The sequence below is a fragment of the Colossoma macropomum genome, unplaced genomic scaffold (assembly GCF_904425465.1).
Source record: "Colossoma macropomum unplaced genomic scaffold, Colossoma_macropomum, whole genome shotgun sequence".
NCBI lineage: Eukaryota > Metazoa > Chordata > Actinopteri > Characiformes > Serrasalmidae > Colossoma > Colossoma macropomum.
This window is the reverse complement of record NW_023494789.1, coordinates 48,417,499-48,561,677: the sequence shown is the minus strand read 5'-3', so window position 1 is coordinate 48,561,677 and position 144,179 is coordinate 48,417,499. Positions and strand designations below refer to the sequence as shown.

General features: G+C 39.4%; 1 protein-coding gene across 1 annotated transcript; it reads right to left on the bottom strand.

Moving 5' to 3' along the window:
• Window positions 1-49,539: 49,539 nt before the first annotated feature.
• Window positions 49,540-135,642, bottom strand: chl1b (cell adhesion molecule L1-like b). Its single transcript, XM_036571556.1, has 31 exons — window positions 135,422-135,642; window positions 118,417-118,610; window positions 116,098-116,115; window positions 113,350-113,458; window positions 111,363-111,553; window positions 110,688-110,810; window positions 107,566-107,736; window positions 105,000-105,035; window positions 104,596-104,707; window positions 103,220-103,401; window positions 102,561-102,692; window positions 102,079-102,219; window positions 98,050-98,161; window positions 94,421-94,587; window positions 93,116-93,275; window positions 92,906-93,030; window positions 92,715-92,816; window positions 89,750-89,947; window positions 89,425-89,495; window positions 86,723-86,945; window positions 84,096-84,211; window positions 82,242-82,446; window positions 81,071-81,193; window positions 72,351-72,530; window positions 71,387-71,416; window positions 68,328-68,402; window positions 63,263-63,376; window positions 62,215-62,376; window positions 61,704-61,835; window positions 55,959-56,031; window positions 49,540-51,103 (listed from the first exon to the last, which is right to left on the bottom strand). The coding sequence occupies exons 2-31, from the start codon at window positions 118,514-118,516 to the stop codon at window positions 50,902-50,904; spliced, it is 3,885 nt and encodes a 1,294-aa protein (XP_036427449.1). The 5' UTR covers window positions 118,517-118,610; window positions 135,422-135,642; the 3' UTR covers window positions 49,540-50,901.
• Between the last annotated feature and the right edge of the window lie 8,537 nt (window positions 135,643-144,179).

Below are 144,179 nucleotides of genomic sequence, written 5' to 3'. Positions count from 1 at the left end.
TCTCTAAAAGGAATAAAAGGAAATTGTGCTTCGGTTTGCAAGAAAATGCTAGCATGTTTGTTCAGTTTCAATAGAAAGGCCTAACACTTTCTAATGTTAGGCTAAAGAATAATAAAAGTGATGGTCAGTGCTGTTAGTAAGGTAATCATGCTGGCTTTCACACCTGTGCCTTGCACTCATGTGTGTTTGTTAGATTGACAGGCCTCACCTACTGCCTTGTTCCTCAGTATTGAATTTTGGCCAAATTTCCCAAAAGCACTGCAGTACAGACCTGCTTGTTATGTGGTGGAGCAAATATCACTCTGAATAGCCTCTCTAATAGATGGGCTTTGGGAAACTGAGCCCTGGACTTATAAGAAAAACATGACGAATTTGTGGATGTCACTTTAAATTCATAAACATCATAGCACAGTTCACAAATATCTCAAAGGAATGAGAGATGGCACACAAGGTAGCCTCGCCTCCATGATTAAACTGAAGAACCAAAAACATTTGAATAATTATCTGTTTTCACTTTTTTGGGCAACCCAGATTACACATTTTGATGATATTTTAAAGTGAAAAGACATTTTTTGTATTATTTATTTAACTTTTATAGTAATTGTGGCATGTACAAAAGTTTAGAAGCCCTAATAAGTCAGTACTTAACAACACTCTCTTCACCAGATATAACAGTTTGCGAGGCCAGTTAAAAGTCCTCCTGCTCCTGTTTTGGGATTTTTTCACCCACTCTTGCAAAACACTAGTTCTGTGCTATTCCTGGGCCAACTTGCAAGGACTGTGAGGACCATTCTAAAAGCTTCAGCTTGCATTTCTTGAAGTATTCATGGTGGATTCTTAAGTACACTGCATAAAATAGTATCTTCTCAAGTAAAATTATCTTAAATCTAGTTGATATATCTAATATTTCTTATTTTGGGATGGTTGCGCATGTATTATAAGATTATTTAACTTATTCCTAAACAATTTAACTCATTTAAAGTAATTTTATTAAGGAAAATTGTCTCACTGCATTGGCAGATAATTTTGCTTGTTGGAAGAAATGTGCTTAAAACAAGCTAAATTATGGAATAATGAGATCATTTTACATAATAAAATTACTTGAAACAGGCAAAAAAGTTTAAAAATAAGATAACCAATCTTATAATAAGTGCACAACCATCTCAAAATAAGAAATACTACATATACTGACTAGAATTAAGATAATTTTACCTAACAAGATACCACTTTTGCAGTGTATGTTTGGATTGAAACCAGCCACTATTCAGCTTCAGCTTCTTGAATGACTGACTCACATTTGCTGATATTTAGTGAAATCCATTCTTCCACCTACCCATGCAGTGTTTCCTGTGCCACTGGCTGTCACACAGCGACAAAGCTTAATAAATCCACCCCATGCTTAACAGTCAGCACGGTGTTCTTTTCATCAAATGCGGCTCTTTTTTTTCTCTCTTTAAACATAACTTTGGAGATTGTGGTCATTTTTTCTTCATCAGTCCACAGCACAGCCTAAAATGCTTCTGGCTGATCTAGATGTTGTTTTGCCTACTTTAGATGTTGACTTTTGTGATGAGCTCACAGGTAAAGCTTCCTTCTGATGACTCTCCAATGCAGATCATGTTTGTGCAAGCACCATTCCTGCATCTGCTGAGCAGTCTTGCGGGTTCTTTGCTGTCATATGGCGGTTTTGTTTTGCCTTTCTGGACTACGGTTCCATTGAGAGTTTTGTTGGTCTTCCAGACTTTGCACTAATTTCCAAAGTTCTCCTTAACTGCCATTCCTTATGGACATTTTGGACGCTAGAAACTGTTAAGTGGAAACTCTTTTTACAGCCTTCTCTTGCATCAATTTGCTTCATTTTCAGATCCTCAGTCTTAGAAAATACTTTTAGATATTTAAACTAAATGTATTCATAGACAAAGACATTCATTTCAACTTAAAGCACATTTTTAAATGATCATATAGCTTCAGCATCAGATAGCTTCAGTTTTGTTGTCTGATCTGCAAGTCGTCCTCTCTTCTGAGCAGTTTTGAGATATTGAGCTTTGAAGATTTTGCATTCCCTAAATCTACCCTAGATGTATAATATCAAAACCCTATCAAATTTATGAGTGAGTTTTTTTTTGTCTGGAACAGGTTAAATGCAGACAGAACCTTCTAATCCTATGAACTCACTTTCTGCTTGGAGTTATAAGGTTCTAACTGGCAAAACATGAAAAGAAGCATCGATTTTTAAGGAACAGGTTATTCATAATTTGTTTTAAAATGTAAAATTAGTATTTACATTATCAGAAACTTAAATTTTATACTTTCTAAGACATTATTACACTTTATTATTTATTTTTTATGACACTTTTAGGACAAATCATCTTTTCTTATTCAAAAGCGCATTGCAGAGTAAGTATAAAGGTCAGTGTCAAATATTTTGTCCGCTGCAGAGGTCAGTTTTAGGTAGGAATCATTAGTTTAAGTTTCTTTAATGTAAAAGAAGAAAAAGAAAAGATGGATGAATGAATGAAATGAATGTTTGTGTTTTAATTCAGACCTCATCAATTCAAATGTATACGATTTAAATTCCCTTAAGCCTTAATATTTATACAGTTTAAGACAATAAGACTTTTTAAAGAGCTGTAAGAAGACAGGCAGTGTTTCAGCCACAAGTTTTCATGTTTCATAAGTTTTATTAACTTTTTCCACAGTCACTGAGCAGAGCAGCAATATGATGAAGAAGCAGAACATGATTGGTCCTCTTGTGTGTATTCAAAGTGTTGATTGGCTCACAAATAGAACCTTATAGAACTAAGTTGAGTTTGATTTTGGGGATAGAACCTTTTTGTGTTCCAAATAAAGAGTCCAAAAATGCACACAACTTAAAAAAACACCTCACATAATGTTAAGACGTTTTCACAGAATAAGTGAATAACTCAGTTTTGACAAAAATGTCAGATAGAACTTCATAGTTCCAAGGTGACGAAGTGAGAGGTTTAATTTGGTTTAGGATCCATTTGTTTGTCTTCTTTGCTATCTAAGGTTCAAAGACATCAATATTTTTCCTCTCCTGCTTGTTTATTGTCCAGCTTTTACAAGGTTACATTTGAGGATCTTTTCAAGCTCTTTCATTCTTGTTCTGCTGAGTGTCAAACTGTGTCAAATTTCTTGAATGCTTGATCCTTTGTTGTTATAATTGATCCGAATAAGCAAAAGCTCTCCACAGTTTCTGCATCTTCTCCTTCAATGGTAAGGTTAGCGGCCTTTCCTGTTGTCATAACCTTAGTCTTTTTCATACTGAGCTGAAGTCCCATCTTTTTATTCTGCTCTTTAACCTCCTTATAATGGCCTTTAGGTCTTTCAGATTTTCTATTGAGTGCTGAATCATCCACATATCAAAGGCTGTTGAAGTTTCACCAATCCTGAATCCTGAATCATCTTCCAGTCCTGCTTCTCTCATTATTTGTTCTGCATACAGGTTGAACAGTAGTGGTGATAGTAGGCAGCCTTGTCTGACTCCTTTGCCAATGTGGAACCAGTCTGTCTATTTTTTGTCATGAAAATGTGGCTTGTTGATCATGAGATTCCTCATTAGAGTGATATGATGCTCTGATAATCCCATTTTCCTGAGGACATTCCATAATTGTATGTGATTTACACAGTCAGAGGCTTCACAGTAGTCAATGAAACACAGAGACTTCCTTATAATTTGATATCAGCTTTTTACGTCATTAAAGAGGATTCTAATTTTGCAGTTTGCTTTTAGGTGGAATTCCTCCAATTTTTCAAAAATGTCAGCATATTTCAATGGCTAAGAATTTTGGCTGGTTTGATATGAAACACTCTGCTCTACAGAAACTTACTGAGTCAGAATTATTCATAGTGGTGGTGATAGGATCCAGATGTTTGAAGAATTTAATGCCTCTAAAAGCTCCCTCAAAGAAAATGATTCAGTGAAATGGTAATGAATACACTGCCTGGTGCCTGAGGCTTTGTTTTACACTAATTTTGAGAAAACATATATTTTTTTTAAATGCATTTGTAGTGAAGGTGTACATGCAGGGCATTACAAGGCAAGATGGTTCCCAAAGAACACTTTTTTCCAATTTACCGCTATTTTACCATCATCAACATTCCATTTAAAACTCAGAAGACTCGTGTAGGTTCACAGGTGGTTTTGGATAGTAAATAAAATGGCTATATTTGTGTTGTAGCCATTGTGAGACCTGGTTCCTATCACCACCACTGTAAATAAACTCAAAGTCTGTAATTTTACTGTACACCATCTCACATTATAAACTTTATTTACATCTCAAACTTGGAATTATGTAGAAATTTTGAAATTCTCCTTCAATTCAGATATATTTGCAGGTTTTTTGAGCAGGAACTGCTTGTTTTAGACTGTGCCACAGGGCAGGACTGTGACAAGGCCTCTCCAAAATATTTCTTTTCATGCATTCAAATGTGGATTTGCTTTTCAGTGTTGGATCTTTGTTTTGATGCATAACTCAATTATGTTTCATCTTCAGTTCATGGACAGACAGTCCTCTTAGGACTCGATACAGAACAGAATTAATTGTTCCTTGAATAACTGCGAGTTGTTCAGGATCCAAGGCAGCAAAACACCGGCACACAATGAAAAAATGTACTGAATCTGGAGAAATACTCTCCAACTGTAGAATTTGCAGATGACGTTGCTATAGGAACTCAAGAAAATACTCAAAAGCATGTTTTTAAACCAGCTTTACTACATTATTCTGTGTTACATCCTTAGTTTGCACCCTGCTCTCCTCTACAGTACCTTATTCACAACAGTAGTCACTGTTCTCTTCTGTATTCACCAGTTTGCTTCCAAAAGGTGCTTTGTGCCTCTGCGGTGTTGAAGAACAAGTGAAAACGTGGACCCATATTTTTAAATTGGCTTGCACACACAGACATGTCAAGAATTCAAATGGAATTTCAAATTAAATTATTCTCCCGTACATTCGCGACGTTTTCAGCTATTCACCTCAAAAGAAGATCCAGTGAGTGTCTGTGATAATAAAGTCAAGCTGATTCAACAGACTTAGACCTTCAGTATTATAACACTGTATAAATCCACAGATCAGAGAAATAAAAGTTATAGTGAATTCTCTGGCCTACAAGAAAGAGTAAGAAAAACTTAAATAGTTTAGGAAATTAAAGAAAACCCAAAACGTTAAACACAGAGAAAGACTGACAAAAAAGCTTACGTAAAAGGAAACAGCAAACACGAGGTCCAAACAACAGTACACTGTTAGAAATAAAGGTTCTGTGCAGGTACATTTTTCAACCATCAGTACAAACATTGAGTGCATTTCTATGCACTTTATAATCCGATCAATGTGTTTACATGCACTTGGATAATCAGATAATGGGGAAACTCCAGGTCTACATGAATCAGACAGTAATTGGACTTCTGCTTTGCAACCAGCCAATAAACTCACAGAAGAAGACGTGACGCAAAATTTATACAACAGTTAGTTCTCTGGTTGAGAGGCGTTCTAACTGTGCTGTTATTTCACCATAACATCACGGTTTTTTACAAACACTGTATCACTCCGCTGAGACGAGTTTGACAGCTGTAGGAGACGCTCAAGACATTTGAACGTTTTTCCTTTCACTTTGCCACAAACAGAAAATGGACACTTTTGAGATCACATTTGACCGACAGCCGATTTGGTCAGACTCTGAAGATGAGACGACACTAAATTCCCAAACTGTCATCACCACTGAGCAGCTTTTCAGTCGGCAGCTGTGACAGAAGAACAGCTAAACAACCTGGAATCAGCCAGAAACGAACCCAACACCATTCTCCAAACGTGTAGTCTGATCTGACCAAATCAGACTGAGCCATAAAACTGACGCAATAAACAACAACTGCCGGCAGCGAGTGGGTGGAGCTCAATACTCTGACGCATCAACAGGCTGCTTGTTAAGAAACTATAATTTGGTGAAGGAACTGCGAACATTAAAACATTAAACGCCGCGTTCACGGCCCAGTTTATTAATTTATTACTTTATTTATTTAACTGTTGTATAAAAGCAATAGAACACTCGAGGTCATGTGTTATCACAATAACATTACGGCTGTGAGGATCTATGGCGACCAAATCACAGCCATGATGTTATTTCGCGATACACACTCCCTCTCGTGTTCTATTGCTTAAGTAAAACTCAAACTTTATGGCATGTTTGTAAAAACATTGCACCACTTTACCTGAAAATATGAACGTACATCATCTAAAAAATGAAGAATATTTAAATCCTTCATTTGGTCAAGCATGTATTTGGTTTCAGTGTCGCTCCAAAAGTGTTTTGCTGCATCTGCAATGCTGCTCGCTTATTTCTGGTACGGCTGTCTGTTTTCACACATGCCCAGACTGAGAAATCCGAAAGAAATCAGAGTAAGAGTTCACATGCACTGAGAAATCTGATTACTGAGCTAAAATCCAGCCTCTATATCAGATTTCTTAATCAGATTTCTAGACCTTACTCAGATCTAAGAAATCGGAACTTGCCGTTCACATGACCATTTGAATAATCAGATAACTGCAGAAATCCGATTATGATCGGATCACTGAGTGCATGTGAAGTGAGACTGATGAGAAGGGGGTGGGGCTAAAGCCCAGTTCCCTATAGCATCTTAAGCCATGCAGTCCTCCTCACACTTTGGTGATGTCAACAACATGCAGACTTACATTGATCCAGCATAACATTATGACCACCTCCTTGTTTCTACGCTCATTGTCCATTTTATCAGCTCCACTTACTATATAGGTGCACTTTGTAGTTCTACAGTTACAGACTGTAGTCCATCTGTTTCTCTGATACTTTGTTAGCCCCCTTTTACCCTGTTCTTCAGTGGTCAGGACCCCCATGGACCCTCAAAACATCTACTTTGATTGGTCCTTGCTTGTATCTCATGGAATTTTGGGTAATAGGCTGCTGCCGAGTCCACATCGTTGCAGTCCTCAACAAAGGCTGCAGTAAGGGTGCATAGGGGGCGCTGCTGAGCACCCTTTTCAACAGTAAAATGAGAAAAAGGACACTCTACAGCCTCAGGGTCACCATGTTCATGTGAAGTTGTGGGATGCAAGACATTTGGGACCAAAACTACATACTACTGTACTGTGCATGCTACACTAATGAATAAGCTTCTATTGGAGATGCAGCATTTTTAATATACAAACACAGATGTTCATATTTAAATGTGCATATTGTGTCACTTCAATACTTATAATACAACTGTAATATAACAGCTACTCCATATGTTTCATGTTAATATTAAGAATATGTTCAGTACTGTGTAACATAAAAGGTTACAATTAAACAATTATATATATATATATATATATATATATATATATATATATATATATATATATATATATATGGCACATTTAATATTTTTTTCTGTTGTATTTTTTTCCAATTTGGTAAACTCAGAAAAAGTGCACTAAAATTGTTATTTTTTTGCCATAAAAATGCCATATTTAAGTTTGTCCCCTGTAAAGAATGTATTACCTTATGTTTTCAATATGTATATCGCTGTTGTCAGAAGAAAACCTCGTATCTCCAAAATGGTAACTTTACAGGAGAAGGAAAAAACCTACCTTACTTTTAATGTAAGTCAATGGAACCAGACGTTTTTCTGAGTAATTTTTAGTCATTTCTTTTAGTTCGTTCATCATGAAATTTACATACAATGTAAAGGACAACAGGTATTTTCAAATTATGTCAAAAAGTGAAAAACGTCAAAAGTGGAGATTGAAACAGTGATATAAATGAATACAGCCATACATTCCTGCACCAAAGATTGGCTAGAAAGGTAAATGAATAAACAAATAAATTCTTACATGTCTCTCTGCATGTTTGTCTGCTGAAATATTTTATATGTATCACCATGTATAATTGGAGACATATCATTAATCATGAAGGAGGATATTCAGTGATGCATGCCTATGACTGTGTTCATGTAATAAATTTCTATTATTGCCTTAAATGACAGTGACAGTCTCTCTGCATTTATCATACTCACTCGCGGCTGCTCATGAAGTCTAATAGAGAATGACAGCTGTTACACTCACAGTTCTCTACTACACTCTCATTGGCCACTTCATTAGATTCACCTTCCTCATATCTGCACTTCGTTGTCCGTTTGATCAGGTCACATTTACCATACAGGTGCACTTTGCGGTTGTATGATCACAGATTGTCGTCCATCTGTTTCTCTGTATAATTTGTTACCTTACCCATTCGGTGGTCAGGACCCCCACAGGACCACCACGGAGCAGGTATTGTTGGGGGGGAGGGGGGTTATTCTCAGCACTGCAGTGACACTGATGTGGTAGAGAGTTTTGTGAGTTTCACTGAGCACAATGTGATCAATTTTATGATTAATAAACAATTTTGATGTTTTTTTTTATTTTTTTTTACCATTTCTACGGATGCCACCACAAGATAGCACCATGTTTGAGTCTCCTGAAGTCAGTCACAGACATGCTGATGTAATCTTAGTGAATATTGTTTCTGAATAAATATTAGCATGACATGCTAGCCTAGCATACCGGCAGCACAGCTGGTAAGATTTGCTAACGTCAGCTCTGTGAAGCTACTGGCATTTCAGCAGCTCAGTAGGCTGTTAGCAATTCTGTAAAAGACTGTGGCTTTGAAATAAAGCAAAAATATTCAGAAACATGTATAAATAACAGTGCTGACAGTGACATTGGGATTTTAAAAAAGGGTTTGTAAACAATTAAGTTTTTAGGGATAGCCATTCACGTTGCATTTTTATGTTGTGTCTGTCCAAAATTGGCTGAAAGGAAAGAACTGTGGAGTTGCTTATGTAGCTCAAGGATCTCAGACGCAGTGTCACAGCAGTGCAAACCCAAACTAGCTGCACACATTTCAGACTTTTCAGTGACTTGGACTTTGGACCAAAATCTGCTTGTATTGAATGACACTATGCAAGCAAGCAAAGTTTATTTATATAGCGCTTTTTACAACAGGTGTTGTCACAAAGCAGCTTTACAGAAAAATCAGCATTACAGACAGAAATCCGGGTCCAAGTCCCCATGAGCGTCGCCAGAGGCGACAGTGGCAAGGAAAAACTCCCTAAGAGAAACAGGAAGAAACCTTGAGAGGAACCAAGACTCAGAAGGGGAACCCATCCTCCTCTGGTCGACACCGGATAGTAAACATTGTTAGTGTAAAGTATTATAGTACAAAAACGGGGAAAACAGGTGGAGCAAATGATTAATTTGATTAGTTTAGTTCATGCAGCAGCAGCAGCATCAGTGGGGTCAGATTGTGAGGGTGAGGTTTGCACGGCGAGCAGTGGCACCCGATCAAGGCAGAAGAGGCAGCAGCATCAGAACACACAGGATGGGCAGCTGTTCAACTCGGTAAAGGAAAGAAAGAAAGGAAAAACACACAGAGTCAGTTCTGTAATGGGTGATTCATTAATTTGAATTAGTTTAAATGATTGATTAGTTCAAATGATTAATTTTGATTAGTTCATGTAGCAACAGCAGCAGCATCAGTGGGGTCAGGTTGTGAGGGTGAGGTTTGCACGGTGTTGTACAGCAGGAGGCTCAATGGTGGTAAGCCGGTCCAGAGGGCTGGCGAGCAGTGGTGCCCGATCAAGGCAGATAATTATGTTTATTTTATTCAAACAAATGATTTAACATTTCAGTTTGTCACTACCAAAACAATAAAAGAAACAACAACAACAACAACAACAATAACAACAACAACAAAACACCCCTGAGACTTTACCAAATGCCCTAGTTAGTGTGTCAGTAGTGACAATTTTAGCTAATTTGGAGCAGAACTCAAAACACAGCCAGTACATGATTAGCAATCACAGCTATAAACATTTGTACACATATAAATCATACTATTTAATACTCATTAAAACACAAAGTTTATCTAATGCAGATAATATGTGTTTCAGTACTGAAACACATATTATGACTATGTATGACTGTGTGTGTGTGTGTGTGTATGAGTGAGTGATGGTAAGAATGCATGTTTTATTTTATGTTATTTTATTTAATTTTATTTTATATTATTTTATTCACTACATGTAAATGTCTGTCTGGTACTGTGCACTGTGAGCTTCTGTAACCAAAACCAAATTCCTTGTATGTGTAAGCAAACCTGGCCAATAAAGCTTGACTCTGATTCTGGTTCTGAAACTGAGTGAAAGTGAAAAAATGTCTTTCAGACTTTGGGACACATTTAGTTCAAAACAATGGGATCTAACTGCTCACCATGTGGCCATGAGGGACAGGGATGCAGCCTCACTTCCTGCTGTAAATACAGGGGCATGGCTAAAATAAGTCTCCAGTTTTGGTAGTGGCATGAAAATGTGCAACGGCATTTTTAAAATAAAGGTCTTTTATTTTTAAAACCAAAAATAAGTCTTGCAAGCTCACTTTAATAGAAATAAAAAAAACAAAACTGAAATTTCCGCATAACACAAAGGACAGCTGGTGCGTTGAATTAATGTCAAAAAATATAAATCGGCAAAGATGGAGATACATAGTTTTCTTTGGACAGCGACAATATATTTAGTTTATTTCTGTCTAAATGAATGCCTTGGGTTTAAATAGATCATAAACCTTATAAACATCTAAGGTCTGACAACCCCTGCTTGTGTTTTATTGACATGCCCCCAAAGTGGTGAGTTGGAGACAGAAGTGATTCACTTCACTCTAAACTGCAGCACTACTAAAAATAGTGCACAACTACTTCAGATTTTGAACATATATTAATGAAAACAAATTAATAATGCAAACTCAACCCTACAAAAATCAAAAAGCATGTGGGTCTTTGCTATACTCAAAATATTTTAAAACCCACTTGTGTTGACTTGGTAACGCTTTCTTTGAAGGGTGTCTACATAACACATTCATATCACCTTACATAAACACTTCATAACATGTTCATGAATGCTTAAATCAACATTCATAAACTATACATGTTTTGCATGATATTAATATGGACTACTATGTCATTTTACCGAAAGATTTTTTTCAAAATAAAAGTCCTCGTTTTATTTATCATTTTCAGTGAAACTCCTCTTTTCTGGACTGTCAGCATAAAATCACCTGGCTTTATCCCTTTGGACAGAAAGTGTTTTGACACTTTTTGCCTAGACTTTCAACTTTTTTTTTCTCAAGCATTTGTATTTTGCAATATGCCATTCTTTCTGCTTTTGGATATGGATGTGTTATGGAGACACCCTTCAAAGAAAGTGTTATCGTTGATTTTATATTTTTCTTAGCAGTTGTAGTTAAAGAATACTGAGAAGGGGATACTGCAGACCCCTCAGCTAGGCGTACTACCCTACAGTTAACAGCATTAACCAAAATGAGTTTGGTTACTTCTGTTTTTCTCATCAAATTATTTTTTTGGTTAATAAAAGAACATATTTGCCCCTGCCATTAGACTCAAAGCACACGCATAATTTCAAAAGAGATGTTTGTGTAAAGGATCAGGATGGAGAAGAAGCAACAGAATGGACCTCCATCATCTGCTCTGCGGTCAGTGCTGCGAGAGTCTTATCTTCCATTAAGATGCAGAGGCATGGGGTACAGCCAAATCTTGGCAGTGCAGCGATTTTAATTAAGGCCTTTTAGTTAATGTTCAAATAGCACAGTTTGCGCCAGGTGCAGCAGATTTTAATCACTTTCTTGGCCAGTCGGAGAGCAGGAGCAGACCAGATATCTCTTCTGCTTTTGGAAAAGATTCGGCTTTTTTCTTTTGACAACACTGTGAAGACATTAGAATCAAATGTGTGTTTACAGCTTGATTAAAGACTGAGGTCCTACTAGTTTTGTGTCTGGTATGAACCATGTAAACCAGTTTTTGATGCTATATAGAATCCTTTTCAAAAAGGCTCTATATTCTTAAATATGATGGTTTTTAATGGTTCTTTAGTAAAGAAGATGATTCTATATAGAAACATGAACAATCGAAGAGCACTTTGCATTATTAAAGCGTTCTTTGTCAGTAGTCAGATTTTGTCAGTAATCCGATCAATGCGTTTACATGTACTTGAGTAATCAGGTAATGGGGAAACTCCAGGTCTACATGAGTCAGACAGTAATCAGATTTCTGCTTTGCAACCAGCCAATAAACTCACAGAAGACGACGTGACGTAAACATAACTTCATGATGCGCCTTTTTTTAAACATCGAGCCACTTTACCTGAAAATATGAACATACATCATCTAGAAGATGAAGAATATTTAAATCCTTCATTTCGTACAGCATATATTTGGTTTCACTCCAAAAGTGTTTTGCTGCGTCTTACAGCGACGCTGCTCTCTCATTTCCGGTACCGCTGTCTTTTTCACACATGCGCAGACTGAGAATCCGAAAGAAATCAGAGTAAGAGTTCACATGCACTGAGAAATCTGATTACTGAGCTAAAATCCAGCTCTCTGGGAGAATTTATGTGATTCTAGATTCCAATTAAATTATGTGATGTTGTTCAGTTGTGTAGTTGTATATGTATTGTCTTTGCTGTATTTATGATTTGTGTGTTTTCCTAAAAATGTATGTTGCTGTTCTGCCTTCCCCTCCCCCTTACCTTTCCCCACGCTCGTTGTAAAACATAATGAAAAATGCAATAAAAAGGTGATCACAAAAAAAATCCAGCTCTCTTTACCTGATTTCTTAATGTAATTTCTAGACCTTACTCCGATCTAAGAGATCAGAGTGTGCTGTTTACATGACCATTGCAGAAATCTGATTATAGACTTATTAGACTTATTCTCTCCTAAAACCCAAAACAGAAATCTCCAAAATGACAGCCAAGGCCTTCCCAAGTGCCTTCTTGCACATTTGCAATCATACAAAGCTCTAAAAATGTACACTTTATTCATTTCAAGCACAAATTAAGTTTCCTTTAGCAGAATGTAGCTTTGCTTGTTTTCACAGTTTACTTTGGCCCAGTCTTACCCAAACCGTGCTTCAGCTGTGATAACTGAGAACTGTTCTTTTTTTTTATTATTGTGCGTTTATGAGGTCTTGTAGCATTGTTATTGTTGAAAGCTTCTGTTGTCGCCGAGCTACAAAAAGGCACCGCTTGCTGCAATTCCCAACTGGGGCTTTAACCAGCTAAATGGCTGTCAAGGTCAGACTTTATAAAGGTGGAGTGCAGATTCTTGTGGACATTGGGTTCGTTTCACAGTGACACAGAGAAAACCATTTACACAGGATAAAGCCCTAATCCGCACAATGTGGGGATTAGTCCGATAAATGACCTCTATCTTGCCATGTGGTGAGGACTGGCCACCATTCAAAAGGCTTAAGCCCTGATCTAAATGCACTTTCAAACCATTGTGGCTCACCTGTAAAGAACAAAGTACTCTAATGTATCTACCTGAATGCTGTTATGAATGCTTGGTGAAAATGAATTACATAGCTTTGTTTGGAATAGTTCCATATATATGCTGTAAAGTTCAGCCCAAAATTAAGCAAAATAGACCAAAGCATATGATCAAAAGTATTGTGACACACTTCTTAATCATTGAATTCTGGTGTTTTGTTCAGTCTCATTGCCATAGGTGTGTAAAATCAAGCACCCAGCCAAGCAGTCTGCCTTTACACATGTTAGTGAAAGACTGTGTTGTTCTAAAGAGCTCACTGAATTCGAGGGTGGTGCTGTAATAGGATGTCACCATTGCAACAAGTCAGTTCGCAAAATTTGTTCCATCCTAGATGTTCCACAATCAACTGTGAGTGGCATTATAGGAAAGTGGAAGCGTTTAGGAACCACAGCAACTCAGCCAAGAAGTGTCAGACCACGTAAAGTTACAGAGCGGGTCGCCGAGTGCTGAGGAGCATAGAGCATAAAAGTCTCCAACACTCTGCTGATCAGTAACTGCAGAGTTCAAACCTCCTCTGGCATCAACATCAGCACAAAAACTGCATTGGGAGCTTCATGGCAGGGTTTCCATGGCCGAGCAGCTGCATACAGGCCTTACATCACTAAGCACAACGCCAAGCGTCGGATGGAGTGGTGCAAAGCACCACCGCTGGACTCTGGAGCAGTGGAAACGTATTCTGTTGTGTCGCAAATCATGCTTCTCTATCTGTCAGTCTGATGGACAAGTCTGAGTTTGGCGAATGCCAGGAGAACGTTACCTGCCTGGCTGCACTGTGCCAGCTGTAAAGTTTGGTGGAGGAGGGATGGTGCTATGGGGTTGTTTTTCAGGGGTTGGTCTAGAACCCTTAGTTCCAGTGAAGGGAAACCTTAATGCTTCAGCAGAACAAGACATTTTGGACAGTTGTACACTTCCAACTTTGTGTGAACAGTTTGGGAAAGAACCTTTTCTGTTCCAGCTTGACTGAGCCCCAGTGAACAAAACAACGTCCATAAAGGCCTGGCTGGGTGAGTTTGGTGTGGAAGAACTTGACTGGCCCTCACAGAGCCCTGACCTCAACCCCATCAAACACCTTTTCGGATGAACTAGAACAGAGATTGCGAGCCAGGCCCTCTCATCCAACATCAGTGTCTGACCTCACAAATGCTCTTCTGGATGAACAGGCAAAAATTCCCACAGACACACAAAAAATCTTGTAGAAAGCTCCATATTAATGCCTATGGATTTAGAATGGGGTGTTATAAAAGCTCCTTTTTTTGTTTTGCCGAGTTGAACAGCTGCCCATCCTGTTCATTCTGATGCTGCTGCCTCTCTGCCTTGATCGGGTGCCACTGCTCGCCAGCCGTCTGGACCGGCTTGACCACCATTGAGCTTCTTGCTGTACAACTTGCCGTGCAAACCTCACCCTCACAATCCCGACCCCACTGATGCTGCTGTTGCATAAACTAAACTTATCAAATTAATCATTTGAACTAATAAATCATTTAAACTAATCAAATTAATCAATCACCCATTACAGAACTGACTCTGTGTATGTTTTTCCTTTCTTTCATTTCCTTTGCCGAGTTGAACAGCTGCCCATCCTGTGTGTCTGATGCTGCTGCCTTGATCGGGTGCCACTGCTCACCAGCCGTCTGGACCAGCTTGACCACCATCAAGCTCCATGCTGTACTACGCCGTGCAAACCTCACCCTCACAACCTGACCCCACTGATGCTGACGCTGCTGCTGCTGCTGCATGAACTAAACTAATCAAATGAATCATTGCTCCACCTGTTTTCCCTGTTTTTGTACTAACAATGTTTACTATCCGGTGTCGACCAGAGGAGGATGGGTTCCCCTTCTGAGTCTTGGTTCCTCTCAAGGTTTCTTCCTGTTCCTAGGGAGTTTTTCTTTGCCACTGTCGCCACTGGCGACGCTCATGGGGGCTCGGACCCGGATTTCTTTCTGTAATGCTGATTTCCTTGTAAAGCTGCTTTGTGACAACACCTGTTGTAAAAAGCGCTATATAAATAAACTTTACTTACTTACTTACTTACTCCTGTAGGTGTGATGTGTAGGTGTGACAAAACTTTTGTCTATAATACTATATATATATATATTTGGAGAGAGAAAGAGAGAGAGAGACACTATACATACATACAGAGTTACTCATGTCCTCCTTCCTCACTAGCTACCAATAAAACTCCCCTCACTTCACAGGGGCTTATATTAGACCACTGAAGTGAAATCAGCCAGTCTGTTTAAGGGAGTGGGTTCGGCATATTTCAGACGCAATTGCACAGTGAAATTATACCCTAGCCTAATGTTCCTGGAAGTCAGAGCAGCTGAAATTGAGACCATGATAGCAAGTATCTCACCCTCTTAAATGCACATGAATGCAGGAAACCATGCTCTAAGCCTCAAACAGATGGGATGAATATAGGCTGCTGCTTAAATGTGTGCTGTCGAAGCTGGCACTTTGAAAAAGGTGATTATGGCATATTGACCATGTTAAAAAAGAGCCTTTCATTTAGAAGGCTCTCTGGTTCCCTGTTCATTATTCAATATAACATCATGCAATTTATGACCCCATGAATATTTTCACAGAATTGGATTTACTCTTTTTAATTGTGTATTTTTCTTGGATTACTTACAATTTATTCTCATCACCTTGGTACAAATGTAGGACCTGGAAGGAGTCATTAACATTAGTGCTTATTCATTTCAGTGGGATTATATCAGTGGCACATTTACACCTGGGCACTACCATCTTTGCTTCATGGCAACTTTATTCTGCCACCAAAATCTGAGCCACTGACATAAATCGTAAACTTTGCAGGACTGAGTACACAAGAAACACAGATTACAGAACTTCCTGTAAAGCCTAGTTCCAACCACAATTTGCCACACCTGCTCCAGCTAATCAACCTCTTCCCAAGTCCCTGATTGGCTTGAAGAGATGTATTAGCGTTAAGTAAAGGGCAGGGCAGCTCATTGGATACAGGTTGGAACAAAACTCTCCAGGACCAGGGTTGGTGACCGTTGATGTAGATTGTACATAGGATCGTCTGACTAAAGCGTTTATCTCACACAAGTGCTGCAGTCCCGCTGCTCTCACGTGCTCACTCAGGTTTGTTGACAGTGGAGCGGAGGGGCGCTGACATCTCAGGGAGCCCTCATATCTGTGACCGCCTTGCTCTCCCTTTTAGTGAGGCTGTAATAGCTCGACCTGCCAGAGTCTCTGCTGCTCTCTGTTAACACTGTATACTGTATTAGTCACTCTTTACAGAACTAACTCTGTGTGTTTCTTTGCTGAGCTGAATAACTGCCCATCCTGTGCGGTCTGATGCTGTTGCTGCTGTTTGCCAGCTTTCTGGACCAGTTTGACCACCATGAAGCTTCCTGCTGTACAACACTGTGCAATCCTCACCTGCATGAACTGACCATCCTAATGATGCTGCTGCAATTTTAATCATAGACATCGCTTCTCCTGCTTCTCCCCTTTTCTGTATCTTATACTGACGGTCAAACCTCATCCTCTGCTGTTATTATTTGCTATCCAGTGTCGACCAGAGGAGGATGGGTTCCCCTTTTGAGTCTTGGTTGCTCTCAAGGTTTCTTCCTCTTGCCTCTTCCTAGTCTTTCTTGTCACTGTCGGCATTGGCGACCCTCATGGAGGCTCGAACCCAGATTTGTGACAATGCCTGTAAACAGCGCTGTATAAGTAAACTTTGACTAGACTTGAGGTTCAGGTTTCTGTTGACAGATCGATTGCAAAACATTGGCACAAAAGCAGTTAAGCATCCCAGTAATAAGGATTACTTTCGTTTTTATTCATTCTATTTCTGTCATGTTGAGGTGTCGTTAGAATATAACAAATAAAGACCGTCTACACTTTGCAGAAAGTTCTGTCCATAAGCCACTCAAAGCATCATGGGCTGTAGCAAAAAGGTGGATCAGAAAATTATTTTCCACCAACTGAGCTGTGTGTGATCTTAGGAGTTTGCAGTGAGCCTATCTCAGCTGAGTGAAGCGGTCTTGATGGTAAAAACAGGTCCAAACAGGGAGCTAGCCGTATGTCTGGAGAAGTGAAGTGTATTTCTTGTGTGTAGATACCAGACAAGTAGCCAACCCATAAAACAGTGGACTGACACAGTTTTATAGGTTGGACTGATGCCAAGATTAGGCCCGGCCTATACATGACAAGTGACAGGTGTGACAGACATGACCAGTACAGTACAGGCACACACAATATTGAATAAAACAACATATAACATAACACTAAACATATTGCAGAGCTATACGCTCCTTCAATGGGCTATAGAGTTTTAACAGGTCAGTAAGATTTTTTGAGCTGCTTTCAAATCATGTGACTTCCTGTGGGAAGGCAGCCCTGTCATGTCACTACCTGCATCCATATAACAAGTTTCCTTTCACAGACTTTATTAGTAAAGACATTGCAACAATAAACAATAAGAAGACTTGAAAAATCAATATGTGGACATTTGCCTTTTGATTCCTTTCAGAATGACCATGTTACTCCTCTGATCTCTCTTCTAAATGAATTAGTTTGAGTTTGTGGTCAGTTTAGGCCAAAAAAACTGAACTGTAAGTTCTTGCTATGTAAGATTCTCGCCGTCCCTCTACTCACTCTTCCTCTATCCCGCCACAAGTAGGCAGTAACTATTGGTGCCTGTTTACCAAAGGCTTACTCTAACAGTCATGAGCTCCTGTGGCTGTAATACCTGCTGCTGTTGGTGTTCCATGTTGAAAGAAGCTAGTATGTGGTCACTTAAGTGGTCAGCGGCAGGCAAACTCTACTGAAGCAATAACAATGGTGAAGATAAGACTGAAGGAATTCTGAGTCTTGACACTCAGAGAGATCAAGATTCAGGCAGTATATTTCACACAGAATCTCTGTTATTCACAGTATCACACCATCAATTTCATTGTGATATGTAACCAGTTTGCTTGCATGCTATAAATACATTCATGTGTTTTGATATAAATTTGATACAGTTGAATGCAAAAGTTTGAACACCCCTGGTCAAACTATACAATCATCAATATTTTGTTGTGGAAGTGAAAGTGAAAATAACTTAACACGACCCACAAAGTCAGCAAACTACAATATGGCATTTTTCTGAAAACTTTGGTGCACAATATATATATTTGCTGAGTGTAATAATGGGGTTGCCAGGTGTGTTTCCATACTTGACACCTGACACAGTTGTTAATTAGTTAATGAGTTGAAGTGAGCTCAGTGGAACAGAGGACAAAAAGGTATAGTGTTGGGTCACCAGGACTGGTATTAGGAACTGCTGGTTTAAAATATTGTAAAGAAGTAACACACAAAATGTGCCATATCTTTTCCACAGGCCATATTTTATGTTTTGCTTTCCAGCATGTTAAATTCAGCAAATAAACAGTGTTTGCATTTGTGCATTAGCATGAGCAGAAGTGTGTTCTCTGCAGAGTTTGTGTTTTAACTCATTTTGACTTAGGAAAGCAACAAAACCAGGAGCCCAAACTTTTGCATATGACTGTAACATTGCGTAAGCGGTCTGCCAAGCCTGACGAGGCCCAAGAGAACATCAGGTTTTGGAGGTATTGTTTTTGTAATGAGTGATTTTGTTTATGAAGTAGATTTATTTTTATTTGAAAGAATATGCTCATGTAAATTTTGTACATACATTTTCTCTCTCGCGTATATATATTTATACTGTTGCATTGGTTTGTTCAGTCGTGAATGAGCAGAGCCTCCCCTTCATAGGAACACTCCCTAACACTCCCCTTGATAGACTCCAAAATAAATAACAACTTAAAACAAAGGAAAGAGAACAGAAAACTAGAAAATAAAATAAAACTATTCCCAACATGGGAAAGTGCCAGACTCCCAGCAAAAGAAATTGATGATGACTGAGTGGATGTTATTAATGTAGCATGCTGGGTGTGTTAAATCAAGGAGGGTGGACTTTGTGTGTCTACCCTCCCCATATGTCATGCCCCCCTGCATTACCCCAGACCTCTGTTTTGCGTTCGAGTTAGCACTGGGCGGTGATGCTCCACTGCTGCCGGTTCAGGAGTCTCCTTCTTTGCCAGACATCACAGACATCATATATATATATATAGATAGATATTTGCGTTATAGTATTCGCCTGGCACATGTGCTACGTTGCCGTTTCTAACGAGGTCCCACATAAAATGAATGAAGACCACCAGGGAAAATAGCATGTGCTGGGCAAATACAGGAGTCCTGGACACAGGTTAGTGGCCCACTGTAGCCTCAGTGCGTGGCCATCGGTTAATCACACAAAAGCTGCCACGCCCCAGAATAAAACATAATAACAACAACCTGTAAAACTGTAAAAGATAGCGAGAGAGAGAGAGAGAGAGAGAGAGAGAGAGAGAGAGAGAGAGAGAGAGAGAGAGAGAGAGAGATGGAGCAAACCCCCCAAAAATGTAAGGGGCTATAAGAAGAGGTGTGTGATAAAAAACAGAAAGATACTTGATGCATAGAAATACATGAACCTACATGTTTTGTTCCTGTAGTTAGTTAATTCAGTGTTCTTTTAAAGTAAGGTTAGAGATGACTAGCATAATTTTAATATACTATCACACATTAAGTCTGGCTATTTGACTAGCTAGCTTATTAGTGGTCACTCCAGGTCTCAACCAAGCTACAGTAATGTGACAATAAGTCCTTTCTTTACTTGTAAAAATGGATTTCTAAATTGCCAAAAAAGTCCAGAATTTGTCTTTGTTTTCATGTTAGAATTTGCTTTCTATAGTCTACACCATGTCGCCCTCCTGCCCTCAGTGTCCTCACTTTTGAAACCCAAAATCCAATCACCCCAAACCCCAGAGCCGCCAGTTGGGTTTAGGTTTCAAACTTAGCAGTGCCAGTCAGGCTTATTTAGGTTGGGTCTCAAAGCTGCCGGTACAGGTTTAGTGCAGAAATTTACAGTGAACTCTACATTGAATAACATAGAGCTAAAATTGTAAAATTACAATTTAATAACAGAAATGTTATTTTGGTGGAGTCCTTACAGTTATGGTACTTAGAATGTTAAGTTATAGTATTAATGTATTAAGTGTTGTGTGGTGTTCGTGTTTCTTTTACCAAAAAAAAAATAAATTAAACCCTCAGATTCTTGGTCTTTGCTCATTTTCTGTGAAGAACATATAAAATAACCCATTTTCAGTGTCTTCACTCTGTTCACCCCCCACATTTATATTACACATGTGGTGTTGGGTGAACCCTGCGGGGAGTAAACAGTGTGGAGGTGCTGTGTCCTTCACTCTGTTCTCCTCCTACATGGCCTGCTGTTAGTGTGTGTGTGTCTATGTGTGGACAACATGGACAGGCTGCTGACTGGCTACAGCTGCTAAAGGAGAACCCTACGCTGGACACTTGTGATATTTTAAACATCTGGTATTTTTACAATTGCTACGGCGGTATTGATTTAAAAAAACAATAATGTGGTGGGTCCACCAGACCACTGAGTAACAAACACATCAGCACCACACAAGGGTTAAGTTTGGCCTTTAGATAAATGGCTCTCTTTTTTAAGTATGTTTCAATCTATGTATTAAGTATGTTTCAACTCTCAATGCTAATGAAAATTCGTAATGTGTTCATTTAGAGTCCTAAATGTGTCGATTCTTTGGGATGATTAGTTTGATCAGTTAGGATCCACTCTCTCTGTTATATTTACAACATGTACCATACACAAACCCTCTGCCTCCAACGGTATGTTCGCTCTAGCTCTGAAACCACTAAAACACTCACCATCTGTGGGGATGGCCCACTATTCTTGAGATATCTGTCAAACTGATGGCTGCGAAGGAAAGCACACAAATAGTGGTCCACTCAATCACTCTACCACATCCACTGCTCTGCTAAAAGAGTCCTTGTGTTGTAGAGTAACTACGAAGAAAAATTGCCCCAAAAGGAGAAGAAGAAAGGAACTGAATATCAGATCACTGGCATTCAAACAGATGATAAAGAAAAAAACTATAACTATAAACTAGAAAAACTACAACTGAAGAGGAGCTGTAGAAGGTCACATTCCCAAAGGCCCACTGCAGTCCTTAATGGAGAATTGGGGAAAGCTGGTTTAGATGACACACCTGTCCTCTGGAGTAACTATGGCCAGCCTTGAGTTGAAGAAAACTGATAACAAACGTAGAGAAGAGTCTGTAAAAGCTGATGGAGATTCATTTTGATGTGTCCTGAAAGTTTTATTTGCTTGACCTTGCTGCAATGCCAGCAGGTGTAGACAGGAAAAAGCTTGTTTCTTGTTGCTCAACTTGAAACAAACAGGATGCCAGTGCATCCCCGAATGACTCATTCATGTTCTGTGTATTTCCAGGCCCAATTTGTGCTGCAGAATTCTTGTCTGTGTAGCATATTTAGGGCCCAGTAACAGCAGAGCCATGCGGCACGGCGTCTCCGACATGTGAAAGATCACAGGACCATTGTCAAAAGCTTGACTTCATTGTAAGTCTTCCCCTTGATCTCTTCCTACACCTCTCAGCGCCTTTAAAGGCAAACGGCAGGATCCAATTTTCTCCAAATGTCATATTTCATCGCCGGGGCAACCGAGCAGGCGCTATCTGTATGTGCTTCTCCTTTTTTTCCCCTCTTTCTGCCGGCTCTACACAAGAAGATTGCCGCTGTCCGTACCAATTAGAGCAATCTGGCCAATGCCGTCTCCTCTTTCAGATGCAAAATGTAAAAGGTCTATTGGGGGCAAACTGCAGTGCCTATCGCGGTCTATTCCCTCGGCCGTTAGGAAAAATTAATTAATGTCCTAAAGTCCCGACTTTTTTACAGGAACTCCAGTAGGACTGTTTCACATTCAGGTGCCTCGATTCAGTCATGAAAGTTCCAGGATTTAAGGTTTCTTTCACATTCCTTACACAACGTCGGCCTCTTTATCAACTCTCCAATTCTCTCTGGATACGGAGAGACGGTCACCGCAGTCCTGACTGTAAGATACAGTGCTGAAAAAGGAGAAGACATATGTTGCTGGCAGCAGAAGAAGGTAATAGCTACTTACAAAATGTTGCAGCTGGAATAAAGCCTCCAAAATTTAGGCTTCCAGGAGGAAGAAAAAATATCATCGCTGTCCAAAGAAAAACAAGTATCTCCAAAACAGTAACTTTACAGGAGAGGGCAAAAACACTCCCACCTTTCAGTGTAAGTCAATGGAAAGAGATTTTATTCCAAGTGAATTAGGAGCATTTCTATTGGTCCATTCATCATGAAATTTTCAGATGACATCAAGGACAGCTGGTGTGTTGAAATGATGTAAAAAACTAAAAAACAACAAAAATGGAGATACATGGTTTTCTTTGGACAGTGACGATATAAATATTTGAAATATATGTCGAATACGTCAGTCCATGCTGAAATACATTTTAGTGATTGGAATGTATTTCAGCATGGACTGAAATGTATTCGACATATATTTCATATATTTTTATCGTCGCTGTCCAAAGAAAACCATGTATCGCCATTTTACATATTAATATATATATTTGGTTAATATATTGCTATATTAACCAAATATATTCTAAAATGCATTTATTTAAAAAGTATGGGGAAATATTACACATAGAAATGTACCATATAAAAATAAATGTATGTAAATGTGTTTATAAAATACATTTCAAAATGTATGAAAATCCTCTCTAATGCACTTTACTGTTTGATAACTTTTGAAATTAATTTGTATTCCAGTATATTATTTTAAATATGATCAAATATGATTACTGTGAAAATGCAGTTATGATTTGATATCTTGTATTTTTAATACATTGTGTGTGAGAGTCTTTCTGCATACGTACATGATTAATGCAAAATATGTAAATAATTGTATATTTACTTATATCTGTAAACTTTGTTGAAACTGCATACAATTGAAAAACTATTATAACAAATACAAATAAATTCATTTTCAAATATATATTTAACAAATATATTTTTGGCCATTTTAATACATTGCAAAAATATATTTGATAAATACATTTGGAAAATTTATATTTGTTCCACGTAACTTCTACTGGCTCATTCGTCATGGAATGTAGACACAATATAAAAGGCAGCTGGCATTTTCAAAGTAAACAAAAAAAAACATCTACAAGGTTCTGTCTGACAGTAACAGTTTCCAGTGGTGTGTCCTTAAGTAAGAATTTGGTGAATTTGTGCTTCTTTGAGCATTTTCAGACACAATTTTACATTCATTCAAGCATATTTGTGAGGAATGTAATCTAATTTGCGCTCATTGAGTCAGTGGTTCTCTTTTTGTGTTTAAATTCATTTTCCTCTTTTGGTGTGCACATGATTTACTGCTCATATTTGAGCTTTAATTTAGTCCAAGAGCATCTGAAAAGAGCAGAACGGAGCTTCAGTTCTTACGCTGAGAGATGCTGGATGCTCTAAAAGGTTCTAGAAGTCAGTCAGTAAAACACAGGCCTACAAAATGTCCAAGTGGAGCTTTTACATAATAATAATAATAATAATAATAATATAATAATAATAGGCGCCACTTTAATAGGGCTACTCTTACAAAGTGTTCCTGAATGGTTCAAAATGTGTTTATTAATGGTTATGAATTAGGTCATAAAGACCTTAAAATCAGTAATAAGCATTCACAACACATAAATAAAAAGGACCACAGTGACCTTCAGATTTTGATGTTTACTGATCTCACTCTGTCTTCATCAATCCGCATTCAACCTGTCAGTTTAATCACACATTCATATTCATCAACAGCTCACTGTTGCCCTTTTTGTTAGTGTTATAACTGCTTATTAATGATTTTTAAAGCGTTTATGACCTAATAACCATGAACAAACTAATTTTAAACCATTCATAAACCCTTTATGAGGGGAGTCTTATTTTAAAGAGGTACATAATAATAATAATAATAAGAAGAAGAAGAAGAATGGATGGTTTAATGGTTCCATCTGAAAAATAATGCCAACATATAAAATACAGTGATATTAAACAAGCTATGAGGTTAGAAGTAAGAAAGTGAGCAAGTAAAGTAAGAATTTCACACATTTTTTCAAAATTTCTGCAAATTTCAATGATTGAAATGTAAAGTCTTTACAGTGGCGGTGATGGGAACCAGAGGTGTTGATGTCTACAATGTAAATATAGCCATTTTATTTACTATCCAAAAACCAATAGTGAACCTACACACGTGTTTTATCTGTAAAGCTGATGATGGTAAAATAGTGGGGTTTTTAAGGAGTATTTTGCCTTACAGCACTGCATCTACCTCTCCACCATGGGTTTTTAAAGTACATAGGTCATTTCATGGACATCTTTGTATGACGACGGTGGACATCAGGTTCCTATCACCACCAGTGTGAACAATTTTGAGCTAGTATGCTTCTCTAGAATGGAACATTTCACACCAAACTACTCTGAATGACTTTGTTTACATCTCAACCATTTATTAAAGCAGAAGTTTAAAAAAAAAACTTTGATAGGACTTTATTTTACTGAAGTAATGACACTTGTGCTTTAGTGTAGGTCCAGGCTACTCTACCCAGCGCCAGTATATTAAAGTGAAGGTATTCTTTTTATCCAGGTCTTAATCAGTAATCGCTTTAGGGAGTCCAGATCTGAGCAGGTGTGAGTGGCTTGAACGTGGCAGGGTGTTGTAAACACATCTTCAGTCAAATCCCATTGGAGACGTGCTCCGAATGAGTCCTCGAGCCATGCAAATAAGCACAAACACTGTTTAGCTGTTTGTTGAGGAAATGATAGAGAAAGCAAACACAATCACTGCAGAGGTATAAATTGAATCCTGATCAACATGATCTTGGGGCGAGTGCTTTATATGCACATAACTTGACTTTTACCTTCACCGCTGCTTTCACTTGTAATCTGTAAGCTCAGACCTGCTTAGGATTCCAGCAATAAAGCATTTTGTCTGTCACAGAGAAGACAATACTCATTCGGCTGACGCCTCGTCTCCGTTGCAGCTGCGAGCTCACCAGCGCAACAGAGCCATGAGCGAATTTCTAAAGCATATGTATCCACTGCCCTGGCCTCTGAATACTGAGCACCTTGGCAATTAAATCAGTCGTGCCGCCGCCGCCGAAGCAGTGATCAAGCAAAGAGGCTTTGATGCACATTTGATAGTGAAGTCGCAGCAATAAAGAGGGGATAAAGGGATTCTAAATCAAGCGTAAAATTGCAGATGGTGGCCCAGTCTACTTCAGTAGAAGCGGTAAATGACTGTCATCATCGCAGTCCGTCTCCACTCGACCCGTGGCATACATCATTACCTTATCAATGAGATGTAACTCTAACGCTCTTAGAAGAAAATATTTTTTCTTTTGATTCCCGCAACAAGCTGGCCTCCCAGTAATTTCGTTACATAGATCACTTTTTTTTTGGGTCCCTGCATTAACTGTGAACCTAATCGCAAGCCAGGAACAACTCATTACTTTGGTGCAATGCAGATGGGCCCTAATGCGTTGAACAAACTGCATTTGTCTGCTGTCAACATGCTATTTTGAACAAATTGGAAAAATAGCACAGGTGTGGGACGACTACATGGCTTCCATCTTATAAGTGGCTCAAGCAGTTGCACAGGGCCCCTGAGCCATGAGTATGTTTTTGTACATGAGTATGTATTATTATTATTATTATTATTATTTGTAGTAGTAGTATTTTTAGTAGTAGTAGTAGCAGTAGTATTTTTAGTAATAGTGGTAGTAACAGTAGTAGTTGTAGTAGTAGTAGTATTAGCATTATTATTTTTAGTAGTAGTAGCAGTAGTAGTTGTAGGATTAGTATTATTATTATTAGTAGTAGTAGTAGCTGTAGTAGTAGTAGTAGTATTAGTATTATTATTTTTAGTAGTAGTAGTAGTAGTAGCAGTAGTAGCTGTAGTATTATTATTATTATTATTAGTAGTAGTAGTAGTAGTAGTAGCAGTAGTTGTAGTAGTAGTATTTTTAGTAGCAGTAGTAGTAGTAGTAGTATTAGTATTATTATTTTTAGTAATAGTAGTAGTAGTAGCAGTAGTAGTATTTTTAGTAGTAGTAGTAGTAGTAGTAGTAGCAGTAGTAGTAGTTGTAGCAGTATTTTTAGTAGTAGTAGTTGTAGCAGTAGTAGTATTTTTAGTAGTAGTAGTAGCAGTAGTAGTAGTAGTATTAGTATTATTATTTTTAGTAGTAGTAGCAATAGTAACAGTAGTAGTTGTAGTAGTAGTAGTATTTTTAGTAGTAGTAGTAACAGTAGTAGTGTTGCTGTTTATAATGCATGCAAATCATGATATTGTACATGATGTATATTATTTATTAAAGTTTTGTATAACCAATTTAATTCAGATAATAGAGACAATTAGAGATTATTGCTGTTGTTAGGACAAAACCTCGTATCTTTTTTCAGTTTTTGGCATAATTTGAAAGTACCTGTTGGCCTTTACTTTGTGTATAAATTTCATGATGAATGGACCAAATGAAATGACCCAAAATGACTTGGAAATAAGTCTGGTTCCATTGACTTACATTAAAATTAAAGTAGGTTTTTGCTTCTCCTGTAACCATTTTGGAGATACAAGGTTTTGTTCCAACAACAGCGACATATTTCCCTATCATTAATTATTGTGTACTTTAGCAATTATTACCCTCTTGATCAAAGTATTCATTTTAATTACCTTCTTTAGGGCTCACAAATTTAACTGATTAATAATGCATTAATAGCATCATAAATTACAAATGCCACAAATTGTTTTATGTAGTTAAAGTCAGTGTGAATCAGAAATCAGAACACATTTTTCTTCCTTAACATGATGTATTTCTGAGTGAAACGGGATCCTCGGGCAGGAAATAATTGTAGGCAGGACATTTTATTCTTCAGGATTTGTTTGGAGCGTGAAAGGCATGTGTTGTGAAACAAACATGCAGTCAGAATCAGTCTGTTATGCAGTAAAGCGAAATATTTAAACATTTAAGGAAAAATATTTAAAATAAATAAAATATTATTGGTTAGTATAACTACTGCAACTATTAATTTCTCCCTGTTTTTGAAACACGGTGATGCAACCATACATCAGACGGTGTTTAGAGATGGCGAAAGTCACTACACTACGATCAAGGATTTCAGAAAAACATGCTGTGACACAATAGATTGTGTTTAATATGAGCAAGGACACAAGCTAACAAGGTCCATTCTGATTTCAGGTTGGCTTTAAAGCATTTTCCTAGTTTGACCCTTCAAACCAGCCGTAGTAGTACAGGCTGAAGCCCAGCTGCAGCACACTGTATATTCCTATGATAGAATTTGTGATTGTGGTGCTCTCACTCAAATACGACTTTTAAAGTGGCATTTTCAGCAACTTCAGCAGACGACAGGGAACAGTGAACTATGGATAAACCAACTAACAAAAACAACAAAGTGGAGCTCCAGTTCTCCTCGAGATCCTCCACTGTAAGAAGAATCCACAAGTAAGTGAGAGTGAGAGGCTAATATTAAGATGGATTTGAACCACTGACTGTATATACACTCTCAGAAAAGAGGTATGAAACTGTCACTGGGGCAGTGCCCCTCCTGTCACCGGGGGGGTACCCTCAAGGGTCCATCTCAGTACCTTTAGTCAGGGAACATAACTGTACCATAATACACTGAAAAGCTGTACTGACTCCACACACCCCGTCTCGTCTCCAGGACTTTATTTTACTGTTCTGTTTTAAAACATTCGGTTATGAAAAGGTACAAATACGAACTTTTCACCTGGAAAAACTTATTTAAGGTTTACAATCAGACCTTAAAACCACTGTTGGAGCTTTGAGGGAACATTTACACTGTTTGTACCTTGATGAACAAAAAATGTACCTGCACAGCACCTTTATTTCTAACAGTGTATGATATACATGATATAGACTTATATACTTAGTGGTTGAAACATGGAGACACTGTTGTTCTCACTGGACGTCAGTGATGAAAAGTAAAAACTGTATTCACTCTATTGAAATCATGTGATTTTCATGCAAACCTTAAAGTTCACACAATGAAAATTATTGAAAGAAATAAATGTTTTCTGATGAATAACATGTTTTCCTCTCATATAAAAAATGCAAGGGAGGCTTTAGGCTCAAATTTAGACTCAAATTTGAGCAGACAAATGTGATTAATCGTGATTATCTACACAAAATAATGTGATTAAAACAACTGACCATGATTAATCATTTGACAGTGTTTTAATCATTTTTTTACTTCTGCATATGTAATAATATAATAAGATGGGTGGATGCAAGATGTTGCTCAGGGCCTTCAAACATTTCGATATTGGCCTCGACCATTCCGCTAGAAGATCTGATGGAGTGATGACTTTGAAGAGCAAGCTCTCTTTTCCTTATTAAATGCTGCATTAACGACCATGAATGAGAGGCAGGGTCAGAAAGGTGGTCTTGCCAGTTACAATACAGACAAGATTACCTAATATGCCACTTCAGATTTAGCTCCAGAGACGACACGGGGGCCGGTTGGCTCGCGGAGAGCCAGCTGTGAAAAATGAAAAATGGCACTTTCGGCACGGAGCTAATGCGGCCAGATCCGAAGCAAAAGCGCTAGCAGTTGACTTTTGCCCCTCGCCTTTGAATCCAGTTACCAGAAGAATCGCGGCTTATAAGATCACTGGGCTACAAAGAGGGATCAAAAGAAATAGTTAGCAGGACAGCAGGAGAATACGGTTAGAAGGGTGGACGGATCTTGCTTGGAGAAGAATGACAAAGAGGAAAAAAATGGAATGGAAGTCCAACGGTTTTCACCCAAAAATGGAAGCCAGCTCAAACTGGTTAGCATCATGCAAAGGGAATTATATGTGTTCCCTGCTAGCGTACATCCACTGTCCCAGCATCTTGAAGTGAGCCACTCTTTTAGCTCTTTTTTTCACTCATAAAAAGTGTATTTAGCTTGGAAAATCTCATTTAAATAATTATTTAAATGTCACTTATTTCTTGTGATGTGGTGAATGTGAAGTGGACATTTTAGCCACCCAGTTTTCACTCTGCTGCTCCGCTGTGACAATGTAGACATGCAATAATGTTTTGGTCCTTTAGCTGTCTCTTAGTCATCACTTTGACACAGAGGGCCACTCTGACATTTCCCTAAGGATTCCTCCAGGAGTTTGAAACTGACAGCATATTGCAACAAATAATGACTACGTCTACTGGGGGGAAATCTTGATAGGTGACAATATCTCCCCTCAGTCGAGTGCAGCAATTCTGACAACTCTGGGATTTTATGTTGTAGCTGCTTTCTGCAGGCCCCCTAGTGGCCATTCTGCTGTAAGTGCTGAGCGTTTTGAGCCAGTTTTAGGTGCAAAAAATCGAATGCATTTGATGCATGAGCCTTAATGCACAGTTTATCGACCATGTGCAGCCAAAAATGCAAAATGTAGTTCTCTTTATTACATAGATGTATTTGTAGGAGGGCCATGTGAAACACAGGAGGATCGAGCAAAAAGTGGGTGGGTTGTACATACAGCCGATTTCATATTCCGCTCAATTTACTAACGTTTGCGCAACTCACAGCAGCTGGTTTAGCATTGATTTCCCTTCACCTTTAAAAACTTAGCATAAATTTAGATTAGGGTCTCTGAAAACATGTCAAGAGGCTTCCTTTCACAGCTGCAAGCGGCGATGAACCTCGGCCAGGACGGCAGGGAGAGAGCCGCGAGTGGGGAGGGGGCGGAGCGCAAAGCCCGAGCTCCGCCAAGTGACCTGATTGACGGCGGGAGTAGGAGGACGACAACGACAACGGTGCCGGCAACAGGGGGCACGAGGACAAAGACCCCCTGTTCCGCAGCTTCACTACACCTCACGTGCGACCCGGGCGGCCGAGCTGCGAGCTGGGGGCAGTGACGGGGAGGCTCTCGTTCCCTCTCAGCTTGGGTGCTCCGCCTCCCCGTGACTGCCCCCAGCTTGCAGGTCGCCTGGGTCAAACATGAGGTGTAGTGAAGCTCAGGACTCGCTCTTTGTCCTCGTGCCTCTTGTTGCCCGGCACCATTGTCGTTCTCCTCCTCCTGCCATCATTCGCGTCACTGGGGCTTTGTGCTCTGCCCCCTCCCCACTCGCGGCTCTCTTCCTGCCATCCTGGCCGAGGTTCATCGCCGCTGGGTGTTCAGGCCCCGTCTTCCTGCCGGCTCTCGCAGCCGTCATCGCCGGGGCCCAGGAGGCGGGTGCATGCCACAAACTGCAACTTTCATTACATCAGCAAACATGTACTACCACTACTACAACTAGCACAATAACTATATCATTTTATAATAGTTTTGTAAATCTTACACATTTCCATTGAAATACACACCAATCAGCCACTTTATTAGGGACACCTCCTTGTTTCTACACTCATTGTCCATTTTATCAGCTCCACTTACTATATAGCTGCACTTTGTAGTTCTACAGTTACAGACTGTAGTCCATCTGTTTCTCTGCATACTTTGTTAGCCCCCTTTTACCCTGTTCTTCAGTGGTCAGGACCCCCACAGAGCAGGTGTTACTTGGGTGGTGGATCATTCTCAGCACTGCAGTGACACTGACGTGGTGGTGTGTTGCTGGTCTGAGTGGATCAGACACAGCAGTGCTGCTGGAGTTTTTAATCAACTCAATGTCGCTGCTGGACTGAGAGCCAAAAACATCTAGCGAACAGCATCCTGTGACCACCAATGAAGGACTAAAGGATGGCCAACACAGAATGTGCAGCACCAGATGAGCTATCGTCTCTGACTTTACATCTACAAGATGGACCAACGAGGCAGGAGTGTCTAATAGAGTGGACAGTGAGTGGACACAGTGTTTTAAAAACTGTTTGATCCACTCATACCAGCACTTACATGATAAATGGACTCGATAAAATGGACAGTGAATACAGATACAAAGTAGGTGTAGTTAATGAAGTGACTGGTCTGTATATTCCATCATTATTGAAGAAAAATGAAGTGAAGAACCTCCAAAATGGGCAGAAATGGCATTTTATGAGTAAAATAATTATATATATATTAAATGAAGTGACTGAATCAAGATTAACAAGTGATGTAAAATTAGCACTGGCAGAAATTCGTCTGTAAATCCTTTTAGGCGTGTAAGAGAAAATGTATTAGTACTGTCTACAACTCCTCACTGCTCCAGTGATGGGTGAGTCCTTTTGATTTATTGTTTAATAAAGCCTAGACCTGTTTTGCTCAATTAGATCTATTTATCTAAGTAATAGTATTTCATTCGGCTTTGCCTTTCCTCTCAAGCATCAATGATGTATGCATGTTGCAGTGAGGCTTGACTTCTCATTTTATTCAATTTCATTCAATTTTCCCATGAATCTACAGCGGAAGGGGAAATATGGATAAGCGGAAACATAAGACCATATTTTATCACTATTATATTTGATAGGGAAGTAATGAAATAATTTGATAGCTTTGTTGCCAGGTTATTTGTCAGTCCTTTATATGAGCGCTTGTTGACAGTGTTATCTGTATGTAAGGCAGAGCGGCGCATGGCAGAGAATGCTTTATATCATAAGACGTGCTTCGGTTGGACTTATGGATGAGTGCATGGCCAGCTGTCATGAATTCTTCATCTCTTTCTTAATATAGCAATCTGCTGTACTTCAGGTGGAGACTTGTACCACTAGAAGCAGAATGAGTGAGCTTAGAGCTCGCTAGTCTATCAACATATCAATCAATAATACATCAGCCTTAAATTGCTTTCTTCCTTAGTTCCACTGGGCACTGCAGACTGAGTGACTTCCCAATGGTGACGTTGTCATTCAACGTGGCATTGGAAATACTGCATTTATGCAAAAGTTATTAATCTGTGTGAAAGCAGAAAAGGCTTCCTCTGAGAATCAGCCGGACTAAATGTGTTTAACGCATGGTGTAATCCTGACCAGCTCCTAATGAACATGTGGACCTCCAACCTTCTGAATATTTCAGCCCACTGCAGCACTTCTGCTGGGCTTCGTGGAGCAACAAGCAAAATCATCAGAGCATGGATAATGCAAGAAGACAGTATCTGTACCAACAATGTGATCACATGGTAAAAAAATGAATTAAAACTATTCTAACAATAATTATTCTCCCTTCGACATTCCACTTAACAAAATCGCCCACTGTTCATTTCTATTCTGTCACAAATGTTAAGGTTAACTACTAAAAGATTGAATAGCAAATTCGTTCATTAATATTCATTAATATTACTATAAATCTCTTTACACACTCGCTTATCAGCTGAGGTTACTGAGTGGTTCTTAGCTTGGCCATGCAGTTCCAGGAAACAAAAAGTCCTCTTATAGCATTTGTCTGGCTTTATGTACCAAATATACATACATACATACATACATACATACATACATACATACATCATCTAAACCGCTTATCCTTCTGGGTCACGGTGGGGTGCTGGAGCCTATCCCAGCTGTCATTGGGCGGAAGGCAGGACACACCCTGGACAGGTCGCCAGTCCATCACAGTGTACCAAATATAGTCATAATTTATTTTTACATGACCATTTTCCATCCTGTTTTTATCCATCACAATTGAACAGGCTGTTTTTGTTGCTGTGCCTTTAAGACTGATATATGTCAGTGATATCTGTTCTGATTGGCTGTGTCTCAAAAATGTGAAAATGTGTTATTTTTTTCTGAATAATGAATTCAAAATGGGCCGTTTTGGCATCTCAGTTTAAAAATAGATAGAACTTACTTTGCATAACTCACAGCAGCTGGTTTTACATTGATTTCCCTTTACTTTTTAAACCCTAGCATAAATGTAGATAATCCTGTTCCTTTCACAATGGCAATAGATAAAGCAGAGGCACGAGCCTCAAACACCAACCTCGAGCTGATACTGTGGGTGAATATTGCAGGCACATTAATGCACATTTTGAGCTCCACTTGCGCTTGTATGTACATCTGGCCCTCTATTTTGAGCTGCTAGTGAGCAATGAGGAGCAAAAGGGGAGGGGTGAGAACCTCCTTCTGTGAAAATAATACTTCTCCTCAAAGACGGCCGTGCTGAGATAAAACAGACAGCACAACTGCAACATCTTCACATCAAGCAATCCTATACCACCACTACCATAACTACCATAATAACAATGTCATTTTTATAATAATTTTAAATCTCACACATTTCCATTGAAATATTCACCAATCGGCCACTTCATTGAGTTCACCTCCTTATATCTACAATCATTGTCCATTTTATCAGCACCACTGACCATATAGTTTCACTTTGTAGTTCTACCGTTACAGAATGTAGTCCATCTGTTTCTCTGCTTACTCTGTTACCCTGTTCTTCAATAGTCAGGACCCCCTTGGACCCTCACAGAGCAGGTATTATTTGGGTGGTGGGTCAATCTCAGCACTGCAGTAACACTGACATGGTGGTGGTGTGTTACTATGTGTTGCGCTGGTTTGAGTGGATCAGCAGTGCTGGAGTTTTTAAACACCTCAGTGTCGCTGCTGGACGGAGAACCAAAAATATCCAGCCAATAGTGTCCTGTGATCACTGATGGAGGACTAAAGGATGGCCAAACACAAACTGTGCTAACTTTCACACATTGAATGTTGCAATACTTTACCATTATTTCACTTTTTTCTTTAGAGGACAAGAAAATCCATTAAAAACTTTTTTTATTTCATATTTTCATATGGAAGTCTGGGTCTGGAACAAAGGCAAATAATGAAATTCTTGCATAAATGCATTTATAAAGGAGTACAAATAAGTGATGGGGAAATGGTAAAAACTCCCAAAGTCTGTTTTTATTTGAACTTGAATTTAATACCCTTTAAAAAATGAAAATCTGTGAATTTTATTAAAAACCCTGTTTTAGGATGGAAAAGGTGTTCTAAAAGTGCCTGTAGTTGCAGAAACACCCTTAAATAGTTGGACCAATGGCGGAGCTCCCTCTTTAATATTCAGAATGAAGGTCCACCATTACTTTCACATTGCTGTCACACTGTAGACATTAAGCTTTAGGTTTACTGAAAAGCTGCAGCCAAAAATCCTGACATGAAGCTCAATCGATGCACTGTTGCTCTATGAGAATTATCCTCTAAGCTCTCAGTGATGGTCAGGATTTCTGTTGGATGCTAATCTAAAATGAACCTCACACCCATGTGCACACACACTCCATCTGTCAGTCATCTCTAGAGACTCACACTGCCTCTGCCTGCCCCCATGTTCCAGTGTGTGACCTACTTTCTAGACTCACCTGAGCTTTAGGAAAGGTAGCATGTCAGCTTGGGTGACTCTCCACGGGCATCTCTTTGTCATAACTGCAGGCTAGAAAGATAAACAACATGCAATGGCTGTATCTGAGATCCAAGGTTAATTTGCAGTGCCATTCACCTTCTTAAAAGCAGAACATGTTGGTCGCTGTTCTAACAAAACTCTGAAATGCTAATGCAACAGAAGAAGGAAAGGAATTTCTGTAATGTAACTGTAATGAAAAAAAAAAATTACGCAGAAGCCTCAACAACTAAATATAATATCATATTTGTTAGTATTAGTTTGTCCACTCTTTACCTTTATTCCAGCTTCCATTCTTTTCAGGAGACTCACTTTCAGTTCCTCAAAGAATCTGCAGACACACCTCCAAAGTTCAGTCTTAGAAGCTGGTTGATCATTTTCTGAAGTAATCAAACACATTCAGTGGTGTTGAGGTCTGGACTCTGGGGTGGTCAGTCCATGTTCAGCTTCTTTGTTTGATGTGTCCGTCTCCTTTTCTCAGTGAGGTTCTTCTTGATCAGCTACACATCCTTTCAGACCCACAGCGCTGAGTCGTCTTCTCACAGTGGAAGGATGGACAGAAACACCTGTGGATGTTTTCAGATCTGAAGCAGCTTGATTTTCTCCTCTCTCTCAGAGATGAAAGCTTTAAGTGCTGTTTATCTGATGGGGGCAGTTTTGGTGTCTACCAGGTCTTCCAGATGGTTGTTAGGAGCCACATTTTCTCTGTAGACTCTTGTCTTTTCTCTTATTTTCCTTTGACTTTCTCCTTTTTTATGAAAGTGGATTATCTTGTATCTAATCTTCTCAGAAATATCATGAAAGAGTGCTTCGAGTTTTCAAATGTTCTAAAATAAATGATTAAGGTTTTGAAACGACTGCTGTTGATTACAGTGATGACTCTTGAGAAACATTTCATGTATTCGGTCATTCTAACGCTTGAGTCCCTTTGATTGCAAATAACAGTCCCGGTCAAATGATTCTGTACCAAACTCCCAGACTGTTGACCATCTGAAGAACATAGCACTCAATACAGCACTCAGTGATCATTAGTGAAGTAAATACTCTTCGTCCAAGGTCACCCAGCAGATGAAAGCAAACATTCACTCTCACATGCCAAAGACGCATCAATGACAGTCAAGAATTCACTACGGCTGAAGAATGTGAATAGCCACAACATTAAATGTGTCCAGATGACATATTTTGCGCATTTTTAAAAAGAAAGTATTCACTGGCGAGTTTAGCAATAGCAAAGAACCTTGTAGATCACAGAGGCTGCTGTAGAAAACGGCTGAATAATACTTTTGAGCAGATAAAGGATAGTGACCAGGCCATAGATGAGTAAAAGACTAGCAAACTTTTAATGGAAGTTAAAATACACTTGAAGTCATAATTCAAACCATACAAAAATCTACATTAAATACAAAGTTGTTAAATATTTTATTATTATTATTATTATTATTGTCAAGAAACGAAAAAAAATGACATAGGAACGTTCCTAAACCTTAACACTCAATCATCAGCGAAATCAGGGAAAAATATTCAAATCATCACCCAAACACATCCTACACTACAAGTCGAACAACTACTAGTAAATGTTGAACAGTGCTAACACAACACAGATCAGGTTAGATTAGACTCAGTCCTTCTGTCACTGCAGCACCAGCCTCTCGACTTCACTCGCTCAGATTTGAGTCTTTACCCTTTAAATTTGCAGATATTGAAACTGTGTTGTTGGTAGTAAGCTGTTTGAGTCTGCTTGCTAAGCTAACACAAACCTTTGATGCTACCAAGGACAGAATGGAGCAAGATTAGCATCGGTATTGGCTCAAATTCACAAAAAAATGATCCACTGCCTCAGATTTGAGTCTTTATCCTTTAAACTTGCATGTATTCTGGGTAGAAAACTGTTTTAGTCAGCTTGCTAATCTAACACTAACCTCTGATGCTACCAAGGATAGAATGGAACAAGATTAGCATCGCTAATGGCTCAACAATGATCCACTGCCTCAGATTTCAGAATTGAACCTGGGTTGTGAAGTTATTTTTTTTGGCCTGCTTGCTAAGTTAATGTTTGCTTCTGGTGCTAAACTAATAAAGTTGTAGCATGCTAAGCTATTGCTTCCTGCTCTTAGGACAGTTCTATGCACCATATTTAACATTTTATTAAAGGCAGATGTAGAATGTAAATTTGACTTGAATTGAATTTTAAATACCAGCATAATTTATTTATTTTATCTAACTGTAAATTACATCAACATTAAGTTAGCCACGTTTGAGCTTGCTCTCTGTAACTAAGTTTCCAGTCACCATGGTATAATCTTCTCATTAGCACATTTTGTCAGACTGTGATTGGTTCAAGCTTATTTGTAGCACCCACCAAATCACTTTTGTTGTACAGACAAAGCTTGTGTGAACTCTAGTGTAGTGTAATACAACCAGAGTGGTCAGATTCAGTGGTTAAAATAGACTTTACTGGGGTTTAAGACAGTCAGAGTCGAAATATAGGTCAAGGCCAAAACCAGAAAAATCCAAATGAACATAAAGAAAATCTAAGCAAACAATCAAAAAGGGCTAAGACAAAAAGGCAGAGTCCAAACACAGGAAATGGGCATTCTACACAGGTAGAACAATACAAGAAATAATGCTCAGTAGCTCTATAGAAAGACACAATATCTCGCATCTAAGCTAAAAGACTGGGCTTATACACCAATCAGGCATAACATTATGAGCACCTCCTTGTTTCTGCGCTCATTGTCCATTTTATCAGCTCCACTTACTATATAGGTGCACTTTGTAGTTCTACAGTTACAGACTGTAGTCCATCTGTTTCTCTGCATACTTTGTTAGCCCCCTTTACCCTGTTCTTCAGTGGTCAGGACCCCCATGGACCCTCACAGAGCAGGTACTATTTGGGTGGTGGATCATTCTCAGCACTGCAGTAACGCTGACGTGGTGGTGGTGTGTTGGTGTGTGTTGTGCTGGTCTGAGTGGATCAGACACAGCAGTGCTGCTGGAGTTTTTAAACACCTCAGTGTCGCTGCTGGACTGAGAATAGTCCACCAACCAAAAATATCCAGCCAACAGCGTCCTGTGTCCACTGATGAAGGACTAGAGGATGACCAACACAAACCGTGCAGCAGCAGATGAGCTATCGTCTCTGACTTCACATCTACAAGGTGGACTGACAAGGTAGGAGTGTCTAATAGAGTGGACAGTGAGTGGACACAGTGTTTAAAAACTCCAGCAGCACTGTTGTGTCTGATCCACTCATACCAGCACAACACACACTAACACAGCACCACCACATCAGTGTTACTGCAGTGCTGAGAATAATCCACCACCCAAATAGTACCTGCTCTGTAAGGGTCCATGGGGGTCCTGACCACTGAAGAACAGGGTAAAAGGGGGCTAACAAAGTATCAGAGAAACAGATGGACTACAGTCTGTAACTGTAGAACTACAAAGTGCACCTATATAGTAAGTGGAGCTGATAAAATGGACAATGAGCGCAGAAACAAGGAGGTGCTCATAATGTTATGCCTGATCGGTGTATACTAATTAAACAGGTCATGATAATCAGACACAGGTGATACACATCAATACTCAGGTGAGGAAGAATGGTGATTGTTTGGCGCTGGTGGTGAGATTGTCATGTGATCTCCCAGGGAGTCCTGATAGATTGAGTCCACAGAGGAGTGAGGTGTGCCAGTCATGTTATCTCTAAGGGGGTTCTGGGAGATCGAGTCCTTGACAAAAGCAGGGTCAGAGGGATGCATGACAAATAATAACACATTTGAGGAAAATATCACTCTATATACCCATAATAAGCCACATAAAATCACCATTTTAAAAACATTTAAGAGACAATTTTGTGAGTGCAGGGTCTTTAAAGTAACAGCATCTGGACCATTTCTATTAGTACAATTGTCATGAAACTGCAGCTACAATTTTTTTGAGATGCAAGGTTTTGTTCCGACAGCAACGACTCGCCAGCATGAATTTGGAATGAGATGCACATCACTGGTAACACACCAGACCAAGTCAAGTAACCGTTGGGATGAAGTCTTTTGGACAGATGATATATTCGACTGTGCTAGAGTGAAGGAATGAAGAAAATATTGAGAAAACAGCTCCTGATCCAGAGCCCACCACCTCATGTGGGAAACATCTTTATTGATGATGTGACTGCTACCGGCAGCAGAAAGATTGTTTCAAGAGTACAGAAGCTTCTTAACTGCTCAGATCCTCAAAACTCATTGGGCAGTTCTTCACTTTACAGCAGGTGAAACTTTCTACTGAAGAAACTGTGGAGTTTTTACAGAAAAAGTGGACGGTTCTTGACTGGCTGATTCAATCATCTGCCCTGAAACCCACTGAGCACGCATTTCACTTACTGAAGGCAAGACCGAAACCAAAAAGGGCCAGAAACTTGCAGAAGCTGCATTTCAGTCATCCGCAGGGAAGATACTCGGACTCTGGTGATGTTGATGGTTCGCAAAAATTCAGGCAGTCATCAGGATTTGCAACTTGACAATATTACTGATGATTATTATGTGTCCAATTACTTGTGGCTCTCTGAAAGGGGAGGGCTGTGATTCATAGGGACACCTACTTTGTATTTTCACTTACTGGATATTGTATTAAAAACACTTAAGTGCTCTTTGTAGGTTTACAGTAACAGACTGTAGCCCATCTTATGTGTAATTTATCATTTCCCCTCCACTCTGTCCTTTAATGGAAAGCAACCACCATAGGACCACCACCTTCAGATATGATTTAGGTGGTAGACCACTATGAAAAGAGCCTTACATTTTAATTATATTTTATTTTCCCATCCACTTGCAACATTTGTGTAGTTTCCTGTTCGAAACGTGGTCATGCTGCATGTTTACATGACTGTTTTCAAACTTCTATTACTTGAACAGGCTGTTTTTTTGTTACTGTGCCTTTAAGACTGATATATTTAAATGAGCTCTGTTCTCATTCACTGCCATATATTGTGCCTTATTCGAAAAGCAGTCCAGGCTGAAACACTCCTTATAACTTCAGAGTGAATGTGTGGAGCTAAACCACTAAATTGGCTGATACACTGTATGTAAATGTATTGTGAAAAGGCAAAATGAAAAAAAAAAAGTGATTTTTTTCATTATGCTTGTTGTATTTAAACTTTGCATGTATTGTAGTAATATGGTTATTTCATGGTTGAGTTTTTGGTTGAAAACAAAAAGATAAAGTACTTGAAACACCCAACAGGAAATGTCCATATTTTTCTCTGTGGTATGTAGGAAGATACAGCCGAGCAAACTCTTCTATTGGTTAGGACTTCAGGAGCTGCACCGAAGGCCAATGACATTAGAATAATCACCAAAACAATTTGTAAATCCATCACGATTGATTTACTGTTTTGGGACCAATTTCATGAGAAAAATATCACTCTAGTCCTTCTAGAAGTTTTAGATACATCACTGAGTGTAAATACGAGCCGTAATCTAAGCAGTTGTACACAGAAAACTTGAAGAGAGGAGAATTTTACTCTTTAATGTCTTCCTGGTTTCTCAAACGCTAGAGGGCGCTCCTGAGCGAGTCCAAAATAAATGGGTTAAAATGGAGCATTTGAGCAAAATCATAGTTTATAAATGCTCAAACATTGTTAATCTTGATTAATTCATTAATTTCCTGAACACAGAACAGCATGAAACATTTTAACACCACTGTTATATTTTCAAGTGCTTTTGAACGTGTGACCATGACAGCCAATGAGCTGCTCCGCTCGCCAAACAGCAGTAATGTTAGCGTCCTGCTGCCCAAAACCTGTTTGCTGTGGAAAAAAGGAAACATACAGGGGAGTTTTCTTCACTTTTTTAGTGAAATCCATCTTTCTACTTTCTAAAATTAAAGGAAAGTTCTGGTTCAGTGATTAGAAACTATTTTAACTTTTCATTTTTAGCCATTGAGCTCCATTCACTCACATTCATTGAGGACTCGCTTGTGCGCCCTCTGGCAATTTGCAGTCATGTTTTTGATATAACAGGGGAAATAGGAAGTGGCCAGGCTCCTCATGAACTGGGGCTGGTTTGGGTTAGTTGTTAGGAATGGAAAAGAGTGGCGGCAGCTCTATGCTAGGACTCTTTAAGTCACTGAAAAAGTCTCTGTAAAACTGATACATACACGCTCAAATATATGCTAACATCTGTTACAAGCTGTGAATTGAACATATGGAGATTCTAATGTTAGTGTTTAATCTGGAACAGCCAAAAATATTCATGTGGATTGCTGTGAACTTAGCGCTAACATACTATTTGAAATCCAATAGGAGTGCTAGAAGAAATTAGCATTATTTAGAGGTGTTTTGTAACATTGAGAGGTGTATTGACATTGATGGCCCAAACTAAAAGCCTCGCTCTAATAGGATACACTGAATTATGTTTGGAGGAAATAAAAACACAATGACTATTTCATTCTAATTTGCTGTATAGAATATTCCAGTACAGCATATGCAAAATAAGGATCATCATTTAAACTTCTCCAAAGCCTCTTGCCTCTGGTGATATAAAATATGCAGCTCTAAGTATTGGTACAGTAAGTGCTTGTGTAGAGCAGTGCATGACTCATGCACTCTATAGCCCTAAAATCTTCAACAGTCGACATGTTTCAAAAGGAAGCGAAAAGTTTCTCTCTCACTCTCTCTCTCTCTCTATATATATATATATCTCTCTCTCTCCCTCTGTGCTAAAAGTTGCTTCAGTTGGGAAAGGAGAGAGGAGAAAGAGGAAGAAGAAGAAGGGAAAAAAAGTAGTGATGAATGAAGCCTTCATACAAAGTGAATAGCTGACAGCTCCTGAGACTCTGGGACCAATTCATTTGCTGCGGAGCGGCGATATGCTGAGATCATTCCCTCAGATGTCCCCGAAGCGCTGTGGAGGAAGGCCTTTTGACGAGGGCTCCGGCGCAGACGCTGAAAATTTTTGCCCACATGGCTAATGACCTTCGTTCACTCATGCATCTGCGACACTGCGCCTCAAACAGACACAAAGAAATAAGGTCTGCGCAGAAAAAAATGCACTTTTGGGGAAATAAAAGGATGTTTATGGCATAATGAAGTGTAACTTGAAGGTCTGGGAGCATAGCATGATGAAGCCGTGGCACCACTCGCATGGCAGTCTGAAAATGCACGGCATTCGTTTCGCAACCACTTTCCGCAGCTCCTTTGACCCTCATGCCTAAAGATGAAGAGATTTTTTGCCGTTCTCTCACTTCATAGTCGACGGCGCCTCCATAATGGACTGCTGTTCTTTTTTTGTATTGAATCCATTTGTTTATGCCTGCGCTTGGCCCGTGGAGGAAAAAGTGCTGCATTATTGATATGGTTCTGGGTGATGCGCAGATGAACCGCAGCTAGAGTGCTTTGTCTGGATGTGTTGTGGCATGTCGCTATGCTCTTTCAACTCACAGCGGTTGACCCAGCGTTGCGTATCATATATTGCCTCGTTTTGAACGGTACTGGCTCCTGCTCTGTACAGAAGCACGCCACTTTCCTGCAGTCTGATCTAAAGACAAGAGCGGTATAGTGAGTGCATGGTGGTAAACCGTATAGAAATCTGGGGGAATTTGTAGTGAGGGTCAATGAGGCGGGCGTACAAAGATGCACACTCCACTGAATGTTCTTTTTACATGCTGCGGCGCCGCCTCTCATCTTTTCTACAATAATCAGCCGCTGCCGTTTGTACACTCAGGGACACGTCCCATTCTTGCCATCCTTAGGAAGTGACTTGTACAGTAAATCATTAGATGAAAGCACATGCTGCACTGAAAGCATGTAGGTTTCTAACCGAAGCTACATGTAGCAAACGTGAGGAAAGAGTAGTTCATCAACCAAGTTCTAATCAAAATTAACTTACGTACATTAAAGTGCTATTTAGACAGAATTAGATACATTTACATGGGAAAGTGGGATAATCTCAGGATTTTACCAGCATTTCCATGTAATTTTAGTCTTGTCTAAATCTGCCATGTCAGCAATTTTTACAGGCTGCATGGTTCTGTGTCAGGAAAGACCACCTTCTATAAAACAAACTATAGAAATAACCCCAAACTGTATTAGTCCTGTGTTATGAAACGAACCGTAGAAATAAACCTGTGTCATATTAATCCCGTACTATAAAACACATAGAATTAATCTCAGGTTATATTAATTCTGTGCTATAAAGCAACTCATAGAAAGAGCCCCTAGTAATATTAATCCTGTGCTACTAAATGAACCATACAAATAAACCAGATTGTTATGCTATAAAACAAACCGTATATTAATTCCATACTATGAAAAACCATAGAAATAACCCAAAATATATTAATCCAGTCCTATACAATGAATCATAGAAATAACACCCAGGTGTTGGTATTCCCTGTACCACAAAACAAACAATAGAAATAATCCCAGGTTATATTAATCCTGTGCTATTAAAAAACAAAAAATTGAAAGAACCACAGATTATTTTAATCCCATGCTATAAAACAATCTTTATATTACTCTTCAACTATAAAATGAACTGTAGAAATAATCCCAAATTATATTAATCCTGTGCTATAAAAACTGTAGAAATAACTTCAGGTAATATGAAACACATGCTTTAAAAAGAACCATAGAAATAATCCTAGGCTAAATTAATCTTGTGCTGTAAAGCAACCCATAGAAATAACCTCAGATTATATTAATCCTGTGCTACAAAACAAACTGTCTAAATTTCCCCAGGTAATATTAATCCTGTGCTGTTTAACGGACCATAGAAATAACCCCCAGTTTTATTATCCCTGTGCTATACTGTAAAAATAACCCCAGGTTATATTAACCCTGTGCGCTAAAACTAAGCATAGAAGTAACCCTAGATTATATTAATCTTCAGGTTATATTAATCCCCTGATGCAACACAAACTGTAGAAATAATCTCAGGTTACATTAAACCCATACTATGAAACAAACCATAGGAATAATCCTAAATTATATTAATCCTGTGCTATAAAACAGACTATAGAAATAACCCCAGATTATATTAATCCTGTGCTACAAAACAAACTATAGAAAAAAACCCAGATTATATTAATCCTGTGCTACAAAACAAACAATAGAATAACCCCAGATTACAGGAATCCTGTGTACAAAACAAACTACACAAATAACCCCAGATTATATCAATCCTGTACTACAAAACAAACTATAGAATAAACCCAGATTATATTAACCCTGTGCTACAAAACAAACAATAGAAATTTCCCCAGGTTATATTAATCCTATGTGAATCGATACGTCAGTTTCTTAAGTATACAGACAAAGAAGCCTTTACTTGTGTTCTCTGTGACTCAGATGAAGTAAATCTGTTTGTTTTACTTGAAATGTACAGCATAAATAAAATAAAACGAGAGAAAACTATTGGATTTTATGAGGATTTGTTGACTGTTGGGTGTAAATTCCCAAACTAATTACAACGTTGATGACACACTATACTCACTGACGTCAGCAAGGCAGATGGTCTGAGTGAATGAAATTACTAGTAAATTAAATTTGACTTCTTTTTTTTTTTTGGAGTGATGATGGTGCATAAAACAAATAGCCCCTCCCACCTCTGTAATTTATACAGAGATTTCTTATCCTGTGCGCATATATACATAAACATAACAGACGTCCTCTGGTAAAACTGCATTTCTCACCTCCCTGTGAAAAACTAATGCCACCCGGATCCAGTCAAAGATTCAAACTTGTTTGCTGTCAGTGGGCTGTTCTTCCAGATTGGATGTGAGTGAGCTCGGTGATCTATGTCACAGGCACTCATATTTTCAACTTGTCTTCAACGGGTTCCATAAACCTTAATCCACAAAATTGTAGCCATTTTTCATGTTACTTTCTTATTACAACTCAGGATTAATGGCACACAGCTGCAGGGCAGCGGAAATCTAACTGTACTTTCCAAGGACAAGGAACAATGTTCTGTGTTTCTCAATGTTCAGTGTTCTTCCAAGGACTCAAACCCACAGTGTTCTGGTTACAGTATCCTCACTTCAGCTCACAGTTCCAGACATGTATCTTTCTAACCCTATTAAAGTAAGACAAACAACTTATGCACAAGTCGTTGTGCTTCATTAAAGGCCTTAGTCAGCCCCAGCCCCTTACAGAAAGCAAGGCTTTAGGCTATCAGCTAGATCCAGCTTTAGCTCAGGTCTGCACTCACTCTTAACTGAGCTCTGTTTTATCCTGCATGTAACACAGTGACTAGAGAAGCTATTAATCATTTGAAAAATGTCGCTAAAGTTTGGCCTTTTCTCTCTCAGAGTGACGCAGAGAAACTTGTTCATGCATTTGTTACAGCAGAGTTGATCACTGTAATGATCTTCTTACTGGACTTCCTAAGAAAACAATACATCCTTTACAACTTGTACAAAATGCAGCGGCATCCTAACAAAAACAACACAGAGAGATCAGATCACTCCCACTTTAGAAGAGCTGCACTGGCTACCTGTATCATTCAAGATGGATTTTAAAGTTCTGCTACTAGTTTTTAAGGATAGTAATGACCTTAAAGCACCACTTACATCACAGAGTGTCTGTCTATTTATGATCTTAGATCTGCAGATACTGACCTTCTACAAACACCCTCTGTAAAATACAGAAAACATGGAGAGACTCGTTCAGTTATTCTGCTTCTAAACTGTGGAGCTCAGTTCACCTTTTATTAGACAGTCAAGCTCAGTGCTCACTTTTAATAAGCATCTAAAACCAAATCTCTTTAACTCAGTATATAATTAAAACTACATCTTGTGGTTTTTATCTTCTAATTTGATCTGTGTCATTTTCTTATATGATGCTAAACTAATACTTATAATTTCTTGTATTACTGTTAAGTTTTATCAACTGTCTGTAAAGCACTTTGAGCTGCCACCGGCATGAAACGTGCTATATAAATAAAAAATGTTATTATTATTATTATTATTATTATTATTTGTTGTACAGGCATAAACACAGAAAGGACGCTAACACCACCCTTCAGAATAAGCGTCTTTGTCAGAATTAACCCAGAGAACAACTACTGTACAACAAATAAGCCAGAAATAAACATGCTGAACACTATTTTTGCTATCATTTCCATTGTATTACTGCTTTTCCACTGTATAACTCACTGAAGCAGAGGAACTGCAGGGTTGCCAACTTTGGTGAGATGACTGGAGTGAGAGTTTCAGGTGGCTGGAGTGAGACCAGAGTGAGATTTTTAATTTTGCATGCACAAGCGCATTTTCACTGTTACACTCCTTCAGACGCTAACTTGAACCACAGCTTGTGTCATTAGCATGTCGACCTGTGGTTCTCAAATAGGTCCTCAGAGACCCCTCCCCCCCCAGACAGATTTCCTGGATTGTTCTGCATTTTGGTTGTCTGTGCAGGAAAAACGAATTCCATTCTTGGACACAAATTGTCTCAGAATCCCTGCAGCTCTCTGTGTTATTAATTCTTATGTCAATTAAACAGGTTTAGTTCAGAAAACCCTATGTAGGGACAGTTGTTTTGGAAAGGTGCACTGTTTGTGACATGTTCAGGCACTATGCCGCACTGCAATGCAATAACCAAGATGATTTGGGTTCTATAGTAGAACTGACATTTATCTACCTTAGACTGCATTGTGAGCAGAGCTGCCCAGCCACTGAGTTTATCACTGATCGAGCGTCCAGGAATTTTACAGGGCTGAGGTGGCAGCCCTACAGACGGCATTCAATTTTGCTCTAAACCAGCTCCAAACACTGCTGAACTGAGCCATTAAGGACACTGAACATCTGGTACAGGTGTGTTTTGATCTGGGTTCCAGCAAAAGTGTATTTTGAGGCAGCTGCTTTTGAACAGTTTCTACTGTTAGTTTCTAGGTTTTTAAATAGCATCAGCCATTTGCATTTTTAATCAAGCATAACTGGCTGTTTATTTAAAGCAGGATTTGGAGCGCAGGGTAGCGACATGCTTTTAAATGATGTTTCTTTCAAAATAATGTGCTGAAAAGGACTTTTGGGTTTTCTCTTGTACTTTCTAGTTGGTACAGATGTGTATGGGCTTTAGAGAGTAACTTTTCCAGGAGTCAGCTCTACCTAATAAGTGACATGAGCAGCTGCTTAGGGTCCCACCACTGCCAGGGAGACCCTTAACAACTTCCAGGTTATTACTATACTGCTAACAGGACGCGACTGGTTAGTCAAGTTTAAAAAAAGAGCATTTGCGGGCAACAAAAACAGGACAGAAAACGAGAAGATGGTGTTAAAGTGAAGTCAAGTAGCTGATCTGGATGCTGAATCTGTAATTTATAGTGGAACTTATTCATTATCATCTCATCATCAGTAATACACAAGCAAATGTACATAATTTAGACAGCTTATGGTAGCTGTTGTTATAATTTTACAGTGTGTTAGCACATAACAGTATGATGGTGCTGTCAGGTTAAGTAGCCTAGCCTAAGGGAATACTGTAGAAAAATGCTATTGGATTGGATAAAGCTAATGTCAGCTAGGCAGTTGGCTCTAAGCTTCAACAATTATTCTTCAAAAACAAAACAGTACTAACTTCTCTGTGTTTATTTTAAACCGTTTAGTACCTCTGCCCCAAAAAGTTCTGCTTAGAGCCCACAAAAGACTGCGGCCAGCCCTGATCCTATCACAAACAGGAGTTCAAACTCGTCAGTATTAATGTCATGTTCTAAAAAAAAACGTTGAAATAACTCCAGGTTATATTAATCCTGTGCTACAAAACAAAAACAGAAATGCATGCAAGTGATAAACATTTTAGTGTATTCAACATGTTCGGACACCTCTGGCCAAATGTTTTGTTAATTTTCTAACTGAAAAAAGTTAACACAACTCAGAACACAAACTAAAATATGGCATTGTTCTGCAAATTTTAGTGCATAATTTCTATTTATTTGATGAATTTAACAGTAAAATAAAATGTAAAACCTAAATTGTGCACAGACCACATTTTATGTTTTTTCCAATGTGTTAAACTCAGCAAATAAGCAGTCATTGTGCATTAAAATGTGCAGGAAATGTGTGTTCTCTGTAGAAGATGTGTTAATTTACCTTCACCTAGAAAATGAACAAACCATGGTAAATGACCAGGGGCACTCAAACTTTTGCATACAGTTAGAAAATCTGTCTTTCATATTCAGACTGTATTAATCCTTATGTTGAGTGTTGCATAGCTCCAGGTGTTGGAAACAGCTGAAACTAACTTCTCCTCCAAGCTGAATGAGTGACTGAATTGTGCTCAACTATGGAGCCCTGCTAGTGACGTACCATATAAATAATAATGATGCGTGGTCACGATTTAGTAAGGCATGGGAATGAGATAATCAAGGCTGGCTTGGCCAGAGCTTAAGGCATGATCTCGTTCCCATGCCTTATTAAATCATGACCACGGCTTATTTGTCTCGTTCCCACACCTTACTAAGTCAGGCCACGCGTTAGTATCTTGTTTCCACACTTTTATATGATGTGGCCACACATTATTTTTATTTATAAAAAAATTGAATGTTTTTTTCCCCAAACACACAGTTTGCAACCATAAGGGTCACTGCACAAGCTAGAGGACTGCTTTTCAGTCCTAGTGCCATTATTCCATAGACAACAATGAAAAGCAGCACATTTGAGAGAGTTTGAAAAGGCATCGCCTGAACACTCTAAAAACCATGAGTTTCACACCAAAGCCTTGGGAGCTGGCTAACAAGCATTAATCTATGTAGTCTGACTGTAATTCATTCATGCCCCGAGGAGAACACTGCGCTTTGTGTGCTTGTTCATCATAACCCAGAATTATTCCATGTAAACTGAAGATAATCTTAAAATCTCTCAAATCACCCAGGTATAGACCTGAGCCCTAATCCAGTAAACATATAATATTTACGACAGATCCCTGTGATTTGAGTTTATGTTAAGAAGCCGTGCGGCTGATTACTACTGGGACATGAAAGTGACACAAGAAGCACAGCAGTGGTCATGACTGCGAGTCAGCGAAGCCAAAATGAAGAAAAGTAATAAAATTTAATGTCAAATCTGCACACAAACATCATTCAACAACCATAAACATGCAAACACAAACATGTTGGTACAGAGAAGCTGCCCGATGCTATTCAGAATGTGCTGTGTGGGTTTAACTTAGAACAGTCCAAATCATTACATAATCCATAATCTGTTAGATCAAGGCAAAACACAAGTATCCAATGGCACATTTATTATCTTGTTTAGAATCAGAAAACTTGCCAGTAATAAGGACTCGCTGGCTCAGTCCGTGGTGGTGTTGCTCACTGAGTTATGATCACTAGAAACTTAATCTAGATAAAACATACTGTTTACCTAAAACTGTGTTGATTCTGACCCTGAGGTGGAATTAAAGGAAGCCCATTTCTGCCAGGCAGAAGACAAAAATGTACTTAATATCTCAAAATAATGACTTCCTATGATGAAATAATGACTCACTGTTTCAAAACATGAGTTACTGTAACAAGACAATGACTTTCTATTTCAAAATATTGACTTAGTATCTCATGATAACGCCTTTTCAAAACAATTATTTAATTTCCTGTAATTTAATGACTCTTTATTTCAACATTGTATCCCAACACCTCAAGAAAAAAAGGTATTTAGAGATAGCAAGTCAATATTTTGAGAAATTACGTCATTATTACGAAAGTCATTATTTGAAATGATAAGGTCAATATTACAAACAAATTATTTTGATATACCAAGTCAAATTTGAGAAAATAAGTAATTATTATGAAATTCCAAGTCAAAGTTCTAGGAAAGTAAGTCATTATTTGGAGTTATTAGGTGAATATACAAAAAAAAACAAAAAAACAAAAACAAACAAAAAAAATCAGACCAATTACTTTGAGACACAAAGTCAATTTTAAGAAAACAAGCCATATTTTGGAGATACTGAATTAATATTCTGAGATAATAAGTCAATATTTTGAGGAAGTAGTCAATTCAAAATTAAGTCACTATTATGAAATCCCAGTTCAAAATTTTCAGAAAGTAAGTAAAACCAGACAAATCAATTTTGAAAGAATAAGCCATCTTTTGGAGATACTTAGTCAGTATTTTTGAGAAAACAAGTCATTATTTGGAGATACTAAGTCAATATTTTGAGAAAATAAGTAAATTCAAAATTAAGTCATTATTATGGAATGTAAATTCAAACTTTTTCGGAAAGTAAGTAAAACCAGACTAATCAATTTTGAGAAAATAAACCCAAACCCATCTTTTGGATAAACTAAGTCAATATTGCTCTATACTGCTACAAGAAGTAGCGGAGGAGGTGATTTTTCTCCTCTACCTGGTCGGAATGGGCTTCCATCTGAATTACACTTTGTCTTAAAGCCCCAATGATGAAAGTGGTGAAAGAGCAAACAGGACATCACAGCATGTGCATCACACGATGACAATGTATATGCGGCTTCACCAACGAGTTAATAGAGGCAAGCACAAGACAACTCGGACAGTGCTGTATAGAGCACTGGAAATGGTCGGTGTAGCTTGTTATCAGTTATTATCAGAACTGGATATGTTTGAAAAACAACAGTGTCTGAATCTAATTTCTTAATAACTCAACCCTCTGTCTTCTAGTCTGCTCACTTTAGAAATGGGAAATAACTTAATGAACAACTTTCTCGTACACATATTAAATCACATTTAATGAATGCATATCTGAATATAAAATGTCAATAATATTTGCCTCGAATGAACAGAGAAGGAAAAAATTATTACAAAAACACAAGATTCATACCCTCACAGAAAAACTTGCTTGACAAGTAGAGATGGATGTGAAAGAACAGGGAGACCTCACAGAGCATAACAAATTAAGACAGGAGCCTTTTCCTTTCTCCACTCATCCTCCATCAGGATTACAAACACAGGCCGCATTTACAAAAAGAAAAAAGAGAAAACAAAAGTGCCAGCAGCTCCGAAGTCTCGACAGATTTGCAAATACAAAAAGAAACACCCGACGCAAGTATATACAGAGCTGAACGTGACTGATCTGTTACAATATGTGCGAAACTAAGCCTTAAAAAATAACATAAGCAAGGATGATGAGAAACACATTAATTCACACGTTTTCTGAAAAATGCGCTTCGGGTGGATTATGTCATTTTTGTTTTTGTTCCCTTTTTGCTCCTCCTTTCTGCCAATTTTCTGTACGTGATGTCCAAATACAATTTGTCCGCCGTCTCACGCCGTGCTCTGATTGGTTCCTTTAATTTCCGTGGAGGCCCTCTCCTTGCGTCCGCCGTACTCTCCGATGAAAGAGCCGTCCTCGTTGAAGTGGGCGTCCTCGTCGCCGTAGTCCACCATGCTGTCCCCGCTGTCCCCTCCCTTCGTGTCCCCTGCCAGGGAGTGCTGGCTGCCCTTCAGGGGTTTCTCATCGTTGTCGCTGGTTGAGAAACAGGAGTAAACAGGTTGAGATGTCGGAACAAGGCTGCAGGTTCTGCTTAAGGTCGAGGCAAAAGTAAATGCTTGGCCCCAAAAACTCTCTGGCTCATAGTGAATGAAATAAAAGCTGGTAGGAGCCAGTTAGCACAATGCAAATAAGCCTGTGCTGCTAACCCCACCAGACTACACTCGCTGAACGTGTTTACATGCACACTGGTCTCCTGATTAGTGGCAAAAATCAGCTTATGGCAAGCGCTGAAGGTCATGAAGTGTTTACATGCACAGCATGATTGTTGAAAACCCCTGTTTACATGGGCTCAGTGAAATAGAATTATTCGTGACATATTTGAAGCCAAACATGCACATAAAAAAGGTCTAAAGATGAAGCTCTTCACATGCCCAGAATAATAAAAGTATAGAACACAAATCTAAGTGTTTTAGTTCATTTTGTGTACTTCAAATGAAGACTTGATCCCAATGAAAAGGTGTTTACATGACTTTTTACATAAAGAATAAACCTCAGTAAGGCTTAGTGTGCATTAGGAGTGGGCAATGTGATGATATTTCTTATTATTGTGATAAACTTTCCACATTTTACTGTTATATCGTCAATTGTCATAATTTAGAAATCTTGTTCTTTGGTGACTCACACTGTACATTTGAATAGACTATATCTTATACAGACAGAGTTAGGCAGAATACTTTGAAAAGGTCTTAGATGTATTTAGTAAAGTATTCCATTACAATATGTAAAAAGTAACATATTATTAGCTGTTATAATTTTTATTTAATTCACATTGTTCCTTCATGTTGCTGGTCGGCAGTTTTCTCTATGTTATTCAGTGCTGTGATTTATCAGTCTACTCAGGCTTTAGTAGGAACTTGTGCTTTTTGTAAGGAGCCACTTGAGTTTTCCTTTGGAGCGTCTTCACATGTAATTTGTAAACACCCACAATTTAAAGGAATCAGTGAAAAACATTTCCACCATTTGCAATTATCCCAGAAGCAGTGATTAGCCCAGACATGATTAGTGTCCAAATTTTCCTTTTTTATTTTTAAACTGGAGCTACGAAGCTAATGTTATGAACACACACTAGAAGTCAATAATCACCAAACTCTTCTTTGAAAATACAGCCCTAAAATGTCCCTCAACCTACTCAAAACACAACTAGCTCTTCTTTAAGGTTGTGAAGACTTGTCAAAACGTATTAAAAGCTATAAAACTGAATAAATCTTCACTGTGTAGCTGAATGCTGTGGTCAGTTTTAGACAACAAAGTTGTAGTGCTGAAATCTGACTCCTGTTAAACACAAATTACCTTCTTAATTTCAGTTGTTTTTCTTTTTTTTTTCCCCAATTTTATCAAATCTCATGTTTTTTTCTTAAGTAAAGATCTATGTGTATAAATAGAAGCAAAAAATCTAGCATCCATAAGCCTGTGTGATGTGAATGCACATGAAGGGGAGTCAGATTCTAACGGGGAAGCAGAATTTGACACAATACCTGGGGCATGTTGGACCTGCCGTATGTAAGTTCAGGTGTAGCAAGTGTTGACGGACTTAAGGTTTACGCATTACTCAATTAAAACAAGACGCAAGCAGTTTTTATGTTGAGCATAGTAGTTACTAAGCAAAATTTGTACACTAGTCATGTCTTAAGCCGGGGTTACACTACACAACCTTTACCCTGATTTTAGCTGTGATTCTCAGTCTGGCTGAGTCTGAGCTGGTCGGTTCTAGTCTGCAGATTTTTGGGTCAGTCAGAGTCGACAGTTGGAGAGAGAATCGAGTCGTGTGTGAGGGGCGCAGACTCAGATTTTAGGGCTCCCGATCGCATTTCAGACAAGTCGGAGGTTATGTTTGATTTATTTGACCCAACTCTGAGCGTAATCTAGTGTAAACTGGTCAACGACATCAATCTGACTCCTGCAGCAGCCAATGAAAACTGAGAGCACGAAAGAAGAAAATACAGCAAGTAAACAAAGAAAACTGGCAAAAAGTCTCTCACGTGTGGAGCGAAGCTTTTTAATGAGCTGAGTTTAAGACACAATTGAGTTTTTGTGCATTTAAAACTCTAAAAAATACCAAACTGATCACATTTTTAAATCCATGATCCTCACTTAAACATGTTTCCCTGCTGCTTCTTTACTGTCTCAGCGCAAACGGCAGAGAAAACAGCAGCAGCCGTATATACGTTTGTTTATTTGGGTCTCCTAATAACGGGAGAATGTGAGTTCGCGCGAGTTCAGTGAGCCGCGTCCGGTTCAGCCGCAGATGAAAAGCTGAGTAGTGTGTGAACCCTAATCATTTAGTGTGATGCTCAATATTTCAGCTGCCCAAAAAATTTGCAAAAATCAGTTTGATAGTGTAAAATGCCCAGTCTTTTATAATCTGTTAAGACTTTAAAAGTCGTGTAGTGAACCCAAGGCTCTACCTGATCGACTACATCTGGAGTAAGTGGAAAAAAAACTGTTCTTCTAAGATCTACAGTCTAGGGTCAAATCCTGGATGTAGAATTGACATCAGAATGTTCTTGGTGATTTTTCAAAGTCTGGCTATGAACATAATGCAGAGCTGAATATCGATTCAGCTCTCCTGGCCGACTGTATGTTTGCTTTTACTCATCCATTCTTTCCTTGAATTATAAAAGAGGCAAAGAATGTACAGTGTATTATGTGTGAAGTAAGAGTGGGTCCCTTTTTAGCCTGCAAATGAATAATTCGACATACAGTGAATTGTAGGGCTCCTCATTTCTTCTGCTACCTATGGGAAACCGCAGGTGTGCGAAAGCTTACAGCAGCACCTGCCTCGGACTCTATGGGAGGCTTAATTTAGCTTGATTTGTGGAGGGGGAAATATTAAGGCTGAAGATTTGTGGAAGTGTTCTGCACAGCATATTCACAGTGTGAGCTGCCGTTTCTCAGGCACGTGCAAGATCTAGTTCACATCTACCGTTCTTTGTATATTTTGTCCAAGCCTCATAGAAGTGATTGCATTGCCATATTTGTGACTACACACAGAGAGCTCTCAGAGAGGCTGTTATGAATTGGATCACTGAAAGATTAATGAAACGAACACGGATATCGCTGCCCTGGAGATAAGTGCCTTTCAATTAAACCAGATGCCCCCCCCCTCTCCCCCCCTTCCAAAAAAAAAAAATGATCTCCTGCTGAGTACTGGGCAGACTCCACTCCGTTCCGTTCCAAAAAAACTAAAGCGTTTCAATTTAACAGTGATGCAATTACTCCTAATTCCTACCACAACACACTAGCTACCCACAAAGCACTGCAAAATAACAGCACTGCATCAGCATTGCCGATGCATGAGCAACGGGGTGGGGTTTCCTGCTGTTGCTTTAGCACGTACGTGTGGTTGTTACTCAGCTCGTAACGTGTCCTGAGCTGGAGCTGGCTTGCTGGTCCACGTTTAGCTCATGTACATTAGGCTCTCTTTTGAACCGCAAGAAAAGGACAATACAAAGAAAATGACCGTTACAAGAGCACAGTGACAAGGAGCGCTGTTTTAGAGCTATAAGCCATGAGAGGCAGTGAGCTACAGTGAGTGTACCACAGTTAAGGGGGGTTGTTAGGCAAACCACCTTAATTTTGGTAAAATCACTGTAACCTAGAGCCTCGAGTGGCACATTGCTTTTGTAAAACAGCAACAAAATGCAATATGATAAAAACAACATACAGTAAATACAATCCTTCCATCAAGCAATGTAGCTCATTAATGGGGAATTCCTCCAATTTTAAAAACATATACAACATTTCTCTATAATTTAATCGTAAACTCATTCCGAGTGGCTTGATGTGGAATGCACTTGATTTAGAATAACTTACAGAGCCTGAATTGTTCACAGTGGTGGTGATGGTAACCAGATGTCTGAAGCATTCAGTGCTCCCTCACAGAAGGCTGTTATAAAATTATAAAATTTTGTCTAATGCCTGAAACACTGGCAACGGCTATTGTAAAGCAAAAAAAATAACATCCCTATTTTCTTGGATTTTATCATTTTCGACATTACAAACAGTTCTGTGCAAAAGTTTTTGGCACCTAATAACATTATTTAAACCCATTAATCTGTACAATAAATGCGTTATTTTTCTTGTAAAAACACATCATTAGAATAAATACAAATGAATAAAGACAGTAAAAAGTATCAAGAATTTCTTGTTGGCAAAAAAGTAGTTGAGATCTTATGGACTAGTTTAAAGAATAATGTTTGATTCCAGATTTTTCATGGACATTCCTGCCATCGATTCTGCAGCACACTTAGTTTAACTTGAGCACTGATTAGCCAAACCAGGTTTGGAAAAAGGAATACACTGACATACACTTATTGTTCTAATATTATTTGTATTTATTGTAAAAAATAAAAAAAGATTCTTACTATCCAAATAAACAGCTTTTTAAATCTAATTTTTACTCAGGTGCCTAACACTTTTGCACAGTACTGTATAAAAGCTCAGAGGACATGTGAGGGTTCACTGGTCGTTTTATATAGTAAATAAAATGTCTATATTTGTGTTGTAGACATGGTGACCCCGGTTCCTATCAGCACCACTGTAAAGTAATTGTGTTTACATCTCTGTGTTTACAAAGACTTTGTATACATCTCAACAACTAAACAATTTTTTGAAAAATCAGGGAAATCCCCACTTTAACAGTAGGCTATGATTGCCAAGCAACATAATGTTTTTAATAGATTGGTGCATTCAGCTGATGTGTGGTAATACGTATATACTGAGCATTTTACATCAGCTTGGGTTCAGCCAATCATATTTCGTAAGCAATACTGTGCCATGCTTTGATAAGGTTGCATTTCCAGGTGCAACGGATTTAGAATTAGCCTACCTGTATTCACAGAACGTGTCATCATTCATTCCTTGAGACTCCAAGTCTGGATGGAGGTCTTCCTTCTCTTTCACTGAAGGAAGAGGGGAAGAAAATTAGTTCGTTTTAATTTCATTAACGCAGTCAAAGTAAATGACCCAATAAATTAAAAAGGAAATACATGTATGTGAATAGATCAATCCTATATAGTCATTAATACCGTCATGATGTAAACACTATAATGGCAACAATGAGTTTAGACTGATAATTATTAAAATGACAAATTAGGATGTGAAGGTTTTTCATATTCCTCTGTTGTTGTACCACATTCTGATAGCAGTTCTAGTTCGAGTAGAAGCAGATTATCCAGAGCCCATCTCCCGTCACAGGAAATTGCCAGAAAGGTTTTCTGGGACTGACACAGGAAGAGATGTAGCATTGCTAATGCAGTGCAACATTTCCATCATTTCGTTCTCTGGCATTTGCTTGTCTGCGTGAGCATTTTGCATGCTATTCCTTTTGTGGGTCTGACTCTATTTGCATCCCGTAAATAGAATGTGTTAGACATGTTAAATATAAACGCACCAGTTCATTTTCCACACCGATGCAGGCATCAGTGGAGTACAGCAATGAAAGCAGCCATTCAGTGACTTCGCTCTCTCTTTTGCATATTTCAGTCCTTATTTTTGTTGTTTTCCTTTCTTTAACCCCTTATAGCCTACATCCTGAGACTTGGATGTGGTCTACACTCCAATTTGTCACTCTCATAACTAGCCCAACTTCATTTCTCTATTAAATCAGTACTAAAGCAGCCATTTGAAATATGATCTCTGGACATTTGCTTTTTTTCTGTGTAATCCCAAGGACGGGTAAAACGTATCGGTAATACTTTACTCTGGGCTGTGTTCATAAAGCTTCATGAGTCATTTCACCCCAGAAAGTGTCATGACACAAACTAGGGTCAGAAAAAAAACAAACAGTGTATGGTCAAACATATGTGGACAACTCTCCTAATGATGGAGTTCAGGTGTTTCAGGCACATCCATTGCTAACAAGACATAGCCATGCAAAATCCACAGACCAGGGGTCGGCAACCTAAATGTTAAGAAGAGCCATTTTCAACAAAATTCAAACCACTTTGGGAGCCGCATTTTATGTCCATTTTACATCTTGGCTGTAAATGTCTCAGTATGTGCTGATGTGCTAGTAAAGGCTAAAAAATATAATACAAACAAAAACGCAGACTGACTTTGCTCTGCTTTAAGCTTTAGCTCAGCTATAGCTGCTTTTCTCACATCTCCGGCAGGAAACTTTTCCACAAAAGTAGAACAGTTTCTTGTAAAATGTCTCTCATGTTTCATTTTTTACAAGGCTAAAGTTGCTTCTCATTCACCAGCTTCTTGTTCTAATTTTCCCGTTCCACCTTAAATGGTGTCAAAGGCTGTCAAATACGAAGCTGACTTCAGCTTCGTAGATTTTTAGTGTTTGACAGTTTCTCGTTGCAGATTAAACATATCAGGAAGCTGGAGTGATTTTAAATGCTAATAAGTCCATTAATTTCCAAATTATCGATGTCCGTCTTAAATCTTTCTCTTTGCCTTTTCGTTAGCTAGGCTTTTACATTTAACATGACCTGAACATACATCATCTAGAAGATGAAGAAAATTGAAATCCTTCATTTCATCAAGCATGTATTTGGTTTCAGCGTCTCTCCAAAAGTGTTTTGCTGCGTCTTATTTCCAGTACCGACGTCTGTTTTCACACATGAGCAGGCTGAGAAATCCGAAAGAAATCAGAGTAACAGTTTACATGCACTGAGAAATCTGATCACTTAGCTAAGTTCCAGCTCTCCTTATCAGATTTCTTAATCGGATTTCTAGAGCTTACTCCAGTCTAAGAAATCGGAGCTGTTTACATGACCATTTGAATAATCAGATAACTGTAGAAATCCAATTACGATCAGATGTTCAAGGATTTAACTCTCATTTTCACTGTGATTCGCTCCTAAAAGTACTCAATCTTTTTCACTGGTAACAGTGACTGATTTTCATAGATTGATTTTTCTCAGTGTTACTCTGATAGGCCTCTAACAATAGTTATCTTCTGTCCAATGATGAGCTGCTTTATATTTTTCTTTCTCTCTAAATTCTAGATTGTATATTAATTGTAAAACCTGGTTCTCTGTTCATATCGTTCTTGTTGTGGCTTTGTTTTGCTTTCCAGTGTCAACCAGAGGTGGATGGGTTCCCATTTTGAGTCTTGGTTCCTCTCAACGAGTCTTCCTCTTGCTGAGTTTTCCTTGCCACCTTCGCCCTTGGTGTCGCTCACTGGGGCTCAGACCTGGATTTTCTGTAAAGCTGCTTTGTGGCAATGTCTGTTGTAGAAAGCGCTATATAAATAAACTTTGACTTGACTTGGCATCCTGAGACAGCAACAGCTCAGCCATGAAGCGGTAGACCACGCAAACTCGCAGAGCGAGGCCGGTGAATGCTGAAGCGTGTGCTGAAGCACAAATTCCACAGACACACTCCTCCACAGAATTTTGTGGAAAGCCTTTCCAGAAGAGTGGAGGCTGCTAAAGCTGTAAAAGGAGGACAACTCCATTTTAAAGCCTGTGGTTTTGGAAATCGATGTCAAACAAGCTAATATAGGTGTGATGGTCAGGTGTCCACATACTTTGCCATACACACTATATGGCCAAAAGTATTGGGACACCTACACGAGCGTTTGTAACATCCCATTCTAAAGCTTTAACAGCCTCCACTCTTCTGGGAAGCTTTCTACAATATTTTGGAGAGTGTCTGTGGGAATTGTTGCCACATTAAGAAGATCCAGAAGATCATTTGTGAGGTTGAACACTGATGTTGGACGAGAGGGTCTGGCTCATAATCTGCATTCTAGTTCTTCCCAAAAGTGTTTGATGGGGTTGAGGTCAGGGCTCTGTGAGGGCCAGTCAAGTTCTTCCACACCAAACTCACCCAGCCATGACTTTATGGAGCTGCTTTGTGCACTGGGGCTCAGTTATGCTGGAACAGAAAAGGTTCTTCCCCAAACTGTTCACACAAAGCTGGAAATATACGATTGTCCAAAATGTCTTGTTCTGCTGAAGCATTAAGATTTCCCTTCACTGGAACTAAGGGTTCTTAGCCAACCCCTGAAAAACAACCCCATAGCACCATCCCTCCTCCACCAAACTTTACAGTTGGAACAATACAGCCAGGCAGGTTCTCCTGGCATTCGCCAAACCCAGACTTGTCCATCAGACTGATAGATAGAGAAGCGTGATTAGTCACTCCACAGAATATGTTTCTACTGCTCCAGAGTCCAGGTTGTCTATTGAGAGTGCAGGGCTGTGTGCTTAATTTTATCCACCTGTTATCAATGGACCTGTTATCAATGGACCTGAACTCAATAATTATGAGGTGTGTCCCAATACTTATGTTTTTAAATGTTGTCAGTGTTACCAATATAACACTGCTTAATGTGTGAATGTGCACATGGTCACTAGGCATTTTTGCTGGTGTTGACCATGTGTGAGGACTCTGCATATCTGACATGGCTGATGACCAGGTTGTTGCTGTCGTTTTGGTACTATTAGGTTTGACTACATGTTTACAAAATGTTTAATTTAGCTTTGCTTTATCATTACACTAAAACCATGATTTTCAATGGAATTCTTTAAAGAATTCTCCACTGGAAGGTTCTTCTGGGAACTGCAGCAAATTCGGGGAGCGAGGCCAAGAATGATTTTTAAATCTGCTACACCAATTTCTAATGCATTGTCGCTGCAGTTAGGCAACAGCTAACTTCGCTATCTTTAATCTGTATCAACATTACGTGATTACTCAGCTTGGAAGATGTTTTTCCACACTTTGGAAGTGTGGAAAAACGTCCCTGTAGATTTAATGAAGAATGGAAGCAAAGAGTGGACACACTAAACACTGAACAAATTGATATCATGTTTAGTTGTTGAAGCTCCTGTGAAGTTTTCCATAGGAAACACTTGTTGACTGGAAAACTTTTTCAAACCTACGTGTTTTGGCAAAGAGGTCTTCATCAGGGATGTGAGTCAAACTGGTAAAAGCCTGATGAAAGCCTGTGTGCCAAAACACGTAGGTTTAAAATAAAGTTTGTGTGATGCCAATTTGACTTTTTTGTACAATTTCTGCTCTTTACCAAGCACCTTGTTGGACAATGCAGTCAGAATAGCCAGAATTATTCCTTCAAATGTGTCATTTTCTGATTAAATATATCTTTTCTGCAAAGAGTAGTACCTACTTAGTAGCCATTTAGACTGGAAATTAAATAAATGAAGGGTAGCCTCTGACTGCATGGAGCGTTATCATATCAGACTATTCAGTTACTGAGTAGCATTTCTGCCCCTGCATAGGTTCACTTCTTTCAGAATTGCTAAAGAGCTGATTGCAATTACTCCCACACATTTTAAAACTCCAATTTACACTAAAATAGATCATTGTTTTGGCTAATTACTGTCAGTAATGGCATGTGTTTGTGACCCCTGGTAAAAAGTTCATCAATATGTGTTTTTTTATATGCATGTTTTACTTATTTTCATATGAACTACATAAGCTTGTTAAATAAATTTGTTTTTAACAAATATTTAATGCACTATTATCGTCTGATGACACACCACAGCAGTACAGTCCTTTATTCTTCTTAATATCACATTTACCACTACTGAGATACACAAAGCCACAATGCTTTTCTGGCATCTTCAACAGTGCCCACATTAATCTCCATCGTTTTTCTCCTTCTTCTTTTTCACAGTACTTTCAGAGAGGGGTAGACAGATTTGAACTGACCACGAGGGCCACAACGTCAGTAAATCTTATGGCCAAAATTAGGAATCTGTTGCCGAATTATAGAAACTGGTAATTTCTGGTAATCTGTTATATTTAACACAATCTGAATAGTCTACATGGCAAATAACTTATGGTTTATATACAAAAACAATTAAGATTTTCATAATTCATATTTACATTTTGTGAATTAAAATAAATATTTTGTAAATCTGGCCTCCAGTCTCTTACTTTTATTTAATTATGTTTGATGGTTGAGATTAAAAAACCCTTAAATGTGGGTGTCATGTGTGGTGAGTAAGGAGGCTGGATGTAAGCCAACTTCAATCAACAAAACAAACTAGCAGAAACACTTATTACAAAATAACAAACTACAACGTTTTGAACAAACAAACCACAAGGCTGGCACACAACCACTACATGCAGCAAAGTAAAGTGTAGACTAGACAACCATGAACTGAAACTAAGGGCTTGATATAGGCTACAAACAATAGGGAACACCTGGGAGAGGGAGGAGACAGGGACTACAAACAGGTGAGAATCCTAATAGGGAAGGCGGGGAAAAAGGGCGGAGCAAAGGAGCCAAAACAAACACAAAAGCACATGGTTAAAAGCACATGGCTACAACACAGGGGAAGAAACAGGCACACTCGGGGGGACAAACTGTGACAGTGGAAAAGAAATTTAGTGAGCAATTCATTTCATATTGGTTTTGTATTCTTTATCAGGTAGAGAGATTTTCGAAAAACGGTGCTGTGATTTGTTGAAAACAGAGGAGGGGAAAATATATCACCCAAATATCTAGATACAAGGACGAGGCCTAGGAGTGCCTGAAGAATCTGCCGTGCCCCATGGGGTAAGTGGCTGTTGAGCCTTGACAGCAAGTGAACACGAATAGGTCGATAGAGCGTCCGGCGCATTTAGAATGGAGACAGCAGGCACTCACCTGAGTACTTTCCTCCTTTGTTCCTGTTCACAAAGCAGGCGATGAGCACGATGAGAGTCAGCAGGGCCACGGCACACATCAGCCCGATGAACCAGCCCTGGTTGGAGATGCCTCCGTGGATGCTGGCCAAACCTGAGGAGCACAGGCATTTGTTCACAAAGTTTGGATCGACCTTCTCTCTCGAGAGGACACCTGATTGACTGCTTACATTGACAAAGCCTGGCCGACGCCAAATGGGCCACTAACGGCAGAATGGAAACGTAATTAATATTAAACAGCTGAACTGCTTGTCTAATTAATCAAGAGAAGACGCTGGTAAAGCATAATTCCTTTTCATCGAGTTTGGTAACAGAACACATACTGGGAGATGGACAGGGAACGGTGTCATGCATGGTAAGTTTGTTCAAGGACAAGAACTTGTGGATGGGAGGAGATGGAAGGCTAACAGCAACAACAACAACAACATCATATTTGCTTTCCCCGCTGTTAGAGGACATCTCTCCCCCCTCACCTTTGGCCCTGGTCCTGATAACGTCTTCAAAAATGCTAGAATTATCAAGCCAGCTTTTAGTCATAAGCCGTACAGTATATTCTGTCCCAGGCTCCAGCTCCTCAATGACCAGGAAAGTCTTAGAGGAGTTGACCGCCTCAGATATCTTCCAGTTACCTTTACCTAAGAAAGGTGCATAACCAAGTAGGTGTTAGAAAGCCAGGAATATGGATTCCTGATGCCACAAACATTAGTTATTACATAAAGAGTGTGCATTAGCTGAGCAGAATGAATTTCACCCTAAAGACAAAAGGCAAAGGATTTATACTTGCTCTAAATGGAGACTAGCCATTAAACAAGGGCTGGGACCATTTATCGAATTAGCAGTAATTATCGATAATGTCTAAATTCATACCTATAATTTATTGTTTTTTCTGTCATTTTGTATGACCATTCTGTGCTCCAACCTGGACGTTTAGTTATGAGACTGAGTTGATTTTATGGATGAAAATGGCAAATGTGATATTTAACGCACAGTTAAACTTCACATCAAGTTCAATGGTGCCTTTGCTATTAAACGAACACTCTGGACACAAGGCTAACAGCCCATTCTGTTAAATAAAAAGTTCATTAAACCACACAGAAGTAATATGTTTGTGTATGTGGTGGAGATATCTTGAGATAACAAGCTATCTTGTTAATTATCTTGTTATCTTGAGATCACAAGATAATTAACTCATTATCTTAAGATAACAATCCAGAAAATCATGGCCTCTCCTGACTGTTACCTTGATATTTAGCCATAATTTTGTCCAGATATATGAATTTTTCATTAATGCTTTTCATCCCAGCCCTGCATTAAAACTATTTTGTGAAGGCATCTAGGGTATTTGCTAGTTAATGCTGTTCCACCTTTGCCATGCCATGTCTAAATGCAGACGTCTGGCACAATCACCACTTATCACTATTCCACATCTGACATGACATGACTGAACATAGACTAACTGTGGTAAATTAGCCTCGTTAGCTACAAAGTCATGAAAGATGAAGAGTGAGAAGATGAGCTTACGGTTGTTCATGTATGCAACATATAACTCTGAATCCGTTTGTTCCTTCCCCGGAATCCAGCTGATATTTGCAAAGTTGTCACTAACTGAGGCACTAACATTCAACACAGCCGGGACTGACAGGGAGAAAGAGCAGAGTAGAAAGAAAACGGCAAGAGAAAGAACAGAGTGAGGGTTAGTGGGTGACAAGGAAGATCTGTGTTCAAGCAACAGCTCTGTTAGTTTGAAAGTTTCTGGAGGGGAGCAGGTTCTCTTTTCATTTGCCTCATGTCCATTTTAGCATATGGCTCTATCAAAGATCTGACCTGAATAAAACATTGCTTGTTAGCATAAGTGGAGCATCTCTCTCCAATTGAAAGATTTCATGCCACGGAACACTGTCGAGTGCATTAAGGCTCGGAAATAGCCACTGGAACAGAAATAAAGACTGACTGCTTTTGATACGAAATCACTAAGAGGAAAAATGGCATTATAATGTCGAAGCAAATTTGTGGGCCCCATTCAAGCCATGCCTTCTCTGAGCGCCATTTAATGTGTCCATTGTGCTGGCAACCTGCTGGAAGTTTTAGCCTCCTGTTGCTAAATGGCTAATTGACGACCTGGTTCAGTGAGGAAGCTGTCTGGTTGCTTCAGTGGAGTAAAGGAGATCACAGATTTAAACTGCAACCCTGAACGCCACACTGAGCCTGAATACTGCAACAGTATAAGGCAGAGGTCACTAAAAGGCGGACCGCGGTCCAAGTCCAGACCCAGACGCTGTCCTATGCGGACCTGGAACTGTAACTGATAAACTGTGGAGAATTCTTTAATTTCAATGGGGTGGTCCTATTTTAATTGGCATAACTTTCCTAGCCTTTGTGGTGCTTTAGCGGCCTGGGAGACTCACAGACCAATCGCATGCGTTGTAAATATCACACGTGACGCTACTCAGCCAATCAGATCTGTGCATTACGATGAGCACTGAGACTCGAGTGACGCCACACAAGGGAGGGACGAGGCGAGAAACAGCAGTCAGAGAAGAAAGTGAGTCAGAGGGTTATTTCACATGGTGTGATCTAAAAAGAGAAAATATGTTGAAATATTACTGAACTGTACTTTATTTGATTTGACATTTAGTTGTTGACTGTATAAGATGTTGATAAACCTACTAGGCTACTTCAGTAAGCAGTATATGGCATTGAATCATGATGCACATTAGACATTATGATGTTCTGGACCTTTGCATGAGGAAATTTTCTCGAAACTGGACTTTACTGAATTTTAATTAAATACCCTCTGATATAAGGCATACGCATATTATACCAAGAGATACAATCTGAAAATCTGAAAGGGAAAAAACCCTGGACTGATTATAGTTTATTATAGTATTATAGTTTATTTTATTGTCTGGTCTTCAAACCTAATGAGCAGGCCAATTACGCTATATGGCCAAAAGTTTGTAGACACTGCTCAATCAGTGTTTCTTTTGAAATGTTTTGCTGCAGTGACAGCCTCTACTCTTCTGGGAAGGCTTTGCACTAGATGTTGCAACATTGCTGTGAGGATTTCATTGCATTCAGCCAAAAGAGCATTAGTGAGGTCAGGTACTGATGTTGGATGATCAGCTGTGGATCACTCCAATTCTTCTCAAACGCATTGGATGGAGCTCAATCACTCCAGAGAACGCAGTTCTACTGCTCCACAGCCAAACGCTGGGGGCTTTTTGCACTCTATTCAACACTTATAGGACAAGGTGACCTTAGGCTCACGTGCAATTGCTCCAGAGCATCCCATTGTGTTTGTCAGTGCTTTTCTATAGAGATTATATTACATTCTCTTAAATGCCTGTGTCAGCAAACCTTAAAGCATCTGAATTCACTCATTAGAATTGCTGTCCGTATAACTCAGGACAGTATAAATAGCCAAGATGTGAGGGTGCAAGCATGGATGCTCACAATGAAAGCACCCAAAATACTTCACAAGCTATCAATAACAAGCTGAGTCAGCTAAAAGGGCTTATAATGACAATCATTGAAAAATCATTAGTTTTACCTCCCATCTCATTGAGTAAGCGAAAAGTGTAAATAAGTAAACAAATGATGGGTGAGGGCTTGGTCTTTAAGCACACAAAAAAAGGGCTGCTTGATAAAAAGTTTGAAAATCACAGCACTATAACACATAGGTGTCAGTCTATAGAAGAACACCAGCTAATTGTTTTCACCCCTTTCATGTGTTCCAATTAGGCAAAGTGTCTAGAACTGTCAGCTTGCCTTAATGTACATCTCAATCATGGAGCGTCTCTTCCCCAGGGCCAGATGTGCTAATGACATCCATCGCACCCTTTCCTTAGGTGAGGCGTGTCTGTAGCTGAGGCCGCTCACGCCTGCCCGGCCCAATCCAGAGGCTCGGAAATGTCACCCTCTAATTGAGGACGTGTTTCTTTTCTCCCTGTCACAGCAGCAATTGCGTAAAATCGGCAGCTCGCTGTGACGCTTTCCTGTCACAAGAAAGGGGAAAAATGGGGTGGAGGAGAGGAGAGGGGGGCTATAAATATCGAGCGCTGCCTGGCTGGGGCTTTGTCACTTCGCCTGCGTAGAGCGGGATTAAATGCAACAGGAAGCATCTGCCAGCTCAGCGGGAGAGGAGAGGGCCCCACGCCACGCAGCGTCCTGCAGGGCCTAGAAAACCCAGGAAAAAAAGCCGGGAGGAAGGCAAGACGACGAAAAACCGTCTGATCCACAGCTTTCAACAGCTTCCACTTATCCACTTAAGTAGTGGCAGCTGACTCTCGATGCAGCCCCCCACCTCTGTCTGTCTTTCTGTCTGTCTAGCTTCCTCCTCCAATGCTGAACATTAGGAAATAGCCGCAGTGCTACCTGATCAGACACTGGTGGTTTGTTTGCAATTGTGCTGGTAAAAGCACAACAAAGCACAGTAAATCAATGCTTCACACTTGATCATTCTCGGACAGTGGAGATGAAACACGATGTGCCTTTGAGGGTTTTGCCTTCGGTACAGCAGAAGGTCTTCTTATCATTGAGTATCTCTCTGTTACTCTTCATTGCAGCTGGCATCAGTTTTGACTGGGGTCAGAACCAGATTAAAAGAAAAAAAATCTAAATTTCTGCAGAATTTCAATCGCTGAGATGTAAACAAATTCAGAGTGGTTTGACGTGAAATGGTTCATTGTAAAGAAACGTACTGCATTTCTTTACAGTGGTGGTGATAGGAACCAGGGGTCACCATGTCTACAACACAAATATAGCCATTTTATTTATTATCCAAAACCACCAGTGAACCTACACGAGTCTTCTGGGTTTGTATATGTAAAATGGTAAAATAGTCTGGAAAAATATATTTCCTTTGGGGAATACATCTCTGCCACTAATAGCTTTTGAAAATACATGCTCAAAAACTGCAATAAATAATGTCTCAGGCATCATTAGAATGGAGCATTTCACATTAAGCCTCACTGAATCTAAATTCCTAATCTAAATTTTGAAATATTTCTCCTTTATAATCTTTTGGTTGCACCTGGGTATTAGAGTCACAGTGCCCTGTCTGTACAAACTCTGCAAATACTCTCCCTATCGCACCACTTATCCATTGATAATAACTCTGGGCAGTCATCCAGGTCACCCATATGGCAGCCTCAGCCTCAGACGCTCCACCCACATGCAACCGGAAAGTCTGATATCTTTTGTATCCTATTATGGCCACAACTATGGGGTGGAGTGGGTTTCATCTGTCTGACAGGAAACTAACTTTGTAATTGTTGTCTGCTATGCCCACCGCAACCGAACCTTACATAGATATGGATTGAAAATGTTTGTATATGGTATGACATCTTTAAAAGTTATTCAAAAAGCATTCAGTAACTTTTTTAGAGAGATATCCTCATGTTTGCCGATGCTTACTGATTTGTTTCCCCCAGGGTTGTGTCAACTGTAGCATCATTTTCTCCAACATGTCACGCAAAAACAACTCTGGTTGGTTATTTTGCGTATCAACCAAACAGCCCTTTCCTGTCAAAGTTGGTAGTTGCTAACCGGCAATATTTAGGCATGAAATGCACAACTCTCTGACAGTAGGCAGAGACCAGGCTACTCGTATGGTAGTCACAATGCCTGGTGTCCAACAGAAATGATTTCTCTGCTCAAACATCAAATATACCTTTTAAACCGAGTCCATCTCCTACAATTTTCTTGTACTTTGATTTTTACTCTTGGGGTCCACTTGTAACATTTGTGTGGTTTTGTGTACACGTTTAAAAAAGACGGTTACTCAAGGGTTCTTTAGTAAAAAAAATGGTAATTACGAACACTTAAAGAACGTTTTGCATGATTAAAGGGTTCTCTGCATCATGAAAGCGTTCTTCAGAATGATGAAGAATGTGCTGTAGGTGGTTCTGTATACAGCTTTTTTGAAAAGGGTTCTATATAGCACCAAAAAGGGTTCTTTTAATGTTACGATGTCAAGCTTGTTAAAATAGAAGAACCCCTTTTGGTGCTATATAGAACCATTTTCTTTATTAGAGAACCCTTGAAGAACCATCATTTTTAAGTGTGTGCCAAAAACTGTCATATTTCATTTTTACAAGACTGGCTAGTTTGGTTACTGTGCATTTAAGATGTATATATGTAAATAAATCTTACTTACTTAAAAGCATTCTATGCTGAAACACTCCTTATAACTTCAGCAAGATAAACCGCTACAGGCTAAAAAAGTGGATGTAAGTGTGTTGAATCTGGTGGCATCACAAAAAGAGTGACTGCAAAATGTTCTACTTTGCCAGTATAGCTTTTATATATGGACTGGAGAGACTGGGGAAGGAATAGTATGTTTTGAAACTAATAATATTTACATACTGCATTAAACTGACTGAGGAAACTTCAGTTTTCCATGATACTGAGCCAGGAAGTCATCAAACTGTGCTGGGCTGCATAAATTATGAGTATACATGACATAGAAAGGCTTACTCTGTACATCTGTATGCACACAGTAAGCCTTTCTAAGTCATGCATACTCATTATTCACCCATAGTCCAACAGATTCAAGCTATATATGGTCAATTTTGCATGTTAATACCTATGGAGGAAACTGTGGCATTAGCCACGGGGGAGACAGTAGACTTTCTTGGAGGAGGACGAGTTCTGGACTGTCCTGGAAAGAAAGATAAGATCTTGAGTTTCTCCACTGCACTCATATAGCAAAGTGTCCACTAACTTTTAAGTGTTAAACCTATGCAAGCTATTCTACTGCAAACTACTGGACTGAGATAAAATCTAGATTCTACATCAGGTTAACTGCAGGAACACAGGAACACTACTGTACGTCTACTGCAGCGTTACACGAGCACTGTTGTGTTAGTTGATGAACACTTTGTAGCAGATGGTTTGTTAATAGTGAGACAAATTGAATTTAATGGATTCTCTCTCCTGTGAAAGTAGGCACATCTGAATATTAAATCACTGTTGTTTTTTTTTTTTCCTGGAATCTGTTCAAAACTGACAAAAGCAGTATCCGTGACTGTCCGGCGGTGCTTAGATTTTACTATGACCATGAAAAGCAAGCAGAACACAGACAAATCTACTTAACTACTCACTAAGGTTACATAACAGAAAACCGTCGCTTGATTACGGAGGAGAGAAACAGCATCTCTAAGGCCGTTTTTCCTCTGCACAAAGTACAAGAAACTCCAGAAAACTGGAACTGTGCTTTTACCATTCGTCCAGTTTTGTAGGTTTTGGGTCACATGCAAGATTAGTACCAACAGGACCTAATGGCAACACCTGCATCAGAAGCTAATGCCAACTTAGCAGATTCTTTACTCTTTGATCCAGGACTGAATTGCACCAGGTTTGCGTAAGTTTATACTTTTTGTAGTTTGTGTGTAAAGTCCTTACTGTGTCCTACTATGTTTACACTGGTTAGTTTCAAACTATCCTTTTATAAATTTGGTTGCACCACAAACCCGTAAGTCGTGTCTTAACTAGTAACAACTAACTAATGCGTACATCGCTTTAACATGATGATAACATGTTCAGAACCAGAATCAGTAAACCCGCTGCCATGGAAACGCATCGGCAGCTGCTCTGACTTTTTCAATGGAAAAACTATCCAGCATAGAAGAGAACGATGTGTACAAGTTAAACTGAATAAAGATAATTATCTATGGCCATTGTCTGTTTATTCTTTAATATTTTCCAATATGCAGCTTTTTTGAAAAAGGTTCCATATAGCACCAAAAAGTGTTCTTCTAATGTTACGATGTCAAGCTTGTTAAAATAGAAGAACCCCTTTTGGTGCTATATAGAACCATTTTCTTTATTAGAGAACCCTTGAAGAACCATCATTTTTAAGTGTGTGCCAAAAACTGTCATATTTCATTTTTACAAGACTGGCTAGTTTGGTTACTGTGCATTTAAAATGTATATATGTAAATAAATCTTACTTACTTAAAAGCATTCTATGCTGAAACACTCCTTATAACTTCAGCAAGATAAACTGCTATAGGCTAAAAAAGTGGATGTAAGTGTGTTGGATCTGGTGGCATCACAAAAACAGTGACTGCAAAATGTTCTATTTTGCCAGTATAGCTTTTATATATGGACTGGAGAGACTGGGGAAGGAATAGTATGTTTTGAAACTAATAATATTTACATACTGAATTAAACTGACTGAGGAAACTTCAGTTTTCCATGATACTGAGCCAGGAAGTCATCAAACTGTGCTGAGCTTTTCTTTTCTGGATAACCGACACAACAGCTGCCTTACTTTAGCAGTTTGGGCAGCAGCTGAGTCTCACTGAGCTGGAGCTGCGGGTGTTTAGCTTCATGCTAAACAGAGCAATAATTAGAGCTGTAAGTAAAATCACAGCGTATAGCGTTTAGAGTTTTTGGCCTAGTTAACCAAAAAAGTCATGTTTCTGGTCTTTGCTGTGGTTTCTGATGGCTTCCCCAACACATGCACCTGCTGAGGGGGGTGTAAATATTTACTAACTACTAAGCTCGATGCTAAAACCCGTTCTGATTCAGTAATGAATAAACCTGATCTTACAAAGAGCTGGTGCAACCGGCCACAGTTGAGGATAAAGTCACCAACGATTATTACATCACCAGCATGTGCACCAGATTGTAAACTACGATGGTACGTTAATGAGTTGATTGCTATTTTCAGAATTATTAGCTTGTAAAGAGTTCACTAAGCTGAAATGAGCTAGACAATATAATTAACACCTAAGCTAGCAGCCATGGAATATATGTTCACACTCAACAGCTTTGTTTGATTCTACACATAATTCTTTCTAAATATAGACATTTTGATCATCGCACAAACAGAGCAGTGCAGCATCTTTTCTTATCGTTACAACCGGGTGTAGCTAATTAGCCACTTTAGATATGTAGCCTACCACAACGGTGGTATAAAATGACCAAAAATGATAAAATTGTTGCAGGTGGAAAATGAACTAAACCTAAAACTGTGAGTTCCATTAGTTTGTGTTTGTGTAGTTTCTTGTTCTTGGATGTGCAGTGGAAAAGCAGCCCAGGTTAGTAGCCTAAAGTATCATTAACCCTTGTGTGGTGTTCAGGTCTGTGGGACCCATTTTCAGTGTTTACCAAAAGAAAAAATTACGTGATTTATTATTATTTTCAGCCTCAGATTCTTGGCCTTTTCATTTTCTGTGAAGAACATATAAAATAACCCATTTTCAGTGTCTTCACTCTGTTCACCCCCCACACATTTATATTACACATGTGGTGTTGGGTGAACCTGCGGGGAGTAAAAGTGTGGAGGTGCTGTGTCCTTCACTCTCTTCTCCTCCTACATGGCCTGCTGTTAGTGTGTGTGTGTGTCTGTGTGTGTATGTGTTTGTATATGTGTGTGTGTGTGCAGGTGGACAGCATGGACAGGCTGCTGACTGGCTACAGCTGCTAAAGGAGAACCCTACGCTGGACACTTGTGATATTTTAAACATCTGGTATTTTTACATAAATTGTTGTGGCTGTATTGATTTAAAAAACAGTAATGTGGTGGGTCCAGCAGACCACTGAGCAACAAACACATCAACACCACACAAAGTTTCATGTTTACTGTTACTCTTTTTCTGCTAAATCTACAGCTACGGAAAGTAGAAAACTTCATACTGATGTTGAAAGTGGGCACATCTGTTGAAGCTGGCAAAACAAAAAGAGAAAGCATGAAAGAGACATCTTGCAAACGATGGCAGACACTGAAAGCAGAGAGAGCATGTACTTTCTGCTGAAAGCAATGCGAATTACCAGAGCATTGTGAGGATAAAGCATGCTAGCAGCCAGCACTGAGAAATGCTCAGCTTTGGAAATTTGGATGGCTCCCTGCATTTTGGGCTAAAGAATGACTGTAAGCTACAGTGCGTAGGATCCCGTTTTTCTATCCTCCTCATCATATTGAGTCCCACAGTGCTACTAATGGTCTGGCGTTGATAACAGAAAAGAAGAAACATATCAACCTACATATCAAAGAGGCCATTCATTTTCCTGCCTGTTTTCCATTACAGTGCAGTATATTAATACAATGCCGTGGGATTCTGACTTTGATACTATCTTTGCTGTAGCTGTGAATCCCACAGTCAAGTAAAAATAATAAATTGCGCTTTATCAATCATCTCTTTTCTTCCATTGGAGATAAAAACATGTTAAGTATATGAAATACTGCACTGCGTGGACATTCAGTTGATTACCATCGCTATCACATTCGAAACGGCCATCCACCATTTCCCTTTCCAAAGGCGACATATTATTTCTTTTTCTTTCTCCTTTTATAAAGCTTTCATCCTCCTCCCAAATCAATAAGTACTTGGTCTTCCTCGACAATGACAAATGAGCCGCTCCCACTGTGCTATGATATTGTTTGGCCATAAAGAACTGCTTAGATGGGCATATGAAAAGCTTGGTGGGATGGGAGGTCGAAATAATGTCCCCTCGCTTTCCCCGGGATCGATGCCCAGAACAGCGCACGACTCGGCCATCCGTGTCAGAACACCAAGGAGCTCTGGCCTCCAAGCCAGGATCCGAGGATGTCTGTGATGAGGGCTACTCTGGCCCAGAGACTGCCCTCGTTTTCACTCACGTGCTTCAGGGATGGTGGTGCACTCCTCGCTGGCCGCTGGACCGCAGCCCACTCGCGTGCAGCCGCGCAGGTAGAACCTGTAGCGGCTCACCGGCTCCAGGTCCTGCAGGAGCCACTTAGTGGTGTCGGCGCTGGGGATGTTCACAGATAGCAGAGGCCCCACTTCCTCTGTGTTGTTAACTAGACGAGAAGAAGGAGAGAAGATACAGTCATGTTCACTGGACAAGAAGACTTAGTAGCACTTTCTTTTAAAGTCTCTAGTTCTACACTGCAAAAAATAGTATCTTGTCAAGTGAAATTATCTTAATTTTTGTCTATCTATCTAATATTTCTCTGTGATGGACTGGAAAACCTGTCCAGGGTGTTTTCTGCCTTCCGCCCAATGACCGCTGGGATAGGCTTCAACACCCCCTGTGACCCAGAAGGATAAGCGGCTTAGAAAATGTGTGTGTGTGTGTGTGTGTGTGTGTGTGTGTGTATCTAATATTTCTTATTTTGAGATGGTTGTGCTCTTATTGTAAGATTATATCTTATTTCTTAACATTTTTATCATTTTATCAAGAAAAAGTATCTCACTATTATGGCAGATAATTTTGCTGGTTTCAAGCACATTTCTAAAAACAAGCACAATTATCTGCCAGTACAGTGAGATCATTTTACTTAATGAAATCACTTAAAACAAGTAAAAAAGTCTGGAAATAAGTTAAATAATCTTAAAATAAGCTTACAAAAATCTTAAAAGGAGAAATTTAGATTTATTGACTAGATTTAAGATAATTTTACTTGACAAGATACTATTTTTGCAGTGTAGGTATTCACTAGCTAACTACAAAATACTAGGTAATCATTTTAGGGATCATGATGGTGAGTTACAAGACACTCTAATTACGCTACGCTGAAATTCACAACAGGTTCTAGGTATCAACTGAGTGTGTGTGTGTGTGGAACAATCTGGTACCAACAGTGCTTTGTAACTGTTTTGAGTAAATTGATAGCAAGCAGCCAGACAGCTTAACTTACTTTAACTGTATCGCTTGTCTAAGTAGGAAAATAAATCAGTAAGTTCTCCAAGTTCACAGACACTTAAAGGGGATTTCCACCAAATTTTCTAAAAATCATAACAATGTAAATATGTCATGCTGACTGGTTTGGTGTGAAATACTCCATTCTAAAGAAATCAGGATCGTTCAAAGCGGTGGTGATGGGAACAAGATGTCTGAAGAGTTTAACGCCTCTAACGGCTCCCTCATAGAAACACAGCCTGATGCCTGAGACACTGTTTTATGATAGTTTTGAGAGGGTTTTGGGCTGAAAAAGTATTTTTAAAATCCATTTGTGATGGTGAGGAACATGCAGGGAGTTGCTCGGCAAAGTGGTCCCCAAAATAAATCATTCTTTTTTAAAGTGACCACTATTTTACCACCATCAACTTTCTGTACAAAAGCTCAGAAGACACTGGTTCACTGGTGGTTTTGGATAGTAAATAAAATGGCTATATTTGTGTTGTAGTCATGGCGACCCCTGGTTCCTATCACCACCACTGTAAAGAAATCTGAGTCTACAATGAACCATTTCACACCAAACCACTCTGAATGACTTTCTTCACATCTTAATGACTGAACTATGCCGAACTTTTGAAAAATCAGTGGAATTCCCCTTTAAGAGTCTTAGGTAGTACATGTGTGTCTATTAACTAGACATTAAACTGAACCTGGATCGTAAAAGAAAGTAACGCATCTTACTATTGTTTTTGCTTTACCATTTACTAAGAGGTTCTCCTGATTTATTTTCCTGCTTAAACATGTGACATTTCAGTGAAGTGTGAGTTTGTTTGCACTCCCCACCTACTTTTTATCCACCTACCTTAGGTACCCAGTTAGATTAGATGTTTTACTATGTCCTTTTTCAAAAACACAACCTGTTTCAGTGTAATTTAGTTAGACTATCTTGGAATGCATCATCATGCTACCCAAAATAATTACCTAGTACGTTGGAGTTTGTACCTTACATTTACCCATTTAGCGTCTAGAACTTAAAGAACTGTAAAAAAAAGTGTAACCAAATCCTCTTTGCTATTAACTCTTTGTTGTTAACCAGACAAAAATATGGAGTAAACGTTCACCAGACACAATAGCATATGCAGTGCATTTAGTCTAGTGCTCCAGCTCACTAGATTTTTGCTCTAAATAAATGTGTCGGGTTCTGGGATTGAGCCAAAGTATGGAACCGTAACGTTCCAAGGACTGGGTCTAGTGGTTCCCGACCTTGGTCCTGGTGAAGTCCTGCCTTGCAGTGTTTTCCCTGCTCTGATCAAGCTAGCCATCCATTTATTAAGCCCTGTGTAAGTTGGATCAGCTGGCAAAGGAAACAGATGAAACTGTGCAGCACAATCAGTCTCCAGGAGTTGAGAACCACTTTAAGGCCTTTATAGACCAAACACAGCTTAAAAACAACAAAGAAAGAAAAACATCTTGACATATCCTTTGTTCCCCACAAAAAAGTGCAAAAGTTGACACCGGCTTGGCTTCCTATTTTGGAAAAGTGAAAGGAGCACTGAGAGTTTCACCCCACATTTAGGAGCTGAAACTTTATAATGAGCTTTCACACATACTCTCGGATGTCCGTAACCTACTTTGAGTTGCTTTTGGAGATGCTAGTGCTGCACATGAGGAAACTAATCCTTTTGATGTTTGTCAAAAGCTACAGGTGGCTGGTTATAATGGCTGTGGCTACGACAACGTCAGAGGCAACAGCGATTGGTGATTTGGAGTATGATCAGCTACACATGTACTCCTACAAATTTACTGATGACAGACGAATTCACATTCAGTACATAAAGACCTTAAGGGGGGTTCCACCAAAATTCCTGTACAAATAAACAGTTAATATGTAAACAAAGTCATTCAGAGTGGTTTGGTTGTTGAACCTAACATGGTGCAATTTGAGACATGGGCACTTTTTTAGGACCCCGTATTTTGTTGCCTATTTGAGTTAGGCACTCTGCTAAGGTTTCAGTTGATGTCACACATCCTGAACTTGCTGTGTATGTTTTAGTTTTAATCCTGTCTCATATTGCCTCGGCTATAAGTCGACTTAAGTAAAAAAACATGGCTCATTTTACCCCACTGTCCATGAAATGGTTACAAATTCGCTGTCTGATGCCTGAGACATTGTTTAACATTAGTTTTAGAAGGTTTTGGCCTAAAACACATTTTTATGCCATTCGTGGATGAGAGGTACATATAAGGGTGCAAAGAAAACTTGCAACTTTTTACTATTTTACCATCATTAAAATTACATATAAAAACTCATAAGACACGCCAGGCTCACTGGTGGTTTTAGATAGTAAATAAAATGGCTATAATTGTGACCCCTGGTTACTGGCCCCTGGCTATCACCACCACTGTGAAGAAATTCAAATTGGTAAGTTTCTCTACAGTGGACCATTTCACATCAAACCACTCTGAATTGTTCTATTTACAGCTCAAGATTGAACTATTCAGAAAGTTTAAAAAATACCTGGAATTCCACTTTAAGAGCAGGGAAAACACCAGTGCCAGTGAATGGGGACTTTATGACCAGGTTTTGGAACCAGGGATTTAGTTTAAAGATGTGTTCTTCACTTTCAGTCCTGGGCCACTTGCAAAGCACAGCCAATGGTTTCCTTGCTCCAACACCACAGATTCAGCTCTTAAAAGGCTTGATGGATACTTGAGCTGAATGTGGTGTGTTAGAGCAGCGAAAGCACTAAAGTGTTCAGCACTCAGATTTTTCAGATTTCACTTCCAGAAATGTAAATAGACTACATTATTCCAGTGGCAAAAGTCAGAAAACTCATCTTTCTTCAAATGAATGCTATTAAAGGACACTTGGCCAAAATGAAAAATGTATTCATTGCTATCCATCTGCTGTAAACATGTCTACTCACATCCTACAGTCTCTAGAGTGAGAGTTTTCACTTTAAAGACTTAAAGACCATTTTAGAGACACCCTGTCTAAAGATTGTACCTTGAAGGTGGGAAGAACACCAGCTCTTTTGCGGTGGAATTTTAGGGGTGGGCTTTATTAAAATGTTTTGGGCAGACGAAATGTGCTTGATGTCATATCACGAATGACATCATGGCTCTGATTTGGTCACAGGTGATAACACATCACCTTGAGAAAGCAAAGAAACTCAGAATATTATATCAAACGTGCTTTAATATTGGCAATTCCCACCAACAAAAGAGAGCACCGTTCTGTATTACGCAGAACGCTGTGAAGTTGGTTTTATATTGGACGTTCACTGGATATTTGACTTTCTCTTCTTGAATTCTCATTAAAAAAGTCTAAAAATGATCAAAATTACATTTTCACACTCATAAAAGACAAAGAGCAAAATACAATCAAATACATTTATATGGCTGATGCTTTAGTCATTAAGGGACCGTCTAAACAGTGCATTATTTTTCATGTATTTCGCTTAGATAAGGCAAAATCAAATCATTTGTAGTAAAGACAGGCTTCTTTTTTTAAGCAGACTACAAATCTCACATGTATGTTTGATCATTCTTGGATGCTTATTGAAAAGAAATTAAGGAGAAAAAGCCGAATATCTGACGAATGTCAATTTCTGTTTTTGTAGGTGCTAAAAAGCACTAATAGCTGCAAAGCGGTCGTTACTTAGCGTGAAACAGTTGCTGTGAAACAGCATCAGATTGTGTTATCAGAACTAACTGATGTATAAAGTTGCTGGTTATTGCAGTGAGAATGTAAGGGCCCAGCCTGCGCCGCTGGCCGCCAGCAGAGTGCGACGGCAGTGAGGCGCCACAAGTTCAGGGAACTTCAATTCCCAGAAGCCCTCGGGCTGATTAGGCTCAACCTGGCACACCTGTGGACTCCTCTACTTAAGGCCGTGGCAAACCGCAGCCCTTTGTCACACCTTTGTAGAGGGGTGACCGGTATGGTACTTAACCCAGGTGGGTATTTAAACCAAAAGAAAGGGAAAAGAAAAGAGAGAAATTGTCCTAAAACTAGTGAAAAGCCAAAAAGAAGGCTTGAACAAGGAACGGCTCCAAGCCATACAAAAGTGTTTGCTCCACAAGTAGCAAACACGTGAAACATAAAGTCGACCTTCCTCTCATAATCGCAGAGGAAGTGTGTTTTGTTTTCTGCTTATCTTTTATGTCACTTTTCTGTCTTAGCCTTTGTTTGGCGCAGCGGTAACTCCTCGGACTGCCAAGCAGTACATCGGCGTTTTGAGCCTGGCTCTGAGCCACCTCAATTCCAATGTGCACAATTGCCAAATTCACACTCCGTCACCTCAATAAACTCATTTAAGACCCTTTCTCACGGGTTTCCTCTCTGCACTTGGGTCCGCCTTCCTCCCATCCCGTAACAGAGAATACAAAAAAAAAAACAAACGATGCAAAATCATCAATTCTGTCAAAACAATGAGGCCGAGGGGACACAATGCTTGGCTACAGAATACTGCATAACACGATAAATAATATGTTAAACTCTAATTTTAGGTTGGAATGCCCCTTCACCTAATATACTGAACAGTGTACAGATGGATTTGTTTGTGTACATCACTCAGGTACCGAATGATGAAACATGCCACATTTTACCAAAACACAATCTGAATTCAGCAGTAAAACATGCCAAACACAGCATCAAACTATACCGAAACATCTGTATGAATAAGGGCATGCGTCATGTAAATAATATGTAAATGAGGTGCTGGACGGCCAGCACTTGATTTCACGCACTGAATAGCTAGAACTATCAGACTGTGATCAGAACTAACTGATGTATAAAGTTGCTGGTTATTGCAGTGAGAGAGTGAAAGAAAACATGAAAACGATATAAAATCATCAATTCTGTCAAAACAATGAGGCCGGGATACAATGCTGGGCTACAGAATACTGCATAACACAATAAATAACATGTTAACATGTTTTAGGCTGGAATGCCCCTTTACCTAATATACTGAACAGTGTACAGATGGATTTGTTTGTGTACACCACTCGGGTACTGAATGATGGAAGACACCACATTTTAGCAAAACACAATCTGAATTCAGCAGTAAAACAAGCCAAAACGCAGCCTCAAACTATGCCGAAACATCTGTATGAATAAGGGCATGCATCATGTAAATAATATGTAAATGAGGTGCTGGACGGCCAGCACTCGATTTCACACACTGAGGCTGATTCATCATTGCTTGTTTCCACATTGTATGAAAGGTTCATTCATTAAAGGTGGTCAAACCTGCGTTATTTTTTTTTAATGCAACTTTGATGAATCAGTGCATATGAATCTGATGTGATTAATGGGCAATTTGCACGAATGCTTATTGTAAGAAACAAGAGCCTGAAGGCCACACCAGTTTATATCTCATTTTAGGCTGGAATGCCCCTTTACCTATTATACTGAACAGTGTTTTTTCAGTGGATTTGTTTGTGTACACCACTTAGGTACCGAATGACGAAAGACACCACATTTTAGCAAAACACTGAATCTAAATTCAGCAGTAAAACAAGCCAAAACACAGCCTCAAACTGTCAGAGCGTTTAGCCGTTCTGCCGCCCTGCCCCGGTTCAGATTCAGTTCATTCATTGACACAATGAGTTGCAAGTTTCTCGTCTCCTCTCACAACGTGTTAAAACACCCGCTCTGAATATTCTCACCAAGACACGCAAGGAGCGTGAAATATTGAGTGCGTAAAAGCTCGGTGCAGCCATGCTTAGCCGCGGGACATCTGTGCGCTAGTGTTTTAAATTCCAGGCGCTGCTGCTGCTGTGTGCGCCACATGGACAGCTGGGTACATTATCCCCAACATTTCATACAGCACTTCCTTCAAGGGGACTTCAAAAAGCCCACTTCAAAGGGTGTGCGGTGGCTCTTGCGCACTCCCCTGATAGAAATGTCCCTCCTTTTAATATGTAGCATGGCACTTGGCCATAGCGATCAGCTGCATCATCAAACACAATTAGCTAACGAACCCTCCCAGGCAGCGCATATTATAACCTGCTTCATCGTTATTCAGACTTGAAGGCCAGCGGTTGTGCTGAGTGATATGCGTGCCTTAGCCAGTGATCCATGGTAAGAAAGGGTCGCGAGGTGAGAGAAAGATTTACTTGACCCAAAAATGCTAACATGGATAACAATGAATGAGAGGTACAAGGGACCCGTTAGCGCAGTGTAATTTTAATAATGCTAAGTGGCTCCCAGTAGACTCCATTCGTTATTAGCAACATTCACTGGTTTGGGTCAAATATTCTTTTCAAGGCTGTTACAACTGCTCAAAAAAGTCTTTTTATCCTGTTCTAAAAAGACATTTGAGGTTTGCCAACCTGAACAAATGCTTGGTTTGTAGTTACATAACCATAAACTATGATCAATATCATCTGTAATATCAATAATAACTATAAAATAGACAATCATAGGAATAAAAAAGTGGATGTGCTTCTTTTACACACACAGTGGTACAAACAATTGCTGCAATTATTCCATGTACCATTTAAACACATTTTAAACTGTGCTGTGTTTTTATATTACTGACTCCGCCCACAAAATTTCATATATATACATATGTGTGTATGTATATGTATCTCATACACTGAAATAACACCAATATTGTTCATTTCACATTTTCATCCGTTTCAGTCGCTGGCGCTTGATTTCACACACTGACGCTGAATCATCATTGCTTGTTTCCACGTTTAATGAAAGTTCAAGTTTGGTCAGTAGGGTGCGCAGTACACTCCACCCACCAGCGCAGCCACTGGCTCACGAGTCGCTGAATGCTGTCGTTTTATTGGCTCCATACCGAAACATCTGTATGAACAAGGGCGCGCTTCATGTAAGTAATATGTAAATGAGGTGCTGGAAGCCTGGCGCTTGATTTCACGCACTGAAGCCGATTCATCATTGCTTGTTTCCACGTTGTAAGTTTTGTGAAAGATTCATTCATTAAAGGTGGTCAAACGTGCTCTTAATGTAAATTTGGTGAATCAGGGCCAATAAATCTGCTATTATTAACTGTCAATCTGCATGATGCATGGCTTTTCTTATAGTAAGAAACAAGAGCCTGATGGACACGCCCATTTATATGCATCCATTATCTGCATAGTGTTTAAAAAAAAAAACAAAAAAAACAAAATCTTTTAAAAGGCTTTCTAGTATATCTGCCAATAACAAAGTATGCAGGAAGCTTTAAAAGGCTATGGATGACTTTTTTTTGTTATTTTTTCACTTGATAGCGACCGCTCTTCTAAAAGCTTCCAAATGCCATCGCAAGTGAGCATGACCTGATTCTAATGCTAATCCACAGGTGATACATGCTTGCTCTCTGATCTTTCCCTTTTCTGTAAAATTCTTACACTTTAAAGACCATGTACTGCATTGTTCCACAGACCGCAATGCTTATCTACACAGTAACGTTCGCTGACCGCATTTTACTGAATGTTACTGTTTCTCTCAACCTTTACTTCCATGCTCTACGATTATCCCTGCACTCATCATATAATGACTAACATTACACCGAATGCTGCCATAACCTGCACCATGTCTGGTGTTTGTTCAGGCTCGTCTCTCCCCGCAGAGCAGACACTGACGCCATCCTTTAGGTAGGTGGCACAATGATATCTCCTAGTGGTGAGACGCAGGAATTACTGGGTTCAGCAAGAGAATGAGGCAGCTGGAGGCTTAGAGAAGCACCAGCAGTATTGACTTACTCAGCTGGTACTGTAGGATATAGCTGGTGAGAAATCCGTTGGCCTCCACCGGAGGAGACCAGGTAAGTGTGACTGCATGCTTCTGTATATCTGTAGCCCTGAAAAGAGCAACCTGGTCTGGAACTGCAGAAGAGAGAAAAGACAGATTTATATGAAAAATTGTGGTGACGTTTTAATAAAAGGGCCATATGAAGAGCTAATTATTTGCCAAAGAAGATAATCATAACTTTTACATGCTAGCATTTAAATTAACAACTAACCAAGTGGCATATAAATAATTAAAGCAATGATTATTATTGCTTTTAGTACATATTACCCACTTATTAATGATTCACTAAACATTAAACGGCCCATATTCCTTTTCCTCGCATTTTCATTTTTTCCCAAGCTCCACTTGTGACATTTGTGTGGCTTTATGTACCAAAAAGAGTCACAATTCTTTCCTCATGACCATTTTCCAACCTCTCTTTATCCCTTAGAATTAAACACAATTTTTTTTGTCACTGTGCCTTTAAGACTAATATGTAAAAGACCTCTGTTCTAAATGGCTGTGCTGGACTGTGCATCACAAAAAAGCAGTCTGGGCTGAAAAACTTCGGAGAGAGTGGGCAGAGCTAAACTGCCAGGTGTAACAGGTGAATATATGCAAATACACAATTTTTGTGACATCGCAAAATTAAAACAGACTAATTTTTGTAGCTTAGTTGTCCATATATGTAATGTGGGGACTCAATGGTACGTATTGAAACAGTTTTTCCATAATACAGGCCCTTTAAGGAAAACTGTATGCATCACAAAGTGGTAAGACGATAAATAACTACTAAGTCTTTTAAAAGAGGACAGACGATTCTTTTTTAGAAAATTTAAATGCTTAATATGTCAAGTTATATAGTTGAGTCTCAAATTATTCACAAACTAGAATTAGATTAGATACATAGACTTTAAAATAACTACAGATTACCCATGTCACTGAGTGGAAGGTTAATAATTCAAACAATACCATTTAATTAATGCGTATATAAACAGTATATACTTATAAACTAACATTAACAAACTATTAGATAATGATGAAATGGCTATTTATATGGGTCTGTTATGTTCCCTATATGTTAAATTGAACCTGTTTCTTGAGGTCATGAACAATCTATTATGCCATTTTATCGTCTCCTACCTCCCTCTGGAGTTTTGAAAGTGACTGGATGGCTCCCTGGTCCATTGCCTCGTCCGTTGAAGGCCATGACAATGAGGCTGTATTCAGAGAAGGGCCGGAGCCCTGGAACCAGCGCGTGGTTTCTGTCACCGGGAAACATCAGCGTGTGTTTATCACCGTGTGTCTTTTTTGAGTCCAGCAGACTGCGCAGCCGCCACCAGTTCACCTGCAACAGCAGGACAAAGAGGTTATACAGCCGTTCATTTTTACTAGTCAACAGGTTATTCAGAACAGTTAGTCAGCTATTTGTTATTTACTACGGTTGTGGGCGGTGATGTAACTAGGATTTTATGAGAAAAATAAAGTTCCCTTATATAAAAATACTTTCAATTAATAAAAAATTACGCAGTTTGCTTGTTTACTTGCTATTGTTACGTCTTAAACAGGTTGATGCTCTCTAGACATGCCAGTGGTATATAACATTAACATATGTTTACGTTGTACCACCTATTTAAAATTTTAAAGTAATAAATAATGAATATCATGTTGCAGTTTGTAAACGGTCTGTTTGAACTGCATTATGAATAAGAGAGAGATAAACAGATGTCAGACAGCCGTGTAGTGATGACGGAAGATAACTAGTAAGATACAGTACTGTGCAAAATTCAGAGACCACCCATTTATTTAGTTTACAGTCAAAACCATTAAGTGTAACCTATTAAATAAACATTGTTTTGTCTGGAGATATTTCTGAGGAGATTAGATATAAGATAATCCACCTGCTTAAGGATGGGGAACGTCGAAGAAAAATAAGTGGGGGGTCAGGGCAGGAGTTTCCAAAAACTAGAGTTCAAAAAATGATTAGAAGCTACAGAGAAAATAGGACTCCTAACAACCACCTGGAGGAGCTGGTCGACACCAAAACTGCCCCCATCAGATAAACAGCACTTAAAGCTTTCATCTCTGAGAGAGAGGAGAAAATCAAGCTGCTTCAGATCTGAAAACATCCACAGGTGTTTCTGTCCATCCTTCCACTGTGAGAAGAGGATTTAGCGCTGTGGGTCTGAAAGGATGTGTAGCTGTTCAAGAAGAACCTCACTGAGAAAAGGAGACGGACACATCAAACAAAGAAGCTGAACAATGGACTGACCACCCCAGAGTCCAGACCTCAACACCACTGAATGTGTTTGATTACTTCAGAAAATGATCAACCAGCTGCGGATTCTTTGAGGAACTGAAAGTGAGTCTCCTGAAAAGAATGGAAGCTGGAATAAAGGTAAAGAGTGACACACTAAATACTGAAAAATAGGATATGATCATCTCTGTGTCTTTTCTGTTAAATATGTTTTATCTCTGAAAGTTTGCTGAAAAATGAATAACTTGTACTGAATTTCTGTTTTGACCTGGAAATAAAATAAACAGTGGTCTCTGATTTTCACACAGTACTCCATACCTTGTACATTGTGTCCAGTGTGTTCCTACTAGTGGGCAGCACTGGATGCTTCATTCTGAGGAGGACTTTGGCATTCAAGCACATTCTTACATAACTCGCAGTCTAGTATTACCAACCTAACAAAATACCTTCAGCTTCTTGTTTCCAGCTGACCACTGCTTCTATTTCATTATTAAATTAGACTGTCCCTGGCCAGAAAACAAACAGCTACAGCAGCATGAACAGAGCTGGTTGGAAAAAGTGTGAAAAAAAAACAAAAAAAAAAACACCAGACTGGAGCCCGAGGCCGTAACCGAGTGAGGGTGGAGGTGTTGAGGGGCCTGAGGCCATGGATGGGAGAATGACCGCAACCTGGGTTGTGTACAGGGCAGCAGGCCTTTAATCGAGGGCTAAAAAGCAGGAGGGTGAGGGTGAAGGATTACCCTGTAGCCTCCGAGATGTCCATGCAGTTTGTCCTTGTGAACGCGGCTCCAGCTGACCTTCACCACGGTGTTGTTCATCACCTCCACCTCCACGTCATCTGGTGCTGCTGATGGAACTGCGCATGCACACATAGACACACACACAAACACCAAATAACAATAAAAGCTCCCATATACGCTTGCTGGAGCTACATTAGCAGCTTGCGAGTCAGGATAATGACTGCAAAAGCTCCACTGCACAGGCAGGCCTAGATGTGTGGTGTAATTGTGGTATATGTGGTGCTGCTGGTAATAAATGTTTATGGGGAGTCACGGAACATCATTTCTTCTTTTTCTTGTTTTTTTTTACCAGCCAGAAACACATTCCATTTTCTAAATACTGCAAATGGATTTCTCTATGTAAAAAGCTACTTACTATACAAAGTCTAAGTCCATTCACTACCTTAAAAAGAGCCTAGCACTGCTATCAAGGGGGAGGGGTCAGATTCAGTGCAACAACAACACCAGCAACGTCTACAGTCAGACTAAGCAAACACAGAGGGAAAGAATGATGGCGATAGGGACGGAAACAGAGCGAGAAAAAAGGAGAGAGCGAGCGTGTAGACTAATCCTACTACACAGAGAACAAGTGACCTGAGATACCATCAGGAGGGCAACTCCAAAAGAAAACTGAAGGCAAGAAGAATAATTAGAGCTGAAAATGTAAATAGCTCACAGCCACGCTAGCATTTCATTTGTCAGTCTGTGGAGGGGTTACAAAGCCTTTGCATGAGAAATCGTCCCCCTGTGTACTATTTAATATCCTCAATAAGGCGAAACGGATCACCATATCAGGCCTAGCATGCGGATAATTGCGTAAAGCGCAGACAGTATTTTATCAGTGGGTGACTGCCCTCTAGGCTTGTTGATATTCTTCTCACACTTGTAATGTACTTTCGGAGGAGTAGGGGCTTCTGTTTACTGAGCATCGCCTATTTGCAGTGGAACACGAAATGAGAAAGTGGAGTGTTGGAATATCTCTCACAATACCTTTCCCATTTGGTGAACATACAAAGCAGTTCAACAAGCAGTGGACAAAAACATGACTGGTTCCAAATGCTGGTCCCTGTCCTGCACATTTTGGTGTTTTCCCTGCTCTACTACACTTGATAACACCAATAAGCCAGTTAAACCTTAGACGTCGGGAGTTATTCCTTATATTTTGACTTCTTATTAAAGTGTAATTGTGTATGTAATCATGTAGTAAGCAGAAATACTGCTAGGTGTTGGTGGTGCCAGTCCAGGAATGATGCAGTCTGCCAGTCAAATGGGTAAAATTACATATATTTGCTACCACAACCAGAACCAATACCGTGTTAGTTATCACAGGATGTTACTTACTGCATATTCTTCAACAGCCCTCAATAAATCAATGCCGAAGAAAACATTTAGCACGGCTGCTAACAGCATTTTATTTTCTGCTGCCAGTTTAAACGTGAATGTATCCACAGTTTCTCAGCTCTCATGCTTTATCTTTTTTAACTTAAACTCTTTCTCCTCTTTCTCCTCCAGCGCTCCTGAAAGCAGTTTTGAACTAAATGCATCAAAACAAGATTTTATTTGCTTAAAATATTAAATAGATTTTGGGTATGTGAATCTGCCAGTCTTGCAGAATTTTACCGGTCAAATATTGGTATTTACTGGCTATAAAAACAATATGCAATGAAATGTGTTTATATTTCATGTACAATCTGTGTTGACAGCTTTTTCTTTTTTTTAATTTTTTGTTAAAAATGGCTAAAAAATAGTTTTTTTTTTTGTTTTTTTTGTTTTTGTTTTTTCCCCTTAAAATTTCTCCATAACTAAATGGTTGAGATGTAAAGTCATTCAGAGTGGTTTTGTGTGAAATTCTAGAGAAACTTAGTCAGAATTGTTCACAGTGGTGGTGATAGGAACCACATGTCCACCTTTTTAAAAGCTCCCTCACGGAAAGCTATTACATGAACTGGAGATGAATACGCTGATTGATGCCTGAGACACTTTTACTATAGTATTGCAGAATTTCTTTTTACAAGTTACATGTAAGGCACTGAACTTATTTTTTCAGATTTATCATTATTTTGCCATCAACATTATGTATAAAAACTCACACGTTGTGCAGTTTCACTGATGGTTTTGAATAGTAAATAAAATGGTTAGACTTGTGTTGTAGACATGACCCCTGTAGACCCCTGGTTCCTATCGCCACCACTGTGAAGAAATCTGAGTCAGTAAGTTTCTCTACAACAAACCATTTCACATCAAACCACTCTGAATGACTTCATTTGCATCAAAAGTTTGACATTGCTGGAATTCCCCTTTAATTCTTCATTAAATTAAATTATCATAACACATCTGACAGAATTCTCAGCTTGTTTTAATGAACTATGGGTGAGAAATAATTCATATCGGGTTTCACTTTGCTTTTGCTTTTGTGTGAGGGTTAATAAGCCCTTCCTGAGTTGAACTGTGTGTTTAGATCTGGAAAACACTAAAACGTGCAGGTTAATGGTGCTCAAGGACCAGGATTGGGAACTATGGCAATAAAGGTCTTTTCTAACTCACAGCATGTATTAAGCATACAGAACTGAATCAGCACATGTACTTACAGTCTTCTCCTGAGTAGGCAACTACTGTTCTAGGCTCCGGAGCCCAGCCAGCGTGGTTCTTGGCCTGGATCTTGACCTCGTAAGGTACGAACGTTGGTGTGTTCTTCACTACAAATGAGTGTCTCTTCACCATGTGCTCCTGCCAGGCCTCCTCAACACCCTGCTGCCTGTAGCTCACTTTGTACTCCAAACCGGGCCCGTTGTGCTCAATAGGGGGCAACGGCTGGAATATAACAGAGAATAAACGTTGGTGTATTACTTGTTCTGTTACAAGTGTAATGAGTTTTCTTACCATCTTCTACCTGCTGTCAGAACAAAACCTTGTATTTCCAAAATAACTTTACAGGAGAAGGAAAAACATGCTTTACTTTTAATGTAAGTCAATGGAACCAGATGTTTTCCCAAGTCATTTCAGGCCATTTCTTTTGGTCTATTTATTATGGAATTTACACACAATATCAAGGGCAACAGGCATTTTCAAATTTTGTGAAAAACAGAAAAACTAAAAACGGAGATACGAGCAATATACTTATTTTATTAATTGTTTTACATGCATTTTCATCAATATCATCGTTTGCTGTTTAGTTTCTTGATTTTTCCCATTTCCATTTAAACAAATATTCTTTTGTGTGCATGAAAAGTTTTTTTTGTGGGTCATTCTACTATTGTGGTAGCAAACAAGGTATGAATGTTGATATATATTTCAATTTGAAAAATGAAGTCTGTTGTATTGAACTACATCAGTAAAGTTGTACCACCCCTGACAACACTACTAAAATCCTGAGCTTTCCTGAAATAGTCCACTGACTCTTTAGTTTCAAACTCCCAAAAGATAAGAGAACAAATATTATATAATATAATATTTTATTTCAATATTAAAATCACTTAATGTTTCATGGGTAACACTGCTGACACAATCTTCAAGTGACACATGAAGCTGTCAGTATTTTAGCCACATTTATCACACACACACACACACACACACACACTTTCTAAACTGCTTATCCTTCTGGGTCGCGGTGGGAGCTGGAGCCTATCCCAGCGGTCACTGAGCAGAAGGCAGGATACACCTTGGACAAGTCATCAGTCCATCCCAGGGGGCCAAATTTATCAGAAATATGAAAATAGATTTTACAAGTACAGGACTTCTTTCTTCAAGATGGTCATATAACCAATTCAAAAAGACCTTTCTTTCTTTTCTTTATGTATGTATGTATTTTTTATTTACGTTATGTTTCTATAACACCACTGACAGTGTTGGGACGTGATTTATTACCAAACTAAGCTAAAGAACTGAAACAAGTAACAAAATTGTTGTTTCAAGCAAAAATAATACATTAGGATATGTGAAATCACTGCAGTGACATGCTGTTTTTCATGCACAGCATTAATTAAAATCACTTAAAATAAATACAGAAGGAAGAATTATCACAGTTTTTTGTCGATTTTTATTTAGGAGAAGAAAAAAGAATACAAAAATATCAACATCCTATTGTTTTATTCTCATCTTCAGCTCATTTCCAAGGCTTCAAAGTTGTGGGACACTATTTGCCACCACACTGGTAGAATGACCCATGAATAGGGTTGTTGTTGTTGTTGTTGTTGTTGTTGTTGTTGTTGTTGTTGTTGTTGTTGTTGTTGTTTATTTTTTTATTATTACAGTACAAATATGATGCCCATGCTAATCATTTGCCTGCTTGCTCCCCTGTAAACCTAACTTAGCAGATGTTCTTACACGAGCAGCAACAATCGATAGGTCAGAAACCCATGAAGTCATGTGTTTATCTAGGGGAGCGTCCAGGGGAATCTTGCTGGATACATATGACAGAACGGAATAAGCAGAGAGGGAGGAGGCTGAAAGCTAAACCGAGCGCAAATCACTGTCAGGAAGGTCGCTAAGTGCGTGTGTTCCCCTGCCAGAGCACTCAGGGTTTGGCACCGGCTGACCCCTCGGCAGAGCCGTGATTTAATTGATACCTCTTAGAGAACGTGGCAGTAGCGGTAATGATGTGTTCAAACAGTGAAACACATTCACTGCTATAGGCTAACAACCCCGGCCCCCAATCAAGCTTTTAAATCATTCCGGACCTGAAATGACTTCACTGTTGGCTTTTAGCCATTCTGAGGTACAACAGCTAACAAGAACTTGACAAAATGTGGAGGAAAGCGCCGGCTCCTCTAACAATGGGCCAGCAGCAGAAGATTGAATGAGATACAATTATCTATAAAAGCACACTATTAATAATAAGAGACCTCATAATTCCAGGAAGCACGGTTCTATTACCATAGCGAGAGAGCCAGGTAATAACCCAGAGAATGGGAGAGAATCATCTTTTCAAATAAAAAATTGGAATTTATAACTCGCATCCCGCTCGCTCCTTTTACTTTTTAATCAAAGGCTCGCAGCAGCTGTCTGGGACGGGGATCCTGGATCACTTTCACAAAGGGCTTTGTGAAGTTTCCAGCTGTACAATGGTGCAGATAACACCATTTTTATATGTAAACCTCTTTTTTTCTGGAGGGAAACTCTTATCGATAATTGGAGCTGAAAAATTGATAACGTTTGTTTGCTCTCTCCCTTTGAGAAGTAAATGGAATTCTATATTTGAAAGGGGCTTTTTATCTATACAGTCCCCCGCTACAGTACTTTGAAAGTTAGCTACTCCCGAAAGACTTTCAGAACAGAACTCGCGGGCTCCTACCTCCCAGTTGATATCCATTTCATGTGGCAAATGACCTTCGATCCTGATATTTTCAGGGTTCTTGTCAGGCGCTTTGGAAAGAGCAGAAATATGGATTTTGTTGGCAGTGAAATTGTTAGCACAGGGTAAGGAGAGAGAGAGAGAGAACGACAGAGAGAAAATGGCCTGTGAAATATACACATTAGAGAGCACAGGTTCAACGAGTGGAGGAAATCAATTATCTCCCAGGTTTGAATGTTTTGAAAGTTCAATGAGCAATGTGTTGGGCCTCACTGCTCTAAAAGGAGAGATTAAAGGATAAAGTGGGAGGAGCTGGAGTCCAAACCTGAGGCCGGGGTTCTGTATCTCTCGCTGACTTGGCTGGGACGTCCTTTCCCCACCTCGTTGACGGCCGAGACGCGGAAGCTGTAGTCCACGTGGCCGTGGAGCTTCAGCAAAGCTGAGTGGTGGTTCCCCGGCACTCGCATCAGTTCCTTCCAACTGCCGGGTTGCCACTGACTCTCCTCATATTCAATGATGAAATCTGATTGTAAAAGGTGGTCAAATTAACAATAGTTTTCAAAAAATATAGAGCCAAGATAAAATTCTTAGAAGTCGCAATTATCAACAATAATCAGAACGTGTTGTAAGTTTGTTTGGGCTGTCAAAAAATTAAAATAATTAATTGTATTTATCTTATTTGTTCACATTCCACCCAAAACAAGTGTTTTTTTTATTTAAAAGAAGTGTGTTTTTCATTATATAAGTGAGATGGTCTGGCTGCAGACATGCACTCTCAGCCTGACATGCACCGCCAGCCTATTGATGACGTCAGTGCCGCTCTGCCACCACAGTGTTTTTTCGGTTTTATGAGGAAAAACAGTGAACCACGTTCTGTTGGGCAACAACAGCTACACTGAATGTATATTAACGTTGTCATACTGATAATAAGGTAATTAAATATGGAAACTTTCAAAATAAATCCTACCATGACGATAAGATATGAATGACGGGTGTATTTGCAGGAAAAAAACAAACCGGCTACTGCTGAAACTCACGAAAGCCATGCTGACGATGATTAGAACTGTTAGAAATAAAACCTGATGGTTTTGCTTCCTAACGGGGATTGTCTTGATGGTTGCCGTTAGAGACCATTAAGAAACGATCAAATGTATCTGGAATCTGTCCCAAAACACCTGATTATATGATCTGAATCCTTTACACTGTGATATCAACCCATCAGGAAAACACAGAATACTATTAGTACTACTGAAAACCACCAGGAACCAACAGACACTTTTAATGGGTTCTATGACTTTATTCAACAGGGAGGTACATTAAATGGAATTCTAGCTGTGTTGTGGATGAAAAATGGACTGAGTGATGATTAACGGTTAACTTTTGGCTGCTTCTGCCATTGTAGACGTGACGTCACTGTGGCTGAGAGCGCATCTGTCTGAGAGTGCATGTCTGCAGCCAGACTCTACTGATATAAGCAGCATTTGTGTAGAATGTAATACATACATTCAAAACCCCTGTTGTGTCAACTAATTGTGGCTGCTATTCTTGCCACTGATCTATTTCCATTTTTCCATCAGTGCTGTCCAGTGAGAGCAACGGTTCCAACCTATGAGTATGTGTATGTGTGTGTGTGTGTAATATATATATATATATATATATATATATATAGATATAGATATATAGATATATATATATATAGTATATATATATATATATATATATATCATAAATCTGGTCAGTGGTTCAGCTCCTCTGTGATTGTAGCCTCTCTCTCTCGTTCATATAGCTTGTGGATTCTCGTTACGGTAGAGGCTCTCGAGGGGAACTGGAGCTCCACTTTGTGTTGCTCCTCTTAGTTGATTTATTCATAGCTCTCCCACAAGCTCTGTCCAGTGCAGTCTGCTGATGGTGCTGAAAGGTGTTGTTTTAAAAGCCATTTAAAAGCTGTATTTGAGGCTACAATTGCGGCTTCTATCAGAGCAACATACAGACTGCTGCAGCTGGGCTTCAGCCTGAAGCACTAAGGATGGGTCAAAGAGGCAAAGTAGAAAATGTTGTTTAAAAATGAGTGGCTTTAAATATGTGTGGTGTTAATGCATTACTGACACATTAATTTAAACCTTTTGCATTTTTTTCCCACTCTTGGGTCATTAAAACCATCAAGACAACGAGTGTGTTCACATGCACTCAATAATCCGATCATAATCGCATTTCTGCAGATATCCGATTATTCAAATGGTCATGTAAACACCATACTCTATAATCTATAATACTCTCAATCTCAATCTAGAAATCCAATTAAGAAGTCTGATAGAGAGCTGCATTTTAGCTCAGTCAGATTTCTCACCGCATGTAAACTCTTACTCGGATTTCTTTCAGATTTCTCAGTGTCCGCATGTGTGAAAACAGACTGCTGTACCAGAAATAATCAAGCAGTGCTGCTGTGAAATGCAGCAAAACACTTTTGGAGCAACCCTGAAACCAAACACATTCTTGACGAAATTAAGGATTTAAATATTCTTCATCTTCTAGATGTGTGTTTTTTTTATATTTTAAAAGCTAAAATGGCACAAAAAAAAAGCTACAGCATGAAGTTTGAGTTTTACGTTACATTTACGTCACGTCTTCTTCTGTGAGTTTATTGGCTGGCTGAAAAGCAGAAATCCGATTTATTGTCTGACTCATGTAGACCCAAAGTTTCCCCATTATCTGATTACCCAAGTGCATGTTAACACATTGATCGGATTACTGACAAAATCTGATTTTCTGCAGTTATCGGATTATTAAGTGCACGTAAACACACTAAATGTCTGAGTTTGTGAGGAGAGGAAATATCATATGATTTGAAACTGAAAGTATTATGTCTTGTTTTTTGGGAAAGGACGAATGTATTGGGCCAGCTTCCTGGACAGGAATTGAGCTTAATCCTGGTCTACATAGGATTTTGAATGGAGACTTTCCACATACCAAACTTATAGAAAACAGCAATAACTCTAGTTTTCGTAGACAGGGATTAACTCCAGTCATGGAGTATATTTTCAGTTTAATAGAAAATCTCCATTCAAAATCTTGATAGTCCAGGACTAGGCTTAATCCTTGCCAAACAAGCACAAAAATCAAATTGGTTACCAATATAATCTTTATATACTGACATTATTTGTGGTAGCTAAGAGCACGACACTTTCAACCAGTTTAAAAACGTATTCCATGAGCTCATATATCACTAAAGTCATTGTCTCTCATTAAACAGCAAGCTTGTGTTTGTGGTGGGTTACAGGAGGCCTGATTACCGGTGATGGTGCTGTTATGGTCATCTCCTGGAACCCATTTCAGCTTCACGGTCCTGTTTTTATGTTCAGCCAGCACCACATCCTCAGGGGGTTCGGGTACATCTGAAACAAGAGCATAAAAGCAGTGTACAGTGTATTGCACACTGTAAAAGCAGCAAACTGTCCAGTCTACACTTCGTCCTCTTACTCACCCAGTACTGTAAGCAGTGCCACTGCAGAGTCCTGGTCCACTGGAGTCCTGGCCACACAAATGTACACACCCTGATCTCTGAAGCTCACGTTGATGATCTGAAGCATCTCGTCCTCCACAACATACCTGATGACAGTCAGTGAACACAATGCATTGAGCAGGTCACTCATACACCTCACTGAAGAGCAGTGGCAGCTCTCAGGCCTCTTACCCTGCACTCTCGCTGTCATTGAGGGCCACGCCATCCTTCTCCCAGATAATCTCGTAGTCGTCAGTGAAGGACGGGTCTACCTCAGGCTGGCATGAGAACTGGGCTGTGGTTCCTACCAGAATGCGCAGGTCTTGAGGAGGGTTCACTATTCTGGTGGGCGCTGAAACAGAGATTTAACAGACTTGTTTGAGTTTTAAATGTTTTAAAGAACTAAAATTCAGTGCACAAGCTTGAAATCAAGAAAAACTTTCTTTGATAAGATTTTCTTACCATAAGAAGGATTTTCTCATAAACATGACAAATACTGGGACCAATTTCTTTCATTTTCTCATTACTGAAACACACTGACAGCCACTTAGATTCTACTAGTGCCATTTTGTCATTTTGTTATTTTGGTTCAGCTCCTTGAAGTTTAAAGGGAAAACACTAAGGTAAAGAGATTCAACAGTCAAAAGTTATACAAACTCATGTTTTCTAATTGAAAGTGGAAAAAATGGTAAATATCGGTAATGAGAAACACAAATGTGGACACGTTGCTTTAATGAGAATTAGGGTAAAAACTTGTCCAAAAAAAAAAGAAAAAATGAATTCCACAAGTGTGTTGCTGTACCATACAGAGCTCCAACTGACCTACTGAAGGATATGAATGTTGTCTACCTGCTGGATCCTTATTACTCTCAAATATTTCTCATTTCCAAAATTTTAGACATCAACAGTTGAAAAAGAGGTGTTGCAGGAATATATAAAAAATGTACATGAATAAATAAATGCTTGACATCAGTGTAAATTGGAGCTCACAACTCTCACAATTTGTCTTTTAAATGGTATGACATGAGTTTATTGTGAGCTTATTATGGCCAGGAACATAAACTAACAAGATAAAGGTCAATTTTGATTTTTAAAATCAGGTTAACTTTAAGCTTTAACTCAAATTTATATTTATCTCAGAAAGAAATTTCAGTCATTTAAGCAAAACCCTTTACATTCAGTCTGCTTTGTTTAACTGCTACTGATTTTGATTAACTTCAATGAGCAGATGCAGTTAAAAGATCTGAAATCAAAAGCCTGAAACCAAACATAACGTCCTTTTTTAGTTCTCTCTGAGAGAAATACATACACTGAAATTAACCTCTGCTGCTAATTAATACTTCCCCTAACCTTGACCTCACTTCTAACAGTGAATAAAAGACAGGAACAAGTTATTAGCAACTTTCAAATGAGTTTTCACTCATTTCGTTCCTAATTCCAGACTGAGGAGCAAAGCGAGATCATTAGGAACATTCATCAGAGACATCTCTCTCGCACCTTTGACCTCCAGCATGGCGGTAATGGCGGATTTGCCCTCTGTGTTTTGAGTGAAGCAGGAGTACTCTCCCTCGTCCTCCCTCTCCACACTGTGGATCTCCAGCGAGCCGTTCTCATGCACACTGAACCTCGACCCCTCCACCGCACTGGCGCTGTCCACCTTACTCCTGAAAAAACATCAGAAACCGTGAAGCTTAGCTGCTCCCCACTGTTTGAACATAGTGTGGAGCAGGGCTGCTAAAGTGTTTTGCCATAATAACAGCCTTTTAGTGTCTATAATAAGAGAAAACGGGTGTTCGCTGCTATTTTGCACTTTCGTCTCACTGCACATGTACAGATTTCTAAATGAAAATATGTTCACACTTCACTACAGCGATCACATTTCTTCACATTTTAATACGTTTCTTTTTTCAATATGTTAAACTTACATATATAATTAAATAGAAAAATGGTAGATATAAGTTCCGTGTAGAGAATGTGTTAATTATTTTACTTAGACAATCAAAAAAAACATATAATTTGACCAGAACTGTTCAAACTTTTGCACATGTTTGTATGAGTTTCCTCTCGCAGCACAAAACATTGGTAGGATGTTACTATAATGAACCACCTACTCTGATTGACCAAAGCTGATAGTAAATACTAACACAGCTGCCACTGTTGTTGCTTAGAATCTGCCTGTTGTGTTTTTCCCATTTCTGACAGCAGTTTAGAAAATTCAGAATACGACTTTTTGACTTTTTGACGAATTCTCACTTCTCACTTATTTCCTCTAAATAATGCTGTGTTACCTTTCAATGAAAAATTACATAAAAAGCACAGAGTAATAATGTAGCAAAGTGGGTTCTTAGAAGAAACTCGGACGTTAAGGTTCTGGGGCTGTATTATTGAAACGTCCTATCTCTTTCTCTTATCCTAATTTAGGAATCTTGTCTTTTCTCACAGCATCTTATCTCAAGTTAAGAAGTCTTAACGTACTTGATTGAAGTTGACAATCAACTGGCATTTCTGTTGCCTAGCAATCGACCATATAGGCACAGCTAAACGTAAACACAATCAGAATTATCAAGCTAGGCAGCTAACTACCATTACTGATGTACAAAAAGATCAAACAAAACTAAAGCGCGATAAACTGAGAGTTAAGAATATTGTCTCAGCGTTTCGTGCTGTTTATCAGAGTCGCTGCTCCACAGTTTCAGTTTCATTTCCCAAACACTTTAGCCGAGCGCGCTAACGTTATTCCTCCTAATAAACAGACACACGTTCAGCTCTGTCTCCTCATTATTCACCACCATCACTAATATTTTATCATCAACATTAACACACGAAGGTAATATGAGGGACGGTGGAGATCGAGTCTGCAGCGTCTGGGGTTTTTAAAAACCCTCACATAAATGTAGCGTCATTGTCACTTAGAGTGAACTGTGCTGCCTCTCACTGCACAAAACAATAGAAAACAGATGGTTAAAACAGAAGTTAAGACCCTCTGTGGTTTGTCTTAAAGTTAGGACAGAATTTTCATTTAGTCTAGTTAGGATGTTTCTGTAATACTGTTTTCTTATCTGGAGTTAATGATAAGATTATGAACTTAAGAACTGTTATTCTGTAATAACTACTGTCCTAAATTCAGCCCTAACTAAAGTTGTCATGGTGACTAAGCAGATGAGAAGATTTCAGACTTAAGAAGTTTCTGTAATTTGGCCCCTGGTCCGTAACTCAGCTTTAATGACCACTCGGCAACGGCAATAGCAACAGCCTTTCTAATGAACTAAATAACCTCAACTTAGCAAGCTCGAGCGTCTTAATAACAAACTTACTCAAAGATTTTTAAACTAACAGAACACAGGCTTGGCTTGACTCCACAACATGTACTTAATAATAAGTCAGTTTTTGTTTTACTAAGTATAGAGAAAACGTCATTATTTTGAGATGAAAAGTCAAACTTTAGAAATAAAAAGTTAAATTTGGAAATACGGCTCACAGAAACAGAGACAACAATTAGAAACAAGCAGTGAGGTTTTTGTTTTTTTTTCTCCTTCCTGGCAAAAATCGGCCTCCATACTAAAAAAGGGGTTTATATTGTACTGTCTGCAGACTGTCGGTAACTAGCCTCTTATAATAAATCTATAATAATCTATAACAAGTATGTTTTAAAGTGGCTTAAAAAGACATTACCACTGGTGGTTTTAGGAACCAAGGGTCACAACGTATACAACACAAATATAGCCATTTTATTTACTATCCAAAACCACCAGTGAACCTACACGAGTCTTCTGAGATTTAATTTGCAATTTTGATGATGGTGAAATAGTGATAAATCTGACTATTTTGCCCTGCATATTCCTCTCCACAATGTATTTAAAAGATAAGCAACATTTGCTGTTTCTATTCCGTGTTACATTGCCTGTTCTTCGACCCAGATTAGAAATTTGGGAGTATTTTTGACTCCACTCTGTCTTTTGAACCCCATATCAAAATCACTTGTAAGGCAGCCTTTTTTCCATCTGAAGAGCATCGCTAGGATCCGCCCTTTTCCCTCTTTTTCTGCTGCTGAGACTGTTATCCATGCTTTTGTAACATCTAGAACTGACTACTGCAATGCTGTGCTACATGGACTCCCTTCTCGGGTTCTGAATAGACTGCAATATGTGCAAAATTCAGCTGCTAGGGTTTTAAGCCACACTAGATCCTGGGAGCACATCAGTCCAACTTTGAAGCATCTTCATTGGCCCCCAGTACAGTATAGTGTTCAATACAAACACACTCTCCAGCACGCACTCCTCGCTCCTTTGACTCACATCTGCTCAAAGTTCCTCCCTCTAAGCTGCGTACTTTTGGCAATAGGGCTTTCAGTGTTGCCGGCCCCAAGCTCCCCGCCGAGCTGCGTGCTTGCTCGACCCTGGCTATGTTCAAAGCTACTCTTAATACCCACCTTTTCCAGCTGGGTGAACCAGAATTGTGATTTTTTTAAATTGTGTATTGTTTTTGCATGTTTGTACATGTAATTTGTAAATAATAACAATAAATGTCTTTATTGTACAGTGTTGTTGTTGTTGTTGTTGTTGTTGTTGTTGTTGTTGTTGTTGTTGTTGTTGTTGTTGTTGTTTAAAAACACATTAGGCCAAAACCTTCTCAAAACTATCATTTAAACAATGTCTAGAAATTTCATGTAATAGCTTCCTGTGAGGGAGCTTTTAGCCGTGGACGTCTGGTTCCTATCACCACCACTGTGAACTATCCTGACTGTTTCTCAAGAACGGAGCATTTCACACCGAACCACTCTGAATGTCTTTGTTTACATCTTAACCATTTAATTATGCAGAAATTTGGAAATTCGATGGGATTCTCCTTTAAGACATGAATCACAGTACAAGCCTATTCTCAATACTTTACACAGAATGCATACGAACGTAGAGCTCATATATTTCCTGCTGACAAAACACACACACTGTACAAGCATGAATAACCCTGTTTACATCATGAGGCCGCTGCTCTCCCTGCAGCTAGTGCTGCTGAATAAAGTGGGGCAGCGGAGCGTTGGCCTGTGAGAGCTGCTGTGGCTGATACAGTAGGAGCTGCAGTGCTCTCTGCTGGTCTGGGATGAGCTTTCCACACACTGAACCACTCACCAGCTGATGGCTGAGGGCGGAGAGCTGAAGACTTTGCAGTGCATGATCACTCCTTTCCCCTCCACCGCCGAGTACTGGACACCGTCTTCTGTCAGGATCAACGGCCGCAGGTCTGTGAAGAGAATTATTGATATGATGGAAATAAGTAGACATTTCTGCTTTTTAATTTAATGTCAATGATGTTATTTCTAAATGCTCTCGTCACATTTATTTAGACTTATTTAGACATTTATTTTATACTGTTTATCACAAACCACCATTCTGAGCACGCAAACACAAGAATAGGAAGACACTTCACACCTCAGTGGCCTTCTGTTATTCCTTATTATGCTTCCATATCAATGTTAATCGCTTTCTAAATGTGGTGCATGTTCACTCAGAAACCATCACAGTGCATCCAACAATAAAGGCAGCATGGAGCTTCTTTTATACAGTAATAGACAACCTGATGAACAAATCCTCTAATTCTGCTCCCAGACTCTAGAATAGCCTTCATCAACATATCTGTGATTACATGAGATTCTTTTTCCTTTAAGAAACTAAACTTGTAACACATCTTAAAGCTCATTACATTCTTATAATAGAAACTGCTGCACTCCTATATATTGTTGCTGTTGGGGCACCTTGTATTTGCACTCCTATATATTGTTGCTGTTGGGGAACCTTGTGTCTCCCATTTGTGTTTTGGACAATTTTTAAAACAAATGTTGTACCAAAATTTCATGATGAACGGACCAACAGAAACGGTCCAAAATTCCTTGGAAAAAATATTTCTCCATTTACTTCCTCTAAAAGTTAATGTTCTTCCTTGTGATGTAAAGTTACCTTTTTGGAGATGAGAGGTTTTGTTCTGATAGCAGCGATACGCTATATTATAAATAATCCTTGTATACATAATTCCTTTTGTGTCTGTATTTTGTCTCTTGCCGTCTGAAATGAAAAGTTTTACAGCATATTTATTTATTGATTTAGTTTTGTTTAGATTTACAGGGACATCCACATTAATCACACTTCTGTAAATGTGCTAGTTTGTTAATTTTCAACTTTAGTCTCTGAGTATTGAGAATGAAGATTTATGACTTTTACATTTAATATCCAGAATTCTTCAGAATTCTTGGCAGATATCTTGACAGAAGTCAATTTAAATAGATTTTTTTAGCATTTAATAACTTCTTGCTTGCACAAACTTTAAATAAACCATCTCCAGAGTGCTGTGTAATTGTTTTGGGTAAAAAAAAGTACCAAGACATTTTAAATAAATTACACTAAAATTTCTAACAGGTAATAAGTTGATAATAAGCTGAGAAGGAACTTTCATAATAACAAACTAGTAAGTATAAATAAGCTTTCGCAAAATGTCAGTGTAATTTCACACATTTAACCAGATTATGAATTGTAAAAATAATAAGAACACAGAAAAAACACACAAAGAACTAATGCTTACTTATATAAACCCAGAATCAGTTTTGGTTCTGTGTAATAGACAGATTCATACCATATAAGGCTCTTCAAGTGCCTTTGCACTGGGTTTTTACCCCAAATAACCACCTCTTAGTTTGAGATTTCTAATTCACTTTCCTGCTTAAACGTGTAAACATTGTATTGAAAAAAACACACATTACATTGAAATGCATGGTATGTTTGTGTATGCTTACCACCTTATTACTCCACAAATTCATCCAATTATGAGATACTTTGTTTTTTATCTCAACCACTGTAACCTCAGAGAAATTAAGTTGTACTGTCTTGTAACTTACCAAGTACTTTTGTACCTCACGCTTACCTGGTTAATATGTGAACCTTAGACTATAAATGAAAAGTTACTCAGGGGGCAGATTTGAACTGCATTGAATGGCTGTAGCTACAGGCTAGTAACTACAAAAGCATGTAAGCTTGTGTGCATTGATCTCAGTTGAGAATGTGGTTAATAATATAATAGTTTATACTAAAAATACATTTTAAGGCCAAAACTTTATAATAAAACAAGCAATTATAATAATCAAGCAACGTATTCTTAACCACTTTGTGTAATAACTTAGCGAGACGTAGCTTTTAGAGCCATTAAATGCTTCGGACGTCTGGTTCCTAGTACTATAATGGTGAACAATTCTGACTTGGTAAATTTCTCTAGAAAGGCACATTTCACACCAAACCACTCTGAATGCAGAGGGCCGGTGTGGCTGCAGGTTTTCACTCCAACAAAGCAGGAGGTCACCTGATGAAATGTTTGATAACTAGAGACCGCACGTGGAGTCAGGTGAGCTCCAGCTTGTTTGGAGTGAAAAACTGCAGCCACACCAGCCCTTTGCAGATAAGATTGGACACCCCTGATCTAAACCATTCAATGATTGTCTAATTTTGCAAAATCGGTGGAGTTCCCCTTTAAAAGTGACAAAGTCTGTGAATGTATCACTGATGATATTACAGGTATACAACTGTTCTAGCTTCTTTGGTCTGACTGGCTTTCTGTGCTTCGGTGTTATCAGTTTACACCAAAATCTGACCTGTAACCCCTAGAATACCACCGTCCTGCTCTACCAAAGGCAAGATATATCACATGACTCTTATAGTGGGAATTCTAGCTTTGAGAGGAAAATACAGCCCTATTTTTTTATCTCCTCTCTCTCTTTTTGAAAAGCGAGATAGAGCCCAGTCTCTTGTTTTATCTGGTCAGATGAAAGAGGCACATGCTTTGCTTACTGTGTGTGAATGGGAAGAGGAAGGACAAACTTGTTAGCATATAAAAGAACCTCATTTCCACAGGAGGAAGCTGAGGGACACGAGGCTGTACGAGTCTCCTCATAAAGGAACAACCCTACACATTATACTGCACACTCCCTTTCACAGAAAACCCAACTGCACTGGCCATATCAGTGCTTTCCTTATGTCCAGGGCAACGCCAACAAAGAAGCAGACGTTTATTCTTTTGCGGGGTAACATTGTGCTGCTTTCCTGTGCTTTCTATTCAGGCTTAATGGACTGAAGGCAAATCTCTGAGCATATGTCAGAGCAGATTTGGTGATTCAACTGCAACAGTACACTGTTAATTACTGCCAGGACTTCACAATGTTGAACACTACTTTTTCATACTAAAGTAGTGTGTTTTTTTTACATTTTATTGTAAAATCAGCTCATTTAAAGATATTTGCACAGCAAAGAACTGTGAGGTTAATACTGAGCTGTACCGCACAGCATTACATGACAGCAACTGAGACATACATTAAACATTTTAATAAAAACAGTCTGTTTTATATATATATGGTGTAAATCTTGCTGCCACTGGACTCTGGAGCACTGGAAACTCATTCTGTGGAAGTGACGAATCACCCTTCTCTATCTGTCAGTCTGATGGACGAGTCTGGGTTTGGCGAATGCCAGGAGAACGTTACCTGCCTGACTGCACTGTGCCAGCTGTACAGTTTGGTGGAGGAGGGATGATGCTATGGGGTTGTTTTTCAGCTGTTGGTCTAGAACCCTTAGTTCCAGTGAAGGGAAATCTTAATGCTTCAGCAGAACAAGACATTTCAGACCATTGCACGCTTCCAACTTTGTGTGAACAGTTTGGGGAACAACCTTTTCTGTTCCAGCATGACTGAGCCCCAGTGCGCAAAGCAGGGTCCATAAAGGCCTGGCTGGGTGAGTTTGGTGTGGAAGAACTTGACTGGCCCTCACAGAGCCCTGACCTCAACCCCATCCAACACCTTTGGGATGAACTAGAATGCAGATTGTGAGCCAGACCCTCTCGTCCAACATCAGTGTCTGACCTCATAAATGCTCTTATGGATGAATGAGCAAAAATTCCCACAGACACTCCACAACATCTTGTAGAAAGCTTCCCAGAAGATTCCCAGACATTATAATGTATGTATATAATTTATTTATTTTTTTTGCTATAATCTCTTGTTTATTAAAGGTAAGTTTATTTTTGCAGACTGTGTTGTACCCTGTGCAATTATTTTGAAGTGTAAAATTGATTCTTAAGTAAAGCAAAGCACGCTAAGAGTTTCGCCTCCCGCAGGCTGTACTCACTCATGATCATGATGTTTGCATTAGCCAGTATGGTCCCATGTCGGTTGGAGGCTTCACATTGGTAAACTGCACTGTCAGAAGGGCTGGCGTTGTGGATGACGATCGTGTCATCATAGTCTCTTCTGTTACCTGCTGGAACCTCTGAAACAGACACAGATATAAAACAGTGTCACACAGCATGCACTGTTAATCTGCATAATCATATACAAGCTAGCTTTCCTAACAAACCTTCTATAAATAAGTGAAACCATTCATATCACTCAACTGGGTGTAAACTGATAGGAATAAAGGAAACCAAGTGGTCATCTGATACTTTAGACAATAGCCTTTATACTGTCTGTAGAGAGATTAACTGATTTGGATTTCTTTATAGTGGTAGTGATAGAAACAAGAATTCACAATGTCTTTAACTTAAGTATAGAGTTTTATATGTAGTGTTCACAACAGTACAACAGTGGTAATGCAGAGAGAAACAGTCGAACCTTTGAGAGGGCGTCCATTCAGCCTCCACGCCACAGTTGGGGTTGGACTGCCTGATGCAGCACATTTGATGACGACATCAGCACCGATCATATTCAGCTGGCTCTTGGGTTCTACGTCCCACTTGGGAGGTTCTATACAAAACAGTGACATTTAAGAATATTTAAGGTACCTATACATCATTGCTACCAAAAAAAGAACACATTTTGCCATTTTTTATTATTGACACCATTTGAAAATGCTGCATACAATTTCATGGGCCAATAGAAATGCTCCAAAAGTACCTATTACCAATTACCAAATACCAATAAATAATAACATTCATGCTCAGTATTACAGCATTTAAGCTACAGCATAAAACTTTTAAAACCTAAGTCAGAATAAAAACACTTTCTTTTTTCACATTTTGCTGTGTTTTATTTTTTGTTTAATATGTCAAAGCAAATAAATAGAACTTTGTGCTCTCAAATTAGCTGAAAAATGGCACATTTTAATATGTCTACTGTAGAGGATGTGTTAACTTACACACATAACTGTTAAATGTCTGACATGACATAAATGATTGACACGTAATAATGACAACACAATGCATCTATAGTCCCATAACATATACTGTTTGTTTTAATTCACTTCTATTTCGGATAATGAATGCATATCTCACCTTCGACCGTCACATGGAAGTAGTGCACAGCTTCTCCGTGGGCATTTCTGGCCTTGCACATGTATTTCCCTTCATCCTCTTCCTTCACATTGTCTATGGTGAGGAGCTTGCCATGATTTTCCACTACAGCCCGGTCAGGAAGCTTCTGTCCTAGCTTGGTCCACTCAATCTTCGGAGTTGGGCTGGTGAAGTAAAGGCCACAGTGAGTGACTTACTGCCACTGAATGACCGCTGGCCTCCGTATGGCATTTAGAGAGATATTTGCAGAGAGACTGCACTGAACTGAATTGGACTGGACTTGTGAGTAAGTCGACGCTGCCCTGTCTGACTTTACACAGATAAAGTCCTGACTGGGCTGTAATATGAGGCATGCTGAATGGTACCATCACACTTATTACTAACAAAACATTAGTAAATTAATTCATTTAATTACCTTAAAGTCCCTTAAGTTCTAGGTATTAAGTGGGGAAAGTGTGATGTACAAACTACAAAGTAAAGTCTGAGGTATAAACTACAAAGTAAAAGTCTGCTGTACAAAATACAGAGTAAAAGTCTGAGGTACAAAGTACAAAGTAAAAGTCTGCGGTACAAAATACAAAGTAAAAGTCTGAGGTACAAAGTACTAGATAAACATTTGCAAGACACCAGAAATAGCTTACACTTGTTCTCACCAAGTTCTAGATATAAACTGGGTAAATGTGAGGTCCAAAGTGCTGTTTAATTATTTTGGGTAAAAGGGGGTAAGTACCCAGATAGTCTAACCACATAGTATAATAATTCATAACTGTATTATTATTTGGAGTAACAAGGTAGTGATACAAACAAATTAATGTAACGTCAAATGCAAATATGCTGCAGATTATAGAGCAAAATTTCTATGTTTTTGCTGAGATTAACATATTGGGGGAAAAAAAACACAAAAAGAAAAAAAATAAATAAACATGCATCATACCTCTTGAACAGGCTATATTTAATTTATTTCTTTTCAATATGGAAATAACAGTAATTGTGCATTAAAAATGTGCAGAAGTGCGTTCTCTGTAGAGGATGTGTTAACTTCTTTTCAATTTTCACTTAGAAAAACAACAGAGGCATGCAATTTACCCAGGGTGCGTAAACTTTTGCATTCCAGTTTATATAATATACTATAATATAATGTAATATGACATAATATAATTAATGTATTTAACATGTAACCTAGTTATATGAGGCATTTCAGTGTAATTTAATTAGACTTTCTTGAAACTCACCAGCATATTAACCCAAAATAACAGCCTTATTTACTTTGGAGTTTGAAGCTCACACTTGCCTGGTTGGTATCTAGAACTTAGGAGACTGTAAAACGCAGCATTATCCAGTTAGTGAAGCTCACTTACTATCCTTCACCAATGCACTCTAACAGCAGTTCCTTTCCCTTCTCGATATGTGTGTACGTGCGGTCACCAGAGGGCGACAGTAGACTGGGCTTCCTCTCCAGAATGGAATTTGCTGAAAAAGGAGGGAGACCATATGACAGGTAAGATTAAACACTAAGCCTCTGCTTAGAAGCACATATGTGCAGATTCATTACATTATACTCTTTATTAAACACAAATAGTGGCATATGGCATTGGATAAAAGAAAAATAATAGTTTCAGTGCAGCCAACAGATGCTTCAGAATGGATCACGTCCTACAGAATAATCAGGTGTAATATGTCGATGCTCCTGGTGAAGCATTTGAATGACTGGTTGTTTGTTTCATGCTATTCTAGTAAAGCAGCCATAGTGAACAGCACTCACCAGAGCCCCTGCCCCCAGAGTCACTCATTGACTTGGCTGAAATGGAGAGGTGGAAAAAGATGGAAAACACATGGATGCAAAAATAAACTCAAATCATAAATGCAACGAACCATAAGTGAGATATATCAACATCTGCCAGCTATGATTAAAGTTACAATCAGGGATCTAAAAAGCCATTTATGGCCTTGTATTCATATGCACCTCAAAATATTATATCTTAATCTTAAAACTAGTCACTATATCTTATACATTTCATTCTAAGCCTGATGTAAAAATATTATGACATTATTCATCCCATTTCTAGACGTTTAATCCAGCACGACTGTCTTATTCCACTGGCAGATCATTTTACGTGTTGTGAAATAATGCTTGAAGTAATAAACACTTACTTGTTTATTACTTGCCAACAGAATAAGATATTTTGCCTAGAGAAAATTACTTATAACAAGGTAAAATGTCTAGAAATAGGTTGAAAAACTTTGATATTCTTACAACAGCCTTAAATATTATATTATATTATGATTAGATGTATGATTAGATTCATGTTTCAGATCTTACTTTTCTAAACACACCACAAACATGTATCTTAGTAAGTGAAATCATAAAAATATCAAAATTTAATCAAAATATCTAATGTTCCTCATCTTGAGATTGTTGGAGCATTTTAAGATCATTTACTTATTTCTAGATGTTTATTACTTGTTTTATGCAATTTTATTAAGTGAAATATATCACTTCATTAGCAGATGATGTGATAATTGCTTATTTTAAGAAATATGCTTGAAACAAACTGAATAGTCTGCTAATATAATGAGATAATGGTCCCAATTATTGACTAAATTTGGTCAATTGTTAACTGGTTTAGGAAATAAAGGGGCAAGTACTTCTTCACAACGGGCCAGCTGGTGCTGGATATTGATTTTTTTTTTACTCCTTCAATAAATGAAATGATCATTTAAAAACTGTCTACTCAGATTTTCTGTGTCCTATTAAATTTTGTTGATGATCTGAAGCAAATAAGTCTGACAAACATGCAAAAATTATGATATTAAAGAAAATAACTCTGGGCAAATACTTTTTCACAGCCCTGTCTGTCGCTGATTGCTGGTTCTTGTATTTTAAGCTCTGTGTTTTGAATTTCAGGATGGCTACTGAAGGCTGCAAAAAGCCCTGACTGTGACTTTAATGCTGGCCAATGCAAAAATACTGAAAATCCAAGATCATGATTGGTGCAAAACAAGCCCTCAAACACAGAATGGATGACACCAGATGTCTGACATGCAAATGAAACATTTGATCCGTAACTTCAACTCCACATCTCAGGTCAACCTGAGCGTTTGTCACAGCATCTGTGGATCCCGTTATGTGATAGAATAACATGTTGCTGCTGTCGTAACAAACCTTGAATCTCCAAAACTTTAAAATTGAAGGGAAAATGTTATTAAATTAAAGGTTAATTGTGGAATTGAGTTTGATGTTATGTGAACATTGTTAAACTGTCAAAGGATAGAGTTCACTCCCCAGTCCATACAGTCCATATATGGAAACTAAACTGTAGAAACAGCCTGTTTTGAATTCACTGTTTTTGTGATGTCATGTGAACCAGTTCCTTTACCTATATCTACCTATTGGCCTGTAACAGTTTAGCCCCGCCCACTCACATTTAAGTTCTCAGTCTCAGTTTGCATGTCTCAGTCCTAAAGGCACACAGTCTACTTTATATTAGGGCAGGGGTCGGTAACTCCGGAGCCCCATGCGGCTCTTTTACTGCCCTGTTGTGGCTCCACAGCAGAATTAGATTTGTAGGTAAAAATAAAATAATCCTCCTTTACAGTAAAATAAAGCTCTGCTGATCGTTCAACACAGTTTAACAGTAAATGGTCTTAAACTCTGGAGTTAATGTAGAACTGCTAATTCACCCTTTAACCCTGAAGACTGGTGCGCCGACTGCTGGTCACCATAGCATTCGAACAAGAGGCTGGTGAATGAGAAGCGACTTCAGCCTTGTAAAAAGCGAACGCTGAGAGACATTTTACAAGAAGCTATTCCACTTTTGCGAAAAGTTTCCTGCCAGAGATGTGAGAAAAGTGGCTATAGCTGAGCAGAGCAAAGTTTGCCTATACTAGTACATCAGCACATACCAAGACTTATTTACAGCCAAGATGGTAAAATGGACATAAAATGTTGTGGATCCCAAAGTGATTTGATTTTTATTAAAAGGATAAAATGGTTCTTAACATTTGGGTTGCTGACCCCTGTGTTAGGGGCTAAAGAGATGTTTGAAAATGGTCAGGTAAACATATAATATAACCATTTTAGTCACATAAAAGCACACCAATATCATACGTTGACCTCAGTGGAAAATACGACACAAAAAAAACGTACATTAGCGATTTTACGGACCCTATTTTGGGCCATTTCTTTTGGTCAGTTCATTATGAAAGTTTAGGGCAGCTGATGCTTTCAAATGATGATATAAAAACAAAAAACGAGTTGCAAGGTTTTGATATGACAACAACAACATAATCACTCAAACATGCTCTTAAAGTGAGGTGTGGTCACATACTGCTGGTAACGATGACGGACATGGCTGTTTTTTGGACGATGGTGCGTATGCGGGGGAAAGCGGCGAAGCAGCAGTAATCCCGCCGGCTGTCCTTCTGAACGGCGTCGGAGAAGTACAGGTTTCCGTTCAGGCCCACGGTCACTCTCTCGTCCTGCTCTATGTGCTGCAGACCTTTACAGGAGACAGACAGGGCACAGAAAAAACATTCAGTACCACGGATTAGTGCTAGCTAATGCAGAACAGCTATGCTTATATACACATGTTCACCTTATGAGAAAATGGTTCTATACAGAACCATGAACATTCAAAAAACTCTTTGCATCATGAAAGCGTTCTTCAGATTTATGGAGAATGTGCTATAGGTGGTTCTATATAGAACCTTTTTTAAAAATGGTTCCAAAAAGGGTTCCTCTATTGTAACAAGCTTGACATTATAACAGTAGTATAACCCTTTTTGGAACCATTTTTAAAAAGGTTCTATATAGAACATACAACACATTCTTCATCAATCTCGAACACTTTCATGATGAAATGAACCCTTTAATCATGCAAAGCGTTCTTTGAGTGTTCATGGTTCTATATAGAACCACTGAGCTTTATTAAGGAACCCTCAGGAAAATATATGGACCGTATCATGAAAGTGTTCTTCGGATTGATAGAGAACATGCTATAGGTGGTTTTATCTAGAATTTCTTTTTTAAAAAGGGTTCCAAAAGGGTTCCTCTATTGTAACAAGCTTGACATTAAATAAAAAACCATTCAGCTTTACTAAGGGACCCTTGAAGAACCATCTTTTTAAGAGTGTATGATGAAAAAACAGTTGTAAATGGTTCTTTAAAGAACCCTTTTAAAAATATAGCACCAAAAAAGGGTTCCACTATTGTTATGAGTCAAAGAACCCTTTTTTTCAGCACTACAATTAACCATTTTTGCTTAGAACAGTGAATATTGGCACATTAAAACTAAATATCCTTCACTTCAGTACATTTTTAGCAAACGCAGAACAGCTGCTTTTGTACATATGATCACTTTATGAGTTAATAAGATTTGTCTTGATTCAGGGGTTTCAGTTTCAGCGCGTTCCGCTGTGTTTGGAGCTCAGCTTTACGTTACTGATCCTTTTACATTTTAATTTCTTGTTAAAGGCAGTGCAGCAATAGGATGATCATTAAGAGGATTTCTCAGCAGGGTTTACCACACAGTAAGTGCCTCTTACTAAAATCAACTCAAATGAGAGCAGAGTCACGTTCCTCCAGCACCAGCTTTGAGTAAATTAATAACTGAAAAAGGAAAATAATTAGTGGAGGGCAGGACACAATCTAACATTTTATTGTTTTGAAGAATAATTTCAATATTTATTTTATACAAGTGATCTACACATCCCTGCTACAAATGAAAATGTATACTGTTTCAAACACCTACCAGTTAAAGGGCACTCAGGCAAACTGTCACAGCCTGAGAGCTGAGTTGTAGCTTTTACTGAAACTAATATACATACATACATCATCTAAACCGCTTATCCTTCTGGGTCGCGGTGGGGTGCTGGAGCCTATCCCAGCTGTCATTGGGCAGAAGGCAGGATACACCCTGGACAGGTCGCCAGTCCATCGCAGGGCAGGCAGACAGACATACACATTCATACACACACTCACACCTAGGGGCAATTTTAGCACGTCCAATCGGCCTGATTGCATGTCTTTGGACTGTGGGAGGAAACCAGAGTACCCGGAGGAAACCCACGCAGACACGGGGAGAACATGCAAACTCCACACAGAAATGACCCTGGTCGCCCAGCCGGGAATCGAACCCAGGCCATTCTCGCTGTGAGGCAACAGCGCTACCCACTGCGCCACCGTGCCGCCCTGAAACTAATATATTAATTCTAATTTTATGTGTTATTAAACAAACCAAATATGTAAAAACATCTGCATCCAATTTGATGATGATTATGAGATTAGTCAAAAGAGTCTTTTTTTTCGACCACAAAGTACATACTTAAAACAAACGGTTCTTCCAGGGTTCTTTCACAAAGGCAATAGTTCTATATTGAACCATTAACACTCAAAGAATCATTTGAATGAACAGATATGGCTCTGCATGCTCAAATGATTCTTCTCTACACACCTATAAAAGATGGTCCTTCAAGTGTTCTTTAGCAAAGAAAATGGAATTATATATAGAACCATGAACACTCAAAGAACCCTTTGCATCATTAAAGTGTTCTTTCCATCATGACAGCGTTCTTCAGATTGATGGATGGTGTGCTGTAGATTGTTCTATATAGCAACTTTTTTAAAAGGGTTTCAAAAAGGGTTCCCCTATTAAGACAAGTCTGACATCGAACCCTTTTTAGTGCTATACAAAACCATTTTTTTCAAAAAGGTTCTGCATAGAACCATTACAACACATTTTCTATCAATCTGAAGAACGCTGTCATGATGCAAAGAACCTTTAATCATGCAAAAGGTTCTTTAAGTGTTTATAGTTCTGATTAGAACCATTTCTCTTTACTAAAGATCCCTTAAAATCTTTAAGAGTTTATGATGAAAAAGTTTCTACTTTTTTTAAAGATTCTACTTTTATTAAGAGTCAAAGAACCTTTTTTTCAGTCTTATACAGAACTATTTTTGCGGAGTGTAGAACAGTGAATATTGGCACAATAAAACTGAAATATACTTCACTGCATTACTATAGTACAGTTTTGATGAATCTGTGAATAGAAACATCCAAAAAGCCTGGCCAGCTCTCACTGGGAGTTCTTTACATGCTTCCAAATGATGCTATGCTATAGGCAAAGACAGTCATTAAATAGTATAGGAGTGAATTCTGTGACTTACACACACAACTCGATAATCAAAAACATTTATGATGAAAATTTTACTTTTTTGGTACAAAAACAGTCTTTTTCAGATTCATTCAGGGTGATTTTGGAGACACACCTATTAGATTGCTGCCAAAATTCACAGATGATGTTGCTATGGGAATATAAGATGGTGACCAAAAGCATGTTCTACTTCAATCTGTTTAACTACATAAAAAATCTATGTTCATTTTAAACCACCAAGTATCCAAGTATCTTGTGGACTATTACATTTAAATTCACGCCATGCTTTGCGACTCACCAATGGTCATCCAATAGATCTGCAGCGGAGGAATTCCTTTGGGCGGATTGCATTCCAGAATGACCGGCTGACCCTCTTCGACCTCGATTGGCTCAATTTTCTCTTTCGGGAACTTCGGAACATCTGGAAAAGGCAGCAGAAACAAGGCGAGGGTTCAAATCATGCAGGTGCGATAATGTACTTTGCCAGCAGGGGGCAGCAAGTGGCCTGTCTGTCTTCTAGCGACGTGAAGCAGATTTTGATTTACAGCACTTTCCCAACCTTGATCCCAAAGCACAGTAATAACACACGCCATTACTGCTGCACCACCTCATGTCAAACTGCACTGAGTGACTGAAAAGCGGCCATGTTTTGTCACTAGTACCCCCTATGGCCTGGTTCCATCGGCGGAAGATTTATGTGGTGGTTTTTAGAGCACTGTGAGGAATGTATCTGGGAGTATGATGAAGAGAACGGCCAGTCCATTTTTCACCGGCTCCATCCTCAAGGTCCACACACACAAGCTCAATGAAGAGAGAACAACGCTCAGGGGTTTTGTGGTGGGCAAATACAACGGGCATCCAGCCCCCCCTCACCCCAGCGGCTGGAGCGGCCGTTTCAATGGATTCCGTTCTCTAAATCACACTGAAAGAACTGTAATGGAACACCGAAATGGAAGAGTTATACTTTACTCACTGGGAACAACGAATTCGATTTCCTCTGACATGGCTGTTCCGAGCTTGTTGGAGGCGTAACAGCGATAGCTGCCTTGGAATTCCGTGAGGTTGCCATTGTTCAGAATCACGAACGAGCCAGAATCTTCTACGGTTATCAACCTGGGGTCCTGATAGGGATCAAAGTCTTGCCCATTCTTTGTCCATTTGAATCTCAAAGGAAAAAAGAAAATAGAGAAACTAAGTCCTTAACCCTTGAAAAAGAACTGCAGTTACACAATAAGACACTTTCAGATTTCTACAGTGATATATAATGCTATTATATTAATCTATAATACTTTCACCTCCATGAATATCTGTGTGGTTCTGTTTTATCTATAATACTTCTGTCCAATTCTATAATAAACTAGGATTGTTCCAAATTACGATTAGTAATACTACAGTGCAGGAAAGTATACCTAGGCAAGTGAAAACATCCTAAATCATGTCAATATATCTAATATTTCTCATTATGGCATCGTTCATAATATTATAAGATTATTTAACATTTTTTAGATGTTAGAAGTGTCTTGCTCTACTCTCTGGACAAAATAGCTTGAAACAAGTCTGAGTTAAATAACCGTATAATCATTCTTGCAGTATAGAATGACTATAGAAATAATAAAGTACCATATAAAGTAGTGCAGTGTGTGTGTGTGTGTGTGTGTGTGTGTGTGTGAGTGTGGTCATATCTGATGTAAGAACTGGGCAGATTTCACCAGCCGCTTTACACCAGGTTTTTATTTGTTTGCTCTGTATTGTTTGTGGTATGTTTGATTTGCTTTGTTCTGAATTTTCTCCGCTGGCCTGGGAACCAGCCAGAGTCTCTGCATCGTGGTAGCAGTATTTGACTAGACTTCAAGCTGGGACATTTTTCATTGCGGCAGCGGAGTTTGACTGGGCCGTGAGCTGGGGACTTTGCACCATCACAGTGGAGTTTGACTAAGCTGCAAGCTGGGTGACTACTGACCAAAGTAGCAGACTTTGACTAGGCCAGAAGTGGGAGATTGTACATTGTAAGAAAAGAATTTAACAAGGCCACAAGCTGGGACCTTTAAACTGTGGCCATGAAGTTTTAACTTGGCTGTGAGCCGGGACATTTTTGTTATGGTACTGGAGTTTGACTAGGCCATGAGCTGGGACACATTTCACTATGGTGGCAGAGTTTGACTACCAAAGAGCCGGGACACTTCAGCATGTTAGCTGGCTGTGAGCTCGGGATTTTGCACCGTGGAAGTGGAGTTGGACTAGGCCATGAACTGTTTGACCAGGTCAAGAGCTGGTGACTTTGCACTGAGATAGGAGAGCTTGACTAGGCCATGAGCTGGTGACTTTCCACAGTGACAGAGCAGTTTGACTGGGCCACGAGTGGGAGATTTTGCACTGTGACAGCAGAGTCTGACAAGGCCAAGAGGCAGGAACTTTTCTCTGCAGGCCGCGAGCCGGGACACGTTTCACTGTAGTAGCAGAGCCTGACATTTCTTTGCAGTAGCCAAGTTTGACTAGGCCACAAGTTGGGGAACTACACATCATGGTCAGGAGAGTTTTCATCCCTGCCAGTTGCCTGTGTGTTTACATATGTGTATGTTTTGTTTGCTGCCAATTTGGAATTGTCAAGCATTACTGGGTTTGAGAAAAGTGCTATGTGAATTAAACTTATTAAATATATTCCTGCAGTGTGACTCCAGTTCTTTTTCATGAAGCATCCAGTATTGACAGTCTTTTAAAAAGGTGCAACAGACTGCAATATGTATGCAGACGAGAGTTTCCAAATTAAGGTGATCATATCTAAAATGACATCAAATAATCAGATAAGGCTTTGAAATATGCTTTGAAATGCTAGAGCTGTGGCTGTTTTTGAGGCGTATTTGGCACCACTAATGAGCTAGCGTGTGTGGATGCGTGAGTGCATGTGCACTTATGTGTGTCTATGTGTGTGTGTGGGGGGGGGTGGAAGGTTGAGTGCTTACTCTGGTTCAGGGTTGCCTGTGGCTTCGCACTTCACGGTGAAGCTTTCATCAAAGGGGAAAGCGATCAGAGAGGCTGGAGACTGCTCCGTTATGGAGGGCAGCTGTTCAACTGGGTAAAGAGACCACAGGAGAATCACTCACACTACACTATTACACAGCAGAAGGAAAGAGCTATTCATAGACTTGTGTGCTTGAATATTGAGATATTAAATAATGGTTATGGATGGTGATGCGTGGGTGCTCGAGAGGACCTAATGTGACCTTAGGCCTTGCTTCTCAATCAACGATTCTCCTCGGGTCGAATGAGCTCGACAAGCTGCGCAAAATGGTAAGCATAATTATATGCTGGAGGACAAAAATAATCAGCAAAACTGTAATCATAATCAATGGCTGAAGCACAACCTGAGGTCAAGTAAACAGCCGGCTGGTGATTACTGACTGGAGTTTGTATTATATTTAATGAACACTGATCGTTCCTGCCATTTAGGGGTTACTCAGGAAGTTTAAGGGCAAAGACATACTAACTAGCGATTACATTTCACATAAAAAGTAGAGCTATCAGCTGAGATCAGTTCTCCGGGAAAAAGAAAAGGCACTGCGTTCTTCTATCGCCATTACTTTCTTCCACTTTCAGTGAATAAAAGGATGCAGAAAAACGGAAATGTGCTAATTCCTATAGGCTACTTATATAGCTAGACAGTAGTACGCTTGGTCAAGAATGCAAAGTTTAACGCTGTGAAAAAGCAAAAAGAACATCAATCATTTGCCTTTAACACATTTGTCTAGTGGTTTAAAAGGTAGAACGTCTCACACCAGCAGTTTCACTTCAGCAGCCAAGCCAGTGGCATTCAGCGCATGCGCCAACACTTGTTTTGGTTTTCTTAGCGAGTTTGAGACTAATCAACATTTCAGTCATTTTATGTGGGTTTCTAATACATTTGTGATAAATTACATTGGGCTAACATTATATTTTAAGCTTTAGGCTAAAACAAACTTTGGTTTGAACGCAGATAGAGATTCACAGGGTAAATATTACACGAACTACAGCTTATGTAGCCTGGGTAAGCTAATGGGCTATGTAGACTTATAGCTCAATGTACTTACATAGAACATAGAAACCATTATGTGTGTCTTTTGGTTTTTGATGGCTTTGCAATGTGTTTTGGTTTATGGTTTAACCGCTTAGTAGTGGTTGATTCGTATATTGGCAACAGTCTCCCTTCCTGAATGGTTGTATGCATGGTGACACATGACCAGCACAACCAGTTGCTGTTTACATCAGAGACATTATAAATGAGGAGACCGGCCACTGGTTGAAATATGAATGTGACGCTCGTAATGCTCAACTTTCCTATAAGGACTCCTATAAGGAGTATATGCTGCCCATGCGTTCCACAGGCCTGAAACCGCTGGAATGAAACTGTGGTTGTGAATCTGCGGCTCTGCGGCTCTGCGGCTCTGCAGTCAGACCTTTCTCGGTAGGACGCTGGTTAATTAGCCTTTAGCCACCGTGCTATTCTGTAGCTGTTATAGCAACTAGTCATGTGAGGTCAGCAAACAGGCATTGTGTTTTTATATCCAGTTTTTTTCCTTGCTCCTAACAAGCTGTGAAGCTGGCTAGCCATGATATCTGGCCTTAATGCTTGCTAGCTGCCCCTCACCAACGGTAACCAGCCGCCCCTAAAATGAAACTCTGGCCACAAATTCTACCTTATCTCTTAAAATGACCTACCCATAAAATCCCTATGTCAGTACTATCCCGCTGTCATTTTCAGCTAAGCACCTGGCTGGCTGTGAAAATTTACTGATTGTAAAAGATTAGCCCAGGTGGCTGCAGGAGCTGTGCAGCAGCTTAGCCACACAGCTAAATAGCAGCTCGCTTCACTACCTTATAAATATGTGTAATTATTCGCTTACTTGATTACAAATATTACCTGATTATCAGCTTAGTGTGATACAAATTGTCCAATTTGGACTGATGGCTGGTCAGAAAAAGTCTGCAGATGGTTTAGTTAACACACATTTCTGCCCATTAGTGTTATTCAGCCTGTAAACATATTGCCTCATTTGGAACGGGTGAGTTGCTCAAGACCTGTTAGATGTTTGCAGATATCCCCACACAATTTAGAACTCTTATTTAAAATATAATATTTTCAGCAATAGTATTTTCTTTCAAACATCTGGAATTTGGTCTGTATGATAAGGAATAAACCAAGCATGGCAGCAGAGGTAACTTTAGGACATTTTTCACTGATTTTGATGAATATTTGAATGCTGAATTTTATTTTGACAGCCCTAAAGTCCTAATCTTCATAAAAGTCTAATTGTCCACCAATAAATCTTACACAAAAATGCCCTGGATAGCCACAAGAAGCTATTTTTGTGTCAAATCAGAGACATTCTAAGCACATCTGGCTCTATTTCTAGGAATTAATAAACGTTTTAGCACACATTAGCTACAAGGTCCACCCACAGCACAGCTACACACATTCAAACAATGAATGTAACACATGATCAACAATGTCAACTACACAACCACACATGCCAGATGAGGGATGGATCAATCTCTGGATCAATGACAGAATGAGTGAATCTCAGTATTAGATGCAATTTGTCTACAAGAACTAATGGGTGATCCTCCAGTTGGGATGTGGTCATGTGATTGATCAGCTGACCAGACAGCCATGAGATTAAGAGAAAATGTGGTGGTCACTAAATCTGCATTAAGTACTGCATAATAAAACTTACGGTTTATGTGAGCTAAAACTAGAAGCGAAAATCCAGGGGCAGCAGGGAAACACAAACAAACAAACAAACAAAGAGATAAACATGCAGCAGTTTGTTGAGATTCACAGGACAGCTGAAATACAGGAACATTCACAGTGCTGATAAATAATTCAATCAGTGCAGGATTGACTTAAACTGAATTAGAAGAGAGTAACTCAAGAACTGATCTGCTCTCTATAGATGATATTCTGGAGGCCCCAAAGATATACTGTGAATAATTTAATAGTAGAAAAAATACTTGCATCTTGTTTCCAAGGAAACAGCAGGATACAAAACAGTATAACAAATGATACCTGCTTAAAGCATGAAAGAGTGAACCTGTGTATAATAAATCTGATGACTGCAAAAAAAAGATAGTAAGTAGGGACGCACAGTGATATTAGAATTATATCTGTACCATAACACTAAATAAATATCTGCCCCAGACACACGATTAGATTAGACTGACTGATGTTTTAAACCAATATTTGATTACATGTTTATTGCACTCAAGAAGAAAACTGTTTTTATTGCATGTATAAACCTCAAAAACCCCTGTGTTACAATTCTCTGTAATCATATATATATATATATATATATATATATATATATATATATATAATGTGTGTGTACACCGATCAGGCATAACATTATGACCACCTCCTTGTTTCTACACTCATTGTCCATTTTATCAGCTCCACTTACTATATAGGTGCACTTTGTAGTTCTACAGTTACAGACTGTAGTCCATCTGTTTCTCTGCATACTTTGTTAGCCCCCTTTTACCCTGTTCTTCAGTGGTCAGGACCCCCATGGACCCCCACAGAGCAGGTACTATATGGGTGGTGGATCATTCTCAGCACTGCAGTAACACTGACGTGGTGGTGGTGTGTTAGTGTGTGTTGCGCTGGTCTGAGTGGATCAGCCACAGCAGTGCTGCTGGAGTTTTTAAACACCTCAGTGTCGCTGCTGGACTGAGAATAGTCCACCATCCAAAAATATCCAGTCAACAGCGTCCTGTGACCACTGATGAAGGACTAGAGGATAATTAGCTCATACTGTACAGCAAGAGATGAGCTATTGTCTCTGGCTTTGCATCTACAGGCTGGACCAACAACACAGGTGCGTCTAATAGAGTGGACAGTGATTGGACATAGTGTTTAAAAACTCCAGTGGCACTGCTGTGTCTGATCTACTCGTACCAGCACAACACACACTAACACACCACCACCACGTCAGTGTTACTGCAGTGCTGAGAATGATCCACCACCCAAATAGTACCTGCTCTGTGGGGGTCCATGGGGGTCCTGACCACTGAAGAACAGGGTAAAAGGGGGCTAACAAAGTATGCAGAGAAACAGATGGACAACAGTCTGTATCTGTAGAACTACAAAGTGCACCTATATAGTAAGTGGAGCTGATAAAATGGACAATGAGCGTAGAAACAAGGAGGTGGTCATAATGTTATGCCTGATCAGTGTACATACAATTATATATACAGTCTCCTCCACAATTATTGGCACCCTTTTTATTCATCTTGTTAAAGATGAGTAAAAAGGGTTATAAGAAATTCAACTTTCAGCAAGTTAGCTTAATCTCACACTGTAAAACTGAGGAAAATTCAACCTTTCACTGAAGTAAATTTATTCTGAGATGAAAAAATCAAGAAATAATTATGTTTAGCAAAACCACAGGTGCCACAATTATTGGCATCCTAGAAAGCCTTAAAAACAAAATGTTACAAGCATTTTTTTTATCATTTACCCTTTATCATTTATAGTTTACTTTTTTAAGTTGATCAGTGTGTCTAGGAATTTTCAAGCAGTAATCCATGACATCCTATAATTACATATATATACAGAGTACATAATTTATAGAAGGTACCAAAACTTTTGCATATAATATGATAATATGTTCAATTCATTAAATTGTGTAATTGTAAAATTTTAATTGTAAAATGTTTAGAAGTATGTTCTCTGTAGAGGATGTGTTTATTTATTTTCAATCAGAATCAACAAAACATGTAATAAGCCCAAACTTTTTCACACAACTGTAACAGTAAGTACATATATATATATATGTGTATATATATATATATATATATATATATATATATATATATATATATATATATATATATAATATGTGTGTGTGTATATATATATATACTTTTATTGTATAGGAGCTTGGCCAAAAGGTTAAAACACAGTTTTTTTAAGGATTTTACCATGATTATCACCCATAAAGAAGACATGAACTTGAACAATTCATACTAAACACTGGGTGTGAATCACAACTTACCCTCCAGTGGAATGTCCAGTGCATTGGTGAACTGCCTACAGCTGGTATTGAGGAACACCCCCAGAAGGAAGGCTACACCTAGTCTCCACGGTAACCGCATCACTGGCCACACCCTCAAGCTGAGTGGAAGAAAAGACTGACGCCGGGCCAGCACTCAGTGCATCTCACTCCAGTAGTAACGAGGGACTCGTGACCTGTACAAGACACACATACACTTCTGTTACCACCCACTCACCAGCTGCTCAGTCACACAGTGAAGAGCACACCCTCCTACAGTCCCGTTCAGAAGTCAGAGACCACCCTTTATTTGGTTATACATAGTGCAAATTATCCTAGGGCAGTGTTCATAAGGCTACATGACACATACATAAGCTCATTGTGACAATGTATATAAACCTACATAAGTATTTATAAACATGTTCTCATTTGTCATAAAGGCTCCATTTGCCAACTTTGATGTCAAGCTGATATAAATCTTTTACGAGTTTTTTCTGAAATTAGTTTATAATACTTTCTAGACTGAAACGACTTTGTAGCTCAGTGTATGTCACAGTGACATAACGCTGATAATTTGCAGATTATATATTATGCTGATAATATGCAAATTCAGACTGGTTGAACAAAGGTGAGCATTTTCTGTGGCTCTTAGATGAAGTGAATGTCACTGAGCTAGCATTTATAAGATTTAAGCTATCATCAGTAGTATGTCACTGTGATATACACTAAGCTACAAAGTCAGTTGTTATAATGCTATTTTACCCAAAGATAGACAATGCCTTTTACAATATTCCTTTATAAATGTTTATGTAGGTATATGACTGTTAGCATGACAAGCTTATGTAGGTGCCACACAGCTTTATGAACACTACTGTAGTGTTGCCCATATATTTAACAGAAATATAGTATATATGATACGGTTTAGTGTGTCCACTCTTCGTGTTTATTACAGCTTCCGTTCTTTTCAGGAGAATCACTTTCAGTTTCTCAAAGAATCTGCAGACACACCTCCAAAGTTCAGTCTTAGAAGCTTGTTGATCATTTTCTGAAGTAATCAAACACATTCAGTGGTGTTGAGGTCTGGACTCTGGGGTGGTCAGTCCATCATTCAGCTTCTCTGTCTGATGTGTCCGTCTCCTTTTCTCAGTGAGGTTCTTCTTGACAGCTACACATCCTTTCAGACCCACAGCGCTGAGTCGTCTTCTCACCGTGGAAGGATGGACAGAAACACCTGTGGATGTTTTCAGATCTGAAGCAGCTTGATTTTCTCCTCTCTCTCAGAGATGAAAGCTTTAAGTGCTGTTTATCTGATGGGGGCAGTTTTGGTGTTTACCAGGTCTTCCAGGTGGTTGTTAAGAGCCTCATTTTCTCTGTAGCTTTTAGGCATTGCTGACCTCCAGTTTTGGACACTGTTGTTTATTCTATTTATTTCCTTTTGACTTTCTCCGTCTTTATGCAGGTGAATTATCTTGTATCTAATCTCAGAAATATCTCCTGAAAAAATGATTAACTTACTTAATGGCTGTTTTGACTGGACATTAAATAAATGAAGGGTGGACTTTTGCACAGCACTGTACATCATTTCCTCAGACAGTTCCCCCACCATATGCTCACAGTACGTGCTCAGGAACACACACACACTCACACAACCCACACACCATGCATCACCAACAGAGCGCACCTGCATCAGCAGTTCCTGCCCGCTCTCCTCTTTGCTCAAAATGAGGGGAATCTCCATATTAAAGCTTTCTATTGCACACTCCCTGGAGACAGATGTTGCATCCCTGTTTATTTTTTGTCGGCATGAGTGGCAGACACACATTTTCCCCGTCTTCCATTTCATGATGCAAAATACAAAAAAGAAGGCATAAAAATAAATAAATAGGGGCCTCCTGCAGCTATGATAATTCACAGCAGATGTTGCAGAAATTATTCTGAATTATGGATTCATGGCACAATAACAGAGACAGATTTTGATTAGCTGGATACAATGGTGAGAATAATGGGCATAAGACTGACGCCTCTTCCTTCCAGTGTGAGGCTGCCTGAATATTCAAGTAGCTACACAGAACATTACTGTACCAATTCTGTTGGAAATGAGCCTTGGCAAAATGTCAAGATTTTATTCTGACATTAAGGTCTCCTCTTTCTGTTTTTCCATTCTCTGGACTGATTCAAGCGCACGGAGGGTTCAGTAGTTTCAGTAACCTTTCGTTATCTGACAGGCAGCAAGGGCTCGGGTGAAGACAGGCAGAATACAGGCTCTTTTTTCAGCGAGTGCTGTTACAAACCTTACATGTAGGGCTTTGTTTAACCCCTTAAATGGACAGGATCCACCGGTGGGCCCAAGGTTTTATTACACACGTCTGTAACCTAAGAATAGCTCAGCCAGCTTGCACTAAAGTCCATGTATTTACTGAATAATAAGCCGTAGTGTGTAAAAAGAACAAAGTTAAACAAATGGCTTGGTGGAAAATAACTTTTCATGACTTATCATGGATGTAGTTGATCAGCCAAGACATGCTTAGTGTTCAAATTTTGCTTCTTTAGTTTAGCCACTTTTCTGTAAGTACTTCCACAAAACGTCCCTCAACCTGCACAAAGCTGTATCCAGGTCTTCATTAAGGGCACACAGGCTTGTTGGTGTGGTTTAGGATGTACAGTGGGACTTACTGTAAGCTATAAATATTACTATTAATATAAATCTTCTCTGTGTAGCTGATCTCTGGGGATAACTATGTTAGATGACAAGTGCTGCTCTGAATTCTGACTCCAACGCAGAATGTGACTCCCCTTTATGTTTATAAACACATTTTCAGCTCAAAAATGTTAAGATTAACAGCCATTCATATATATAAACAATAGAAATCATGAATAAGTCTACAATACCTGCAGATAGCATTATAATGCCCGGAAGGCAGATTCTGCAAGGCACATCATTCAGTACATCTGTTGTCTAAAGAGTTGCATTTAGCTACACAGTGAATCTTGACACAGTGAATTTTTGTCCATGTTTATAGTTCATAGTAAGTCATATTGTGTCCTTAAGTACATCGACAAGTCTGCATGACCCTAACTAATAAATTACAGAAAATACTGACTAATGGTTTCTAGTGTTTGCTAGCAATGTTAGCCTTACAGCTCCAGCTCTAATCTAAAGAAGCAACATTTGGACATCAAAGATGGCATGGCTGCTGATCGACTACATCCGGTGTTAGTGGAACATCGCTGAAGTATCCCTGAAGTTCCTTCAAGTACTAGATGAAAAATTTGAGGTTTATGCTAATTTATTACACTGTTAGAAATAAAGGTTCTGTTCAGGTACATTTTTGTTCATCAAGGTACAAACAGTGTAAATGTTCCCCTCAAAGGTTCAACAGTGGTTTTAAGGTCTGATTGTGAACCTTAAATAAGTTTTTCCAGGTGAAAAGTTCGTATTTGTACCTTTTCATAACCGAATGTTTTAAAACAGAACAGTAAAATAAAAGCCTGGAGACGAGACGGGGTGTGTGGAGTCAGTACAGCTTAGAACATATCATTTCAGTGGATTATGGTACAGTTATGTTCCCTGACTAAAGGTACTGAGATGTACCCTTGAGGGACCCACCCCAGTGACAAGAGGGGCACTGTCCCAGTGACAGTTTAGTACTTTTATTTCTGAGAGTGTAGAGTGTAAGTGCAGTCCAAAACCAGCATAGCTCTAGCGAGCACTTTGTACAACTAACATGCACATAAACAGTCAAATGCTTCATAACTGCGGCCAATAAAGACATAACTGGAGGAAAATTGGAAACAATGACTAAACGCTAGTACCAGTTAAAATAAGATTGTGCTAACTGGTACAATTAGCTTGCGTAGCTAACAGTAAACCAAAGTTAGGAGTGATCTCACGGTCCGGAACTAATTAACTTCCATTCATAGTTTGCTGCATTAGGACTGTCTTTTCCTGTGCAGTCTCCGGGGCATCTGTTGATTAGCTCTTCTCGTTCAGGCTGTGACCCAGCTCATTAGATTACTTCCTTTTTGGCTCTAATTAGTCAAACATCCAAAAGCAAAAGAACCACTGATGACAACATAAAGATCATTAGTCAGAGTGAGAGAGAGAGAGAGAGAGAGAGAGAGAGAGCCCAATCTCAAAACCTTGGCAAATCTCACCCAACGCCCACCCCAACAAAACATCTCCATCCTTCCATAAAGTGCTCGGAAATATGACACACAAAAAATGGAACCGACTTCTTTGAACCAGTCAAACCTAATTAAAGCCAAAAAGAAGGATTTAGGTGGGCAAGGTTCTCAGGATCCTAAGCTCTTTATTTCAGCAGTGGGACGCAGCGCTACAAGATAGCTACGCTCCACCGGCTTCCCCACTCAAACCCCACCAGCTGCTTCAGTCGCTGTGCTTTTTCAGTCGCAGCTACCTCTTCTCTCCTCTCCTCTACTTAATCTGCTCCTCCAGTTAACCAACCCAATAGGAAACACAGGGGTCAAACACCAGGGCAGGAAGATGTAATTGAATAATTGACCAGTGTGTGAAAAGGAGTCGATTCCCTTCAATTCTCTGTTGGGGGCCTCTTGTTTTTCCAGTGGGAATGAGCGCCGCTCCGCAAGCCTATGTTTCTTGATAATGGTATTAACTCTGTCTGGGGGCTTTTGTTGAGTCGATGCTGGTTGCTCTGACCCTCAGGATGACCCATGTGATGTCACTGGAAGAGCCAGGGACAAGCAGGGGGGGTTGGGATCTGCACCCTTGTAATCACAATGGGTTCTTGCATGCTCCTCAGACCCAGAAACATTGCCTTAAGCACTACCACTTCCTCCCAGAGTTCTCCCTCTCTCTCTCTCACAGATGGCGGCTAGTGGTTGTAGCCAGATTAGAATCAAAAGGTAGAAGGCTAGGCTAATTGGATTGGACCATTTGGCAAGTTGAAGGGGCATTTTGCAATCTTCATCCAAGACAATGTGGTCTGGATTTGACCTATGGGGCCTTCATCCATCCAAAGCCATTCCGATGGACTGCATCTCCAGTCTAACTGTGCTCCGCTGAATTTAGTTTCCTCTTTATTGTTGAACATCTAGCAGGACACCATCTGGCTGCGGACGGCTGGTAAACCACGTGGCTGGACACGAGGGACATGTGAAGTTTAGACTTGCCATGTAACACAAGTGTCCATTCACAAAAGCATCTCGGTAGTAGAGCTGCTGTTCTTGAATCAGTTGAATCAAGTACGGAGGAGGCAGCGGTCCAACGTGCATTAGTATCTTTACACAGGGGCCCTATTCTAGGATCAGCCACCTCTTCTTAATTAATGATTTTGGCCAATGCATGCTAAACAGCAGAACTGATCCAGAAACAGCCCTCCTGCTCAGCAAATACTCATGAAAAGGGAAGACTAAGGCCTACTTAAGGACCTCAGGCTGTTTCCTAATCCTCTCGCTCAGTGCCGGAGGCTTACGCCCGAGCCGGCCGAAGCTGGCAGGAGGTTAAAAGCTGCCCAGCGTGGGAAGGCCAGGGTGACCTTTGACCCACGCTAGTTCTGACACTGCCTGGGCACAGCAGTCTAAGGCAGGTGCCAGAAGAGGAGGAGAGGAAGATGGAATCTGGGGCAAGGAGAATCTGGAGCTTTTCAGCTGATGGATGGTCTCCTCTCTCCCTCCCCCCCACTCTCTCGCTTTCCTACACTCCCCTTCCTCACCATGAGGGCTCATTTAGCTCTGAGGATGACTATAAATCAGGAGAGTGGGAATGTGGAGGAATTAAGGTGCCAGAGCGAGAGGCACAACGTGACTGCTTAGAAGCTCAGCTCACTGGTGGTGGGCTCAGAAGAAACCCAAGACACCCACTCTCAACAACACACCGGGATCGCTCACTATCACCATGCTGCTGCTCGGACGCTCATAGCTATTCTTACTCCCATAGACATCTATAGTACTCTGGGATTGCTTTTTAACAGAAACACAATCTGAAGTGCCAACACAACGAAGCTGCCTGTTTTGCTAAAGGCTTTTGATGGCCAGACCTACCTTGTTATAATCCATCCCACTATTCAGCATCCTACATTCGACAAACGTGCTGTGCAACTGTCACACACATATCGGCTAAATATTGCCTAACACCAGTTTAGTTACAGCTGTGGGCAGAAATGGCAATGTTGTTAGTAGGGATGCACATTGAGACTGGACTTATTTCAAGCATTGCTAGATATTTGCCTAAAAATGCTAAACCACATCACTATATCACCTCTCCTGTTAATATACACTGTGCAGTATATCATAACCTGCTGCTGTAATGACTCTTTCACTATGCACTTTACACTGTAATACTGCTGCAACTCCTAGTTATGTCTGTACTCACTGTCCTTTTAGTTTACTTCATACCACTCAGTGCCTGCTATCATGTAAATACAACAACTGTCTCATATGCCATGTAAATATGCAAATAGATATACTTTATTTCTACTCTTATGCTTAACTTATGTCTATTTTTATTTATATTTTTATTTTTCTGCATAGTATATGTATGTTTATGTGAAATTATATGTGTTGCTACTGAAACACTGAAACCCAATTTCCATCCGGGATCAATGAAGTATTGTCTGTCTGTCTGTCTGTCTGTCTATCTAACTATCTATCTATCCATCTATATATAAAATACAGATTAGACAGATGTTTCGCTTTGATGCATATTTCAAATCAGTATTTGATGACATATTTACACTCTGGAAGAGCAGAATGTCATGGCCACTGAGTGAACTACAGGTACAGGGAGATTCACTCCAAAGAGGCCCCGAATATTCTGTAATAACTCTCTCTAGGATGAAGCAATCTGAACCATACAACGTGCAATGTGCTCCTCAGTATATGGAGCTTTGAACAAGCTGGGATGCCCCTGCGTCAGAGCGATGAGGTAGGTGCCGGACAGCCGGCATGATGTTTAACCTCCGTTTGCAACTTCCGGGTGCATACCCCCCCCCGTACCCCTTCATGTGTCTGGCAGAAAACCGAGATCACTTCCAGCATTTTTTGGTTCAGATTGCTTCATCCTAAGAAGAGTTACAGCAGAATATTCGGGGCCTCTTTCGAGTGAATCTCCCTGTATTTTATTCATTTTATTACATTTTCCTAATTGTGACATTTTGTAAACATTTATGTATCAGCAGAAATATACATGTAAAATAAGACATCGCACAATTCCCATATGACTGCATCCCTAGTTGTTAGCTGTGTATTCCTTCCTGTGGGGCTGTAGAGTGTCTGAATAGTTTCAGCATGATAGCCTACTTTCAGATGCTCATCTTAAGGGAAGTGCTTCAATAAAAATAGCTTGTTTTAAGGCGTACTAGTTTTACTCAAGATAGATACTCAAAGTTTAAACAACGGTACTGGAGAGAGACAAGAAGAAAAGCTTACCAAAAAAGCTTATCCTCTCTCCTTGTAAGAAAAAGCTTGTGAATCCTTTGAAATTGTTTGTATTTCTTTTGTAATGGCTCCTAAAATGTAATCTTATCTCGATCTGAGTTACAGCAACATACAAGGTTTCACAGTGCCATGTCATTACATTACAAATGGTTGAAACAATCAGGGTAATTTATGTTCGTTTTCCAGGATAATGATCTCTTGTAAATAAGTGTAATTGGAGTCAGGTGCTACAATCAATTCAAGTGTTGCTTTGACCTGCCCTGACATACAGACAACAACTCAATTTTGGTTTCCTGCGCTTCACAACAAAATTCTATTCAGGTGCAATATGGCCTGATCAAATGAGATTTCACAGGGCCTCAGAGAAAAGGTGTAGAAGCTCATAATACAGTAACACAAAAGGATTTCTAGAAGCCTGGGCCTCCATCAGTCAGCAGTCAGGTAGTTTACAAATGGAAGAAATCCTGCCTCCCTAGCAGTGTGAGTTTTACAAAGATTGGAGGAAGAGCTTGCTGGAGTATCCTCAAACAAGTAACAAAGAACCGAAGTGAGAGAGAACGCTCTGCAGGCACTTGATAATGTCTGTGCTCATGAGTGAACAATAAGAACAACACAGAACATGAAATGGTGTTAATGGGAAGCTACCATTGCTCTCCTGAAAATCTGTTTGCTGCTTCTCTCAAGTTTACTAAAAGATGAGACAAAAGTTGGCAAATATACATTATGATCAAGACAACACGGCATACCAGAACCAAAATCTCACCTAACTGTGAAGCATGATGGTGGGAGTGTAATGGTGGGGTGCTGCTTTGATGCCTAAAGCATGTCTGAATGGCTTGGGGTCTTTGGGAGACAAATGAATTTCATGTTGTATCAGGACATTTGGTAACACTTCAGTTTGGGGAAACATTATAATGCCTTCGCAATCTCTTATCAAGCTTAAAAAGGAGGAGCTCCTAATTACTGGCCTGCTCATTAGCAGTCTCACACTAGCATTAGCAATGTTAACTAGACGTCTTGAATAGATGGTTAGTTGGTCTTTATTTAGAGCTATTCGGTGATTTTTATTTTGAGTTTATTAATAAGCACAGTCCATATGGACTAGAATTGTACACAAGATGCATGATACACAAATAGAAGGTGAGAAATGATTAATTTACCTTAGTTACTGCTTGATAAAGTAGTAATGAGCAGCCAGTTAATTAGTAGTTACTGGCTTGATAAGTCCGCTATGAGCTTTTAGCTTGATAATGCCTAATAAGGGCATAATACTGGATACCTAAAAAAGATTATGATGTATAACACACAAATAAAAGCACCCTAGAGAAAAGTAGTAATGAGTAGACAGCTAATCATCTGAAGGCTTAATAAGTGTATTATAAAGGAATAATAATGTTTTCTATATACTCAAAATTTGGGAATCCCATAGTAGAATATCAGGGTGTCTATATATCATCTGTGATCTAAAACTGGTTTGTCACTCAGCATGACGACAATCCAAAATTCAGGAGTAAATCAGCAACAGAGTGGCTCAAACAGAAGAAATTCCATGTTTTAGGAATGTGAAGTAGGAGTTCTGACGGTTCAAAAACATTTTTTAACATACATTGAAACAGTTTTACAGAGTGGAATGGGTCAAAATACATTCTTACATTCATACACTGTCCTAATAAGCAGCTACAAAACATGACTGGTTGACAGTATTGTCAATAAATCACTTCCATAATTTATTCCGTAATTCTGTGAGCTTCTAAAACTGTATCCGTTCTTTTTCACGTTCCACAGGTGCTTCTTTACCACCCAGAGCTAGCTCAGCATTCAACTGCCTGTTGTATGGGGAGTTCTGGTTTTCCGTGCAGGCCTGTAATGGGATTAGCTCAATCCTGTTCTTGTCAGAATGGCTTAGAATATTCTACAGAGTGGTCTTGATAGATTCCTATTCCTCTGCATAATGCGCCTGATTCTGATTTAATCTCTTCAGCATAATTAAGGCATGTCTGGGATTAATAGCACTAAAGGCCAATTAGTAATTTTCTTTCCGTTTCTTGCGTTCATACTAATTACAGCATGTCATCGTTTTAGCCACTCTAATCACTTGTTTTGTGTATTTTCTCTCATTTTCAAACAAGCTAGAGTCTCTAGTGAGTGAGTTTCTTAATGTGATTTCATGCTCTCCTGCCTTCAGTGGATTACGGCAGACCCTTTTACAATAACAAAATAATTTAAGCATCTGTTTAAAAGCCCGTGATTGTAAACGAATTCACAAATTTGGGCAGAGCGTCTCCTCATCAATTTTAAAACATCGGCAGCTGAACAAATGTACTGCCGTAGGAGAATCTGAAACCTCCTGCTGAGCTCACCCCGACTACTTTCGTGTTTCATTCAGCGCTACTGCTGCTCACGGAAACGTCTTTCCCTCGGACCCTTGACAAGTGGGACTTAAACCAACACAAGACAAACTGTAAAAGCATGTCAGGCAAGACACACATGGCTCATCTATTATTAAAACTTTGCAGTCGAGGCAACAACAAGAAACAAGGCTGGCTAATGAGATTAGGAAACGGGAGCAATATTAAATAATAACCTCGTCTAATTGAGAATTTGGCCCCGTTTCACGGCGCTTTTTCTCACGCGGGCTGGAGAGGGAGCACTTCAATTACCAAGCCATTAATACTGCAGGAGCCTGAACATGGAGCAGGTTGGAAGTGAGGTGGGGGGATGGGCAAGGAAAGAGGGATTGGGAAAAGGAGGTGTGGAGGAATGAAGCTAGAGATTGGAGAGAGACGTGGGCGAAGTTATTGTGTGGGAATTGGAATAGAAGTGGGTATTATCAGAGATGATGTATGTGATCAATAGCTGAATGTATTAGGAGCAGGTCATAAACCTGTTAAATATAGCTTGGTAGACGGAGGGATTGCTGAGGAGAGGCTGAAGGAGATGGAATGAAGAAGGAGGAGGGAAGGGACAGCGTGGGTGTGGATCATGAACCCACTCTAGAGACGAGCGATCGGGATGGTGCTGGAGTGGGCGGTGGAGACCGCGCAGCGATGAACAAAGAAGAGAAAAAGAATGAAGGTATATATTGGAGCGGGCACATCGAGGGATGGACGGAGTGGGTGATGATGCTAGAGAAAGACAGAAAGTGAGGGAAGACGATGGCGGATACATCCTGAGCCGGAATAAATGAACAGTGGAGTTCCTGACCTAAGCTCCCTGGTGACGGGATGACGAATGACCTCGCGACCCCAGTGAAAGTCCGCTGAGCGGTGACAGAGATCGACGGGTCCCTAGCCCCTAGCAAAACGCAATTTAAAAGCCCCATCAAATCCAGAGCTTTTCCCAAATCAGTAACCTGCAACATGCTCTTCTTGATTTTATGGATTGGGCGCTCTCAGGGCAAAAGGTCAAGCCTTCCCCTCATCAACAGCCAAGAAATCCTTGGTCGGATGCTCTGAAACAGCAAGCTGGCTAAAAGAAAAAATAAACGTTTACCATCATTTTTAATCTCCTAACAAGCTGCCTGAATCTCTGCTGTGCCATATTGGTCGCAGAGGCTATGCTCATCTTTCTAAAGCTTGGAAGCTTGCTGAGCGCATTAAGAAACAGCGGGCACCTAATCTACACCGCACTGCTTTGCTTCTCAGAAGTGCGCCATTCATAATTCGAGCTGAGGAAATGGCAATTCAGAAACTATAGTCCTTACTGTACGTTATAGAGATGTGCTGTTCTTGGGAAGAACGTGCCATTACAGATCGGGGGGGAAATAATGAATTGCCTGTACAGCTAAGGTCACACGCAAAGGCAGTGAAGAATGAAAGAGACTGTTCAAGGGCTCAGCGATCACAGATGTGCTGTCAAGTTGAAAGTGAGAGACGGCGAGAGAAAAAGAGAGCCAGGGTTTCGGAGAAAGACCAAGTGAGAGAAATTGTTAAAATTGCAGGTACTGTACATGAGAGCGAGGGATTTGTCTGCATGTGCGGATGCTGATTTTCTACACCATTTCTGTCCCTGTCTTTGAAGTCTCTGAGTCACTGAGAAGAGCTGCATGCAGGGGACAATAATCATATTATGCCGGAGTGCCCTGAAGTGGGTTTAAGGGGGGGAAGGTGGGAGCAATCTTAAAGATGGACCCAGTGGGTTATTTGGTGGAAACCAACATTCATTCAGAACACCTGACGGATACTGGCAATCTCCTAGAATCCGACTCGGCCACAGTTGAACAAGACAGGACGAAATTGTATCCTAGATCTGACCGATTCCATCCGTCAGCACTAAAGCCAATTTACTTTTGGCACCTAAGAGGGAAATTTTGATTTCCCAGTGCTGATGTTGGACGTTGGGAGAAAAGAATAGCTGTTTTTTTTTCTGCCTGTAACTGTATCTCCAAAAATGAACAGCTGTGGTCACTGGGAAACAAGTGCAGGCTTGCCATTGGGAAATTTGCGAATATTCCCAGTAGAGTAGTCCGTTTTATGTTTTAGTCTACATGGGCTGGACAGTCCTGAATGTGTGTGTATATGGTTAGAAAAATATCAACTAGATATGGCACAATCCTTCTTTTCTGATACCGATACAGAACCAAAAATTTAAAATTCAGCACCGGCCAACACTGGCGATTTTTCTTTACGTGCTACAAAGCTTTAAAATGAGCTATTTTTAATAAAAGTACCTCACTTAACCCTCTTAACCCACTTATACCATAAAAAGTGGTTATTTCTGCCATTTAATTTGCTCTTCTCTGTTAATCACACAATCTCTCAGTGCTGGTGTTTTGAAGCCGAAAAATTCAGGGATTTTTATTCAGTTTGTGTCACAAACCATCTTTTGGAACACATGAACGGGAATATGAATCTCATATATGGGAATATAAATCACAATAAATCTGATTATAATGAAATGCTCTTACTGATCTGAACTGCATACTGAGTGAGCTCACATTCTCTCTGAAAAAAAGAAAAACAGCACATCCAACAATCAAAGGAAGCCTTGTGCATCTTTTATACAGTGATAGAAAACATGGTAGCTCACAGAAAGCTCTGGTTCTATAAGCTGAAACTGATAAAATGATTCTACTGTTGCCGATAGTAACGTGCACTTAGCACAACTCTTCTGGTGGCATATTAAAAGGAATAGTTTTCTATTTTTTTGGCCTGGTACTGGGCATGAGATCATCTAAAACTGGGCTTCCAAGCTCAAAGCTGGTATTAGATCAGTGCCATCGCTAATATTAACCAGTTTCAGTTTTCCATGTTCAAGACCTTTTTTGGTGCATGAGTGGCTGTGATGCTGGTGAGAGTGATAAATGCTAGGCTAATACTTAACTACACATGAAAAACATTTTCTGTTGTCCTAGAATCACAAAGTTTTGGCTCCAGCCAGGTGATCTGGATAGGTACTTTAGAAACACATAGCTAGGTTGCAGTTTCTCAGGAACGTCACAGTAAATGCAGACAGATTGTGGTCTGATGAAAATATAGTTCATTTGCAAATATAGATGGCCACAGATAAGGAACAGTCCACGTCTGAGGCTTCCAGAGCAGAATGTTCTCTAGCGACTAAGCAAAAAGCATTGATTTTATACAGTTCTAACAAAAGAACTGAGGTTGGGTTTGTCCTGCACCAAACTGTCTAGATGACTCAACAGTAAGTGTGGATAAACAACAGACTAGGAGCTGTGATGTGAGGACAAGCAGTACACTTCCAAATGGTAGATTTACAGTGTAGCAGACTTCCTAAGACCACTTGTTCTAAGACTACATAACATATATCTAAATTAAATACACTAAAAAGTCTAAATAAGCCCAAAATACTGAATCTAACAGTACCAAGCTAGCAAGTGTGGTGGACACCAAGGTTTTAATAAACTGAGGTACCCAGTTAGGATGAGCTAACTTTAGCTAGCTCACAGTAGCTAGTTGGACCCGTAAAGCTAATGACAGGTGGCCAGAATTAGCTAACAGCAGTGTTAACTTTGCTACCTTCTCAGCTTTCTGCAGTACTACTGATATCTTTTGTTCAGGGTGAATTTGGACACGTATAAATAGTCATGATATCCAGGCAGACCACAAATGACCCCCTGATTTAATTATGATAGATACCAGGATCATGTTACAGTGCATGCAAAAATTAAAACTAATTAAAATGGCATTCATTTTAGAGTACAGGGTAATTCAAATATAATAAATAATTTTACCCAAGCTGTGGGTTGCTATGCACTGCTTATAGCAAGAAAAGGCCTTGAAACAGAGTAGAATAGAATAGAATTTAGAACCATTTGCCAACTGTGTTTTGCACACAGAGGAATTAGACCTCCGCATTTAACCCATCCGTGTAGTGAAACACCCACATACATGCACACTAGTGAACACACACACTAGGGGGCAGTGAGCACACTTGCCCAGAGTGGTGGGCAGCCCTATCCACAGCACCCGGGGAGCAGTTGGGGGTTAGGTGCCTTGCTCAAGGGCACTTCAGTCACGTACTGTCGGCCAAGGGGATCAAACCGGCGACCTTCCGGTCACAGGGATGGATTTTAGCTCAGTAATCAGATTTCTCAGTGCATGTGAACTCTTACTCTGATTTCTTTCAGATTTCTCAGTCTGCACGGAAGTAAACAAGCAGCGTTACCGCGAGACGCAGCAAAACACTAAAACCAGATACATCCTTGACGAAATGAAGGATTTAAATATTCTTCATCTTCTAGATGATGTATGTTCATATTTTCAGCTAAAGTGGTGCGATGTTTTTAAAAAAAGAGTTTTACATTATGTTTACCTCGCGTCTTCTTCTGTGCAGAAATCCAATTACTGTCCGACTCATGTAGACACAGAGTTTCCCCATCATCTGATTACTCAAGTGCATGTAAACGCATTTATCACATTACTGACAAAATCTAATTTTCTGCAGTTATCAGATTATTAAGTGCATGTAAACGCACTCAATATAAGGTTTTAAGATATTATGAATCACTGATTGACAGATAAGCTGGGTGATGCTTTTCTTTTGACGCGTTATTTCAGACAAATATGAGGCTGCGACGAAGTAAACGGTCTGATTTCTTCCTCCCACTCCACCTTTGAAGTGAACTTCCTGCTCTGACTCGGAGTGATATCTGGACGAGCTCTTTGTGACATTCTGTTTGAAAGTTGGGCGAGTTGTGGACTACGTTCTGCGCTTCTTCATCAATCCAGTGTTTACAAGAACCACTTGCCCTTTTTTATCGTCCTTGAACGAAAGACAACCTGACGAAGTCCAGCGCCACAGGAAGCTTTCTGACAACTGTCTCCACGGAGCCAGCAAGCTATAAAAGATTACTAACATTTATACGAAAGAACACGATGCACCTGATAATAAACCATCCAAAGAGGAAAAGCACACTGTGAAAGAGAAGCACTGACTGACTTTTTTCCACAAAAACTGACCAAAAGAAAGCAAAGACTGCAAACACAAATGTCTCATTTGATCTAAGATGTAATGAGGGAAAAAAAGAAAAGACCCTGATGCTCTCAAAATATCTTCTGTATATGCTTCAAAATATCTGTAACTCTTTAACTGTCAGTGGGCCCAGAGCCTCAGTCTCAATCTTATAACTGCAGCATCTTATGTAGTAGTAGTTACATAGTAGTTACTGAGAAATTCATATTAGTTACTGGATAATAAGCCTTATAATGAATTTTAGAAGCCTACTGTTGTTTTTAGAGATGGCTTGAGCAGGACCACAGCTTGAGATGGACCACAAACCCACTGTAATGTAACATAACGCAACATGACACGTCACCGACATCCAGATTCCACTCCACATCTTACCATGAACCCATGCCAACCTCAGTCTGTAACTGAGTGAGCAAATAACGTTAACTGTTGGTTTGACTAAAATGTTTGTTTGGAGATATTTTAGTCTGAAAACGGCGAAAAGCAAGACCACTACTTGTAATGTGTGTAAAGTCGACATGCCAAAGGGTGAAAGTATGGCTGCTTCGTATAATACAACCAATTTAATCACCTGCAGAGGCTGCTTTACACCAACTGTACAACCGAATGTCATCATAGTTAGCGGCACAGTTAGATGTTAAAGCCACGAGCTTCACAACTGATATTTTGACCTCAGATGTGAGTCCAGTGTCTTGAACACCTTGAACACAAATTTAAACACAATACCAAAAGTAATAATGATAATATTAAAATAAAAAGAGCTCTTGTTTCGGAATCAGAATCGGATCGGAACTGTAAAAAATGTGGACCGGCCCATCAGTAGTTGTTTTGCTACGCTATTATTTAACTGAAATTCAAATCTTTTCGATACAGAGCCAGTTACTAATATACTACTGAGTAAAAAACAAATCTGTGCTATTCAATAACAAACTACAGTACATAATCCTAATATCAGTATCTGTGAGCTAATATGCATGCTTGTTCCAAAATCTAGGCTTCTGATTGGCTGCCTACATTATGCTTCACATGCATGTTGTTAATATCACAACTTTTTGATTAGTCTGCATTTTGGTAGATTCAGTTTAAGCCACACCCACTTTCAGTTTGTAACTGAAAAGAAGGTATTGATAAAAGTAAAAAACAGGTATCTGTACCGGTGCCAATATTAAAATACGGTTAATGATACCCAGTACTAATGAGTATGATGCATTTAATTACATAAGCACACAGTCACATAATCAATTACGTAGTTACTTATGCAATTAATTGCATTTACAATCAATTTACATTATATAACGCACTCTTGACATTTTTTGTCCATTGTTTCAATGTCAACCAATAACAAAAAACTTGGCAAAATCTGAACCCAACACTTACTTTTCATCTACACTGCAAAAAATAGTATCTTGTCAAGTGAAATGATCTTAAATCAAGGCGATATGTCTAATATTTCTTCTTTTGAGATGGTTGCGCACTTATTATAAGATCATTTTGCTTATTTTTAGACATTTTTAGTAATTTCAGGTAATTTTATTAAGTAAATTTATCTCACTATAGTGGCAGATCATTTTTGCTGGCTTTTATTAAAACAAGCATGATGATCTGCAACTACAGTGAGATCATTTTACTCAATAAAATCACTTAAAACAAATAAAAAACATCTTGAAATAAGTTCAATAATGTTAAATTAAGCTTACAACAATCTCAACAGGAGAAATATTAGTTTTACTGAACAGATTTAAGATAATATTACTTTAGAAGATACCATTTTTTGCAGTTTAATTCAAATCATGATGAAATATCTCCTCTTCTACTTACAAAACAAGTGTGGTATGAACTGACGGCTTAACATTCTCACTTCCCACAGAGTTTCTCCTCTTGCTTCAATGAGATACACGTGAGAAAAAACTCAAATATCAAATTACACCATGCTCTCATTGTTGCCAGTAAGAACTGCAACTTCTAAGGCTTAGTAAGTTCATTATACTTCTAGAGAGTCAGGGTAATCTTAAGGGTTAACCTTCTGCCTAACTTGCTACAACTCTGCCCATAACGCACGTGCGGACACCCAAAACACTCGCACCACTACTGTAATCCCAGCCTTGGGCTGCCTTTGGAACGAGCTCAGACGGAGCCACCGAACACAAGCCTCAATACTCACAGGACTTCGCTTCATTCTCCTCTCTTCCCTCGCGCCTCCGGAATAAGCATTCCTCCGTCACACAGCGCAGACCCACAGGAGGAGAGAGGAGAGTGTGGAGGAGAGCGAGGCGAGAGGGACCCAGGGAAGTGCCTGTGTGTCGCTGGTGCACGGAGCTGCATATGGGAGGCACAGGGGAGACATATGCTGCCAAAGCCTCTCTCCTGGCAAAGAAGCTCATTAAGCGAGTGACAATCACGTCGCACAAAGCCTGATCGGAGGGCTATTCATTTCACTGGGCGGGTAGGAAGAGAGAGAGAGAGAGAGAGAGAGAGAGAGAGAGAGAGAGGCACCAGTGAAGGAATGTTGGACAGGGAAGTTTACGCTTCTTGAAGGCTTTTTATTTATTTATTTATTTTTTGGAACTAATTGTTTATTAAAGGATCACAAAGTTTCACCACTTCACAGTCAGGCCACAGTTCACTCGGGTGTATACATACAGACATACATCAATTCACACTAATATTCACATATACATTGTTAGTAATTAAGGTTCTATTCAGGTACATTTTTCATTCATCAAGGTACAAACAGGGGCAGCACGGTGGTGCAGTGGGTAGCGCTGTTGCCTCACAGCAAGAAGGGCCTGGGTTCGACTCCCAGCTGGGCGACCAGGGTCGTTTCTGTGCGGAGTTTGCCTGTTCTCCCCGTGTCTGCGTGGGTTTCCTCCGGGTACTCCGGTTTCCTCCCACACTCCAAAAACATGCAGTTAAGCTAATTGGACAGGCTAAATTGGCCCTAGGTGTGAGCCCTGTGATGGACTGGCGACCTGTCCAGGGTTTATCCTGCCTTCCGCCCAATGACAGCTGGGATAGGCTCCAGCACCCCACCGCGACCCAGAAGGATAAGCAGTTTAGATGATGTATGTAAGGTACAAACACTATAATTGTTCCCTCAAAGGTACAGCAGTGGTTTTAAGGTCTGATTGTGAACCTTAAATAAGTTTCTCCAGGTGAAAAGTTCGTATTTGTACCTTTTCATAACCGAATGTTTTAAAACAGAACAATAAAATAAAAGCTTGGAGACGAGACGGGGTGTGTGGAGTCAGTACAACTATATATATTTTCAATGGATTATGGTATAATCAGGTTCTCTGACTAAAGCTACTGAGATGTACCCTTGAGGGCTTCTCCCCAGTGACAAGAGGGGAACTGCCCCAGTGACAGTTTACTACCTTTATTTCTGAGAGCGTAGAGTGTAAGTGCAGTCCAAAACCAGCATAGCCCCCCTACACATTTATATTACACATGTGGTGTTGGGCTGAACCCGCGGGGGGTAAAAGTGTGGAGGTGCTGTGTCCTTCATTCTGTTCTCCTCCTACATGGCCTGCTGTTAGTGCGTGTGTCTGTGTGTGTACGTGTTTGTATATATGTGTGTGTGTGTGTGAAGGTGGACAACATGGACAGGCTGCTGACTGGCTACAGCTGCTAAAGGAGAACCCTACGCTGGACACTTTTGATAAGCATCTGGTATTTTTACATAAATTGTTACGGCTGTATTGATTTAAAGAAACAATAATGTGGTGGGTCCAGCAGACCACTGAGTGACAAACACATCAACACCACACAAGGGTTATATGACACTTCAACAGATATCTTTCCAATTATCTGTTGAAGTCTCAGTCAGCAGTTCGGCTTTCCACTTATGTTTAATATATAGAGTGTTGTGACTCCATTGATTTAAGAGTCTGATATAAATCTGATATTACCTTGCGGAGTGTGTCACCTAGTTGTATTTCATACTGCTCTATTGGAGACAGTTTGAAGGTATTTTTAACTGGTGAAGTAAACACTCCAGAGACACTCTAAGTAACCCAAAATGTGTTGTTCCTAACTGAACACACTGATGCGTCTAGTTAGAAACAGAATGTGTTGTTTTTTAACAACAGTGAAGGCTAATGTCTAATGTAACTGTTCATATTGGAATTGTTGTTCATCTAAAATGACAAAAAAGTGTTGAACAACATTTTATTTGGTGGTTAACAGTTAAGCATTTACATCACTATGCTATGCGGTAAAATAAAGGTTCGGTCTCCTGAATGGTGCAACAGTCAAAGTGTTGGTCTTATCATTAGGAGACTGAGCTTGAGTTTGATCCTCAGCAATATGGTAGAGAGCAAAGCTGTCCTTTCCCTCTCAGATGGTCCTCTCTCTCAGTGTGATCCTAGCCAATGTAGGCTTCTGTTAGCTGACGTAACAAAATTAGCAGCTATCGTTTACCTCCAAGCATGTTGAGCTGTACAATGTGGTGGAGCCTCATATGTCTGGAGGGAAGCACATGCTGGCCTTCACCCTTCCAGACTACCACTCATGAAAGGGGGAAACCAAGCTAGCAGGTGGGATTGTTGTCCTTTACATTGCGTGATTTCATGATGAATGGCCCAAAATTACTTGGAAAAAAGTCTGGTTCCACTGACTTACATTAAAGTATGTTTTTTTCATTCTCCTGTAAAGTTACCATTTTGGAGATATGAGGTTTTCTTCCGACAGCAGCAATATGAAATATATACACACACACACACACACACACACACACACACACACACGTACATATATATATATATATATATATAAATATATATATATATTTAAATATATGAGATACAAGGTTTTCTTCCTACAGCAGCAATATGAAATACACACACACACAAATATATATATATATATATATATATATATACATATATATATAGACCTGTCCAGGGTGTATCCTGCCTTCCGCCCAATGACAGCTGGGATAGGCTCCAGCACCCCACCGCGACCCAGAAGGATAAGCGGTTTAGATGATGTATGTATGTATGTAGGTGTGTGTGTGTGTGTGTGTGTGTATATATATATATATATATACACACACACATATATATATATATACACACACACTGTGTTTGTGTGTGTGTGTGTGTGTGTGTGTTTGTGTGTGTATTTCATATTGCTGCTGTAGGAAGAAAACCTTGTATCTCCAATATATATATGTATATATAATAATGACAATAAAAAAATAGTACAAGTGAAAATTTGAATACATTTATGAATTGCAAACTAAAAGCAGTATGATTAGAAGCAGAAGACGATAAAAGTCAAAGTTATAAATACAGTCAAAATTACAAATACAGAAACACAATAACTCAGTTAAGATCGGAAAACAGTCTTCAACATTCCTAAATCAAAGACCAGGTTAACGTTAAGTAGTCAATCACTGCAGAACAAACACTGTAGCCAGGGACAGCGTTAATAGTGCTGGTGTGAGCTCATGCACATTTGTGTTTAATGCTCTGCCTCGTTCTACAAAACGTAGCTCTGTTGCAATGAGCACAACATAAAGCTGTGCTCCAGTCCTCCAGCATGCTTACAAACACAGTCTGCAAGCGAGCGGCTGCTTACACTCTAATTGCCACCAGTTGGCGGGCAGCAACAGTGGTCCAGCACTGCACAGATGGGACCGGGACCCCGAAGCCCACGTAATCTGCAGACTCGGCTCACAGCGGAGAGGTAGGAAGGCTAGTAACGAGCTCTTGCTAGCCGACAGAGAAAGCTCCAGCCCCTCCCGTGACACTGGGGGGGTGCAGAGAAGAATCTGGATGATGTATGATGTGGGGTGCATGACACATGGCGTAACAGGGAGAGAGAGAGATTGGAAACGGGGGAAGGGGTAGAGGGTCATGCTTGAATTATGCTGATACGGGTTGTTAAAGAACAGAACCAAGCACAACCCTCGGCTGAGCCAAAGGCATCGTTACTGCCCAACGTTTGCTGACAGTTTTGTGTTTTTTCTTTTTGTTTGTTTTTAATTTTTTTGCAGGTCACATTTGCTGTGCGAAGTACGACACCATCAATTACTTGGACTATCATTAAATTCACAGGCACCATAAACACTCCTAATTGGGATTCAATTATAAGGAATGTATTAACGCGCTTGCCATTTGGACGTTCCATTAATTTCATCCTCTGTGACTGCAGCTAATTACCTTAAGTAATATGAAATGCATGACTGATCTTTCTATAGTTTTACTTGCAAATGTTTTGCTTTCCTTGCCAACAGATGCTTTGATCCAGCTTCCGATCAAAGCAATTAATCACTTTAGGGCAATTCTAACGAACCGGAATGTCGTTCCCCTTCTGAATTTGACGTTCGGGTAAATAAAATCTGTTAACGCACCTTCAGGAATGAAAATAAATCTGGCTTGTTTATGTAGATAAATTGCGCTGGTTGGTCGCCACTGATCTTCATTTAACCGATAACACAAACAAGTCTTAATTGATGCCTGAAACGTCCCCCCGTTCCAAAACGTCCATGTCCTCCATTCACGTCCGGCTGAAGGAGGGACAAGAACGGGCTTTGGCAGGAAGACTGTGGCTCGTTTGATAGTGGGGGCAGATTGCCAAAACTAGACACTGAGAACACTCAAAGCAGCCCTGTGCCAATCCGGGGCCGAAGTGGGGCCCACGGTGCTCCCTTTAAGTGCGAGGAGGATGAAGCTGCTACTACGGGTCGTACAAACAGAGGGAAGCCTTATGAACTTTGCACAAGCACTTATGGTGGAGATCAGCAGAGGAGAGCGAGGAGACGGAGAGACTAGAAAATGGGAAAAGGTAGAAGGGTGAACTGCCAGCTCCTCTGAGTTTAGCCGGGCCTAACAAACCTAACATTGTTCTGAGTAGAGCCTAGGGGACCATTTCCCTCCCCTCCTCTCCTCTCCTCTTCTCTCTTTTACTCTTTTCTCTCACTCTCTCTCTCCCCTCTCCTCAATGGTTCACAGTAAGCCAGTGCTCTCCCGCTATCATGCACTATAGGCTTCAGTCAGAGCCATTTGATCTGGCATTCACAGCCCTGTAAACAACTTCTACACTCACGGTAGAGATCGTTTGTCCATGCCAGCGGACTGAGAACATTCTGGTGCCCGTAAAATATGCTTATCATCTCTGTATACTCTTCTCCAAAAGGAATGTATGCATTTTATGGTACTATTTTAAATAAGACTACCCTTATTACGGTTTATGAACGGTTTAAAAATCATTTGGTTCTTAGTTAGGTCATTAACACTTTATTAATCATTAATAAGCAGTTATAACATATTAACAAAAAGGCAAAAGTGAACTGTCATATCTGATGCATATGAATATGTGGTGAAGCTGACGGGTTTAATGCTAACTGATAAATGAGACGAAGTAAGATCAGTAAGCATCATGATCTGAGGTTTAACAAACAGAAGGTCACTGTTGCCCTTTTTATTTATGCGTTGTAAATGCTTTTTAATGATTTAAAGGTCTTTATGACCTAATTAATAACCATTAATAAACACATTTTAAACTATTCATGAACGCTTTATAAGAGTAGTCTTATTTTAAAGTGGTGACCATTTTACTAATGACATGAACCCGACGAACCTGACAGCAGGCCTGAAAAAGACACAACTCCCTGTTGGCAATAGTACAAAAATAAATTCAATTTCTGAGCATAGAACTGGAGCTTTCTGTGAGGTATCATGTTTTCTATCACTGTGTAAAAGATGCATGAAGCTTCCTTTATTGTTGGAGGCAACCTTTTTTCCTGAGTATGTGTGCTCACTCAGGTTAGATCAATAAGAGCTATTAATATGTTTAATCTGAACAACAATAAAGCACAGCTGATGTGTGACTTATTTCCTATTCTTATCTAAGTCCTATGAATGACAGCTACACTCACATTAGAGATTTAGAGATCATTCGCCCATGCCAGTGGTCCTGGAAGAACAGGCATGTGAGCATTGCTATATCACATTCTCTATATATCAAATAAACACAACACCACCATTCGGATATCACATTATTAACCAATAAAGTAGATAAGATGTCAGAAATACGACTTAAAGGCTGACCTATATTAAATTAAATGCATATTAACAAATTACAGCTTAACTGGATTTGCCAATAAGGTAGCACCCCTTTATGTACAGGGTCCTTGAGAAGCTTAGAATAGCTAGAAAACAATTATTGAGTTAGCCTGGTCAGTTACAGTAGCCTTAACCATTAGTTAATAGTGCTTTTTCAATTTAGGCTACATTCAAGAAGTATGCATGAAAAAGCCTGGTATATACTTGCAGTACAAACAGTGCTGCAATCATTTAAAATGCAGTGGTACAGAGTGTTTCCCACAGGTCTGAAACTAATCTGAGAGTAGCACCATGGGGGTGGGGGATGGGGGGCATAGGGTATTTGAATATATGTGGATATCTGGACATCATGGACTTGGCTAAAGTGGTTTAGGTCATGAAAATGACCACAAAAAACCAAAAGGAGTGATGCTTTGCATCAGTTACACTGTGAGCCCTTATTTATTTATAACAATATGGAATTTGTTAAAATGTGTAGGTCAATAAACCTGGTGGGTCAGGTGGAGGGTCACCCACGTATAACCTACACTCTTAGAAATGATGGTTCTTCAAGAGTTCTATAGTAAAGAAAACTCAAAGAACACTTTATATGTTTTAAAGGGTTCTTTGCATCGTGAAAAGGTTCTTCAGACTGATGGAGAATGTGCTGTAGATGGTTCTTTTTGAGCACCAAAAATTGTTCTTCTGTTGTTACAGTGTCAAGCCTGTAATAATGGAGGAATTCTTTTTGGTGCTATATACAACCCTTTTCTAAAAGGTTCTATATAAAACCATATACTCTCCATCAATCAGAAGAACCCTTTTTGTTGCTATATAGAACCCTTTTCAAAAAGGTTTTATATAGAATCATGTACAGCACATTCTCCATCAATCTGAAGAACATTTTCACCATGCAAAGAATCATTCAATCATACAAAGGGTTCTTTGAGTGTTCATAGTTCGATATAGAACCATTTTCTTTACTAAAGAACCCTTGAAGTGCCAACATTTTTGTGTGTATGTGTGTAATACTGTATAGATGAAAATGAAAAAACAGGCTAATAATGACAATACGAGTGAATTTCAGACATAATGGCTAATAAGGACAATATTAGTCAATATCAGACATACCGGATAATAAATGTACAGCTGTACAAATATCAGTCAGGTCACTCATCTATACTGTAGTTCTTTAATAATGCTTATTACTGAATCTAATCATGTTTATTGGAAATGAATAAGGATTCCTTTGCTCTGAATGGGTATATATTGGAATATTATGCCATAAAAACATCTGTGCCATAAGTGGCTGAGAGCTTTTAAAGTACGACTAGCTTTAAACACCATTAATCACTGACCACTTAATGTAGTGCCTCGTTTTACTTGCCTGAGAGTGTCAGAGAAATACGATTAAAAACTGAGCCAGTCAGTCTCAGGTTTCCCTTCAGTCAATCAGACTGTCTGTAAAAATCTGCACCACCAGCAAAAATCAACATCTCAGTTAGCCAAATGTGGGGCAGGGGAGCACAGGTGTTCCCCCCTGTAGGAAACAACCTCCCAGTAACCTTCAGGCCAGGCTGAAAACCTGCGCCATGTGCTCACCTGGGTCCTGATCAGCTCACTCCATCCTGTCTGGGAGATCTATGTGTCGGCATTAGAGCTCACTGACTCTGAGCTCGCTGATTTAGGCTAAGGGATGAAGAGTAGGTTACGGGAGGCAAAGGGTCAGCTGCAGGACAAGGCCAGCTTCACCAGACCGAGAGGGAATGGCTCCTGCTGGCTCCTCACTAATCCGGCCTACAGTGATTAGACATCTGAGCACCTTCCAAAGTTATAACACAGCCTGAGGAACATTCGACTTAACAGCACTGAAGTTAACTTTTGAGGTCCAGTTTTAAATATAAAACTTATGACAACCTATAAACTTGAAATATGAATCATAACTTCTACCATGATTTGAATCTATCATGCCAGAAACGTGCAGATTTCTTTACAGTGGTGGTGATAGGAACCAGGAGTCACAAAGTCTACAATACATACCCTGCATGTACCTCTCCACCCTGAACGTGTTCTCTAAAAACTACTGTAAATCAGTGTCTCAGATATCAGGCAGCTTATTCATAATCATTTTGTGTAACAGCATTTAAAGTCATTTAAACGTCTGGTTCCTATCACCACCACTGTGACAATTCTGACTGAGTGAGTTTCTCTAGGATGGAGCATTTTACACCAAACCACTCTGAATGACTCTGTTTACATCTTAACCATTTAAATTTGCTGAAATTTTGACAAAACAGTGGTACTCCCCTTTAAAGAGTTGAGATATACATTAAAGTACATTTTATTTGAATTCTGTATTAACAGGTGCGACACTGTTTTGCCCTTTTCTGTTTGTTTCAATGTCATGAAATGACATATGTAGGAAAACTGTAAAAACAAGAGCATGCATAACAATAACCTCTCATCAAATCTGAATCATAATAAAATACCTCATCTTCTGCTCACAAACACAAATATGGTATCTATTGAAAATTCGGATTGCATCCTTTCAACAATTATGAGTCAGAAATAAATTATATTACACCACATTTTTATCACCAGCTATAACTGCAGCTTTTAAGGGACACTTAGAGAGAACAACAAACATCTATAAGCACCTTATAGCCTAAACATTGTGGTAGTCAATAAAGCGTTCCTACTTTCTTAAAGAGGGATTCCACCATTTTTTTTTTATTTTCTGCGTAATTCTGTGGTTGAGGTGTAAACAAAGTCATTCAGAGAGGTTTGGTGTAAAATGGTTCAGATTTCTTTACAGTGGTGGTGATAGGAACCAGGGGTTGCCATGTCTTTAGTGAATGTGTAGTGAACCTA

Coding starts and splice junctions, on each gene's coding strand:
- chl1b (XM_036571556.1), bottom strand. CDS start 118,516: ATGCGGTTACCGTGGAGACTAGGTGTAGCCTTCCTTCTGGGGGTGTTC. Junction 93,031..93,115: donor AATGACAGCGAGAGTGCAGG/GTAAGAGGCCTG, acceptor GACTGTCATCAG/GTATGTTGTGGAGGACGAGA. Junction 56,032..61,703: donor CAAAGGAGGAAAGTACTCAG/GTGAGTGCCTGC, acceptor CTCTTCCTTCAG/TGAAAGAGAAGGAAGACCTC.